At 38.5% G+C, this 144179-nt stretch overlaps 3 protein-coding genes across 3 annotated transcripts; all 3 read left to right on the forward strand.

Moving 5' to 3' along the window:
* The first annotated feature begins 6891 nt into the window (after window positions 1-6891).
* LOC106032420 (HBS1-like protein) lies at window positions 6892-66960 on the forward strand. The gene is made up of 18 exons (XM_048075650.2): window positions 6892-7049; window positions 8887-8952; window positions 10700-10837; window positions 13874-14068; window positions 41859-41967; window positions 49921-50177; window positions 50623-50788; window positions 51735-51852; window positions 54586-54732; window positions 55430-55504; window positions 56290-56407; window positions 56589-56657; window positions 59743-59847; window positions 61883-61973; window positions 63503-63611; window positions 64237-64337; window positions 65191-65335; window positions 66295-66960. The coding sequence occupies exons 1-18, from the start codon at window positions 7007-7009 to the stop codon at window positions 66304-66306; spliced, it is 2064 nt and encodes a 687-aa protein (XP_047931607.1). The 5' UTR covers window positions 6892-7006; the 3' UTR covers window positions 66307-66960.
* On the forward strand, window positions 14991-19685 carry LOC136790451 (uncharacterized). Its single transcript, XM_066994254.1, has one exon. The coding sequence runs from the start codon at window positions 15386-15388 to the stop codon at window positions 16196-16198; it is 813 nt and encodes a 270-aa protein (XP_066850355.1). The 5' UTR covers window positions 14991-15385; the 3' UTR covers window positions 16199-19685.
* Window positions 66961-67091: 131 nt separating the features above from the next.
* Window positions 67092-80633, forward strand: ALDH8A1 (aldehyde dehydrogenase 8 family member A1). The gene is made up of 7 exons (XM_013175364.3): window positions 67092-69703; window positions 74081-74228; window positions 74622-74777; window positions 75927-76076; window positions 76693-76949; window positions 77752-77913; window positions 79256-80633. The coding sequence occupies exons 1-7, from the start codon at window positions 69566-69568 to the stop codon at window positions 79706-79708; spliced, it is 1464 nt and encodes a 487-aa protein (XP_013030818.1). The 5' UTR covers window positions 67092-69565; the 3' UTR covers window positions 79709-80633.
* The last annotated feature ends 63546 nt before the right edge of the window (window positions 80634-144179 follow it).

A 144179-nucleotide genomic window follows, 5' to 3' on the forward strand; every position in this document is an offset into this window, starting at 1 on the left:
GGGTACTTTGGAGGTAGAACAACCTATATCAGTTAAGCTTTTGACACCATTGTTAAAACATTGATTCATAAAGCCTAAACTATGTTTGTTTTTATGAACAGTGTGAGTATGAAGACTGGGCAGATGAGTTAGGTACTGGCAGTTAAACTGCCATTGCACACGAGGTAGCTGCTGCAGCACCATAAAATCAAAAGTTTAATGTTCATTTTTGTAATATACGGTGTACAGACTAGAGAACTTTGGGCTGGTGCAGTTGTTTTTAATTGGTGTTTCTCCTTTACACTTTGTGGCTAATGTTTTCCTATTATCAAGGTCTTGATATTTCCTATTATCAAGGTCTTGCATATTTTCTGCACCCACCCAACTCTGTGGTATTATATGTATTTTTTAAAGGTCTGAGTGACAAGTACATTGATATAAGTGAATCATCATTTTGCAGGCATAAAATTTTATCAGATTGGTTTTCAAGTAGATTTATACATTTAAGAAAGTGCATCTGCCATACAAGATTAGCGCATGGAAGATAGGACATTTGTTCTAATAGCAAGTGATAGAATTTTATACTTCATACATGTGAAACAAACTAGATAGTAAGTTAGAATCTTGTTAAGTAGTTCCTGGTTATCAGATACATTAACCAAAGCTGAACTAAAAGGATATTACTGTGCAAGATTAGGCCAAGTTTCCATTCCCTGCTTTATGCTCCAGGACTCCATTTGACCCTGGGGTAAACAACATATCCTAGGTTGATAACTTAATGACAAAACAAGAAAAGAAAAATAAAAGAACATCTGAAGTGCAGTATTTTCTTTAATTGCATGATGAATTAGCAATACCTGCTATGGGATTCTTTAGTCTGCAGTACATGAGAATTAATCAAGGGGAAAAAAGGGACTTGATAATTTCATGTAGAAATACCCCTTTAAAATGAAGATTCTGGGGGAAAGAAAGCAAAGACTTTAGTCAAAGACAGACTACAATGTCAGTCAGAATGACTTACTCATCTAGTGATGCTCCCTGTCACACTTCATAATACCATGTAATGCTTTTCATCCTGACATATCCAAATTATAAAGATTTTGCAATGTGGACGCATGCCAATGCTCCATGGCGTGGAGGGCAACAGGCCATGCAAGCCCTGCCATGCTCACTGTTCCATGTTGCCAGTAAGAGTGTACTTGAAATGAGCTTAAAAACCACTGTATAGCTGAGATTTTTTCTCTTTCAGGTTACCCTATGACTTGCCTAGAGCCCTAGTGTGAGTCTGCACTTCAAGTAAAACCGATACAGATTCACTGAGTTTGCCAGAGCCACAATTAATATATGACTATCAAATGACGATTCTTCTGGATGTCTTCTGGCAGTCTGAATTTATTCTTCCTCTGGGAGTCGTTGTGATGTTTTCCATGTATTAGCCATGTATTGTTTGCTTGTTTGTTTGTTTAGGGCAATAGCCAGAAAGGGCAAAAATTAAGTCCCAGCGAGACTAGTATATGGAGTTTCCTTGACAACACATGCAGTCCGGTCTGCCCGGCTTATAGTTTATATAGTTGGGTTTGCCGAAGGCATGTCCCAAAAACTCTAAAGTATAGGACATAGAAAACAAATTCAGAGTAATTATGAGATAATATTCTAGAGTTTAACGAGCTGCCTTCCAACAATTTTGCTATAATTATGCTTCCCTCAAGCATATGTGTGTCAGCATTTCTTTTTAATTTAAGGCCTATATGTCTATATGAAGAGATCAACAGTGTAATGTCCTGGTAAGATTTGCATGATGAATGACTCTAACCAGGGAAGTGAGGGACTTTTCAAACCGTGTTAGTCCTGCATTGATTTGCACCTATGTTGCTTAAAAGATATTTTCCAGAATATAAGTTCTGTTTTTCTGCTGAGTAAATAGAGTAAGATCCCAGTGTCGTTACTGGAAACTTGACTGAATCCCTATGTTTAAGAAATGTATTGCACCACCGATATATTGGTGAAGACATACAGTTTATGATAGCAGCAAGGATCCATGACAAACTTGTGACTGCTAAGTTAATGTACACAATCACATACAAGAGAATGGTGCTACAATATAAGTGCGTGAGTCACTATAATATGCTTTAGCACAGGCACGTGCATCTTGTTTAACCCTGAATCATAATGACAGCCTCATGTTTTGTCTCTTCCTTATGTCTGTAGCTCTCAATAATTTATTCTGTCAGTTACCTGTAACAATTAAAAGTGGACTGAATCGTTTACATGAAGATTTCAAACCCTTCCAAAACTTTTATACACATTTTTAAATATTTGCTGTGAACATGTTTAAATATTCTCATCATCTACACAAGTATCTAAACTTTTTGAACCCTGCTAAGCTTTTGACCTTGATATTTCTTCTGGAAGTGAATTTTACAGCCCAATTCTGTGTTGAATGAAAATTGTTTGCTTTTATCAGTTTAAATTTGGCCTCCTTTCAGTCTTGAGTAATTCCCTCTTTTACTATGAGTGGAACAAACAAAAAAAGAAACAAAAAATAAACAACCAATGGCTATTTCTGAGCCATTCCCTAGCATATGTTTTGGTCATGTCCCGTTTTCTACATCTCCTCTGTAAGACAAAGTCTTAATCGTTTTAATCTGCATGTAAGAAATTTCCCGTGCCCATGATGATTCTCATCACTTATCTCACCCTATATCAACTGTACACTTCATAAACCAATTAGAGTGAATGCAACTCTCCATTGTAATCATGTCGTATCTCAACTTTTCATTTGCATTCAATGGTAAAAACAATTGATCTAAGATTTTCAGTGACTGCTTTACTGTGGCTATGTTTACCATGTTTTCAGCAACTGTCCTTGAATTCAAACTCCTGCTTTTGTAGCTGTGTGGTTCAACAAAAGCCTCCCTCCTTGCAGAGGAGCTGAGCTTCCCTTTCTGGACCATCATTTGGTTCATTCCACATGAGAATTAGACTGAGAGCCACCTGGGAGACAGTAGGATGACAGGAAAATTTGGGCTTGAGCCCAAAGTGGTCAGGGAAATACAGACGTAGTGAAAGTCTCTCAAATCCTTACTACAACACTACGCTTATGACTTGTGAGGAACACAAAATGGTCCACATTAAACCATCCAAGTAGGCAAATTTTCCACATCGGATTGCCATTTTATTACCTACTCATCTAACTTATTTGGATCCTGTTGAAATTGTGTAAGGTCTAGACTAATGGAAAACACTTTAACTCACACAAAAAACTTGCTGTTCTGCAGATTGATCCATTCTCAAAGAAATAAAAATATATTCAACAAGCTCATTCATGCTGTAGAAAATTGGAAACACTTGCTAAGTTACCATATGTACAAAATGATCATTTATTAATACTATTTGCCTTCTGACTCTTAATCAACTTTTGATACAGATGGTTTCATTTTAAACAAAAACAGACATTTAATTGGCTGCAGTTCTTTTGATCTAGTAGGATCATTTATCAGCTGGAAGAGTACCTAGTGACATAGATAATATCTATATTTTAAAACTTAACACACATAATGCATAGTATGGTATGACATCTGGAATTATGCTGCTCTTTTCCAAACCATGTCTTGCTTAACTTTGGTTTAAAAAGAAACAATATTGAAATACGCTGAATATTTTTTTTAACAAAGAATGTTATAACTGCTAAAAAGCTGGCTAACTTCATAACTTCACATCAAGAAAAAGTAACACCATTGTAAGGATTTTCTCCTTAGCTAAACAAATGATTAAATATTAAAATTACTTTATTCTGGATTATTAAATATTGTATTAGTTGTTTCTCACTGTTAGGAAAAAAAAATAGTGGTGTTGGGGATAGGATTGCTCAGAGACTGCTGAAAAAAAACAGATTACCAGTACTGCCGCCACCTGGATTGAGTCTAGTGGTCTTGGTACACTTCCTAATGAACACGCTTTAAAATAATATATAATCTCAGTGGGCAGGAAGGAAATAAATGTTCATAGTGCTTACCAGAAGTGACCTCGTTAGTCATTCCTCAGAACTGCTGGAGGCAGACTGACACGGTTGTCTGCTGGCACTGTAATTGCTGCTGAAGGAGTAATGTGTAGTCAGACTGCTTTGCTACCTGGTGAATACCTTTCATGAACCTTGCATCCACTTACAAATAGCACTAACTGAGCTATAGCTAGGGACTGAGAACTAAAGCTCATTATTTCCTGAACACTTCAGCACCTCGTCACCTTCCATAAAATTAGAGTGAAGGAAAGGCAATGGATGATCACAATGTATTTATGACTCTGATGATACTGCTGTACTATGAAATAACTACACTTCTGTATGAAATTCTTTTTCTTGTTTTGCTTTGCAGATCTTTATTTGCTATAAATTACCATACTTTAAATGAAGAAAAATAGCCACCTCCAAGTTTACAGTTAATGTTGTGGAAAGACCATATAGTATGTTGTCTCCTACACTGGGCTTAGATAATCTTTGTATTTTTTAATGCTATCATCTTTTTTTCTTCTTTTAAATATTAATTTTGAAATCTTGAAAACAATGTTACATTTGAATATCAAGCAAATGAAACGTGGGTTGTATCTGCAGGGGTCACAGTCCCTGAAAATCAAGAGCGATAACATGCTGAATGTGAACATAAAATTCAAACATGAAAAGATGATTAGTTGATAAGCAGCTGGTGATTTGTGTAAAAAGTGTGATTAGAAAGGATAAAAGAAACATCTTTGGAATATGATGGTCAGGTTTTAAATGAGAAATGTTACTACTTGAAAGAGAAAAAAATTCTAAATTTACATGAGTACCATTTATTGGACATTTAACATTTGAAAAATGGGATCAAAGTAATTTTGGAGGCTGAAGAAGCTGCTATTTCCAAGTTAGAGCTGTTGGAGGCAGACTGAGAGGATGTTGTGAGGGTAGTAGTGCTACAAGATCTTAAGTTACCTTACTAAAGGCTCAGATAGTACATGCTGGAATCATTTTTTGAATTTGGAAGTGTGTCACTCAACAGGGGATACTGCCACAGCTCTACACACTGTTACACAAACCTTTAAAGGATGTGGCCTCACATCTTAGAATTTTCTACAAACATTCCCATTGCAAACTTATTTTGAACATATCAGTCTGCTCATCTAGTTGTTGACTTCCGCTGCTATCAGCAGCAATGGGAAAGAGCTATTTAGAAATTTCACACATTTCTGCTGGGAATCACTACTGTTACAAATGGTTTTAGTAAATTTTTGTAAACAGCCTTAATCCTTTAAAAATAGGATTTGAAAACACTCAAGACCTCCCAAAGGATGTTTTGTACCATGTAGAACTTAACATACAGCAAGAGTGTAATGTTAAATCATAATGCATGGTGGCAATTCTTCACTTCTGTATCTTTGACCCATATCAAGAGATTGGGACTGATAGCGATTAACACAACTCCTGTCAAACCTCTGCTGTACAGAACATTTGTGTCAATGAAGGTCATCAGTACAACAACAGTAATTAGAAATTTTTATTTCCACCTCCCCTTTAATCTTAGCACCATGTGAAAGACGTTGTACAGATCATAAGTTTGTGCAGCTGCATGTGCTGTTCTGTACAGATTAATTAGAAATATGCAAATAACACAAGGAAACAATCTGCACATTTGCATACAATTTGTATATGAACACAAACTTTGGCTTATGTTTAACACACCCTGCCTCCGGCGGTGACAAGGAAGGATGTGGAGCAGATAGTGACAGTTTTGGCTTGTGGGAGGGGACAAGACGATAGCTGGGTGCTGGCTGGAAAACCAGGGGCGTGCTTGTGGGGATGTGTGTCTGGAAGGTGGGATATCTGGGGACATCTGGGCCATGCAAGGGGCTGGAGGAGGCCGGATTTGTGGCAGTGTCTGAGGAGGACAAGAAAATGGTAAATGAAGTATTAGAGGTCTCAACTGGAAGGTAGAGACATCTGACTTGAGAAGTACTGGTGAGATCGCCTACCTAGCAGCGCGTGAGCATGTGGGTGAGTGCAGGTATCTGGGGAACAGCTGAGCCACGGAGAGGAGAAGGAGCAGAGGCTGTTGAGCTGGAGCTCAGCAGAGGCACACCTGTGCTACCGAGGCCTCGGAGCACCAGTGGGCCTGCGACCTCCCTGTGCTGCTGCTGCTATAGGCGTGTGCTTGCACTACCTGGCCTAACTGGCTTTTAGGTGGTGCCTGTCATCACATGGCAATGAAGTCAGACCAAGAACACCACAGAACCCAACTCCTCAAAGTATTGGCATTTAATGCTGCCAATAGCAACGCTACACAATGCAGCCTGCGTTTACCTACAGCCACCAGTTTAAGCTGGTCAGCTGCTGGGCTGCATTGGTTGCTGGTGACCAAGTAACCCCACTTGCAGCACGTGTCTAAGCCTCTCCAACCCCGCAGTACACAATGATGGAGACAGTGTTTTGAGTGCGTTCAAATGAGCATTCCCTCCAGCGAATTCATGCCAACCCAGAATACTGAGCTGTCTTCACAGATGCAACTGTTTCGGATTTCAGTGACCTTAAATATACATGCTTATAAATATAAATGCTTATACACGCACAGTTCCAGCAGTTTATCACCTTTGTGCTTAATGAGTAATGTCATAGACACAGAGGGTCACACTTCAAATGTCAAAACAGCGGGGTCGGATGGCTGAGTGCTGATGGGCAGCGTGTGAGGGGAGCAGCCCCCTTCCCTTCCCTTCCCTTCCCTTCCCTTCCCTTCCCTTCCCTTCCCTTCCCTTCCCTTCCCTTCCCTTCCCTTCCCTCCCCTCCCCCCCCCCCCCCCCCCCCCCCCGTTGCCAGCCGTGCAGCGGCCGTGACAGGCGGGGGGGGTGGAAGCACCGCGCATGCGCGAGGGCCCGACGCGGGCGGAAGGGGCCTGGGCGCGCATGCGCAGGATGATTCGTCCCGGCCCGGCGGAGACCAAGATGGCGCCCTAGTCCCGCCGTGCCAGCGCCAGCGCGGGCAAGCGAGGCGCCCGCCGCCATCATGTCCCGGCACAGGAACGTCCGAGGCTACAACTACGACGAAGGTAGTGGCGGGCAGCGGCCGCCGGCGGAGCTGCGGGGGCCTCCCCCCCTCCTCGGACGCCGCCCCCGCTCCGTCCCCGTGGGGCCGTGGCAGCCTCCGCGGCGGGGCCGGGCCCGGTGCCGGAGGGGGGCCGGGGGGCTGCCGGGGCCGTGGGAGGGCAGAGGCGGCCCCCTCCCCTCCCGCGGGGGTTGGGCGAGGCTCTGGGCGAGGCCTCGCACCCCGGCCGGGGACAGCACGGCCCCGGCGCGCTGGGCCGAGGCGCGGCGGGGTGATTCGCCTGCCCCCCGGCAGCGACCGCCTCCCGGAGGCGTGGGAGTGGTTTGAAAGCCGGCCCAGGTGTAACCGAGCCGGCCCCGCTGCGGGCTTGGGAAAGTTTGTGGTCTTGGGCCGGCCCTGGCAATGGAGTGCTGATATTCGGCCAGAACATGGAGGTGTTGTCCTAAAGATGGAGCTGAGCGTCTGAGGAAGAGCCACCTTCTCTGTCATGTTTCACTCGACAACTCATTCGTTCCCTGCAAGCTTATGTCAGAGTTTGGTGCTTACCTGCAGGCTTTCTTTGTTTCCCGTCCCATTAATTTAGGCAAACTGTCAATTGCGCCCTTCACTCAAAGGTTTTGTTTGCGTTGGCTCTGGGTGTGGAAAAATAGACCTACTTCCACTTGGTACTGTTTCAGATAGCACCTTGGTATGGGAGCAGCTATTTTGTTGCCACTCTGTCAGATACAAAACATTGCACCTGTCCACTGAACATTTCTTGCAAAGTGCATAGTTGGGTTTTGTGCCATGTTTTTGCAACTTCGGGGCAAGTCATTTAAATCCGTGTGAACCATTACCATTGCACGGCCTGCCTTGCGGGTTATACTAGTGCAAGTATACCTAATAAATTACCAAATAATTCCGTGACTCTTTTGGATGGATATGATGTTTGTAATGTCCCAGCTCAGTGGTTGTTAAGTTGATATCAGAGTACAGAATTTCTTTTTAGCTGCTAGCTTTTACCTTTCACTCTTTAAAAAAAAAAAAAAACACAACTCAATAAACAAAAATACACGTTATCAGTTAACCTGTCAAGCATGTGCAATAACATCCTTAAACATGTTCTTCATGTATTTCATTCCTACTTAGTGACAAGTGCAAATTTATTTTCAAGACTTACATAATATTAGAATAATTTATTTTTTATTTGGAAATAGTTTACTTTCTCATTGTGATTCCTGATTAATAATTCTAGATATGATTTTTATTTTCTTAATTGAGAGAGTGTATGTCTATGTGTAGGTAGTTGAATAGGATTCTTCCTCTTTGGTTGAGACAATTTTGCGTAGTCAAAGGGAATTGTGAATTGCATTTTTGCCTTGCTGAACGTGAGTTAACAGGTGGGTGACCATAAGGATAGACCGGAGAAGAAAGGTGAGAAGTTGATAAGTATGGAGTAGAAATACCAGTGTGAGTTACTGAAATAGGGATCTCTCTGTGGTTAGACTACTGAGATGTCAAACAAAAATATCAAGAGAAGCGCTATGGTTAAAAGCCTGTAGAACTGTAGAAAGTTGAGTTTGGCTTATGATGGCTGTCTTCCAAAGGAGATGATGAAGGAGGAGCTGTGAAGCATTGCAACTTTAAAAAGTTTTCAGCTAAGGAATAGAGTATTAAATGCTTAATTCTGTTCTCTAAAGAGAAAACCAATTCTGTTGTTGCAGCATTGAATTTCTTACCCAGGCAAATTAACAGTACTTACTTCTGAAATACTTAATACCTTATATGAAAACTGTCATTTGAACCAATGCATGAAATACTTAGAAATTGTGCAGACTAATCTTAATGGTTTTGCTTCATAGATTTTGAAGATGATGATGTGTATGGCCAATCAGTAGAAGATGACTATTGCATTTCTCCTTCAACAGGTTAGTTCCAGTAATTACATACAAGTACTGTCTACGTGTTCAATCATGCCATTTTATTATCTTGGATAATGGATGGTCAGAATGTACCTGGAGACGTAAAAACCTGGTTTATGGGGATGTGTTGATGGTCTTAAAACGTATAGTGTCTTTAAAAAATGTCAGTAGGACTTGGCTGGGCTTGGCAGCTGTGATTCTGCTCCTGGTATTTGACATCTCATACACAACTTTGAATAAAAGTTTGGCAAGGAGTCTTACTGTTGGATGCACCGCCGGTCCTCAGTTGCTTCTGTTCTCATGCAAGATTGCACGGTGTTAAAAAGTCTCTGAGCTTTGGGAACATCGCAAAATAGGAGCAAATATAGTGATGCTGCGGGCTTGAGTAGGATGTGATTGGAGTGGCGGAGCCTAGCTGAATTCAACTTGACTGTAAAACCATGAGGTTGTGTTCATCACACAATTCTCTGAAAGATTATTCAGGGTTTCCCCAGCTTTGGCAGTGTTTCTAGAGCTGAGTAAGCTCCGAAAAATAGTATAGCTGATGTTTATGTGAAGCTGTGCTACTGCAGGTAACTTGACTGGATCTAAACCCACTGCATCTGTGATGTAGTCTGTGGCCTCTGGCCACAGGTACTTGATTTAATTAGGTCTTTAAAAGTCTGTTCCTCTGTCATCCTGTTCTTTTTAGATAAGCTAATCAAGGTGTGTATTCTTGTTATTTGTAGTCACGCTTCCTGATTTAAATTACGATGGTCTCATATTCAATTTCTAAGTTTAACTGCTAGGATTTTGCAGACATTTGCTAAGAAATAAGATTTTATATTAATAAGTTTTATATTTGTTGATGAACTCTTGTAATGTATAAACTGCTAAATCGCAAAATTAATTCTGGTGTTTGTGCACTATAATTTTCTGAAGGATTCTTTCTATGTAATTCTTTGTATACAGAATATAGTAGTCTTTTAATATAGTAGTCTTTTAATATTAATAGTTGCTTCAGTTATGGTGATTGAATATGCAATAGTATGTGTTTGGGAAACAGTTGCTAAGGTAATACTACTTCTGGATATTGCATGTGGTTTCAGTAAGTATTTCTGAGCTTGGTAGAATATTAAATTTACAAGGACATTAGAAACATAAGGACATCAGTTGATGTTATGCTTTGTACATTTCTGAGAGTATGTCATGAGCTCCTGTTCAGCACGAGCTGTGTATATATGTCTGTATATATGTTAATGTGCTGTTAAATCAGAATGGAATTATGCACCTGTTAAAAGTTTGGTGTGAATGTACATTTTAACTCATGACCTGTGTTTCCAATGAAATTCCACAAAAAGAAGAATGTGCTCAACTGAGTTAAACTGTTATCAATAGTTTGGCAGTGCAATACTGTAAAAGCAGCATTTATTTTCATGCTATTTTTTTTTGCTGGCACTGAGTTAAAAAGGAAAAAAAAAAAAGTGGAGTAAGGTTATGAAGACATTAGGCCATAGGTATGGCCTTTTCAGTATGAAAAATAGTTTTTCATACCTGGAATATATTTTTCTATTTGTGTACTGAACTTTGTAGAATAATTGCGTTACATAGACAGATACAAGGGTATTGTCCAGCCTGTCTTTTCACTTGGGTGAAAACTGGTCAGCATCCTAACTTTTTTTCTTGTAGATAGGTTTTGTTTTTGAAGGAAGAAATAGTTGAATTGTTTTAATACTTGTGTTTTTTTACTTTTTTTTTTTTTAACCTAATATAGCCGCTCAGTTTATCTACTCAAGACGAGACAAACCAGCAACATGTGCTGAGCCATTAGAAGAAGAATATGGCTACGAAGGTACAGAAGATACTGCTGGTTATTTTGCATCCAATCATCAGTTGGATGAAGTTGATAGAGGTAATTATAGAAAAATAATAGTTCTCAGATGAATCTCTGTTATGACTTAAAGACTAACTAAAATAATCCTAGGTCAGTGTTTATTACATGAAAGACTCGCGTTCACTATTTTGTAATCTGGTACTAGAATAGCATTATTTTGTAAGCTGGTGTTAGAGCAGCACACTTCATGAACAATAGCATTGGTGGTGGTTCTTCAAATTTGTAACTACCTTTTGTGTGCTGCTTGTAACTTGCTTGCATACACTGAAATATGGTCTTAGTTTATAATTGGAAATGATGAGATTTGATATGAAATTCAAACATAAGAACAGCTGTACTGTTTCAGACATCTAGCTCAATATTTTGACTTTAAAAATGGATGACTAGGGGAGAGTATAAAAAACAGAGTATTTATAGAATAGTCTCTTGCTTCTATTACATTCCAAATTATTGCAGTTAGGAGTATTTGAGAGATTTTCTAAATCATGCATTTCCTTGAAACAGTGTCTCTAGATTCCTGTATCCTCTCCAGTCTTATCTAATATTGTTTTGAACCCACTGGACCTTGGTTTCCATTCAGTCCTGCAGCTGTGAGCTCCAGGTTCCAAGCAAAGTTCCACGCTGATTGATGTGGGAAAAAATACTTGCTTTTGTTTTTTAAACCTGCTAGCTGTTAGCTTAATTAAATGTTTTGTGAAAAAAAGATTCACAAGTCTCTTTCCTAAGTATTAATAGCTAATTTAGTTCTTAATTTTTTGGGAATATTCAGGATTATTTTTATGATGTTAATAAGCACAAGGTAAAGTGTATCGGTGAATGAACAGACAATAAAACGTATGAATGAAATTTGTTATTTAAAACAGAACTTGCAGAAAATTCTGTAACAATAGACAAATCTAGATTCAGTATCAAGTAAATTGGTAAAACCTATGATAATATGCAGACATATGGGTAAATCTGTTAAATTGGGGTGTAATAAACACGTTTTTGCAGCAGGAATTAATGCTGCGTAGGGTAACTTAAAAAACAGTCAGTCAGTCTGTGGATAAAGGTAGTCTAGACAACACAGTAGACTGGGTTTTTGAGACCAGAGGAGGGGGGGAGAATCACTTTCCTCACCCTGCTGGCCACGCTTCTTTTGATGTAGCCCAGGGTTTGGTTGGCTTTCTGGGCTGCAAGTGCACTTTGCTAGCTCATGTTGAGCATTGTTGAACTTCATGAGGTTTACAAAGGCCCATCTCTCAAGCCTGTTCCGGTCCCTCTGGATGGCATCCCATGCTTCCAGCGTGCAACTTGGTGTCATCAGCAAACTTGCTGAGGGTACACTCAATCCCATTGTACATGTTACCGATGTTAAACAGCACTGGTTCCAGCAGTGACCCCTGAGGAACACCACTTGTTACCAGTCTCCGCCTGGACATTGAGCTGTTGACCGCAACTCTTTGAGTGCAACCATCCAGCTGATTCTTTACCCACCGAGTGGTTCATCTGTCAAGTCCATGTCTCTCCAATTTAGGGACAAGGATGTCATAGGGGACAGCGTCAAATGCTTTTCACAAGTCCAGGTAGATGATGTTAGTTGCTCTTTCCCTATTCACCAGTGCTGTAACCATGTCGTAGAAGGTCACCAAACCTGTCAGGCATGGTCTGCCCTTAGTGAAGCCATGCTGGCTGTCACCAGTCACCTCGTTATTTTCCACGTGCCTTATGATAGTTTCCAGGAGGATCTGCTCCATGATCTTACCAGGCACAAAGGTGAAACTGACTGGTCTGCAGTTCTCTGGGTCTTCCTGTTTTCCCTTTTTTAAAATGGGGGTTCTGTTTTCCCTCTTCCAGTCAGAGGGAACTTCACCGGACTGCCACAACTTCTCAAATATGACGGATAGCAGCTTAGGAACTATAATCCGCAAGTTCCCTCAGGACCTGCAAAATGGCCAGCAAACACATTGTCCAGGGCTCTGCCCGTACTTGTTTTGAAGAGCAAATGCAGGGAAGCATAGACTTGCTGTTTGCGTTATGGATCAAGGCAGCTGATTTAAGTAACCTCGTGGAAGCTGGAGTTCTGTGGTGTTGGATTTGTTCAGTAGAGTTCTTTAATCCTCCCCATCTTTGAGGAGGTGTTCAAATAAAGAACGGGCAGTTTTCTTCCTGTTGTTTAGTCGTCTTCCTGAAATCCGAACTGGCAGAAGACATTCATGATTTTCAAGATTTTCTTCTGTTGTGTTTGTATCTGATAAGAACACTACTTCCAGTGAATGGCAGCCTCATGAATATTCAGTCTCCAGTTGTGTGGAAAGTCAAGACATAATAAGGTTTATTTTAGTTGGCAATTTTACTGTCTACTTTAACTTAAGAAAGTTTGCTTACCAAGTTGTATACTTTCTTTCACTGTGAGCTATGCTCAAATTCTGAAAATTGAAAATAGCTTCTATATATTTTTTCACTTTAAGATTTGATTATTTAAGTTCTGTTTTAATTTCCCTTTACGTTCTATGACATTTTTTCATAAAATTTCATTTTATCTGTACCGTATTTCTGTATTCCTACATAGAAATACGGTGCAGATAAAATGGGATTTTATGATCCAAAAGATGTTTTACAGTTTTAAGAAAGGTAAAGGTTGCAGGTAATTTCAAAGAGCTGACATGTTGATCCAGGGATGCTAGTATTTATTTATTTTTTGTTAGGGCCTGAGGGTCCCAAAAATGCTGTTTTATTTTAGATCTAAATTATAGCACCTGTAAACACTTAAAGTGTGCTGTTAAAGTTATTCAAAGTCATTTAGTAAGTCAATGCAGAATCCCATTTAAGGTGATTATTTGTATTTCTTCTCTGCAGTCAATTGTACATTAAGATTTTTCAATGATGAGACTTTAATGAATATATAGTAGTCAGTAATATGTTCCTTGTAGCAATAGTTGAAATGAGTCAAATATTCTCCAGGGTTTTTGGGTAAAATTTATCATGGTAAGAAATCAGATGCATGGTGTTTGTAGGCTGCTCTATTAAGACTTTATTTTGTGCCAGTTTATAACAGTTATTTGTCTTTTATAGCCCGTCTTAATTCATGCCTTGATCAAATGAGAGAAGTTTTGGCAGAGTCTGTACCAGAGCAAACAATGGTGCAAGCAGTACTGGATAGTAAATTTGATGTACAGAAGGCCTTGGATCTTGTGCTTTCCCAAGGCAGTAAGCAAAATGTGAAGACCCACAATGAGGATGCTATGATTGTAGGAAAGACGACAAAAGGTATACTACTATTTAATTGTTTGGATTCAAGATGATTCATTTCTATGTACAATTTAATTTTGGCTTCACAAGCTGTGAAGGTGATTATTGTTGCATTAGTAATTTATTGGAAGTTTTAAAAACACCAACTTCTATTTCTGTGTTCTAAAAAGCATTTAAAGGAAGCAGTAGCTTTTCTTGAGTTGGAAGTCAAAACCTTAGTCTCGGCTTAAATTCTGACTGTAAGCAACCATCTGCATTTCACAGTAAATTTCTGTATTCTAATATAAGACTTAATTGTGTGAATACATTTCCTAAGTTGTACTTAGTATTTGTTTGGTGAGCTGATATCTCCCATCCCAAATGCCTCTTTTTTTTTTTTTTTTTGGTAATGTTTTAATAGTAACTCTTGTGGTTTTGTTTATGCTTTAAATCTTCATAACCTTTGCTGGCATTTCTTTGCTGATTTGTAAAGTTTCTTAAGTATTTCAGTAGATAACCATAATTTAATTGTAGAACAGTGGATATATGTGAGTAACACTTAGTAATTAAATGCCTTTTCATGTTTCTTCTTGATTTTTGTTGCTGCTGTCTACTTAAAAAAAAAATAAATGGATGTTTCGTTGTGACTGCACTTCCATCTGAAAATTATTGGCTATTGTAAGGTAAGGAGACTTACTTTGTTGTCCAGAAATATTTATTAATAAAGACAGTTTCTCTTGTGCAGTAGAAAATGTTGCTGACAACACCAGCAAACCTGGGCTTGGAAACTTGACAGCCAAAGCTGGTTCAGCTTGTTACTCCTTAGTTGCAAATGACAAAATGCTACTTAATGTTAAAAAATCCAGCGTACCTTCATCTGAAAAGAAAGGATCGAAATCCTCATCACTTGTTCTGTCTCCTTTCAGTGATGATTTGTATAAAGGATCACTTTGTGAGCCTGTGAATAATCAGGCAGAGAATCAACTACCAGAAAGTGCTAATGTAATAAGTTTGATTCCTGACAGTGAAGATGTTTGCTTTAGCATAGGAAGTAACCCATCTGGAAATTCTTCCTTTAAGAAGTTCAAAAGCAAGGAGACACAGGACTTAAAATCCTTGCTGACGCAGAATGTGGCTTCTGATTCTCTGAGTCTTCAAGACAGCATTCCTCTTGTTTCCTTAAATGTTTCTGATAGTAATAGTAATGCAAATTTTTATAGTCCTCCTTGTATATCAAGTGCTTTAGGAAAATTGGCTCTTGATAATGAAGTCAGTAATACTGCAGATAGAAAGAATGAACTTGAAAATTTTTCTTCACTTGCACAAAGTAGAAAACAAGAAAGCCCCTCTTCACAGATGGCTGCTTTGCCGGTGTTAAGGTCTGGAAGTACATCATTGGCTGACTTACTTCAGGAGCACCAGGAAAGTGGTGCAAGCCACTGTTACTCTTTGGCTGATCTTTATACCCAGTCAACAGCCAGTCTCACAGATAGGAGTTTGGGAGCATCATCATTATCACAACTAGTAAGTCAAGCACAGACTTCAGGTGGGATGCCAGAGTTAACAGGATCTTTGTCTTCGCTAGCCCTCTCTACAGTTTCTCCACTAAAGGAAGTCGAGAACTTATCACTCTCTGATTTAATAGCAGAGGCTATTGAAGTAGATAATACTCAAGAAAAAAAGGACGTCTCCATGCTCAGTGTAACTGATTTGAGGCCCTCTAAAAGAACAAACATTGATTTAAGTGTCCTTTTAAAAAATGCAGATGCATCTGCAGAACAAAATGTAATAGGACAGTCAAATATCTTAATTCCTGAAACAAAACATTTAAAAGTAAAGCAGGGAAAAAGTTCTGGTTTTGCTAAAACGAATAAAAAGATCAAAAGAGGGCTTACTTCTAAGAGGCAGGACTTGTCTCTTTCATGGGTGAAGGCTCTGTGTGCAAGACCTTCAGCTTTTGCTTTAACCTTATGTCTTCGTTATCCTCCAAAAGGATATAAGCGACACACAACTGGTATCCACAAAGCTTTCCTATACAGTAGACAAGTACAAGATGTAAAACCCAAGGAAATTGCTCCTATAACAGCCATAACACCGTTTGACTTCAAATCAGCATCTCCTGATGATATTGTGAAAGCTAAACAACAAAAAGCATTTACAAGACAGTAGTGCAAAGAAAAGTGAAATAATTGATGTTTATATCTTGGTATATTGGAAAAAAAAATAGGACCTATTTATAATCCAGAATTGAATTTTTAAACTTTTTAATTGACACGGTAATTCTCACTACTAGATTGGTAACAAATCTGTATGTGAACTTTTAAGGTGTTGCACTGAATATTTTTATTTTTGCCTAATTTTCACTGACAATTTAACATTTTTAACTTTTATGAAGTCTTGAACTTTAGTATATAGATAATTCATGTACAAAATTCTGTAAACACTCTTAGACTTCTTGAAACACCCCTCTAGGGGTGTGTGTGTATATAGTTGGGAAGAACACTGAAGTATTTTTGTAAACAATTTAGTTTTGCTATGTGGTGTATAGTTTGGGAAGTGGGAACCTCAGTTTATATTACAACTGTTCTATTGAATATTCTTAAAGCTAAATATTCTCCTAAGGTATGTTACTGAACTACCACTCGTTACTGATTTATTTCCACTCAATGTCGCTATTCTCTTCTGTCTTTATTGTACTTAAAATATTACAACAGAAATACCTTCAGTTTTTAAAAACGTCACTAACCTCAGGTTTTGATTAATGGTTGTAATAGGACATGTATAGTTTTTGATAGGACCAAATTTGTTGGGGAGCAAGTTAACAAAGTTAGAATTGCGTTCCCCACTCTTTCCACTCTCCAACCAGCTGTCAAAATGTGAGTTTTTTTGTAGATAAATACCTGGCATGTGTTTCATAAGAAGTTTTAGTAGATTCTACAGTTTATTCTCAAGTATTTCAGAAAAAGTATTGGAATAACAATTCTCCTTTCAAATTTAGCATGGAGTCTTTGCTTAATGGAAAAAAAAAACATTTTGGGCAAAACATAGGTGCTGTTTGTATCTGCCTCTTGCATGTTTTGAAGAAAACTCCCATATTAGTGAACATGTGTTCTTTTCTACTGTTGGCACCCATCACTGTTATTTTAAAGCTTTACACTGAAGATTAGAATCAGGACATTTTGGACTTAATTTTTTAGCTGGTTACCATATTCCGATGCCCTTGTTAGTCAAATTAGTAACTGCATGTATGTATCAATTTTTCTATTAGTATACATTAATTCTTTTAATATACTTCCAATGTCAATGTCAGTGTTTTAGATCCTGATCAGCAATATGTGCAATAAGGGTACTGCTGCAACTAAAAAAAGAAATAAAATACATTTGTATACTCTATTGCCATACATTTATCCCTACTAAACTCGGCAGCTAGTATGGAACAGGAGATAAAATTTTAATCTATTTTAAGTCTAGTTTTCATTCAGCATGTTGTATCAAAAAGAATGCAAAAACTGAGGCTTATTCTTGACTTCAGGTTGCACTATAATTTTCTTTCTAAATCAAAACAAATACGTTCCAGTGCTCTCAGGTACAGATTTCACGTTCTGTATATTTTGATCGTTCATCTGGTAATGCTAGCTGTTGTCTTTTAGGACTATGTTGACTATGTTATGTTGACTTTTAGGACAGTTTGACCTCTGACCTCTTGAATAAAATTGATATTTCTTATCCTTACTAATAAAAGTTTTATCTAATAGCAGTGCTGCAGTGTTTATGTTCTAGGTTACATGTTAAATGGAGCTGTCTGTATCTGTACTTAGTTCAAGTGCCTTAAAGCATTGAAGTGTAAGTAATACAATCCAGCATACATACTATGTTCTCATAAGTTCATCAGCAGGAACAGACTTGATATGCTTTCTTCACCTTTTTGTTGAGGATCTCCTTTTCTCCATAAACTAACATCCAAAGAGTTTCTGGAGCCTTCTTGGTTAGTGTCACGTGCCTGTTCAAGATCTGTTGTAGAGGTCTGGCTGCTACAGATTGTACATATACACTATTTGCTTCATTTGTTAGTCTTAACAGCAAATTCTGATTTTTGAACAGCCTTAAATACTTTTTAGCAATCTGTTTATCTGGAGTTAGTCCAGCTATTAACTTCATACTGCTATAAAGTTGAAATGTATTTTTCCTGCTGGGGCAAAATGGCTTACTTGGAGAAGTTTAATAATTAAAGTTCAAATTTTCCAAAATGGTTCATGTTTTTCTAGTAGGAAAATTATATTTTTTAAAAGTAAAATATTAGTCCAAAGCTTGATGTAGGCATGTCTGGCTATACAATGAGATGTTTTTGCTTTCTTATGTTCCAAATACTATTTGGGCTCTAATTAACATTTTTGTAGGTAGAGTTTTCTAATAACATGCATTTTTAATTTTATTTTTTCCTTCTAAATCTTTTCTCTTGTTCTTTTTGAACTTTTCATTGTTGTTGGTCTGTTTTCTCATTCCCTTGACTGCTGTTCTTTGCCTCAGACTTCTTAGCATTTGTAATAACTTCAGAGCAAAATACTGGATATGTACCAAGATGTACGTTACATGGGTTCATTTGGGTTGTATGTACAAGTAGTAGGTAGCAATGTGTAGTACTTGGAAATCAGTGGCATGGGTTTCATGTAGATTAGACTTTGAACAAGTGAGTGAAGCTAAAGGGCATCAGCGTTATGTGTTTATAGGAGGTCTTACTATGGGATTGATACCTTAGTAAACAACTTTGGATCTTGTTTGGTAGCTAGCTTTTCATATATAAATATTTTTTCATTTGCATGTATCTGTGTTGTCAGTGATGTTGAAGAAGCAGTACATGCTGTTCAGTGTATAAGGAGGGGGGAGGGATTTTTTTTCTTCAGTTTGTAATACTGAATCCTGAAATGAGCCTCAAATTAGTACAAACCTGCAGGCTGAGCACTGCAAAGCTATGTGATGGATAAACCTGAATTCCAGTGAATTTTCAGCAGAGATTTATTTCAATGTTTGCAAAATTTTATTTTTTTTTCAAACCAAAGGTAATATGTTGTTCAAATGAAAAAGGTATTTTAATAATTTCCTTAGTTATTCATTAATTTCCCTGAAATTTTCCATAATGAGAACCAGGTTTGTTTTATCAGTGACAGTTTAAATTGTCCTAGGATTACAATACTGCATGATATTATCGTATATGGTATTTTTGCATAAGAGCTCTGCTCCGTCTTTGCACTGAAGTGTCTGCCTAATGAACATTAGATTTAGTTGTCAGTCTATCTGTTTTATGCTTTAAAATAATAAGCTTATTTTATTGATTTGTGTATATATATATTTTCCCCCTGTTTTACAGCTAGTATGTGTTTTTGTCTAATATGAGTTAGCTGTAGTATTTGTTTTGGAATTCATGTATTTACATTGTAAAATACTTGTGTCTATGTTGACAAATACAGACATGCAAAAGATAATATTTAAGCTACATAGACCTAATCCTGCTGGTGTTGGACTGTATACTCTTAAGGTATTGTGTACATTAAATTTATTTTGTACATATTTTTTAATTAAGTGGCTGCTGAATATTTTTTTATATAAATTTGCCTTTTGGATATTGCTTTATGTGCTTAAATAAAATCTATGTTCTGAAGTACTGACTTAATTACAATTTCTTGTTCTTCTACCTACTAGAAATGGAGTTGTAATTTAATGTTCTATAATGAGTTTTTCTGTTGTGGAAACAGACTGTAATTCTTATCTAGGTTTGCACAGCATTATTCTTTTCATGGAGGATTCTTCTGGAGAAAGTAAGGCAAAAACTGGTATATGGTAGTGCATCTTCAGATACTGTATTGGGGCTCCAGTTGGCTTTTGGTTACAAATGGGTTTTTGAAGTTACTTAGATCATCTTAATAGCATTTTCAAACCTTATCAGGGTCTTAGAAAGGAAAGGATATCAGTGAAAGAAAGAAAAAAAGCTCTAAAAAGCTATCTAATACTAGCTCTTTGTTATAGTAGAAAGTCAAGCTACTACAGCTGAATAAAAAAAACAACCTTTCTGAATACATCTTCCATTTTTCTCTTTTAAGTTTCTTTTTCTAGCTGAACTTGTTTTGGAAAGTTAGGGTAAATTGATTTTGATTTCTATCTGAACTTGTTTTGGAAAATCTGGGCAAATTGAAAGTCAAAATAAAATACGAGAAGAGTAGGAAAATAACAGTGCCTGCTGGGATATCAGAAATGATTGCTGCATTGTACGCTTTGGACGGTGATTTTAATATAGTTATAGATTATTTTTAATCACAACAGAAAATGATGTTTTTTTCAAAGGATAGGATGTTAGAAGCATAAAATTCAGATTTTAAAACCATGACGTTAAAACTTCACATATCTAGCTTTTATTTGTTATTCAGAAATAGCTATATGAGTAATTTCTCCTTGAATTGTTCAGACAATTCTCAGGATCTTAAACTTCAGAAGCAGCCAGGTACTTGAATTTCTGGAACTGTTGTACAATAATATTTCGAAGAGACTAGCTGGTACAGAGAGTTAGTCTGTGTAATTTTGTGTTCTGACTTTTTTACTCTGATCATGTAATTCAAATACATTTTTCAGAAATCAAGAATTTCTGAAACTCAAAACGTAAGCAAAAAGTTTCAGAGCAACTACTACTGCTGCAAAAATGAATAGCTATGCGAAATTGTATGAAGATAGGGTATGAATTGTTTTTATGGAGTATAGGTAGTTAATTACAGTACCTTTTACAAGGGCACTAGTCAAATACAGTCTTCTGTGTCTCTGAAATCTTCAGTGTTCAGTTTTGCAAAGTTATTGTTTAAACATTTTTTATATTAAATGTTGATTATGAGTTGGGGTTGGGAAGGGAAAAAAAAGCAAAATTTCATCTCATAATTCACTAACTATTGAAAGTGGTTGCTTATCTGGTTTTGTTTCTTTGAGAATTGAGGTAATTTTTAATTGATAACGTCCTTTTTTTTTCTGAAATACAGGCAGCTGATAAACTCTTAAGTGGATTTTATGTTCAATTCACAATGTTCGATCTTCTGTTTAGATGATGAGGAAATGTCATTACTCCAAATTATCTATACTTCTGTGTGCTAATGTTTTTGACATTACAGGATTTTTCCATGGGGATGTAAGAGAAAAGGTTTTTTTGTTTGTTTTTCTGGAATGTGTGTGTTTATTCTCTAGTAGAAAACATGGATGAAACAACAATCAAAGCCACTGGCGATTTATTTACTTTTCAGCAGCTCTCTTGTGCTTCCTCAATCACTGGATATAATGGGATGATTTAATGAGAATGGGTCTGAATTTTAGTACTGCCGTACTCTACAGCAATTGAGTAATTGCTCCTTTGTGTAGACTTGTCTTTTGAAGTACTTTTTTTTTTTTTTAAAATAACCAACAGTTAAAGCTAATTACAATTTGTGAATTAAGGTGATTTTGGGAAATGAATGATTCTTATGAAATGGTCCTTAAGTTTCTGGTGTCTGTGTGGTTACAGAAGTATGTTATCTGGTTTGTGGAAACATTATATTGCATACTTAAAAATGGCCTGCTAGAAACAATAGTCTCTGACTTTAGAGGCATGTCTGTGGTTTGATCAATTAATAGATTTGGATATTTAGTGTTGGTAAGATTCCTTTAGGAAGCAACTCATTGCCCTCTACAACGTTCTGTTAATAAAATACAACGTTCTGTTAATAAAATGAATGGGAGATGACCAGAACTTGTAAAGTGGTTGTGGGCTTCAGAGATTAAAATAATAGATTTTAAAAGAGAGTTCATGCTTCATGAACAACTTGCTAAAAATTACAGATTTATGAAGACACAGTGCAAATTGTGTATAATGAGAATACGGGTGCTCTAGAGAAGGTTGTTTTTTTTTTTTTTACTAGTGAGGTATTCATTTATCACGTCAATAGCAGATGAAGATGGACCTTATCTTCATATTTCAATTGGCTATCTTGAGTCTCTTTGCATCTATAAAATCAGAGTGAAATCTTAGTTTTGTTTGTTTGTTTGTTTGTTTTAGGTAGTGATGTTCTTCACATACATAGCATTGCTCAGGTGTCTGCTTTTTTCCGAGCAGTGACTGCTTAGTGATGTTCAGAGATTCCAACTTGAAGTGCGCTGTTGCAGTATGTTTGCTCTCACTATAGTCAGAGAAGCTGCAAAGTTCAAATTTCTCAAAAATGTTTATGTAAAAATGGTACCTTCTTAGTCAAAAGGATCTGCATTCTGTGCTTATTTGTTTAATTTCTGTTTGCTTTTTCTGGCTAAACTACGTTTTCATTTCTTTTTACCCATGTTAGTATTTCAGAACAAATACAGATACTGGTGAGTGAGCTAGATTCTATTCCATTTCAGGCACTGTTAACGGAATTGTTAACCACTTTATGACACTAAGATTTTTGGTTTTAGTGATGCATGAGCAAGAAGGAGGTCAGATCTCTATAAATGTGCCATCCTTGCAGGAAATAAAAAATACTGTGAACTGAGTATGGTTAGTTTGATAGGTGGTAGGTAGCAAGGAATATAGTCTTTTTTTCTTTTTTTTTTTTAAGGAAGGCATTGTCATAGTTGAACTCTTTGGGGGCACCAGCTATTTTGTATTATGGTTGTTTCTCAAGACTAGCAGGGGCCTTTATAGGGCTATATGTATAAATGCTTGACAAGAAACAAGTTTTGCAGTAAAGAGGCAAAATTGAAAGTAAGGCACCGGAAGTTGAAAAGCCTTACTCATGATGTGCTAGATAATCTAGGAATAGAATGCAGGTCTCAAGCTCAAGTCTAGTTTTCTAAATACTGGGCTGTACTGCTTTGTGGCTGTTAACAAAGAAGTGTGTATTTCTTCACTGGCATTTATTGCTGATTTATGATTTTTATTAATAGTGCAGGTATTCAGATTATTGACGTAGTTATGAAGATGGTCTAGGCAGTTTCAAGAATACAGCCCACAAGCAAAACAACTAGATGCTTAGCTTGCATTTTGTTAACATTGTTTATCTTTCAATTTTCTAGAATTCTTTCTTCGCCTCTCCTGTATAAATATCTTCCTTCACTTTTGCTTTACATCAAAAAAAAAATGATTAGAAAAAAAACCACGAATGCTACCACAGTGTGACTTAATGTAATTAGCTTTTTCTTTTCAGTCAGTTGAACGCAGCAAAGTTTGGTTTTGATCCATAATGATGAGGGTTTCTCAGTCCAAGGACAAATACTTGTCTTCTGGCTTTATAGCCAGAATATCAGTTGGACATTGATATTAACAGGTAACTTTGGTCACTTCTGCTGTGTTGTTATGGGCAGGTGAAGTTGGAGATCTTACTGAAAAAACTCATGAACTGATATTTTTCAATTTTATTTTTAGGGACAATTCCAAATAAATCTTGGAGGAAAAAAACATTCTGAAGTTTAATGTCCAATATATTTTCACTAGCCAAGAAGAAACCCTGAGGTTTTACTTCCACTTGTCATGCATGAAAATCAGTTGGCTATGCCCATGTGGCTCAGAAGAATTTTTTTCCCCCAACTTCTATTGGCTTTGCTAATTATTCACTAATAGCAGTTCTCAAATGCTTGCTAAGTCTGTTGTACTTAGTAATACTCAGGTACTGCATGTATTCAGTCTGTCACAAGGAGAATATGTTCTTTACCGAGTGGAAATGTTTGAAATCTGACATGACTGATGATAGATCTTAAATCATGGAAAGTAATGAGAATTTAAGACTTCCGTGTTTTAGGTAAGAAAAATGTATACACAGACTTTAAGAGAAGTTACTGAATCTTGACATAAGGTACTGTGTGGGTTTTAGAAAGGAAGTGGCTTATTTCAGGGAAAAATGTGTCATCAGCAATGAAAAGCTTTTTAAAATCCTTTGAGATACCTCTTTGAGCTTCTCCTTGTATATATTGTACACCTACACTGGAAAAAGTGACACTCCAGGCGTTTTCTGAGTTTTCTTTTATGGTCCTTTAACACTAGCATGGTTTACCTTTTTCAGACAAAGTATACACCAATGCAGAGTTGATCATTTTCACAATTGACTACATCATGTATAAAAGTTGGGTATTTTGGTTGGAAACTAAGAGAGCTTAGACTAAAAATGGTTGTATCCTTTTCAGAAATTTGGGATTTCAGAAGGACCAGAGATCCTGGGGAAACAGTAGCTCTACTTGTTCTTACAGTGGCCTTCTATTATCAGTCCTTTCAGATTATGGTAAAGATCAACCACCATTTTCTTTTTTCGGTGTCTCTAGAAGGTAAAGTGAAAAATGTACAAAAATCTCAGATGTGATTGCTGGGTTGCAAGAAAGGTATGGTTGGAATCACAGTTTTTAAAAATCTTGTTAATTGAAAGTCTGCAAGGTAATGCACTCTTCACTTCCTATTTTAGTAAAACATTTTTTTGTCATATACATAACAATTTGTCATATACGTGAATTTTCTCTGTTAACATGTGAGAACTATGTATCTGTAAATTCCTTGTTAGTGTTGAAGGGCAGTTTTCTTCTTAAGAAGATCGTTGGAAAGTCAATATAGCAATGGGCGCAGTAAGTTAAAGTTCCTTCTTTCCTTGTATTTCTTTTTATTCTGGGTGGACCAAGTGTTTATTAAACAACTTTAGACACTTACAGACAGTATTGAATGTCCATTATTAATATGTCAAGGTTCTAAATACTTGGTTTATATAGCATTGGACTGTCATATTTGGATAAATACGGTGCTGAGAACACCAGTCAGTCTAATGCTGGTTCAGCATGAGCATTCTGAATAATCAGAATCATTAGAATATGAGGCAGGCTGGTGTGAGGAATTAATGGAATTAATACTATAATGGTTAAAAGATGTAAAAAGTTAGAAAAGAAATAAAAAGTTGTTTTCATTATAGGATTCCGAAGTTCTGAAAAATGGTTGTAGAATTATGTACAACTCATATGAAAACTATATGGTAAATACATACTCGTCTTTGAAAACATAACTTAAGGAAATAGTCTTTCTGAAATTAAGATACATCTCATACAAGGACTAATTTATTATTTTATACATTTTTATCAGGTCATTGATCAGATTTTTGTATTGTCTGTGAGAATTATTTTTTTTTCTAATTAATTGAATTGACAGCTAGTGTTCTTCAATAATAGTGAGTGTTCAGCTTTACCATTCCTAACCAACACTTACCCCACAGCAGGAAACAAAATTCAGGGACACTTGCTTTAAGGATCTATTCATTTAAAAGCAGCTTAATTAGATTATTTATATTTTATCCCTCTGTTTTCTGAGGTAGAATACTGTTCTTTAGAGACAACCCACTCTTTGCAGCATGTATCATTTAGCAATTCTAGGGATAAATGATTGCTGCTGTACTGCTGTTGTATTATCAATTTAGAAGTTGTAACTTGCCTGAAGTTTGCATTTGAGTGCTCAAAACAAGGGTGTTGACAAGACTTAGACAGTGGTATTTCACAGTTGTACAACAATACATTTCAGCTCTATAAAGTAGTTAACCTAAACATTAGAAGTATTAGTGTATCAAATCCAAAATTGTCGGAATAAAAGAAGCAGTTTAAAATATAATCAGTTACCAACAAAAAGGAGCTTGAATTCTAATAGGAAGCACATGTAAAAATTCAGAAATGAAATTAAAGGGCAAAAAAAAATCCTGCAAAGATGTTAAAATACAAGCATAAAATACAACATTGCTTTACAATGTATGTTTTACTCTAGATATCTTTCCCTGCAAAAGCTATTGTTTCTTCCCTGTAAAATTTACGTTATCAATACCTGCTGTATCTCTGTACTGTCTTCTGGATGTGTTTCTGCAGTATCATAGATTTGCTTATTATATGTGGTTCAGTATTGTTACAAAACTTGTTAGTCAAACTCTGCCGTATTATGGCATCAACAGAAATTCTGCCCACTCACTACTTGTGTGCCTCTGGTTTTACCCAAACTGTTTTGTCCTTGGGTGTTAAAATATTACCCCTTTTTAATCACCTTCCTTGTGTATACTTTCATGATACCATGATTCTTTCATGATGCCTGACACATTTCAGTGTTCAGAGTAGACAGTTACAAATGCTTTCAGTCCCAGGTTCTTCCCTCCGTACCCGTGACATTTAAAATTTGCAGTCAGAATCTCTGGTAGAAATTTATGCTGAAAAAGCCATAAGCTTGGAAAAGTAGGGTTGTTGGTAACTTTAATATAAAAGATACCTGTGTGTGCAGAACATGTGATGCCCAGTTGACAGAGACTGTAACTTGTTGTTGCTTCAGTTCTTCCATATTTTTACTGCATTTAAAAACTCATATTAAATGGAAATTTTATATCTAATTAATTCCAGAATATGAGTTGAAGTTATTTTGGGTACTCCTTGTTTGAGTCCTTGTTAACCCCTTTTTGTGGTTTTAGAATCACATTTTCCTATTTTTAAAGTTTTCCTTTTCCCTGTTGCTGACCTACGTAAACAGGAAAATGACTAACTTTGCTTGTCAACTAGGCAAGATGGTGAAACTGAGTATACGCGAAGTGCTACTGAATGTGTAAGTTTAAAAAAAAAAAAAAAGAGAAATTGAAGATTTCTTGGAAACATTTTTCAAGGCAAAAATGTGATTTGAATTGTATGATTTTAACGCTATTTTTCTGGCAATATACATATGCTAAGAAATATTGTGAGGCTGTGGTTGCTATCTGTATGCACGCAGTTACTACTGTAAGTGTGAAGTGTTTTAACTCCGCTTTCACTGCAACATGGAAGAAGAAGAAAACATTGAAAAAATGAACTTCAGTCCACACAGGTTCCTCTCTGAAGTCCAGGTAGAGTGAAATGCACTTCTTCAGACTGGCAAGTGAACTTTCCTCTTCCCGGTATTCATCTGCATCTGATAAAGCTTACAGAATTTATTTGAAACTATATATTGTGTTGTACTATATTCAGGTTTTCTTCTAGACTCAGATACACAGCTTTTTATAAATCGGCTTGGGTTTCTGAATAGTTATAGCAATGAAGAATGGAGCCTCCAATGCTCTGTTTCGTGTCACTCTTATATGCAGGGTGTTTTTTCCACATAATGGGTCTCCCTTGTTCAGAGTATGGTAACATTCAGTCTCTATTTTTTCTCGACTTAATTAATCAATTCATCTTTGATAACTCTGGAATCCTGATCTTTGACTTGGGGCAGAAGAGTTCATAGGAAACTGTGGAACAGTTAGGAGGAGTTATCAGAGGAATAATGTACATAAGTAATGCAAATGTAATATAGATAGGTAATGTAGATAACGTAAAACACTTATAAGGGGAAAAGTTAATGTAAACAAATGAATTAATTATGCCAAGGAGTAGGGCAATTTTTATAAACTTTTCCTAAATTTTAACGCAAAACAGTGTTTTTTTAACATATCTTTTGCTTCTTAGACGTGTATGTTACTGTGTGTGTGTATATATATATATATATATATAAGTAGCTTACCTTTTGCCTTGCTTACTTGTACCTTCTTACCTTAGCATGACCAGGGTCTCTGCTTCTTGCAACAGTTTCCCTGATAAATACAATTATTGCCAAATACTTGGATATTATATCAGTTAGTGAAAGCCCTACTGTCAATTTAATCATCTGATTTATGTTAGGTTCACTAAATTCCTAATAATATCCGCTGTTACTGGCAGCATACATAATGTGTTCCCTATGGAATAATGTCTTGTGTATGATCTGTTTTTGCAACATGTTTGGACAAACAACATGGTGCGTAGTGGTGGTCCAGGAAAACTGCCTTTGTAACTTTTTGGATAGCTTAAGATTTGTCTCTAAAGTTGTACTAATAGATGTTTATATAATAATTGACTGCAGATGAATTCAGTATGTTGGTTAGCCTACTGCACTGATGGAGCTTGTGTTTGTTTTGCAAATTAGATTCAGAGATCTTTAGCAGTTTCACACCTAGGTTTCAAAGATCCTTTGTCTGTAAATGTGTTGCCACTAATACATTTAAATAACAAAGAACAGTAAAGCTTTTCTTTTTCAATACGCTTTGTATTTTTAATAGCCATTGCTACCTCTGCCATTTTCCTTTTTCCCTTCCTAAGGTTAGACCAGATGATCTTAGAGGTCTTTTCCAACCTGAATGATTCTATGATTTAAACGTACTCATGAACAGGGCAAGATAGCAGAGTGGCAAACCAATTATGTTTATTTTGGAAATGAGCAGGGTGTCTTAAATTAGAATTAAAGGAAATGGCAAAAGCAGATGCTGAAGCCCGTTGATCTGACAGATGAGACAACAGAAAAAATAACAGTAACTGGAAGAAAATAACTTGGCAGTAAAGTATGCCTCAGTAGTTTCAGACTGCTTTATCTAATCGCTTGCTTCTCAATCCATGCGTGGAGAATGTGGTTGTCCTTCTTTAGGAATGTGTTTAGTAATGTCTGTATTTCTTTGTTAGACAGTTTATATTTCTTTGTTAGACAGTTGATGTTGATCTATTGAACTTTAATCTGTGTAGCACTGAGGACAAAACTGAGATTTTACTTTTCTGTCATTTGGAAAAAAAAAAAGTTGCTAGGGTTTAGGAGGTAAGTTTAAAAAAAAAAAAAAAAAAGGTCCTATACAGCACAGGAGTATCTGGAAAATGTACCACCAGAGAGCTCCTAGAGGTGATGTAACTAGTTATATCATAAGTCTTGAGCTTTGAATTGTAGTAGTAAGATAGAATAAAAATGCTGATTTGCTAGTATAATTATGACCAGTTAAAGGCTTGTCCAGTGGAGAGCTGTCAACATACGAAATAACATCTTCTTATCCCCCATTGATTTGGATGTCCTACTGCAAACTGGTAGATAGTTTGGTTTGAAAGGACCCTTAAAGGTTTAATTGATGTTGAATGTCTTCTAAGAGTACTTAAACTGTCCCATCTAAATAGAAAACATTTTAAATTCTAATTTCTTTTTAATTATTCTATGTCAAATTGTATATAAGAAAATCTGTTAAAAATTAAGTATTGTTTCTGAAATTTCTATAGAAGAAATGTGATGCTGCAGTAATTTTTTTTTTAAAGCTACTTAAATGAATATCTTTTAGTTGAGGAGTAATGGCATAACCCTCCCTCCCCCTGTAATCTAAAATCATCAGATAGTAAAGGAGTGGAAGAGTAGATACTTGATCAATATCAGCCTCTGGGATTGAAAAAGAAAAAGCAACACCTTGTAATTACTTCGCTTGGTTTTGATAAGCGTGTGTTTTGCTTCATTAAATTTAGTCCTAGTAAAACAAGTACTATAAAAGGTGTATGTTCACTCAGCAAATTTCATTTGAACAGATTTTGTGTGAAATGTTTAACTTCACCTAATTTGCATGTGCAAAGGAGAACAATGCATTTTTAATGTCTTTTGTTTCCCACTTGTCCTTTCTTAACAGTTATTCTTTGTTACATTAAGAATGATTAAAAAAAAAATTGAACCTGCTTAACATTTTACTCTTCAAAATAATTGCTTTATTTATAAGTGACTTTTAAATGTGTGTATTAAACAGACACACAACTTTTTGAGATCATTCAATATATCATTTAACTTTTTACAAGGTTATACATTTCCAGTATCTTCTTAGGTTTTGGATATTAAGAGAGTAGTTGGAATTGCAAAAGAGGCAGGATTTTCAAGTTACGGTTCCACCTTTGAGCTATGGTGTTTTGTAAAACCCTGTAAAATATATCTGAAGTACTTCTACTCTATCCTTGTTCTTTCATAATTGGGGGCTTATCAATTACGGACGGGAAGTTCTTTTGTGGTTTGAGATCATCAGCCGTGAGGAATCTTTTGCATCATTCCATCAGCTGTATGATTAGGGGATGACCTTTTTATTCCCATTTCTGTTGGCAAACACCATTCCTACCATCTCTAGCTTTACCTTTAATGAAATTGTAATGAATACTGTCATTTCCTTTCATCTTTGTTATAGGTAAAACTTTCAAAATTGTAGTCTGTTGCTGACTTTTTGTAAAATGGGTAAGTAGAGAACGTCCATCTTTTGCCATTTAAAAGAAAAAACAAACCAGAAGGGGGCGTTTCTGAGGATATACTATTGAATTAGCATAACCTTGCAAGCAGAAATGCAGAATTTCAGTGAGTGTCTCCCTTGTAATCATGCAATTCCTACTAGTGTGATTAAATGCATGTTTCAGTTTGCTGTAGGCTCTGTATATTTGTATGTATATATAGTTTTCAATAATTGATGTACTGCTTGACCATATCTTTATTTTTTTAACTGTACTTAATCTGTTGAACATTTTTTAAATAATGTCTTATGTTGCTAAACTGCTTTTTTTTTTTTTAGTAGCTGATGAATTCTTGACTATATGATTAAGTTATTCTTTTGGTCCTTTGAAGCCACACATCTTTCACTCTGAAGTAATGTTAATGTGCCCTGTGCTATGACATTGCAATCTCTACTGTGATCCCTTAAACCACAGAGTGGCACCAGTAAATGTATTTTTCTTATACAGAGCTGACTTTGCAGAAGAATAGAAAAGTGAATGTGTAAAGTTTATTTATTTTAATATATATATATGTGTGTGTGTATATATATATACACACAAGTAAATTTGCCTGACTTTTAAGAAAGCATTGATTAATTTTCACATATAGGTCATGTCTCTGACCCAGACAGGGTCTAGTGTGGTTGTAATGTCACCAGCAGAGTGGGAGAGTTGCGGATTCAGAGAGCCGAAATTAAATAAGGTTTTAGCTAATCTTACCTTGGAAGTTCTCACTGCACTAAAAGTTGACAGTCTGGAACTCAAGCTGAAAATACTTGCAGCTTCAACATGCTGAATTGTGCAGGACTACTAAATACATTTTTTTCTTCTGCAACTTTAAAAAGATACATCATTAAGTTTCTGGAAAAAGTATGGAATAGTTGTGGAAGAGCTGAACATTTATAACATGATGCCACTTTTTGTGTGCTATCAGTTTGCCAGTATAGTTTTCTTTTATATTATTTTCCATATTTTTAACTTCTTGCTGAGGATTTTAATTTCTTGCTGAGGATATTTTGGTGCATAAATGAAAGTTGTGGGTTGGGAAAGCTTTCTCTTGTAAGATGACTTGCATTCCTGTAATACAATCAGTGGGAACGTACTTGTGTAGATGTAGTCAGTGTGTGTGTAAAAGGTGTGATGTTTCTGAATTACCTCGAGGATGTGCAGGCAAATAGCACCATCCTCTGGCATTATAATATTTGTTAAGAATTAAACCTGAAATTACAGTCTGTTAGTTTTGGAAATTGAATTCTAATTGTAATAGAATGTACATATTGTACTTTCAGTTTTACTTACTCATTTTGGGTCAAGCTTTTAACAGAAATTCTGTTAATTTGCATGGGCTGTGTGTATTCTGTTCAATTAAGTGAGCAGCAATGGATATATCTTTTTAGGGTTATCCTGCACAATGTGCTGACTCTGCTCTTTACATGACCATTTATGGTAGGAAGTTGCACTTCAGAAATACTGGACTGAGCTTCTTCTAAATCTGTGAAAGACAAATCACAGTCATTTAAGAAAAAATCGTTGAATTAGAGAACACCACCAACGACTTAATGTTGTGTCTGTGGGGGAGAGTAAAGATGCGTGGTACAGAACAACTGTCAATGTCTAACACAAAATATTTTTACAGCAAATTGTAACTTTGATTGCAGATTGAGGAGGAACATTATTGGCATTGCTAGAGAGTAGTGCAAAGAAATACACCTCCCACAAATAAGGTTTCGGTAGTTACAGGATGAGTTGTACTGTGTTACGATTACATGAAGATTGGATTTTAGTCCATTTAACTAGAAGCAATAGGCATGAGAAATACCTCGGGGACATTATCATCAAGAACTTGACAGACGAGAAAGTCACTGTTTTGACAGTTGTGAATTTGTATTGGACCTTCAAATGTTTATGTGTCAGAAACATCAAAAGGAGGTAGCTGATACTCGTGTAATCTCTAGAAGATGACTGACGCTCCCCCCCTGCCCCCCAGGTCTGCCTTTCTGTACCATAGACCTCTGTTCCTTTTACTCCGGAGGTGTGATGGCTTAATGAAACTGGAAATCTTGAAATGAGAGTTTTACTCCAGTGATAGTGCCTTTCTTTCCTCTAGTATATAAACTGTGAATGTAAACCAGACTAATTATCCGTGTCTGTGGAAAGACTATACCAATGACCTGTATATAGAGCTCAACTATGGGTTCCGTTGCTGAAGTATATAACTTTAAACATCACTTATTTGAGGTGGATGCTGGTTAGAATGCCATATTAAGCATCCAGAAATTGGGAGAGAAGAGTTTAATTTGTTAAGGTACTGAATGTTTACAGTTGTGAGAAATTTTCTATGTAAAATATACTACACCATTCTCAGAGACATCAGTTTTTTCTGGGACATCAGGTATTCCAAATTGCTTTCTCATGTTGGGTAAAGACAGTGTGATTTAAAAAAAATGCACTAAAGTGGTGAAAATAAGTTTCTTGTGGAACTTGCAGGTACAGCAGCAATGGGTACAAAAGAAACATGAAAAAATGAACAATTTGGTGTTTTAGAGGAGGGATCGGCTACTGGGAAGCAGTAGAAAGATGGGATTGGAGTATTAAGTGAGGGAAAAGAAAATATTCCCAACTCATTAAATGAAGTCAAAGGACTCATTGTAATAAAGGATCAGAGAAAAAAATAGCTTTAATTGGTAATAATCATTTTGTAATATTTGAGTACTCAAAAACATACAATTAGAAGTCCCGATTGCTAAAAAGTTGCATTGGAAGGTATTTATTTCTGGTAAGAAGAACTAGGGAATGTATCAGTAACTGACTGCTATTTCTGCATCATTTGTATTCAGTTGGAGAGTAAGTGTCAGTGGCAAGGGAATGGTGGGACTCCAGCAATTTTGCCTATGTTCCAGATGGAAGAAAATGTATTGTTGCCTAGTTATAACACTGTCTGCCCCATCCACTTCAACTTGATCTAATTTCAGTGCATGCATCTTTCTCACTTTCTCATTCTCAAATTTATTTAGTCATGGTCAAAGTTTTTCATTTGATTCTTATTTCTGCCTTAAATACTCATGTCACTTTGAGTTTTTCATTGCATTTCCATTTTTTACACTTCATCTTTCCAGTCTCTGTAGCTAGCCATCCCCACTCTCCCTATCTGTTTTCCAGTCATTGACCTTGATTTTTTTTCCCCACATTCACTTTTTTCTGCCCATAGCTTGTATTGCTTTTCAGTGTTGATCCTCTTCTTCTTCCTTTGTTCATGCTTAGCTTCTGTATGTGATCTGTCCCTCAGTATGTGTCCTCTTGCTTTTTCCTTAAACACGTTTTTTCCACAGGTTAAGTCATTAATATTGTCATTTTTTTTTCAGCTCTCATCTGCTTTGCGTTATTGATTTTCATTCTTGTAATCCTTGATAATATGCTTGTCTTTCTGCTTGCCAGTGCTCACTTCCATTGGCTTCTTCTCGTGCCCTCTAGTTGGGTTTACTTTTTTATGATTACCCTAGGCAGGTTCATGCCTTTGGTTTACTGATGCGGTAGGAAACCCCAGGGAACACAGGAGAGGTTGGATTTGCTCTCAGGTGGCAGGACTTAGTCCAGCCTGGCCAAAAATAGCCAGAGCAGTTATATATTTAATGTTGAAGTATTTGTCTGATTTAGTTGTTAAATTTAGGCCATATGTGCATGGGCAAACTGTTTTCTAAGGCCAAAAAAAAAAACAAAACAAAAAAAAAACAAAACAAAAAAAAAATCAGCCTCAGGCAGGCACTTCACTTGAGCAAATGAGGTTTTTTTGGACAAAAGAGTTCAACTAGCCAAAAGTTGTGAGCATTGAAAGCAAAGCCTGAACAATGACAAGTGCCAGCTAACTCTTAACAGGTGAAGCTGCCAGCCTTTCTGACTGTGCCCGCTGCACATCCAGTTGTTGTAGTAGGTTGTAGTGAAGCAAGATGTTCCTGCATCTTGAGTCATGGGGTAGTAAATTGTGGCGGTTGTGTGTTGTGGGGCCTGCAGAGAATTAGCCAGTGTTGGAGACACAGCAGGCTATTTTATGATACTTCTGAGCATCTCCTCTAACCCCGTGCTGTATCAAACCTTAAAACCAAAACAAAAAATTCTTGTAGTCAGGTGTAAGTAAGCATTTTTATTTTCACAATTTTTCAGTGAAAATACCTGCTCCCAGTTTCATGAAAAAAGTTATATTCACCATCTGAAACTTTGCAGAGAAGGTAATAGTTACAACAACAAGACAAAGTTACCTGGAAAACCCCTGACTGTGGTTTCTATTAGGAAATAACCTTTCTTTTAAAAAGAAAAAACTAAGTGTTCTTGTTTGGGGAATTGTTTTCAAGTAAGATCTTTAGAATGGCTGTGAATCAGTATTGGGGGGACAATTTAGCATATTGCCTTTTATTTTTATAGACTTTTATTACTTTTGTAAGTGATGGATGCATCACTTACTACATCAACAGTACCATCTGTTGTACATTGCAGTTTATAATAGTATAATCTCATACCTTTTCATAAAATCAGTACTTTGAGCTGGTATAGTTTAAATATAGGAGAGTAACATTTTATTTTGAATTTTTCACAAGTGACATTTTTATTAGAGCTAATTGGCATTTCTTTGTTATGCAGGGTGTTTCTGTGAGTGCTAAAGTTTCTGGGATTACAGAAGAGTAGGAGAGACTTTCCTAAATCATTTTTTTTTTTCTTTCTGTTTTATCCTTTATTGCTTATATATTTGCATAAGAAAGGATTTCTGCATGTTGAACTTTACCCACCAAAATGTTGCATGAGAAGAAACTTAAATATTGGGCTATAGGGATTTAAGGAACTTAAATATTGGGCTATAGGGATGAGTGCATGGCAAATTCTATGGAGGCAGTATATTAGCAAACTGTAAATCTGGGGTGTTTTACGTTTGGTGGTTGTGTTATGTAGTGGTGTTGGGACGTGGCTGAGAGTCCTGGACTTCTGGTGCTATTCCCAGTGCTGTGACATACTGATAATATTGAAACTGTGCACCACCACCACTGAAGATCCATTGTGCTCTGGGGCAAACTTAACTAAACTGTGCTGATAGATTCCCCTGTGTTCTAGAGCATTTAATAGAACTTTTGATGTTTTTAAATAATTCAGTTGGATTATACAAAAAAAAACGACTTTCAGTACTGTGCATGTCTCTAACTTGACAATTTTTTAGATTTCCTCATATTACTCTTTTCCCTGTGTGCTGTGAAATTTGAAGGGAGAAAAATACACTGTTTTTAAGTAAAATTAAAGGCTAGGAGCTGTTGAGTTTTATGTTGTATATGGATAGAAACAATATGAAGCATGTTAACTGGGTTATGTTATGGTCAGTATTTTGAAAAAAGATGACTACGGTAATGGACGTGTGTATTAAATATTAATATAAACTCACATACATGTGGGCAAATAGATGATAGATGCTTCTGAGCATGAGATTATATGTGATGAGGCTGGCATCTCTTCATCTATTGTCTCATAATCCATATTTGGAATATTTTTTGCAATTGTAGGACCTTAAAGTTAGTTTTAAATAGTAACATAGCATATAGGAAGGGAATTATTGTGATATAGGCCTCTGTTATTAAATCTGTTTTTCAGACAGGACTGTGTCTTGTCTGTACTTTTATTGCTAATGAATACTCAACAGTTGTACTGCCAGTAAGACGTGCAAAAAAAAAAATATATATTTTTTTTAATCAGTGAGTCATGAAACACTTGGAACAAGCTCATGACATGGTAGTATAGAGCGCAAAACTAGTGCCTTGCCTTTTCTCTTTTATGCTGTTGGTGGATGTTGCTGTATAATCAGTTGACAAAGGTTTAAGTGACTTGGTTGTGGTTATATAGAAAGTCTGTAGCAGAGCAAGGGATGCAAACCGTGTCTTGTAGATCAGAAGGCATGGTTACATGTATATTTTTCCATGGTACTGCTGGTTTACACAGTACCTAACCCCTTCCCACACCTTTATTATTTTTTTTTTTTTTGCTTGTATTACTGTGTGTGGTTTATTTAGAGTGGAAACACAGCTTAATGCAATTTATTGGGAAGTTTTGCAAAGCAGAATTTCTAGTTTGAGGATGAATACTGGAGTTGAATACATATTTTACTATATGTAATGCTAGAAAAAATGTTTAAAACTAACTTCATACAGAAAAATCATTTTCCGATTCCAGCAGTGGGTTGGTGCTGCACAGAAGGATGAAGATTGGATTATCTGTAGTATTGGAATACATATTTCTGTGTCGCAAAAATGAATATAAATTTATTGGGATTGTTAGGAACATACAGTGTTCAGCTCAGGGGGGGCACTTAGTTTTCAACACAGAGGTGTCTATCAGAAATAATAGTTCCAGTAATTTCATTAGGCAAAAAAAAAAAAGCATACAAAAACCTGAGTGGACATTCTTGTTTGAAACCTTGTTACTTGAGATTAAAAAATGCAGGCTGTGAGTAAAAGATAAAGATTGCATGGATGCTGCATTTATTACGTGAATAAACAAATTTCATTTTCACAATGACCTACATATAAATGTAACATTTTTGAGCACCATTTAAAAATACATGACCAAGGGAGGGCCTACTTAAGGTAATGAATTCTGTATATTAAGTGTCAGTAGCATCTAGGCTCCCGAGCCACATTCAAAATAGAAATTGTATGCAACTTCTTTCTTTAAATGCTCACAACACCTTTGAAAGCGGAAGAATTAATATGCACCAAGTAAAAAATATCAGTATGTAAAGTATATAAATGGCTTAAAGCTTTAAAGAAAAACTGTGATCTGGCCACAATTAGTTAATACGTAACTCCTTTGGTGGTGCTCTCCTTTGCCAGTGCTGCCTTTAGTTGCTTGGTATATGTACTTTCTTTTGGTGGACTGTCCCTTTTCCCTGGTAAAGCTAGGTTCAGAGGTTCCTGTCCCTTGGTGCTTTAGTACTCTTCTAGTTGTAGTAATGCAGCTGTTAAGAAAGGTACTGAAACAGAATTGCTGAAATAAAGTTTTAAAAACCCGTAAACAACAAACCGAAGCAAAATTAAAAGTGCAAAGTATTAACTGCGGATGGGTGAGTAGACCTGTATTTGTTTAAAGGAGTTGGCATCTGAGAAGGCATGGGCTTCAGGCATGCCTAACACCGTGGTATTTTATTCCTTTTGTGTGTGTGTGTGTTTTTGTTTTGTTTTATTCAGACATAATGAAAATTCTAGTTTATTTTATCATAAGAAGGCTTCTCTGTGTAATGATAAAGTTGAGTTTAGAGTTTCAGTGCCGTTATATAATTTAATGAGGGGAAACCAAGTTGTGAGGACCAGTCCCTTGTGCTTAGGAGTTGAAAATGATGACATTGTTTCATTGTCATCTGGACTAAGACAGCGTGGATTTAGACACCCCATACTAGTGTTCATTTCTCCAAATTTACCAGTGTAAACACTTTTTGCTCCCCACTTCACTCAGCATCAACATTTCTTACATGAGATGGCAGCCGTTTAGCAGACTTGTGGTGTTTTTCTGCATCTCTAATTTACCTGGGAACAGAGTAGACCAATAATCGACTGTTCTATGTACTGAAAAATAACTCCTCCATACCCCCAACAGAGTTAAAGACCAGTTTTTACCTTCCTGTTACTTTCAATGTAAGTAAACAAACAACTGAAAAAAACTTCTCAAGCCCATTATATGTGATAAAGAAGCTGAAATAATCTGTTGGTTTGTTTGTTTAAATCTTTTACAGGTAATCCTTACAACTATTTTTTTTTACAAAGGAAGCCCAAAATTTGGGGAGTTGCTTATGGTAAAGGAAGATGGTTGACTTTATCCATGCGCTTTTGCTTTTCTACCATGAACACCCAGAGACACTATTTTTGTTTTTAAGGGCTGTTCTGATGTTTCACTTGGTTCCTATATATATGTATCTGCCTCCTGTTTTTCAGACTGCAAATACTGTATTTTGCCATCAGATTTCAGGGTTGTACTTTTAATTGCAGTCGCAATAGTTGTCACTTTTAGTTTGAAGTTGCAGAAGGTGCCACTAGAAAAATTTTTTGACCAAATCAGAAGGATCTTCAGTTGGAAGACCACAGAGCAGCCACAGGAAAGGGAGAAGCAAAGAGAAGAAAGATGGTCATTGTTAAGTTGTCACACACTGCCATAGTTATACTGGAGTAACTTCAGCGGAGGTCTTTCTGTTACCTTTTGTATTAAGCTCATCCTCATTTGACAGTGAGGCAAAGTACATCAATGCATATTCTGCTTTGTGTTACTGTTTTGACTCGTAGCTACAGTATACAGGTGCAGTGATGTCAATGTAGTCTTCAACAGCAAGTATCTGTCTGAAAACTACTTTGCTTAAAATATTAAAATAGACTGGAAGTTTTGTTTTTTAATCATTTTGAATTGTGGTAACGATCATACCAACAAGCCTTTATATTTTTGTAATTTATGAATGATTCACTCTAATTTTTGCTTTTTGTAAAACTGAAGTGAAGCATAGCAAGGAGGTATTGGGGATTCTTTAGGAGTTTATTAAAGATGCAAAAGTCAGTATCTCTCCATTTCTTACGCACTCTTTGTGTAGGAAACATTGACATTTAGTTGCTTACGTTTGCACTTAGGAAGGTGCAAATTGCACAGGGCATGAAGAATGTTTATCAAGACTTTCTAGACAAGTTTATATCCTTTCCCCTCAGAGGCCGATTTTCTTGCAGCTGCTCTTTTCCTAATCAGATTGGGATTACCACCCCTATACTTTTTCCAGGGTTGTAGCAGACCTTAGTTGCTATTGGATACTCTGCTTGCTTATTCAGAAGTGTTTCTCTTAAGAATTGTATCAGCATTGTGCATTGACTTCCTTTTAGTTCCAAGGTGCAATTTAAGGATTTGCTTTTGATCTGTTAAGTGTTGAATAGTTTTTGCTTTGTCTGCTAAAGCAGATAAGCATTTATCATGCAGTTTTCTCCAGTGCCCTATAGATTAGATAGTAAAGTATACTCCTTTCCTGGGCTTCTGTCCTTCGTACTGAAGCCCATAATTATTAATCTTTAATGGCACCTGCAGTACAAAAAACAGGGTTGGTCCTTATCTCAAATGAACTGTTTGATTTTATTGTACTTGGTTATAAAAACACTGGAGTCAAAAAATGATATTTGATGCTTCTGTCAGTAGTATTACTAATGATTTCTGTTTGCAACATGGTTGTTGCATCTGTTTGAGTGCAACCTTTCCACAGTTATCTTCTATGGTTTGGTTTGCCCTTGTTACGCGATCCTGGTTTGCTTCTTCAGTCCACCTATACTGATATAAGTGTTTTTTTCTTCTTTAGACAGCAACAAACTGTTTGTGCTGCCAGTGGACAATTATTTTACTTCTTCTTGCTCTTTGTAATACCTTTTAGTGTTGCCTATTTTTTTCCTCTGGTTTTATTCCTTTTTCTCTAGTTTTAGATTTTTGTGATTTCATTTGTCGCATTGTGTGTTCTAGTCTTCAGTTGTTTCTGCTCAACCCTGTTTTCGTAGCGATGTTAAGTGTTTCACATATGGAACCTTCTCTCCTAACAGCATCACTTCATTGACATTCACAAAATTATCAATTCACAAAATATTTCTTGAGGGTTCATAATTTAAAATGCTCACTGCAAACTGAAGAATTACGTTGTCTTATGACAGAATTATGCTGTCTCAGTGATGCAGTTTTAATGAGTTGTCTGGTCTTCTAGATTTTATCTAGAGGGTGAGTAGTATAGTACTGCTGAAATAGAAGTCAAATTCTAGATTCATTAAATCTATTTCATCTCCTTGTACATTTAACTTTGGATCAGTCTCAAACACCCCAACAGTTGTACAGATCAAAGCTTAATTTCTGAATTTATAAGAGAAGATGTATTTTTTATATCCAATGACTTTTGATTTTGGATCAAATGTAGCAAATTTTGCAAATAGATTGCAAGTTATATGCAAGGTACATGATAACAATTATCTTGTTTTCTTTCAACTAATCTAATTTCATGTTCATTATGTTTTTTGCAATTTTTAATTCCTAGCAGCCAGACTTCAAACATGGTATTTTCTGAGAATTAACTGTAATTCAGCTTTCAAATGACTTGTAAAACATTCATGTTTAACTGGTAGTTGAAGGTGATGTCTACTTGAAAATTGATAGAATTGAAGTAAGAAAAAAACATACCAAGTTGGCAACAAAAGTAATGCCCTTTTTTCTGTAACTCATGTGAGTAACTTCTCATTCAAAAATAGGTAAAGGTGACCTGTGTAGAAGCTTGAATATGAAACAAAATCTTTGTTTAACTGGTAGTCCTTGTCCTTTAATGTGAGAATTTTTTATCCTGAATCTTTATTATTTGTTTGGCAGTTTTATAATATGTAATTGTTGTTAACCATCATTTCTGGTATTGCCTTTATTTCCTTGTTACTGTTTTTCTTTATTTAGTATAATTGGTACGTAACTATTAATAATATGCATACAAAGTACTTCTTCCAGAGATCTCCAGGCAGCATATAACTAAAATAAGTATCAACAGATAAGATAAATGAAGGAGGTGATGACCAAATTAAATAAACTAAAAAAAGTTGCACAAGATCTTTTTGGTGTGCTGTATATTGTAGACATGTCTCTGGTATTCTGTTTCTGTACCTGAAACATACCTTCAACAGGCTTGACCATAACTATGTATAACCTGCAAAGCCCTATGATCATGAGGTTTTAGAGGTGTAGCTGTCATACTTTAGAGTGCAATAAAGAGTTCATCTGTATGAGTAAGACCAAATGACTCCAACAGTTCATCTTACAGTAGTAATCTAAAACACTTTAAATAAATAAATAAATAAAAATTAACTTGTTCTTCAAAATAAGTCTTCACTTGTTTGTGAGTATTCAGAATCAGGGTATTACTTGAAGAGTATCAGCATTTTTCCAGTTTTCAGATGCATCCATAGGTAAAGATTTTTTCAAACTTTCAGTTTATTTCTGAATTCAGGTTATTGTTTTTGCTTTTCTGTGTATATAATGTCCTTCAGAACACAAGATACAGTCATTGTCACTCATACTGTATAAAGTTGGAAGTATTTTCCCATAAAGAAAGGGAGAAGGGAGTTACTTAACATATTAAAGAGGGGGTCGTGGAAAGAAAAGAGCTAGTTTGCTATTTTTATGTATACTACTCTTCCCCATAGTAAATATATAGCTAGTTTGGGTATTTCTTGGCTTCTTTGATGTAACTAGGTAGCAGACAACTCTGTTCACAGGTCTCAGGGAAGGCCTGGTAGCTTGTGCTGCTGTTAGCAGTACTTCAGGTAGACGAGTGTTGTGTTGCCTTTTTTTTGGTTTAAACTTGTAGCCTTGAGGCTTGCCAGTGTTAAGGCAAAGAAAAACTGTAAACAAGAATTAGCTTAATCAGCTAGTGAGCAGCTGCAAAGCGTTTCTTCATCCTTGTATTGTATAAAATGCTTCTGGCATTCTGCAGAACTGCTATCAAAATAGCAAAGCTCTTAAATGGTGTGGGTGTCAAGCAGATACTTGGAGATACAGATAAGATTTTCACAATAAATACAAATGTTTGTAGATTAATTTGAATAAATATGTAACAGATAAAAGTAAAAGACTGAAGTGTGAGACTTCATCATTATCGCAGACTGGTATCTTTGGGTTGATGAAAAGAAATGTAACTTGTTAAGCTTTATATTTAACACCTGTTAGTCACAACATTAAGTTCAAACTTATTTTTGTCTATTACTAGGAAAATCAAGGGATTCCCAGTCAGCCAGAATGGAATCTGAAATTGTGCCAAAAGTTACCAAAATGACAGTGTCTGGAAAGAAACAGTCTATGGGATTTGAAGTTCCATGGTAAGCCAAAGCCCTCATACATCAAGGTACATCAGCAGCTCTTCTTTCAGACTGATGCACCTGTAGCAAGCTTTCTTCTTCTTTTTTTCTATTTTTACAGCAGTTTTAGTGTCACTCTCCAGAACTAACCATCTCAGCTTCTTGTTTGACTCACAATTACTTTCAGAAGATGGTACCTCACGTTTTGAGTTTAACAAATCCTTTCACTATGAATAGTGCAGAGAGATATCAGCTAGTCAGATTATTTAAACATCCGCTTCATAGAATACTGAACTTTCTTGGGGTTCGTTTATTTTAAATTTAGTTCTCTAAGTGGAATTATGAAATCAATAAATCTTAACTGCAAATGCTTGTTCTTCAAAGGAAGTAATACATTTAAGAATAATTTATGGGGAAAATAATCACTTATAGCTAAACTTTGCCTTCCTCTGCAGCTTTTATTAACTTTAACAGGTGTTCGGGGTACAACTGTTATAGAGAAGAAGTCAGTCCCTCTTACGCTTTAGCTAAAATAGCGTAGTTGAGTAGTAGTTCTAATTTTACCCTAACTTGGAACTGCTGGGGGGGATGCTCTTGTAAGAGCATGAAAACAGACATGCTGGATCAGAGTCCATCTACATCAGTAGCCAGCAATGCTTAAATAAATGTATAAGGACAGGTTAAGCATATTGGGAATACATTTTATGAAACGTCACTGCATGTAGCATTTTGTGCCCCACTGCTTCTTATGGTTTCAACTAACAATGGCTAATGGATTTTTCTTGTTTGGTTGTACTTATTCTGGTTTTGAGCACAATCTTGCTACTTTATAGCAAGAAATTCCATAGTTATGCTCAGGAAAAAAAAATTGCAAGCATGAGCATTGCCACCATCCCTACCTCAGCCTGCACTGCTTGCAGTTCTGATCTGGAAAGCATTTTTGGGAGCAAGAGGGATAGCATGGTCTTTACTTTACAGTATCTTGTGCATGTTTGGTGAAACTATGTGGAAAGCATTATGATGCATCTACATAGTCTCTCCAGTGCATTTAATTCAAGGATATAAGACTGACGTCATTATTTCCTTAAAACTTCTAAATGCAATTGCTGAATGACAGTGACGTCTCTTAGCTACTTAGATGCAATAAACTAAGTGAAGAATTCCTGGGACTTTCAAAGTTCTTTCTGTGCTATTTGAGATCTGAAATGCACATAGGGAGCACAATGTGGGTTTTTTTTGGTTTGTTTTTTTTTTGTTTGTTTGTTTGTTTGTTTTCCCTCCTCATCTCTGTTAATTAGTGACTCTAGGTGTGACAACTGGACTTGATCATTAAATTTCTGTTAACTTAATGGAATCTTCATCTTTTGTGTTCCTATTACACCTCTTACAAATTGGAGTTTTTTATGGTGACTTGTGTGGATTACAATGATTTAGGTAAAATTTTATAAAAAGAAAGGAGTCATAAAGGGAGTGAAAAGGATCTGCCAGTTAGTCCTTCAGAAGATCACTGGGGGTGATATTGATTACATTTTTTTTAGCTGTAATAATGACTATTTAAGATATTTATATAAAGTCCAAAATTTTGTATCTCTCTTATTATTTAGTGACTGCCACACCTTGTGTGTGTGTGTGTAAGCTCCATAGGGAAGGATGAAATGAGAAGAATGCTTTTTCATTTGCAGACTGGAATAATTCCTGGATATACTAATGTTGACTCAGTCTTTGACAGAAAATAGTTGCTTCTAACATGGCTCTCAGCCACTCTACTTCTCTTTATGGACCTAGAAATAGTTTGTATCATGCTCGCTTCCGTTGTAGTGACAGTGTTTTTTTGTGACAAAACAAAAAACAAAACCGCTCCAGGACTTGCTGATAATCTCTTGGTTTAAATCCTTGACACTATGAAAGTGTTTAATTCTCTTCACTTGTTTCAGCAGTACTGCTAAGTAAGAAGAAACCTCTTTTCTTGTAGAAGTTGTAGGGACGTCAGGCATTTAGTTTTAAGCTAGAACAAATAGGAATGGAGTGGTTTGGAAAAGAAGAGAATGAGATTTGGAGTACAACCAATCAGTGACTAGGAAAGAAAGCCCAGTTGAAATTGTGAAGTTATCTGCATGTCTAAAGACCCATGCTTCAAGGAAACTGTTACAGCCTCCTTTCGTCTATTGATTACAGGCTGTCAGAGGCACTGTCAAGTCACTAGGACTTTGACATGAAGAACTGGGGGAGGAGGTCTTGACCATACTTATGTCTTATTTTTCCTTCTCTGCTCCAGGACAGTGTAATTTGCTCTGTCTCATTCCTTTCCTAACAGATGAAATTTGACTAGCTCCTGTCCAGTTTATGCATAAAGTCTGTCCTAAATATATTGAAGTTACATGAAGCACTAGCGTTGTGTTGCAAGCTTGTAATGGCTTTATAGCTTTTATTCATCCACTTCTAAAGTTGGAGGAAACAAATAAGGGGGACGGGGGGGATGATATTTCTCCCTGCCCAAATTCCATGAGTATCAGTGTTGTGTTTTTTTTCTTCTGGATTATTGACAGTTTACATGAGGATGAGTTGTCAGGGAACACAGTGAATTTGTTTATTAATGCCTGAGACGCTCTTTCTTTTAATTCTTTTCAAACTCTCTTTATGTTACTTATGCATTGATAAGTATACTGCAGAGGGTTTGTAATAATACAGATTTCTAAGTACATAGTTTTGTTTCTCTGACCAAAAGCACAGTGTTGATAGCAGTTTTGATAAAATCTAAATTCTAAAACACCTGTAATTTATCAGCCTTTGCAGTTTATGCCCCCTGCTCGCACTCCTGAATGTTTGTGTGGTGTTGGTGCAGACACCATTGAAGGTGATTGTATAGCATGTATGAATTAGTTTTTGTTGTCACCTGTTACAGGATCTTAAACATGATTCTTGGACCATGTTTTTAAAACCACTGGCCTAGCATTAACAAAAATAACCATTCTTTGACTATCTACTCAGTCTTTATAGTTAAATCTTGTTATGAGGCATGATCTCATTTTAATGAAGGTTCCCTTATTCTTATGTAAACGAATTATTAGAAGTCATGAATTGCTTTGAGCATTGATTGCTTTTGCCATGTGTTCTTAATAGAATTGTCTCTGGAAAATGGAGTTTGCTCGTTTCTGACAAGCTGCCTTTTGGGTGCTCTAGCAAAACTAATTACCAGGCTTTTTCTTCTTGTTAAATCAAGAAGGAAACAAGAAAAGGTTGTGAGCAAAAAGGAGTGATTATTTTAACCAGCCTGACCAATATTGTGTAATTAATAATTTTGAAAGGGGAAATAAATGTAGACATTCCTGTAATGACTATAAGTACTCCGAAAGAGTCGGTTGTATAAAAATAATTCACTAAGCATCCAGACTAGAAGATTGAAAATAATGTTTAAAACCTAAATTATGCAGAGTTAATCTTCAGAAGATAAACTTTCAGGTTCTTCTTTGAATGCCTGGTAGTGTGAACCTCAGTAAACAGTTGTATGAGGATTAGAGTCTTTTAACATGTCTTTTAACAGCATATGTTGTATTTCAGTATTTCTTATTGTTTCCAGAAAACAATGTAACCATAATATTTTACTCAGTTTACCCTTACTGTCTGTCTTGGCAAGACAACGTAGGATGTTTCTAGCCTGGCAGTTCTAATTTCAACTAAATAGTAGTCCTTGCCAGGCTTCTGTATGTCTTCTGATTTGCTAACAAAAAGCTTTGGTAAGTGCTTTTGACACCTGTGACTAAATTGCTGGTGGTCAAGCCTGCTGTAGTACATGAGCTCAGTGTAAGTAGAGGTGCTTAATTGTTCTGTCCTTTCAAAGAAGTCCAGAGTTAATCAGTTCAATGGCTCCACATTAGTGAGCTAGTAGTGGTGTAGCAGAAAGGCACGGATGTTGGCGAACCAAATCTGCTCTTGGCAGTTTGAACAAGTTCTTATACAAAGACGCAAGCAGTTGGCTAGGAATTGCTCCTCCTCCAAGTAGAAATTATTCCCAATGTGGTGGTTCAACATAATTCAGACCACACTGGAACTTGGCTACCAAAGATGTTTGCTAATACATTTGACCATTATTTTATACCCTCAACTGCCTACAGTAGCAACGTATCACTAGAGCGCTCTCTTATATGCTCTGTCTTTTGACAAATCTTCAATTAACTAATTATGAAAAATCTCAATGGGAAAGACTGAAAAGAATTTTCAGTGTCATTCATTCCTTAGACTGTTAGAGATGAAGCTCCTTAGCATTTTTCTGATCTTCTGTTAGTTGTTACCAAGCTTTCAGTAAATTACTTATCTAGTTGCCATATCAAAGTCTTTTTTCCTGCATCTAACTGCATGTGCTTCTGTTAGATGTGAATTGTACGTTTCACCTGTGCATCTTCCTGTTCAGGTACCTGGTAACAAACTCCCTCTCCTTTTCCCTGACACAGCTCAGCAGAAAGATGAGATGGTGTATAAGTACATCATACACTCTCTCCATTCTGATGTTTCTCTTCTGAAACAGTGAGTCTTGCATTAGCATGGAACAGGTTGTTTTCAGGTTTCTAGAACATGGTGATATCTGAAACCTGTAGAAGTCTAAATGGAGCGGTTTACAAACAGTTTCAAATATTATACCATTGAAATAGTAGCAAGGCCTAATGTCATGACAGCTAGAGTCATGTTTCACTCATTATTTTACTCGTATGTCTAGCACTTTCTTTGAACCACCCAAATGCAAACTATTTGACAGTATTTAGCAGTGGTAGTCACACCAGAAGGTACTTGTTAGTGAGAGAACAGTTGTTTCATCAGGCCTTGTTTCTTTGAGGTCCTGTAATTAGTTTGAGTGTTGCCATTCAATGTCTATTGTGTTTTTTTGGAATCCTTCCTGACCTAAGCTTTGACTTACAGGAAGATCTGAACATCTGAGACTAGAAAAAAAATATTAGTTAAACAAATATAATTTAGAAGCTTGCTGATAACCTGTCTTTCAAAATACATTTTCATCTTTTAATAGTCTTGATGTGACAGTCTTTAATGTATTTTGGAATGCTATAGGGAAAACATGGTTTTGGGTTACATTATTTGCAGTTTCATCTACATGTCTTCCTTTTAATTTTTTTCATTTTTAAAAATTTGGTTTTAGAATTAATGCAGACGTTGAAAAGGAGAGAAGGGACTGGCAAATGCAAAGGCTGTTTTGATATTGCTTCTTATACAGATATTTCTCTCTAGAACTTAAAATGTTGGAATTTCAAGGAAAAATAATTGATATCGATATAAAATATCATATTTGTATTACAGTATGACTTTTGCCTATAACCAGTAGTGTTTCAGTGTGAAAGTGATAGATGTTATGCTGACAGTGAAGTGAAGTTTGTCTGAAAAAAAAAAAAAAGTCAATGTTGATGGAAAACTTCGATCACAACTGGGAAGACTTCTAACACAACTGAATTTTAAATATATTAGGTTCTCTTAATACATGGTTCAGGCCAAACTGGTCTAGTGTGCTCTATATAATGTAGGTGCTTTTAAATATGTTGCTAGAATATGTAGAAAGCTCTGTCACTGCAATTCTATGCATATTGCTTTCTATCAACTTGATTGTTTTCAGTCAGTTTTTATGAAGTAAAATGTCTGTGAAGAAACATTGGATAAAATAGTTGTCGTGCCATTCCACAGTAGATTTTTAGCGTGAACTTAATGGAATTTAAAAAAGAGACTTCTGTTCAGACTGATAGAAATGCACTTTTCTTTTTCCAGTAAAAGAAAGCATGAGCAACTAGTGACTATTTTCCTTGGAATAGCTCATGTGTAATTGCCTTTTTCCCATAACTGCATGTAAGACAATGATGAGTCACTGATTTGGGAAATTTAGGAAATTAATTGTATCCTCTTATAAAGTGCATTCAGCTTGTCGATGTACGATGTTATATACGGGAGCTTGTCAAAGGTTATGCTTGATGGCACAGTACAACTAGTTTCTGGGTGTCAAAGCAAAAGTGTCATGAATGTGTGACCAGAGGTGTAGATTGATATTGACTTTTTTTCCCTTAAAAGGCTTAGAAAATGTTGATGGGGTAACTTTATGCAAATAAACTTTAAACAGAATTGTGCATCCACTATGCAGCAGCACAGGTACTATCCATCCCCTGCAACCATCATGGCTGGCACTAATTAAGTTTGATGTGTAGCTAATTTAAGAAAATTGTGGTTGTATGTCCACCCTTGATGCAAGATCCCAACCTTGGATTGTGGAACTGTAGCCAAGAAACAAGCGTTCACATTTCTGCTTTGGGGTCTCACAATCTAGAGCAAAAACTTGGGTTTGGGCATAACAAAAAAGATGTCAAAATTAATCATTCTGCCACAGTACCAGATACTTAGGTAGGTTCTGAAACTGAGTTAAAAAAGGGAGGCCGTATAAAATGACCAGCATTGGTTACTGGTAGTAGAGAGGCTAAATTTGCATTCAATCTGAATATTTCCTGGGTTTAATGTTTTAGATTATAACTCATGAACTGCTTTGTTCAGTAGGCTAACATGGTTGGACTCTTTTGTTTCCTGAGATTCAGGAAATGGAAAGGGACTAATACAATGCAAATATTCCTGTGAAAGCTGATACAATGCAACATTGCTACTCACTTTCTGTCTGTATTATCAAATGAAGATTCTATGAGATGGGATTCTGAGGTACCAAAATAAGTAGTTTTGGTTATAAAAATTGAAAAGAGGAAAACTGTGAAGTTAACTGTGGTATGTAAATGGAAAGCGGAGAGTGAAAAATTCACTCTGGACATGAAGACAGTTCTGTTTCCTTTTGGTAGCTGTCTGAAAGACTGCTTGAATCAGTTCCATAGAAAGTAGCCTGCACCACAGTGGTACTGCATTGAAAAGGGTTCCAGTTTTCCAGAGGAGGAAGTTTTTTTTTTTTGTAGAAGGCTTCTTGTAGAAGAATTTTTAGAGAAACTTTCAAAATACTGGAATGGCCAGTGGTTTGTGTGTTGAAGCTTGCCATAACATGTTCTGATGCCTGTAGTAGCTGCTTCTGTTTCTGTCTTGCTGTATACATTAATGACTCACCATGGAGCTCTGTCAGCCAGGAAGAAAGCTTTTGCTGTCTTGAGGATGTTATTTAGGTTTTGCTTTTAGTGGTCATCTTTGCCATAACAGCTTAAAAAAAAATCATATATATCCTCAGAACACGTATGTGAATTATGAAAATAACCTTATTTATAAATGGGAGAGAAAGAGTGTGAGAATAATAGGAGAATAATGTATTCAAGATACTTAGTTAATAGGAGAATAATACATTCAAGATATTTAGTATTAGCGTTAGTATAGTAATTTGTGGTAGAACAGGGTGGAAGAGAAGGTGAGTTGAGAAATCCAAATATCTGTAGTTCTAGATGCCTTGTTTTGTACATAAAACAGGTTTTCTCAGTGTTGATATGTGGCATATCTGTTATGGCTGTATGCAAACATTGCTTGTTAAGTTTCAGCTCGGATACACTTAGTATCTACTCTTTGTATTGCTGGTGTTCTCTCAGTAGAATATCACTGCATTCAGCTGCAGTACTTTTAATTTAAGTGAAAGCTGTTTTAGGATGCTTCAAAGCTGACTTGGGCTCTTACTTCAGAGAAGACCATGTCTATGGCAGTTTCTCATTTCCCTCCGTGCCAAAAGAAGTGTCTGTGAGAAGCTTTTGTTTATATGAGTTTCATGAATATTACAAGATTATTTCTTATCTTGCTTCTGTATACAGTACGTCTCTTGCAAGATGTTCAGAGCTGGTATCTGTGTAGTTTGCATCCAGTTGCTTATCACTTCCACCTTAATGGGCTTGTTTCTGCTTATCAGATAATATTTGTCTGGGGCTTTTGTGATAGCGTAGGGAGAACTCCATTTCTCTCCTGTATTTCTGCAGCTTCTTTGACATTTGCATTCACTGTTCCTTTGTTTTATTTTCCCAGCATGATTGCTGAAGAAAATGGCCATGCTAACACACCTCAAAAAGGACTGCTAAATGAAGATGCTAGCATAACTTCTGGGGTAATTGAGGCAGTCTCAAAATCTGCTCTTTCACCCCAAGTAGCGCAGGTTTCAGAAGAGCAGAATGCCGTGCCTACTCCAGTAAAAAAGACGAGCAAGACAAAACCACAAATAGATGTGAAAGCAGAGTTGGAGAAGAGACAAGGAGGAAAGCAACTACTAAATTTGGTGGTAATAGGTAATACAGTTAATTACATTTTAAGCATAGAGATTTAAAAACTCCGTTGATTGAATCTGGAAGTGATAAAGAAACAAAATTAGCCTCTCTTTAGGAAAGAGAAATCTTATACTGTTTTCAATTCCATCTGTTTGACCATTGTTATGTGGAGGGTGCACATTCAGACTTCCTTGACTAGACTATGAGGTTGACTTAGCTTGGTTTTGACAGACTACAAAAATGTACTTCGGTTTGATTTCATTCCTACAATTCTTTTTAGTATGGATTTGGATGTGGTACATGGCTGTCACGCTAATTACCTGTTTCAGTAAGCTGTCAGTGAGTCAAAATCTTATGGATTGCATGAGCATTATTGGTGGATGTGATTTGCATATTTTTTTCATGTTGTGCATTTAAAATTTGTAAATTTAGTAAAAATTGATATAATGTTTATTTTCCTCCATAGGACATGTTGATGCAGGTAAAAGTACTTTAATGGGTCATCTACTCTACCTTTTGGGAAATGTGAACAAAAGAACTATGCACAAATACGAACAGGAATCTAAGAAGGCTGGCAAAGCTTCGTTTGCTTATGCATGGGTCTTGGATGAAACTGGGGAAGAAAGAGAAAGGTAGAAATATATTTAATGGGAATTACCATTGTTCTTCTGAAAGAAAAGCATATCTGCTAATAATGCTTTGGTAGAAATATTCGAAATGCATGAAGATATTTACACAATACTTACTAGCAAATATTTTGCTTTGTCTGAGTATGTGTTACCAAAAGAAAAATAATATCCTGGTTTGATTACAAAAATGTGAACAAGAAATTGAGTATTTCTTCACATATTTCTGTGCTGGGAAGTGCAGAGAAGGACTACAATGTACAAATGCTTGTAGTAGCCATGTTCATTTAAAGCTGCCTTACCAGTTTATTTCTGCCAGCTTTTTCTCATCATGGTTATTGCTGTATGGGAAAGATCTATATTAAATTGTTTGTATAAAGAGGTGTCAGAAGTGTAAATTAAGCACTGAAATTTTGGTTCACACATGACTTGTATTATATTGAATATCAAATTTATCCTAATAAATTATAAATTATTTTATTTACTTGAAGATCCAGAGGCAACTAAACAGTCTTTAGAAGTAGCCTGATATCAGTTAAGGCATGTAATTAACTATTGGTATTTTATTAATTATTGGTGGTGGTGTTTGTGGAAATACTGTGATGAGCCTTAAAACTTGCATCCAGTCATCTATGATTTTTTTTTAATATCCGTTAATTATGCATTTAAGATCCAGACTTCACTTCAGAAGATAAATTGTCATTTTTATGGGAAAAAGTCTCTGAGTTGGTATTTTTGCTTGATTTTTTTGTTTCTTTGTGATTAGAGTTACTCAAAACAGCTCTAGAGGTCTTTTCCAGCAAGCAAGTTTCTTTCAGTATTTTCAGTGCAGTCTGAATCAAATAAAAGCTGTTACATGTATAATTTCATGATTGTGTTTATCATAGCTTAATTTATATCTCTGAAGCTTTCAAAACAGTGCTAATGGTGTTATGTGTATGCTTTGTTTAAGGGGAGTAACAATGGATGTGGGCATGACCAAATTTGAGACAAAGACTAAAGTAATTACATTGATGGATGCTCCAGGCCACAAAGACTTCATTCCAAATATGATCACAGGAGCTGCCCAGGTAGAGAGAGTCTAAAACTCCCTTTCCAATGGTGTTAATTACATTTTTTTCTTAAATTGGCTTTCTTCTTCTTTTAAATTCTAAGATAAAATGGAATCGTTGATGGTGCTAAAATATCTTTTATAGGTTTTTGTGAGCTTACTAAACTTTAGAATTAATATATTTGTTTAACTTTAAAGGTAGTTACTTCTTTTTGGTAAGCTACCTATTTGGAGGAGAGTTATTAGGGAAGTAGTTTGAATACTAAGTTGCGGTTTGATGAAATCAGTTGAGCTTTTAAAACTATTCAAATCAAATGTGTCATATGCCTACTCAAGAATTTCTTTGAACCTGGTTTTGTAGGTAAAGATTTTTAGTGGTTTTGAGCTTAAAGAAAAAAAAAAGATTTATTAGGTTAAACAAAGCATTATTCTATTTAATATATTTTGTAAGGAATAACTAAACATAACACAGAGAACAGAGTTCACACACAATGCATCTGTATTCTTCAATAGGACTGCATGCCAACATTGCTTTGGGAATGGTAGGTAAAATCAAAAGCATTGGGCACTACACATTGAATTTAGTATGGCACCTATATTCTCATATAGGTCAATTATTTAATTTATGGTAATAATAACTGAAATGAGGGAGGATAGCACATTGGTAAATGACATAATGTGTGATTTTTTTTTTTCCCACTTAAAAAGGCACCCTTTTTTAAAATGGTAGAATGAATTCTCTGAAGTTGAAAAGTTGGTGTGTTGTGACAGATTTTCTTTTCTAAGTTACCATGTGGAGGCTTTTGTGCATGCTGTTATTACAATCTAAAAAGCGAGAGTGTTATCTTAAAATGTCAGAATATATACTGTTACTGTAGTTTAACAGAGAGAGGGACTATGCTATAGGAAGACTGGTTTGCCCCAAACCATGTGCTAGCTCTGTAGCAAAGCCTGGGTAAGAGTTCAGATGTTGTGACTCAGGGTTAGGCCACAGGGTAGTCAGAAGTTCTCAAATTATGGTGTAGGGTATGTGTAGTAACCTATATTGTGGAGTATACATTGCAGGGAGGTCAGGATTTTTACAATTAAAGTAGACTTTTTAGTTTCAGAAGTGGAAAATGACAACTCAGCCTTATTATTTTCTTTACAATTATTTAAGTTGGTCTGTCTTTTTTGAAAAAAAGTAATACAGCCAGCAAGTGTTATGATGCAACTTGCAGATCCACCAGCAGTTGCTTCAATTCAGCAGAAGATGAGGCTGGCCAACTAAGACTTGATATATCTATCTCTGTTCCCTCAGCTCTCAGGATTGTGAAGGGCCAGTCTATTCTGAAGCCTATCGAGGAAATCACAGAAACTGCACGTTTCTGGTGCCAATTAGAGTAGCCTCAGCACTGAAGAAATGGATGGAAAGAAGCAAATATGGAAATGTCCCTGTGCCTTTGTATCATGGGGAATTCTGTTACACTGTGGATCCCCAACTTCTGTTAAACTAAATGCAAATCAGCCTTATCAGGGCCAGGCTCTGGTTTTTGATGCATACAGTTAATTCACATAAGTCCCTAGGTATGGGACTTTTTTTTTTTTTTATGATTTAGAAAATACAGGATGCCTTTTTCTTGTGGGAGGAGTTTACCACAATGCAATTCTGAGGTTCAGAGCTGTGGGAAAATCATCCCTTGCTGTTTCACTGTTTTCACACATGCACAGCCTCTCTGTATAATATGAGGTGTGGGGAATTTATATCTAGGTCAGTAGGAGGAGGACTCAGGACTAGGACAACATGCTATCTTTGTTCCTTCTTCTGGTGCCCTCAAGCTTATCTGTGTAAGGAAAGAGAGAAAGCATGGCTTTTTCTCTTCTCTTTCCATTATGTCTAATTCAACTATCCTGTGAAATTGACTGTCGTACAGCTGTTTTGACAGCAATACCTTTATTATTCACATCTGTTGCTGTTGCTTCGTGCATGGTGATGGTCTAACTGGCTGTTACTTACCAAAGCATGAGGTGGTTTTTTTTTTTTAGCAAACATACATATTACATAGCAGCATTTAGACTGACAGCAAAATCCCCTTCTTTTTTTTTCACCTGTGCTTACATGCTGACTTTTCTATAGCACCGTAGACTGTATGTTACCTATTTGCTTTTAATGTCACAACAGAGATGATAAAACATGTAATAGGCTACTTTGTCTTTTCTACCTTCTGAGTTTGGCGTGTTGAGTAGATTGTGAAATATCGACATCTAACATGCAGCAGACTGCTTGTCCCAATTGTCTGAGGTGATTTATCTGTTACTTCTGCAGCTTCTCAGTATGAGTGTGTCCAGACTCAGGCAGAGTTTTGGGCTTACCCAGCAGTGAAAACTGGTCATTGTGCTCCTACATGTTCTTAAACCTCTGGAGTATGGTCCACTTTTGTTAAGTAGAGGTCTGTGCAGCACAGAAGGTACTCTGAAGAAGACAGGTTCCCCACACGAAGTATTGGCTTGTGTTTAATGTAAAGTAGTGGTGTATGACACGAGATGAATAGTGCCGTAACACCTCACCAAAGTAGGCATGAGATTGTTTAATTCTATCTATTTCAATTGCATTTGAAGCGCATCAGTATTGCTTCCGTGTAAAGTGCACTGTGTGTGGAGTATTGCTGATTGACATGTTTACTTGAATTGTTACCACCTGTTACACAGTTTTAATTGTGTGTTTGTTTTTTTATTATTATTATATATATATATATATATATATATGATCTAGGCTGATGTAGCTATTTTGGTTGTGGATGCCAGCAGAGGAGAGTTTGAAGCTGGGTTTGAGACAGGTGGACAAACTCGAGAACATGGATTATTAGTGCGTTCTCTTGGAGTGACACAGCTAGCTGTTGCAGTCAATAAAATGGACCAGGTACTTACTTAATTTTTTCATTTAATTGAAGGACTTTCACGTAGGCTTGTGTATCATAAGTGTAAGGATCAGTATTGTGAAACTAATAATATTTTGTTTTTCTTTCTTTGATTCTCAGCTCTTAGTCTCTTTTGTATAGATTTTTCAATGCTTTTCTTCATATTTATGAGTATATTTTCAAAGCACGCAAGAAGGATAGTTTAGGCCCTAAAATGAGTAGGGAGATTCCCTCTCATAGGTGTGAAAATTTGTTATAAGCTACTAAGCCACTGACATCTGCAAGGGCATTGTGGAGGTCGTTCAGGTCAAGTCCAAGAACTTTATATATACCTGTGATGTGTGTTAAATATTACTAGTTGAATTTTAGATTGTTACTCTGTCATATATGATATTGTCAAATCTGAATGTTCTGTTTTGTGTAAATATTAACACAAACCAAACAAAAAAAGCTCTTTAAGGGCAAATCAAACTAAAGGGGCTTGCAAGTTAGTTGGCGTGTTGATTGCTGTCATTAATTGTTAATGCATATGCTCTTACCTATTCAACTGTCAGCCCACCTGGAAATCTCGTATTTACAGCATCATGGATCCTGTGTGTGAAAACACCTACTGGTACTACAGACTTGATGACATGCAACTGCTGTTTAAGTTGTCATTAGAAGTCTAGTTTTATTGTCATAAACTATTTTCTATTTTAGGTCAATTGGCAGCAAGAAAGATTTCAGGAAATTACCAGTAAGCTTGGCCAATTTCTTAAACAAGCTGGCTTTAAGGTAATGTAAATTTGAGGTCTTTGTTCAGGCCTTTGAGTAGAATGAGCTGTTGTTATGGTTGGGTTATTTTGGGTCACTTTCCTGCTGTTACTATGTGCACGTAGTATAACAGATTCCTTTTCTTACTGGTAGGGTGCTTGCTGAGCCTTGGATAAGGTTAGTCAGTTCTTTACTGCTCATTCTGTCATCATTTTTGTTAGGCCTGTTGAATCTTTGGGGTAATTCACATCATTCATAGTCTCTTGGGATTGTTTTCTGCAAAGCAGGACAGACCAAGGATCGCTTATCTCAATCAATGTTCAGGATTACATGAATGGCAGTAGATGGTTTTATATTGGAGCAGGTCTTGGTGTGGATTATGAACTAACAAGAGCTTTGTCCATTTGCCATTCTTGATTCTACTTCTCATGTTTCAGTTCAAACCATTTAGACTGATGACAGCCTCCCTGAAATCATTATGTGTAAAATAGCAATTCAAACTGAAGCATGCTTGTCAGATACAGAGTTGGAGCTTGTTACCCAAACCTCAGTTTCTAGTTGTTAATGTTGCTGTCATCATGTTTAAAATATCTCTTAGCTCCTTGCTGGAGCATTGTGATCAGGAACGAGATGAACAGAGAGGAAATGTATCCACCAAGTAATCTGCCTTCTCCAGGGGAAGTGGAAAATATGCCAACTGATCTTTTAGTATCTTAGAAATGTAATACTGAAAAATGCACCCCTTGCTTTTGCTAGAAGATGCTGTTAACAATGTGTAAATAACTTCTGTTTATTTTCATAATTAGGAATCTGATGTGGCTTATATTCCAACAAGTGGTCTTGGTGGTGAAAATCTAGTCACAAGAAGTCAGTCAAGTGACCTTACAAAGTGGTATACAGGAAAGTGTTTGTTAGAGCAAATTGGTGAGTACAATTTAAAAACAAATACATCTTAGTCCTGTGTGTACCAAAATACATATATTTTGGGGAAGATGTGGGGAAATGTTTTTGGAATGCAATATGATTGATTTATCCTAAGTGATATGTTTATGAGATAGTACTTTAAATACAGAAATTCTAAAAGGTCTTATCAATTTCTTTGCAGATTCTTTCAAGCCACCACAAAGATCAGTGGATAAACCATTTAGATTGTGTGTTGCTGACGTTTTTAAAGGTTGGTTGTTTTTCTAATGTTTTCAGCATGTCATTATTATTTAACACACAAAAGTTGAAAAATGATATAAAAATATGGCTTAAATAGGGGCTTTATGGCTATCAGTAGACTTGAACAGGAATAGTAATTTTTTAAGCACTGTTGTTTTTGGAATTTTAGGTGGTAACACTGAAGGAGAAACACATTTGTGTGTTTAAAAAAAACAAACAAAAAAAAACTTCCTAATTGGCTATATAATAAGTTGGTGATTCTTTGTACAAGATTTTGAAGTTCTTCTTTCCCAAACTGTTTCTTTTTAACTAGACTAATGTTTCTCTGAATTTTTGCAGGTGCAACTTTGAGGTATTTTACCCTCCAGTCCTAGATTTAAAAAAAAAAAAAAAAAAAAAAAAAAGGTTGTTCCTTTTAGGTTCATTTTTGTAGCTGTTTAATAAGACTTTATACCCAGCCAAGGAAAAAATGGAAGGCTGTTAGCTATTCTCTAGCACTGATATAAATATGGACAACCAGTAACTAAGTATAACCTATTTTTATGTCCGTTGTCCGGAGAAAATAGAATGCCTTGACCAATTAGGGTTTTTCATAGTAGACTTGATATTTTCCAAGTTAAATGCACCGATCTTGTTAGAAACTTTCTGCCGGTACCTTGAGAAATGTTGCAAACCAAATGGCAGACAGGCATGATATGAAATGTTGTAAATACATTTAATCAAATAATATTATTGAAATCAGTATTTTTAAAGAAATTTGACTTTATGTATAGGGTGTTTATAGGGGAAGTACAAACAAACCAGATCAAAATACTGATTGTAATTGGAAAAATCATTTCCGTGATGTTCTGATTGGGGTCTTTGAGAAAATACTACATGTTATGCATGCCTTGGGATAGCTTCCTTAGCATACTGAACCCATAATGGTAAATACTGAAACATTACATGAGAATTTACCTTATTGTGTTACACTATTTTTGTCATTAAAGCTGTCACTGTATTTGTGAGCTGTGGGAAACTGTGTTGGGATTGTTGATTGAGATCTTTCAAAATAATATCACAACTCTTATGTTGCAATAATCATTTTTGTGTTGAGTTAAGTTTCACAAAATGAGCAATTTTGATTAAATCTGCTCTCTGGAAAAATCTTTTTTTTTTTTTTTTTGCTAAAGTAAGCAAACAAATATTGGCTTGGGAAAGAAACTCAATTTACAGATAAAGGGGTCATCACTAAATGTGGCCTTTTAGGTACTTTTTTTTTTTCTTAGGTTGTGATCTCAAAACTTAATTAACTTGGATGCTACCAGAGGAAGTAGCTACAGGTACCACTATATGAAGCAACAGTTGTTCTCAGCTCTATTCCAGTGTGTGTTCATAGTCAGGAGAAGTGGTCCATAGAAGTGTGTAAAAAGCAAGAGTGCTGAGTTTGCTTTGTAGTTTGGAAAATTTTATATTTTTTTTTTTAATTAAGGTTATCACGGGCAGAATTCATCTACCTCGGCCTGGTTTTGGCTGCCGTCCTCCATAGCTCTCCTAATATTCTCTCCAGGCAAATTATCTCCTGACCCAAGAAGTATCTGTAAATTCATTTGCCTTGAATCCCCACTTAGCTCATTATATACTGCTGTCTACGATGTGACTTGACATGACTTTAGAAAGCATTGCCAAGTATCCCGGACAATATATATGTCCTGGCAGCAACCAAATACCATGGTGTGTAGAAATCAGGCCTTTTTTAGGCCCTGACTCTGTCAGCCATTATGTATTTTTTACTTGCATTGATCTCTTGGGGAGGTGAAGGAAGTTGGCACTCTGCAAGAAGCAATCAGCATGTGCGAGGGCAAGGCTTCAAGTAACACGTTGATTTACCAAGCCAGAGCTGGTGGTAGTGTGACAGAGGAATTGGTTCTTGATTGTGCTTGGGGATGGTTGGGAACCAGGAACCAGTTCATGATTCTGGTTGCCTGCATATGCTTGTAGAGCCAGCTTCAGGTTCTTCTGTGTACTGTATGGAGGTGGCACATGTACCATGATCTGTGGATTCTTTCTTTATCTACTTCTTCGGTTTTCTGTTCTTTTGACATCCTATGTCATTTGTAAATTGACTACATTCATCTTGTTTGCTGGAATGAATAGAGGAAGATTAGCTCACAGGCATACTGGTAATATTTTTACAGCTAGATAGACGGAAATGTTAATCAATAATAGCGATAAATGGAAAAGAAAGAGCTGGTGGTATGACACTCAAGATTAATAGGACAGTAAAAAACTAAGACGCTTGCTTATCACTGACTTCTAATATTTGACAAAAGATATATTTGCTTTTGGCATTGATACTGAAAATGTCTGCAGAATCACTGCAGAGGATTCGTTTTAAACACACCCACAAACATGCTACATGGATGGGGAATTTCTTAAGGTGTATATGTATAAATGTGGATGTGTAGCACACCTTTTAAAAATAACTGATTAATTGCTGATCAATGAACATATTGGTAACGTATGTGGACATTCGAGAAGAAAAACAAATCGCAGATCTTTTACTTAGAAGTGCATAAGTCATCCACAGATACAACTACTGTTAAATAGGACAGGATAGGACAGGATCTTTTTTTTTTTTGATTTTCTAGGAGTAAAAGAAACATGCAGATAGAGCATGTAGGATTCTGACTCAGTTAAAGAATAAATGACATAGGAAGTTGCACCTGTATGCATGAGAATTTTTATGACTATGGTGTATTTTTTTTAAATCTGGACTTATAGTGAGGAAATCCTGAATTAAACAAAATCCGTAGAAATTAAGGGGCTTAATCTAATATTGAAAAACTAAAAAATATTTCTTCATGTTCCTACATCTGTTTAACGAAGGATATTTCTCCCTTAGTTCTCAAAAACATAAGATCTAGAGGTTTTGAATTTAATGTTTCATTTTCACTATGATGCACAGCTGGCTAACTTGCAAGTACTGAACTCTTTACAGTGGAAAAAAAACCTTTGTTATATTAAAAACTTATCTATGCATTTCTCAAGGGCTAGCTTGTGATGGGAAATTGACCTTATGAAGTTGTTTCAAATTATTACTGTGTTTATTGCAGACCAAGGATCAGGATTTTGTGTGACTGGAAAAATAGAAGCAGGCTATATTCAAGTTGGAGAACGACTTCTGGCAATGCCTCCTAATGAAACTTGCACTGCAAAAGGTACAGTCTTCAGAAGCGTGTTTACTTTCAGGTCAATACTGGGCTAGAAGCAGTTACTGAAATGGTAACAGACTGTCAAACTGATACTAACTGTCAAACATAAAATGTGAAAGCATAAAACGAATTTCTTTAGATGTGACTGTGTCTGTATAAATATGTCTATGAAGAGTATGCAAAATCTTGCATGTTTTTTTACCTTATTTTGCCATAACAGATATTCCAGATGTTATGGCCTTATAATTTTGACATTGTTTTATGAGAAAACTTTAAAAACTTCTGAATTCCAGCAATATCTGTAATAAATAAATAAATGCAGTACAGGAATCATTAATATTCAGCTTTGCTGTGCAGTGTTACTGCTGCTAGGAAGTGTGAAGATACTGAACAACCTTTAGAAATGAATCTTATGAATTAGATCTGGAAAAGCATGAGAATTAATTTTATGCTGTTTGTTCTATGAAGTTTGTCACTAATCCTTCCATTAATATACAAACTTACAGGATATAATTGTCCTGAGCAACAACAAAAGAGAACGAAATTGGATTTAAATTTTAATACATTTGATTTCTGAAAAGAGAAATAGCTAAGTCAAGATACTGAGTATTCACCTGTTTTAGCTTTCTGTCTTCGTGCTGCAAAGCTGTTTTTGCTCCATATGCAAACAGAAGGATAAAAAATTACGATTTTCCTACATGGATCAATGAATATAAAATGAAGCCCTTAAAATAAATGAATAGGTAACTATTTGCCTGAATTCAGCAGTGTGCTGTTGTCACTCTTCTGCTCTGTTCCAGAACCAGCTTGCTCAGTGTTAATCTGAGCAGCTCTTCAGTGTGCCTGTTTATACTGTTGTACGCGTGTTGTTTGCAATGCACAGGAACGTTACAGTGGTGTGTATGAGAATAGGTGTTGCACTGCTATATTCACCCATCAGTTTTGGGAATGGGGGAAGTGGCATGGAAAAATTTGGGGGGGGCGGGATCGTAGTTGGTCTGAGAATCCCCAATGGTACAAGTCTATGGTTTTCTTGCGTTCCGCTCTCTCATATGGCTGAAACATGGGTGAAGGTAAGGAGTGTTAGTTCATTAAGCATGTATTATCTATATTTATTGTAAAGAAGAGAGAATTTAATTTATTGTAATATATTAATGTAGTGTGCACATTAGAATCTCAGTTTTTCATTTTCAAGAAACTGAACTTCATTTATCATTCTGTGAGAATGACGCATATATGTGAAATAATTATCAACGCTGTTTAAAAAGCAGTACTTAACATGCTTGTAGTTGAATGATGCTTTCTGGCATGGCTTTGACAAGTGGTTTTGGAAACATTTGCAAATAAATAAATACAGTCTGTAGTGAAATAGAACTAGATCCTATAAAATGTATGCAGTAATTATGAAGTGTTTTTTGCTGAGAAATATCAATCTTGGTGTCTACCAAAAACCTCAGAATTTTTAATCGGGAACAATTAGTTTTATCTTCACCTACCAGCCAGGGTATCTTTTAAAGTGTTTAAAATACATAGAAGTCAGAATAAAATGACTTTTAATGATGCTTTCTAATAGATGCGATGTTGTGAACGAAAGGCATCTGTTACGCTTTTTTATGAAAGAGTCAGCAAACCCACTTAAGGTAAATGAAAGTTGACATAGTACCATTAAAGTATATGAAAGATGCGGTCTAGGGTGTGCATGTGCCTCAAAGGAAGGGTGGGGCAGACACGGAGATATTAGTACTACGGCATTTTCAGGACTGCGTCATCTGCGCTGTGTGACAAGTGCCAGGTCCCCTCTTCTGGCTTAAATAAAGCCATGTTATTGTGCAGGGTGGGGTGAGAGAATAGCGAGTCCTCACCAAGGAAGAAAAAATGCTTCCTCAGTGTTCTCAGTTAAAAAGCTTTTACTCTCAACCCATTCATACTGAAAATTGATGAGTAATGGTTGATGAAGCACAAATGGCCCAAACAGAGCTGTTTGTTTGTAGCCAAGAACCTAGGTACTTCACTGTGAGGTTCTGTTCTTACTCATTTCCAGGAATCACACTGCATGATGAACCAGTTGATTGGGCTGCAGCAGGAGATCACGTTAGTCTCACTTTGACCGGCATGGATATCATCAAAATCAAGTGAGCAAAACGGAGTTTCAGTCTAAGTAACGGTTTGTTTTTAATGAAAAGCTTTATAACTATTACACTTAACAATCAGCGGTTTACTTGAAGAATGATGTGGCTACCAGGATATTTAAAACCGAAGTGATACATATCACCTGGCTTGCATGTACAAACGTTGGAAACATCTGCTATATGTACAACGGCAACCTCAGAAGAATACTGTTAGCTGTCGTATGTCGTGCTGACACTGGCAACCTTCAGAGCGTTTTTCCTTAAGACGTCTCCTTGGATATCTGAAGTGCTGAATTAAATAAATCCGTATTACTAAATGAAAGAAAAGATTTTTGAAGAGCTTATAAAATCATAAATCATTCTAAAAAATACATCCAAACAATTGTCATTGCATACCAATAGGCAAAACTGCAGAAGCAAAGGTGGTGCTAAACTTTGTTCAACACATTCGGCTGCTTTTTCTTTTGGTTGAACTTTTTTTTCCCTCTGACATATTTAATGAGACATAGCAAATCATTTTGTGTCTATTCCAGTCTGTAGGTTTTGTGCTAAGCCTTGAACTTTTAGGTAAGTGACAATTGTTATTCAGGCTAGATAATTGGAACCATAATTTGTACAGGTTTTTTACGTTCCTGTTGGACTTCAAACATGAAACTTCCAAGCTACTGTTTGGAAAACACCTTGTCTTGATAGTTTGCAAATTTGTGCTCTCTTTTTTTTTTTTTTCTATTTCACAATGGTGTGTGATTCTCGTTGGTAAATGGAGGAAAAAAAATCTACTTATTGAATGAAGGCTTGATTGACTTCTTTGATGTCATTTTTCTTCTGGAGATGTAATAGATTTGTCAAGAAGAGCTACAAGTTTTAAGTCCTCTTGATTTTGATGAAAATAGATTACATCTGATATGTAGGTTTAATCATGCAGCTCACTATCTGCGTGGGATTAATTTTTCTTTCATTTTAGATGGTTAAAATTTACTGCTCTTAAAAAGCTGTCTAGTCTACCTTAACGAGCCTTCTTGTGCTCGAAGGCATCAGCCTTCTTGTGACTCAGTTTATTAGAAGTAAAGCTCTTTGGAAGTGAGTGCTGCTGGGAGAGCTTAAGTTTTGAGAGTCCTGATCATGATGTTCATTTATCCACAAAATAGTTAAATTACAGGCAGCAGCACTGCAGTTTTGGGCACCCGGCAGTATTTCATGCTGATGATCTGGAACAATTAGTCTCTGAATGAAAGTCTAATTCTTCAAAGTACCTACACACAGGAAATGGTGACATTTTTAGAAACTGATTAGCAATGGATGTAATTGTTCATTGAACTAGACAGACCTCTTCATGCATGCCCACAAAACAGCATAGCCATTGTATAGAAATTAATTAGGTTACAGTTTTTAATAAGGTGTTCCTGATTATTTTTTTTTCAAGCTACTGTTAAAGTGTTTGTGTCTTTGCTTTGTTTGCTTTCCTTCCAGTGAAGCAATTAATATTTTAAAATCAAGATATATATGTCAAGTTTTGTTCTCATTTCTTGTAGTGTTGGCTGTGTATTTTGTGATCCCAAGGAGCCCATTAAAGTTTGCACTCGATTCAGAGCTCGGATTCTCATTTTTAATATTGAGGTTCCAATCACTAAAGGATTCCCTGTAAGTCTCTTTGAAAATTCTTACTTTCATTACAGGTTGCTCAGGGCTTTTCCTCTCCACATTCTTTCCCACACCCCCTAATACAAAGAGTCATTTATTGTCCATATGTGCTTCCCTCCCTCCAGCAGAAACTGATTTTTCTGCAATTTGAAGAGGATGTAAGGTGTTTTGGGGTTGCTCATGCACATTCTTACTGACTTCTGATACCTAGCTAAACATTTCGGGGAACACGTTGTTCCACCATAGAATCAGGCTAGACTCTTCTTTTGAAAGCACCTACCCTATAGGACTATAATGATGCACTTGATTATAAGATACCTTGGGGGTAAGGGGGTGGGGAATCAGTTCATGCTACAGAACTGCAATGACAAGACACAAAAAAAACACTGAAGAATGAAAAATGTAGTTATGATGAACTAGTATATGACCTTTTTGTCATATTGGCAGAGAACACAAGGTTTAATAAATTGAATCAGTTCCTGAATACAGTAACTCCTCCTGTGAGAGGATTTTTATAAGATTTTGTTTTAAAGATCACTCTTAAAGAAACTTGATATTTTCAAGTATTAACACCTAGGATTTCTGATTATTTTATAATATTTAATAATTGAAAAAATATTTTTAGGTGCTTTTACACTATCAGACCGTAAGTGAACCTGCTACTATTAGAAGATTATTGAGTGTCCTGCACAAAAGCACTGGTGAAGTGACAAAGAAAAAGCCTAAGTAAGTGTTTTAAATAGTTAATGATTACACAAGAAATAGGCTGATTTTTAGTTAAAATATTGGTAGCAAGAAGGTTCTATTAAGAAGCAATAATATGTTTATAAGGACATAAAAATATGCTTTCATTGTTATAGTTGGTTCACGTTTAGATTTCAGAGTGCTTTTCAAAGCGAAAAACTGTATTCCCACTTAATGAGTGCTGAGCACCTGAGAAGTAGAATGACGTGCATTATCTCTTTTCTTCCTAAACAGTGTGGGAACCTTGGTGCAATTCTGGAGATGGGTTACTGTCTAAAGTAACTTCTAATACACAGTCAGTCAGAGAAAAACAAAGAATCTTCCCATACAAGTTAAACTATGGGAACGTCGCTCTTGTTATTTAAAGCTGTATTTGGACAGAGGTGTTATTTGATATATGCAGCATTATCAGAATAATAATTTTCCAGAAATTGCATGGCTCAGACTGTTACTGAAGGGTGATGAGAAGAAAAGTCATGACTTCCACAGAATAATGAGTTGGATCTTCAGTGTTAGGATTGGGGTTTAAAACAAGACTGATTTCTCCTGCATGTAAAAACCAGGTGCTAATGGGATAATTACATCCTAAATAATTTTCTAAATGTTGTGGTGGATGCCCTTCTCTGGAAGCTTTTAAATTAAAATCAGATGCTTTTTTAAAAGGTGTGCTCCAGGTGAATGAGTTTTCAGTCTGGTGCCTTGGTTTACACTTGAAATTAAGCTTGATCATTATACTTTTGGCTTTACGAGTTTATTTTTTTCCATTTACTCACTGTTCTTGTTTTCATTTATACATACATATATTTCTAATAGTTTTGTGCTTATTTACTTTCAGGTTCCTGACTAAAGGCCAGAATGCTTTAATAGAACTACAGACTCAAAGGCCCGTTGCTCTAGAGTTGTATAAAGATTTTAAAGAGCTTGGGAGGTTTATGTTACGCTACAGTGGTTCTACTATTGCTGCAGGAGTTATCACAGAGGTATGTCGTTGTTATAGTGGAATTTCTATACTCTAAAGGAATAGTGTTGACTTCATTTAGCATTTATTTTTTATGATTACGACAAAGTTTATTTTTATACCCTTTAGCTTTTAAAAAGTGAATTTATTTTGCTGAAAAAGAGGCCATGCTTCAGAAAGGTATAATGAAAACTTGCCACAGTTCTGTTCAATTTATTAAGAAGCAAAAATTTATCTGTTTCTAACTTTTGAATCTTGTATGTTTTTTCCTCTCTCACTAGTTAAAAATAGCTCTTCACAGTTTTAGTATACATTAGTCTTTATCCAATCATGTGTAAGTGGGAGGAAGCTGTGGGGCTAAATAAAAATGCTTTACCTTGTATTAGGAGCAAAAAATAAAAATGTCCCTTTATCTGTCGTGTGGAAAAAAATATCGCTATGATCTTTTAATTAGAATTTAAATTCTAATTCTAGACCAGAGGGAGAGAAATTTAGTTACATTAACCAAGTTCTGGTACTGTGACTTAAAGCTAAGTCTCTTAATCTTAAAATGTGCAATTAGAGCTTGAAAATTTCAGGCTTCTCTCTGGTCTACCAGAGGCTCTGTGCTTTATGGTGCTTTAATGGTATCTGGTTTTAAGTAGGATCCAGAATGAGGGCTTTGATCTTGCACTTCTCTCCCCTTCCCTCCCTCTCTCTCTCTCCCTCCTTCCCTCTCTCTCTTTTTTTTTTTAAACTAAATGTAATTTGAAGTGAGTGGGGTGATATCAGACATCATAGATCTAAATATTTGTGGAACTGGGGACTAAACTGTTGTTTAGGTGTTACTATTTTAGTCCTTGTAAACTTGTTCCAGAGAATTTCAGAGCAAAAGGAATTATTTTTCCCATGTTTAACAGTACCACTTTAAAAAGAGGTGATCATTTTACAATTAGTACTTCATTTTTCACCAGTTTTTCTTCCATTTGCTTTTATTTTTAGATTAAAGAATGACAGTGGTGCCAGAACTTCCATAATCCAACCAAAATGCAATCAGATAACCAAACATCTGTTTAAGAATCCAGTTACTTCAGCTGAAGGAACAAGTGCAATTAATTTGGGGATAGAAGATGGTGACGAAAGTTACTTTGTATTAGACTTCTGGGGAGCCCTTCATCAGTCTCTCCCACTACAGAACAAGATGCCAACTGACAAGAAGTTGCTAATGTTGCACTTAGTGATCACAAGAGTCCATGTATTACTCCATGTGGAATTTACCCCTTAAAGAGCTTGATGGAAAAATCTTAGAAAGTTGAATTAGAGAAAAAAAGAAGTGAATCATCACGAAACAAACTTCTTACTTCCAGACATAAATTGTTTACATATTTTCTTTGATTTGCTTTTTTTGCTGCACATTAATTCAGTAAAGTAACTTTATTGGTCTAATATATTTTGAGGTTTGAATTGAATGCGTATTCAGGGAAAAAAGAACTATCTACTCTGGTTCCAAGAGACTGGCATGTAGTGTTGTCACAGGATTGTTTTTCCTGTCCCAAAACTTATTTAAAAAAAAAAAAAAGTTTTTTTTGCTGTGTAGTGGAAGCTGTGCCAACATTGGCTAATTTTATTTTTTAAAATGTAAAATTAATAAAATAACTTAGAGCATAATTTTGACTCTGATTTTTTTCTTATTTAAGCACTTCTAAATCCTTTTAAATCTTTCTTTGCTTTCCATAATTCATAAATTTCAGTATAAACTTGCAGACTAAAATGCAAAACTGGCAAGTGGCTTGTCTTTCTCTGGAAATAATTTCAGCTTTTCTCCTGCTGCTTCTTAGTGCAGCTACTGTGCGTATACATCCTTTTCACCCAGATGTAGTACTCTTTTGAACAAAAGCTGGGAGTTTAATCTTGAGATATATGCTGAAGCCAGATTGTTTTGGTTACTGAAGCCTGTAACTCCTTCCCGCTTTTCAGGCAGGGGGCAGGTGAAGCCACCCAACTGACGAGAGTTCTATAGGGTTCTGCCATCTCCAGAATAAACTCAGGACAACTCCCCTTTACCACAGTTTGGAAGGCATGTGGTTGTTTTTTTTGTGAGAGGTCCTCAGGAACTCCAGGAAATGTACACAGGTGCAGCACGGAGAGAACTCTGGTTTGATCACAGCGTGGGGGAAAGAACTAGAGTACTCAGCTGAATGCATCAGTCACTTGGTTTAACTGAAGCTTGTAAAGCTGTGTTCTGCATAGTAAACACAAGAAACCTATGATTGTTATTTTGTTCAAAGTCATGCATTTGTGCTGGTTCATACCTACTCTTTCCACACAAGTGAAAGGTAGCCTGTTTTGTAATTGCACGCTTTAGCCCCAGTTCAGCAGGTATTTGTTATACTTGACCACATATATAAATTTTACTCCTTGCTGCATGCATGTTTGTAGAAGTATTAGAGATACATTATGTGGAAATGAATAATGCCACATCCTATGAATACGTGAAAGCTGTTATTGCCAAAACTGAAGTTTATGATATATCACTATTTAGTACATCTTCTCATAGTCCAGAAATTGCATTTAAATATGTAGCAGTTTCAACATGCCAATCATGAATGTTTCAGTGCACTTGTAAGATTCCAGAAGTGCATACTGACAAGCTCCTGTTTTGAACTTGTTCCATTTGAACTTGTGTTCAGTCCTAGAAAATGTTAAGGTTGATTTTATGTTGGGGGCCTTCTGAGGTGTTGCAAGCAGAAGAATATGTCTTCAGTTTTAAGACTTTGGTAAGTTCCTTGCTGCTTGTAGACAAGGAAGTGTGATATGGAATGAACCTCTGATAACCCTTCTCACACATAGTTGCCATAAATTTTGGTACTCTGTATTCTGTGACTGCAGAAAAGCTAGGACATGCTTTCCCCCTGTGTAGCTTGGGAGAGCCAGAGATATTACCTAATCCAGTTTCAACATGACGGCGCTACCTTTCGACACTGGATTGAACCCTTCCCCAGAGGCTCCAATTGGTTGATGAATAAAAGATCTGTTGTTGGGCAACAGAGCCATATCACCTTTATTCAATCAAGATTTGTGTTGATCCAAGAGAAATTTTATGGCTTGGCTGTGGTCTAGGTTTCAAAAACTTTCTAGGCTGCTGATTGAGATGTCCACAATCTCCTGGTGATCACAGAATGGCTTGAGTTGTCATTGTCTGCCCAAGCAAAAAGTTGCTCTCCATCTTTTTTATAAGCCCCCATTAAGTATTGAAAAGCTGCAGTAAGGTCATCCAAGAGCCTTCCCTTCTCCAGGCTGAACATCTCCAGCTCTCTGAGCCTTTCTTCGTTGAAGAAATAGGCATTCTGCTCTTCAATATGGGTGTAGCAGTTTGAGTAAGTGTGGAGTGCAAAGAGATGGCATGCAATATTAGAGCCATTTGATAGTCTAAGTGTTCTTTCTTGGAGAAAAATATGTTTTAGACAGCTGTTACTGGGAAGTTGAGGTTCTTGGGAAGTTGAAGCAAAATTTAATTTTATATAAAAGGCTTTTCTATAGTAAGATACTTTCCACTGGAATAGCTAGGAAAGACAAAATATGAAAGCAGGTGTCTTGTTCTTTTTTAGAGTGGGTTTCTGACAACGTGCCACAAAGTGTACCAGGCAGGATTGTGCATCTCAACAGTTTTTAATTGAAGTGGCACTCGCTTGTATTGCTTAGTTTGAGGAAAATATTGAGTTTCTTATGTTTAAAATGTTATCTTAGCAGAGCAATTGTTTTGGAGGTTACAAGCACAAGCACTGATGATAAAGCAGTAAACGTGAGCTGCAGACAAGCTAGTACAACTGTCTTTTCTCTGTGTTTACTGATGGGAAGGAGTAGGTCCCTGGCTAAGTATTTGAATCTTGAATTATTTTGTATAGCTGTTGCAGAAGGACTTTCTGCAGACTAGCTTGAAAAACGGAGAAATTTTCCTGTGAGCAATTTTTTTTCTCCCCTTCTTCAGTGCTTTTTTCCCGTAAGAGAAAGGAGCTCTCTTCATAGATCTTAATCTGATCCTGCCTCCCTGCTTCAGCTCCTGGGGTGGGGGAAGTCACAGAAATAGTAATTTTCCCCCGTTCACTCTTTGTTTCTGTTGTTGCCGGAGTTTCATCTGACTTATGAACGAGCAATGCAGGGAAGACGGAGAGAGAGGGGAGGAGTTCAAACTTGCTGTGCAAATACTTACAGAACTACAAATCTAAATTGACACCTCTTAGGAAAAAATCGCTGATGAAGCAAGCAGCTAACAATGGCTCACTCAAAGGCTCTCTTAGTGCTGGAAAACTTTATAGCTGGCAAATTTGTTCCTTGTTCCTCCTACATAGACTCCTATAATCCATCCACGGGAGATGTCTATTGCAGGGTGCCAGACAGTGGCAAGGAAGAGGTGAGTACTATCCAAGGGCACAGAGAGGTAGAAATGTTAAATGCGTATCGTGAGTGGGAGAAGTTGGAAGGTGAGAGATCAAAAAAATAAATGCTGAAGACTTTAAGGTTTAAATGAGTAAGTTCTTGATTGTGTTGTAACAGTGTAATTTATTGCTGTGGCAGCAAATACTTTTTTTTTTTTTTTCATTTTGCTATTAAAAAATTACAGGCTAGAACCTAAGCCAATGTAAACAAACTTAGAGGCACTGTATACAGGGTTCTACATTTGTGTCTTGATCGTTTGCAGTTGTCATTTAAAAGGATTTTGACATTCTGGCTCTTCCCCTGAGGTGTCATAAAAAAAAAAAAAAAGCTGCAGCGAGTGTACATTTCCTTATGAAGCAGTCTGTCCTCTGCATCAACATAATGCTTCCTAGACCTGTGCTCTCTGGTGGGATGAATGTCTCTGGGTACCTTGAATGTATTCTAGTGTAGAAGGGTAACATAACGTTCATCGGGAGAGCCGCAGTGTCATTGCTGCTGCTTTATAAGGGACCTAGAAGTGTCTACCATATTGCTTCAGGTTTGAGATGGAGAGAAACAACCGGAAAAGATAACATAATACAAAAGGCTCGAAGGCTTGGAAAACAGTCACTAGTAGTGTACTGCATTTTCATTTTCAAAACATTTATTTTTTTAAAAAACAAACTGCTACTGTGTGTACTGTTCCTTCCACTTGCATTTCAGCCCTGTTGACATCTTGCTTCTTTCAGCAGAAACCTTTGCACTGTAATTTCAATTGAGTAAATATTTGCTAGATGCTGATGACCAAGGGTTAAAGTGTAACAGGTTGGGTTTGCTAGAATACATCTGTGTAAGTTCACTCTAACCTTTAACTATGCCTGAAAAGACTTCTCTTTGATGTGCAGGTGCAAATCTTCCTGTTTGCAGAATCATAAAAACAAGAGAGATGTGAGAATGCCAGAGCAACTTAACAAAACTAGGCTACTGGCCATGCTGGAGCTGTAGTTCAAATATATGTGAAGAACAATGGTGTTTCTCTTTCAGCTTGGGGATTGTGCATAGTGTTTGGGTCCTGTAAAGTCAGCAAGTGCTTTACTCCTGCTGTTAGACAGCTATATAAAAAGATCGGGCTTTGCAGAGCTGGCTTCCGCTGGTGACTAGTGGAATGTGCTGGAGGAGAAAGTGCAATCACAGACTGCTTAGAGGATACCTAGAGATTTCAAAATAAGCATCTAAGTCCAGGTTCAATGAAGAATTTGTGTTTCTCTCGCAAGGCTCAATATCTTGTTGGAGATTTTCTGGTTGGTTTTAGTGGAAAGTTAGGACAGAGAATGGAGACAGAGGGGAAACCCATTGCTGGCCATGGTATTCAACACCAGGTCAGCTGCAGGGGCCAGGTTAGCTGGTTTCTGCCAAAACCACGATGCAGGCTGAACAGATGCCCTTTATCTCCAAAAGACAGGGTGATGATTGCTAATTAGGCCTAGGAAAAATGTCTAAAAAAAAAAAAATCTCTCTTTAAAGAATCTTGCTCCTATGCATCTTCCCATAGGGAAAGCATGCATAATGTCCTCCCCAGGGCGGCTTTGGGTATTTTGATGTGAACCTTTTATGATAGCTTTAAAGTGTGTTCTTTCTGCCCCTTTCTTGTGCAGGAGAGGAAAGCAGAAGGAAGTGTTTCAGACACAAGTTCATAGCTGAATTCTTATGCGTGTCTTCGTTATGGCTTGACTTTCTTCACTTCTTTTTGCTAGTCAAACTAGGTAACTGCTTAATCTGTGCTCCCTCTTACTACTTCTGTATGAGACTTTTTTTCTTTTTTTTTTTCTCTGTTGCTTTTTTAGACTAGTCTATTGTCACTTCATTCCTTCCTTAGCTAATTTTATCTTCTGCTGTCCATGAAAATGTGACTTCTTCCTTTTAAACTTGCTGGAGGGTTAAAAATGCAGATAGTCTTCCTTTCACATCAGCCCTCTCTTGGAGCATTGCAGCACCAGGTGGAAAAGACAGCAGAGGAGAGGACAGATGAGAAGCAGCACCACAATGGCACCTAATGACAGGAGGGTGGAAGAACAAGTTAATTAGTGAAGGTGGTATCGTTTCACAGAGGATGAACCTTTTCAGGGTAGCCTGCCTTCCACACCTGACTCACTCCAGAAGCTGCAGTTCCCCTTTCCCAGGCCTGCTTTGGCTGTACTCCAGAAGCTTGGTGGTTGAACTACAATCGAAAGGGTAGAGTCTGGGTTTGTGGGCTTAGCCAATGATCTGAATGACCTTGTCTGAGCTGGTTTATCTCCCAGTCTGGCCTCCAGACCACGAACATCCTGTCCCTCAAACACTGTCTCTTATTTTGAGGAAGACTATATTTTCTCCTGTTCATGTCCAATGCTGTGACAACATCAGCAGAGGCCAGAATCATCTAATTTATATTACATCGACATCCTCCTGGTTAAGTACTTGGTTAGGTTACACAAAGCTGAAGAAATTTTTGAGCAAAAATTATGGGAAATCAACTAAGCTTTGGCAAAAAGCCCACCTTGATGCATATGTTAGGCAGTAGAAGCAATTAAGTGATATATAATCAAAAAATATGAAATAGTGCATTTAATTAAAATATGGAAGGCTGTTGGTAGCCATTTTAGCAATCTGGGAGACTGGTAAACAGCATCCGGATGGACCCACTTATAAATCAATAGACCCAGGTAACTACTTTAAGTGCCCAGAGAAAAAGATTGATGGGGGAGAGAGCTTTCTGTTGAATTTTAATGGTTTGAAGCCTGTTTTGCTTTAGAAAAGTGCTGGTATCCTGCCAGTATTCAGAAAAGTCAGGCTGAAGGACCATGCAGAAACTATGTACATCTCAGGAAAAACACCAGCAAAACAGCCACTATTGTTTTATATTTAAATATAAATACAGTGGTTTTTTTTGTTTGTTTTGTTTGTTTGTTTGTTTGTTTTTGTGTGTGTTTTTTTGTGTTTTTTTTTTTTTTTTTTTTTTTATCAAGTGCGTATCACCATATTGATGAACGCTGTTTGGAACAACTCTGATGGCAGGGGTAAGAAAAGGAGTAGGCTCGTTAGTGCCTCAGCATTTCTGCTTTCAACTGATTTAAAAAACAACAGCAAAAAAGCCACACGAGTTTGCTGCCAGCCTGGCTGGCTGGTGTTTAGTACTGCTGCTCCATCAGGGTTGGAGGGAGACCTATTGTGAATGTGTTTGTGCTGTGCCTCCTCCAGCCGTGCTGCAGAGCAGCATCACAGAAGGGCAGTGGGACGTGAAGCTCAGGCCTGCTGCCAGCCAAAACACCTCAGCAGCAGCGAACTGCTCCTAGGCGACAGCAAGCTAACAGCAAACTAACTTTGTGCACAAAGCTCTTGCTCCCCGTGCTTAAGGCTGAGTCAGTGAACCTTCTGTACTCTTCCCAAATTTCAGAGGATAAGCAGACAGAAATACATGTCAGTTATAAATGTGTTAAGTCAGCTGGGGGAGCAAATTTAGAATGGGTAATGGGAAGAGAGAAGGGAAGAAGACATTTCACATTTCCAGTACTGCAAATCACAGTTTTGACCTCACACAGTAAGTCACTGGTCCTTTTTGGTAGTCTTAGCTAGCTTATGTCTAGCATCAACATACATGCATATAGTGATTATTATTTTTTTTTCTTCACATCTGTAGACTTCACTAGGTATTTAATGAGAGAAATAACTAAAACAGAAGAGTTTAAAAATGTAATAATAAATAGTGCTCCTTTCTAATGTGGGGACACTATTGAGTTTCCAGCTGTGATCAGGTAAGAATAATTTTTTTCTCTGAGTGGCTCTTCCATAGGCATGTTCTCAGTCCTTGCTTGAACCAACTGGGGAAAAGGGAGAGGAAATCAGAGTTTAGCAGGGCACGCAGTCTTTTCCTTCCACAACCCCTTACTTTTATTGCTCATGTCCTGTGTTGCAAGGCCAAACTGTGGATATTCAAACTGAGGCTGCATTTGCTCCAGGAAACTCTTGTACCTTCCCCCATGAGAAACCAGATTCTGCATGCGTTGGACCAGTGGCGCTTGCTGGTGCCAGGTGACTGGCCTGACACTTCCTCCAGTCCTGGAGGGTTGCCAACAAGTTTAGAGAAAAGCCTGAGTTAGAGTGAAATGCTGTATCAAGAAAAGAAACTGTCAATAGCATTTTTTGAGTTATGGGATAATGTCTTGAGAAAATGGAAATGGAGAAGCTATCAATTGTCACAACTCTGAAGAGATGCAGTGTTCCCAGCAATGTGGTTTGTATTATTAACCTCTCAAATATGAGCAGGTCTGATTGATTGATATGCTCTCTAAGGCCTTTGATTAATATTCACCACTGCTCTTTTGCTTTTTTTTAGGTGGAAGCTGCTGTCAGAGCTGCCAAAGATGCCTTCCCAGTTTGGTCCTCAAAAAGTCCATTGGAAAGATCTCGGATCATGAACAAATTGGCAGACCTGATTGAACATGACTTGGAAGAATTTGCCCAAGCAGAGTCAAAGGATCAGGGTAAAAATATGATCTGTTGATCTCAAATACAGTGTGTTGATGAGTACTGAAATAGAGGACATGGTCCAGATTTTTAGTATATGTGAGCTGTTGGTACAAACTGGTGTAGATGTGCATGAATTTTGTAGAAGTTCCTGATTTTGGGTTCCTGTGGCATTTGAAGGTTTGCTTCTCTGACTTGCAAAGCGTTGACTTGAGCTGTTACGCATTCCAGGGGAGCTCTTATTGATGATGATTATGCTGTGTCGGGGATTGCTTGGGTGCAGGACAAAAGGCATTTCCCCCCAGAACATGCAAACCACAGTTTTCAGAGCACAGTTTAAAGCTCAGTGGTGTTTAGAGTAGCTATTTTCTGCTCGTGATAACACAGCAATGTTCTTGGTTTTGTTTCAGGAAAAACTGTTACGTTTGCTAGAACGGTGGACATCCCTCGGGCCGTGTACAACCTCCGGTTCTTTGCCTCTTCTATCCTCCATCACACCACAGAGTGCACCGAGATGGCAAGCCTGGGCTGCGTGCATTACACCTCACGGGAGCCCGTGGGAGTTGGTGCGGTGCTCCTGAAACCCCCAAAACTGGGCAGTGCCTGTCTCAGACAACCGGGACTTTTTTCCCAAAGATAGCATTTATTGTTTCCTGGCTGCATGCTAAACGTGACTAGGCTGCTAAATCCTGAGCCGCTCCATGTAAATTCAGTTATGATACTTTGCCATTGAAATAAAGCAGCAGCAGCTCACAACGTCACATCTCAGTCGGAGCACGGGTGGGCTTCGAGCCGGGGAGCTGCTCTGCTGGGCCACTAGATGATGCTCTTGCTTCACAAAGTGCCTGGGCCCACTTTACGAGCGATGGAGTGGCGAGGACTCCATTATTAATTTTAAATAATTAGGTATAAATGTTCCAAATTCACGTTTAAATTGCTCAAAAAAAAAAAAAAAGCGGCTAAGCTAGGGGACCCTTTATAAAGTTTACATGAGCAATGGAGAACAAAAGTCCTTCTGGTGAAATTGCTCATAAAATTCACTCCTTCTTAAGCCCCATTCCTACATCTACTCAGTCAAACAGTGAGGAATCCTGTGGCTTTTATGAGCAGTCACACCTAACAATTACAGATTTTTTTTTCCTTCCATTTTCTATTAATATGTAAAGTAGAAGTATTCCCAAAGGCAGTTACTGAAAAAAAAATCTGGTAATTCAGCAATTTGTTGAAACAGCGGTTAGCACATTGATAAACTTTGGCATTCATAAGCTAGGCCAAAATTTATTAGGAAAATATGTGCTGTGTTTAAAAAGAAAAAAAAAAAAAAGAAAAAGAAAAAGAAAAAGTCTCCAAAGAGTAGCATAAAGCAAGAGTGATCTAGGCTAACACAAAATGTTACCACGGACCAGTTGATGTAAATAGCTTTTATGGCTTTGCCTTAATGTTCCTAGAAAACCCTGAAAAGCAGTTGTGAATATGATTCTGTCCCAAATAAGCAGCAAAACTCAGAGTCTGGTTGATCACCTTTAGGATCATTTGCACAGATCTTTTAAAATTATCTGCCTGTGAGGCTTTATTGTGCAATTGTCTGGAAATGCAAGCCATAGCTAGATTCCCTTCATAAGTCTGAACTGTTTTATAACTGCTTGAGGTTACAGGATCAAGTTTTGTATCCCATTAGACTGAACTCCTGCCTTTTTTTTTTTTTTTTCTTGTAGCTGGTTTAATCAGCCCTTGGAATTTGCCACTGTATTTGTTGACCTGGAAAATAGCTCCTGCCATTGCGTGTGGAAATACTGTAGTTGCCAAACCAAGCGAGATGACATCTGTTACAGCTTGGATGATGTGCAAACTCTTGGAGAAAGCAGGTAAATCCCTTAATGTGTTAGGCTGGATGAATTGTGTGGACTCGCTGCACCATTTCTGTTGCAGAAATCAGAGTGCTTAAAAAATTTGGGAAAGATGTTTTACTGTAACTGATTATTGCACTGGAGAGTGAAAAGCTCTCCCTGTGATCATACTACTTCATCTCTCCACCCCAGCTATTTCCCTATTTTTTTCCACTATCTTCTCATGAAGAAGTCTTCCCATGTCTCCCTCTCCACTCCTGCTCTCCCCTTGAGAATTTCCTATGTCCATGATGCCAGCAGAGGAACCACAAGAGTGGAAGATGATGAGAATCAGCACTTGGTGATTCTCATGGTTGCATTTGGTGTGCTTTTAAGAAAAAAACTGGGAGGAAAACTGCTTCTTCCCTATTACAGAATAACTGAAAATTGGGTCACTGATGATGGATGTCAGGCAAGCTGACGAGTAGAATGGCTTTTATTGTTTAACCCATGACCACGCATGTCAGCTGCTGCCTAAGTTGAGGGTCATCTTTTTTCTTTAGTAATTTTTGAACTCCAAGAACAAAACATAGACAACAGAAACCTACAGAGCAAGGGAAAGGGTGTGATCACTTTGTGCCTCTCTTCTCACGAGGGATGCCCCACGGGGTAGTGAACGTGGTGTTTGGAACGGGCGCCAAGGCGGGAGAAGCCCTCGTCTGCCATCCCGATGTCCCCCTCATCTCCTTCACGGGAAGCACGCTCACAGCCCAGCGGATCACGGAGAAGAGCGCCCCACACTGCAAAAAGCTTTCTCTGGAGCTGGGAGGCAAAAACCCCGCAATCGTCTTCGATGATGCCAACTTGAGCCAATGCATCCCCACAACCCTGCGGTCCAGCTTTGCCAACCAGGTGCCTCTCACCTCTGTACTCTGCATTTGCAGCAGGAGGTCTACATGTGTCTGAGAGTGTGCACACATGTGCATACCTTTGAATCCAAATCCTAAATTGTCAAGGGCTTTTTCCAGATTCTGTGTTATGAGCAAACCCCAAGTGGAAAAATATGAAAATATTTTCATTATTCCAGAAACAGGGAAACAAAATAAAAAGTGCTCTTCCTAGGGCTCTGCATAAGAGGTAACAAAGTGGCCTTACACCTCTCAAAATAGATATATTGTTTATCCTCCCAGGAAGCAGTTGCTTTAAATTCCTTCCTGCAAGTTAAGTGGAAAACTTCTGTTGGAATTTAATTAGGAGACTCCCCTCAGATTCTACCAGTGTTCCTGTTTCTTCTTCACCATCCTCAGGAGAGATCACCAAAGCCATGAAATCACATCAGGGCTAGCATTCAGAAAAAAATAGCCTGGCATCAGGAAGGCATTTTCAGGGAAGGAAGAGAAAGATCATTCAGAAATGGAAATCACATTTTCTATGAAAAATGTTGGGGAAGATGGCATGTAATCAATGAAAAAATCAGATCTGCTTGGGTTAGTAAGTGACTGAACAATCCTGTTATTACTGTACTGTCTTTTTTTTTTTTTTTTTTTTTTCCTCTTCCTTTTTGATCTTGGAAAAATCCTGCTTTGCAGTGTTGGTGATTGTAGTTTGCACTACTGAGGCTGCAGGGACCCAAGTCTTATTCTGGGAAGTAACTTCTAAAACTTGTGAGTTATACAGTGTAATATGAACTGATTTTGTTTGCTTGTTTTGATAGGGTGAGATCTGTCTCTGCACCTCCAGGATCTTTGTTCAGAGGGGTATATACAATGAGTTTGTGAAGAGGTTTGTAGCAGAGGCCAAGAAGTGGAAAGTTGGGAGCCCCTCAGATCCTACAGTCGACATGGGAGCACTAATAAGTAAAGAGCATCTAGAAAAGGTGATGTTACATGGAGTTCACCCGATCTTGTTTAATTTTTTAGTGGATTACAGAAGGTGCTTTTAGAGGTGTATGCCATGTCCTCTCCAAGATTAGATGCAAGGGATTAGGATTCAAAGCCAATATGAGGTATTTGTTTGGTAAAGTTTCTGTTGCCTGTGGCCTGGGATAACGTGATTACTCTGGAAAAATCAACTGCATGGGGAAAATAATTTAAAATAACAAATTTTCCCATTTGAAGTGAAAGAAGTCAAAATGGGTATGTCTAAGTCATGAATTTATACTGACCAATGTTACAGCTCAGCAACATTTTCATGTATTTTAATAGTGCATTTGCTGAGATCACTTATTTGCCTCATCAGTTAATGGCTGAGGTAAAAGTCTTATTTTTATATCACTCTGCACATTCTGGTGGCTACAAGCGCAGTTGCCTAGGAATGCCAGCAGGAATTTGGAATTGCATGGGTGTAGAGAGCTGAGAGTGCACAGTTAAATGCTGTCTGCTTCAGTGGCTTACATGAAATGATTTTTTGTGGTCTCAGACAGAGTTCAGGACAGCAGATGCTCATGTCCCCAAACTATCTGACACGATCAGTATAAACAAGAAGCTTCCAGAAAACCGCAGACTGAGAGAGAAAGCCAAACCTCTTCCTGAGGCCTCGGGATGTTCACCAGCCTATTGTGAAGTAGAGTGGTAGGAACGCCCACTGCTTGAGGTCCTCCGTCTGTGGTACCACAGAGGACTTCCGAGTCTAACCTACAAAGGTGCTTAAGAGAAGAAAAAGAGAAAGAAGTGCAGCGGTATCTCTGTGGTTTTCTATAGGGAGATAAATGAGAAAATGATTTTGGACCAGAAGATGATCAATAGCATAACCAATGTATACCATATGATAACAACAGTCATGGAAATAACTTTATTGATGAAATTTTCTGTAGACTTCATCATGGTTTCATCATTCTATTGGCGTGTAAACATTTAATAAGCCGGATAGTGAAGTCAAAAAATATTACAGATCACTCAAAGTAAATGAGTGAACCACGGCACAATTGCCCAAGCTCCTGGAAAAAGGGAGGGATGTTCTAGGACCACTTGTATTTTCACCATGGGTCCTACCTTTTTGAGAATACTTACTGAGAAGGGCTGACAGTGGTGCCTGCTAGGTTTATATAGGAACATAACAACAAAAACTGGGGAATAACCCTCTGTCATTAGAAAGGAAGTAATGGCAGTGTGATGCCATTGGATATATTCCTGGACTCCTGTTGATTTGTCCAGACTGGAGAGGTGGACTCTGAGAATATTGTATTCTTTGGGAATGATGTTTTCCTGCTGCTTCCTCAGGTAAGGAGCTATGTGAAGAAAGCTCAGGCCGAAGGGGCTAGAATCCTCTGCGGAGAGGGAGTGGATTCCTTGGATCTCCCAGCTGGCAACCAGAAAGGCTATTTCATGTTGCCCACTATTATTACAGAAGTCAAGGATGAATCTTGTTGCATGCAAGAAGAGATCTTTGGTCCTGTGACATGTGTGGTAGCATTTGATACAGAAGAGGAAGTGGTTAAAAGAGCCAATGGTGTGAAATATGGCCTCGCAGCTACTGTGTGGTCCAGCAACGTAGGCCGCGTTCATCGGGTGGCACGAAGGCTACAATCCGGATTGGTGTGGACCAACTGCTGGCTTGTTAGAGATCTGAACTTGCCGTTTGGTGGGATGAAAGCCTCAGGTATAGGAAGGGAGGGAGCAAAAGATTCCTATGAGTTCTTCACTGAGGTCAAAACCATCACAATAAAGCACTGATGTATGTCAATGGAAGAATTTTAAGGTAAAATACATGACAGTAATTAGTGTTACCTTAAATGGTTTTCTGGAATCCAGACTGCTGTTGTGGCCATCTTTTTCTTGAAATTTGTTCAAGAAACGTCAATGACAGCTGAAAATAACCACCCCAAATGGTAATGTTGAACATGGTCTTTCATGTTAGGTGAGATGATTGGTGTGGACTCCACAATCAACCCATCCTAAAACAGATTGCTTGGTTATCTTACTGAACTTAAAGTAAGATTTTTTTTTAGAGTAACCATGTCTCAGAAATCTTTCCCTCTAAGGCAGACTGAAGAAAAATGATGTGTAACTGTACCTGTGTCTGGTGAATTACACTGAGGGACAAAGAGACAAGTACATTGTGAGTTTGATATTGTAATGAGAATGAGCCCATTTCCACTATAAATAGTACATTCCACGTACCAATCCATTTTACACTTCACTGATGTCAGACAAGGATTAATGCTATAGCACAATGAATGCCTGAGGCAGTACCTTTAATCTATTAAGTGGTATGAAATCATGGGGTCATGATATTCTCATGATGTACAGAGGCAATAAACTTTTTAATTATAACCTGTTTTACATTACATTGTTGAAGCATCCTAATACTTGTTCTCTAACTGTTCTGAAATTACAGCTTTTTGTCAGTTCTCGGTCTCAGTGGTGATGTTTTTCACATCCCTGAACACTGATTTGTCTAGAACGGACAGCGTAATTCTTCATTAGTAGGGGCTGGAAGTGACTTCTGTGAACCAGCTGTTGGAAATATTTGTCACAAATACATAAAACCACTGGAAAATTTCCCCATTCATTTACAGAGCTTTTTAAAATTAAGTATCACATAAACTTGTTCACATTCCATAAAAAAGAAATAAATTACGATGTATGTTTTTCCCTGCTGAGATGACTATATTGCTATTGAATTTTCTACAGCAGCCTTTTGTGATTTGTTTTCCAAGTTTTGAGCTGAGTTTCACAGCACACAATACTGCATGGGGTTTCATAAGCTCCTGTATTCTGAGAAGAGATAACTATGCATTGCAATATTTTTCCAGAGCTGTTGGGAAAGAAATGCTCCTCTAACATACAAAAGAAATGATGAAAATTACTACTAATGAGACATTGGAGAATGGAGTAGCAAATTACTCTGCTGTTCATCTACACCTCAAAGAGAAAATACAGGAAGAGGTTTGGGGTTCATAGGACATGCAATTTTGTTATACTGTCTATAATATTTTTAGGATTATGGAGTTATGATATGCAGGGCAGTAATGGCTTGTAAAGGTGGTTTCAGTCAGTCTAGTGTACGATCTAGACTTTTGATGCTAATCCACTCTTTTATTTTGATGTTTCTTCATAGAACTTTTTCTTTATAGTGTACCTTTCAAAAGCATGTTTTCCAGAGAGGATGTATTTTTTCTTTCCAGAGTTTGGCCAAGCTAAAGCAAAGATTTGCACTTTTCTTAGTAACAATCAAAATGCCAATAAGGTTTTTAAAATTACCTCTATGGTATGTGCTTACTTCTTGCTCTCTGTAAGTGCCTGATGGTGAGAAGAGTCGCTGGCATAACAGCCATGCCTTTGTCCTGTCTTTGTGCAAGCCATGCCAGGGACTGTTCTGAAGGTCTTAGTGTGGCAGTGGGTCTTGCCTCCTCTTTCAGGTTTCACTCCAGAGTGAGTCACTGACTGGATATGTGGGCCCTGAGATGGCTGAAAAGCTAGTTTTAGTTTTCAAGAGGGTTTTTGAAAATAATGTGTACCTTAGTGCTGACACCCATGTGCATGGTGAACCATGAAATCTCTGGATTCAGCTCAGCTCCAGTGCAGACCTACCAGGCAGGCTGGGAACTTAATCATATCATGGGCTTCGTACAAGTACCCTCAACTGGAGGAAGCATATAAAAATGATAAGCTTAATGAATCAATGTATTCTGAAGAAGCATAAACATTTCTATTTTAAAACTCTGTCTACATGTATCCATGACCATACGGTGGCAGCAAAACCCCTGCTTTATTGTTTTAGTCCCTCAGTCACTCATATTGCTAGGAGGTGAATGAACAACTATATAAGCGCATGTTTCACTCTGATTTATTTATTTTTAAAGTTTTTAGTTCTATTTACAAATTCTGTTTGAAAGAACAAAAGAAACTGTGAAGCACTTCATTAGTTTGGGGGGACAGGAGTTTTCAGCAAGAGCAAAAGGATATTACACAACATGTAGAATTAAATGAATTCCTTCACCCACCTGGGTCTGGTCTGGGTTCACTTTTAAAGAGCTGATTTTTCTTTCAGGTGATAATTTTGGCTTAGTGTTAGATGAAATAGGAGATATCCATACATATTTTTTGTCTATAGGAGACAAAGGCTTGTGTATCATCTGTGTGTTTCTGGCCCAAGATGACTTGAGGTATTTTACAGTGAGGTGGAGCAGTAGGTGGGGAGGCAACAGAGCTCTACAGGACCTCCGGGTGAGGGGTATGGAGGTGGTGGCTCCGTGTCCAGCATGGCTCTGTGAGTTTCCCCGAGGTGAACCCGTGTGAGGATATAAGGTTCTCTCTCTATATATGTATATTTTCCGCCTGCAATGGACTCCTTCCTCCTCCAGTTAAGGTGCAGTTTAAGTGCTTAAGTGCTTTGCTAATTCTCCTACTTGCCTCTTTAGGTGAGTAGGTTCGCACAGGTATATACACACATGTATTACCTGGTGGGGAGATTGTAGTAATGTGTGATTCTTGCATTTCAAATAGCCACCTCCAGCTTCAGGGCCCTTGCCCACAAGAGCGCTGCTGGTGCTTGTGGCTGGGAACATGAGTGACACCAGAAATGTTACTTGCTTGTACCAGGCAGCTCTCTGTGGGGATGCTGATTTCTCCCTACATATGAAATTTTATGAACTTTCCCATATTTTCTTTATTCAGACAGACTTCTAGCATAGCAAGGTGTGAAGGTGTGTGGATAACTCTTTTCCATCCTACAGATGAAGTAGTCAAATAACTTTTCCCCGATTAAGGCAACTACTGCAGCTGCTGTGCTTCTGGGTTGTCTGCCCTCAGTCCCAGTGTGCAGTTAGGAGGATATCCTGAAGGACAAGGCAGGCTGATCCAAGGCTCGTGGAGCTGTCTGGGCTGCACGACCTGGAATTTTCCAATCCAGCAGCAAAGCTTTTTTTTTTTTTTTTTTTTTTTTGTAGACTGCCCTGGCTTGTGTGTGAAATCATGTGGCCGTTGTGAGGATTTGTTTAATTACTGTTACGTAAAGCCTGAAGAGTTGCTCCATCTGTTAATTGTTACAGACCGAGAGAGTACAGTTCTTTTTAGCACCAGAACATTATCTCATTGGTGTGAGATGATTGCTTTACATGGGTAGCTAGTAATATATTTCCTGAAATGTACATCTCTCAATTAGCATAGTGATTTTCGTTGTTGTTGTTGCTGTCTTTTTCTTAGCATGTTTATATCTGTATCCAGCTATTGTATAATGCTTGAAAACAGCTTTGCTTAGGGAGACTATTGGCGTGCTCTGGAGAGGAGACAGATCAGTTTTAATGTTTATATTCAAATCAAATTATGTCCCTGTTCCCACAGTGTTTGTAACTTTTACAAATACTTCTTGTTTTGCCTAACTCCTAGTGATGAAAATGGAATTCAGACTCTTGCCTTATTGGGTCAAACACAGTTGCATGCCTAACTTAACTCAAACATACAGAACTCAAATATAAGCTAGACTAGTTTTAAAACTTTAGCTTTGAATTTCAATGCTTTAAAAAATTATATCTTAAGATTCAGATTCATGGGTAGAGACAGATCTCTTATCTCTTCCAACTAGAAGAAAAAAAAAAAGAAAGGAAAAAAAAAAAAGAAAAAAGAAAGGGACGGTGTGATCCTGAGGGAGCTATGAAGACCTTTCTGTCAGGCTATCCTCTTAGCTGAGGTATATTTTTTTGCCCAGACTGACAGGATGTTTGCTCAACACCTGCCTCAGCTATAGAGGGCTGTAATCTGAAGTGTCTGAGTACTTGATTTCAAGTTTATCATTAAGCCTGTGGACTTTCTGTGTGGTGAAAGAGTGAAAAATCAAAATTGAATGCAATTTTCCTGGGCTGGGGGAAGACCTGGGTCCCACTTTCCACCTCAGTTAGTAGTTAAGTATGCTACAAAAAGCTGAATGTGATGACCAAGGCAGGCTCAGAACAGTCCCAGGAAAGGTGGCCAGGGGATTCTCCTGGTTGAATTATTTTTCCTCTCTTTTCAAGCTTTTGCAACCGGAGGGTGCAGCTTGTGCTTAGATGCCTTGATGCACTAGCTTTGTTGATCTAGAATATATAAAATTCCCACTGGTAACACCTGTAGACTAAGTGGAGAGTGTTGAATAATGAGAAAAGAGGGAAGTCCTGAGGGACAACTGGTTAAAAAGGGTGTATTTTATTGCAGCTGAATTTGAACTTATGCATCGAGAAACTGTGTGTACAGCACTGCCTTCTGAAAAGGAGCAGTTAAAAAGGATTTGGAGGTCATGAGGGAAAGCACAATCAGTATGAGAACACCAGCCCAAGCGAATCAAAAAAGGAGAACCCAACGTGAGCTCTGGTACAGCAGTGCAGCTAATGGGGGAGACAGCATGGTCCTGGAGAAGATAAATGGAGTGTGCTGAAACAGCAAATAATCTTCACTTTTGCATGTAGTATTACCGTCACGTCATACATCTATTTCTGATATCTTTTAAAGCATGGGAAGGAAGGCAAATGATTTCCAGTTTTGAAAAAAAATCCTTCTACTGTGGGATTTAGAGCTTGGACCACGTGTTGTGACATCCTTTGGCTTTAAAAGCATTTGCTTTACTAAGTCTGGGGGGATCAGATGAAGGGAAGCAATTACAGGGATCAGTGATGACTCCAGAGGGTGGGATGCACACTGCTGGGCTTGTACTTGGAAGAGCAAATTTTGTCTTCTAGAACAGGGGAGGTGGTGGAGCATATCTGGCAGACTTCCTCTCTCTTGAGCAAGTGAGTTAACCAGAGCAGATCCTGGCCTAATGGTGCCTCTCTCTGGCACAAGGTGTCCTTAATTGTCTCCTAGAAAACATAATGCTCCCATGGAAAGGAGCACGAGGGTGTCTCAGCTTCAAATGCTCTATGGCCTGTTGTTAAAAGTGTGCTGCTTAGGGAAAGCGAGAGATGTGGAGCTGCGACCTATCAGGTAGGTCTGGCCAAGGTTTCTCACCTGGCTACAGCCGCTCTGTGCTGGCCTTGGGAAGATGTGTTGGACCTTGGGAAGGTGTGATGGAATTTGCAGCCCCACTCAGGTGAGGGCAGGGTTGCCTGGTCTGAGGAGCCTGCTGGGATGTGGGTAGGTGTGGGACAGATGCTAAACTGCAGTCGAGACTGACACACAAGTATTTGTGCAACTTCACCACAGACGTGTAGGCATGTGGAGCTCTGCACAGTTAGGTGTAAGGTGAAATAAGGACGTTTCCCTGTGTATGAGAGGTGTTGTGAAGTGCTCATTTACTATAATGATGGGGCATATATAAGTCCCCACAAGAGCAAAAGGCTTCTTTCAGGATAAGGCTAATAAGAACTATCTCCTAGTTTCAGAAAAATGAAAGTAATTATAGACCATTTATTATGGAGAAGTAAGGACACATTCATTCATGGAGTGCTAAACTTGTCCAATTAACTCTGGGTTCCTGAAATAATAACATAAAAATTATGCTGCCATTTTAGTAATTGAATTTTCTCCTCCTTTGGGAACAGTACATATTAAAGTGACAGTTTACTCTCTGTTACAGAGAGATTTCTTGTTTTTCTTAAATTTTGGCTCCCTCAACACAAAAGTCAGGCAAAAGTCGCATTTTCTGCAGCTGCAATTTAGCATTTCAAGGGTTTATTTAAAAAAAAAAAAAAGGAAATAAAAGAAACATTTCCTAATCTTGTCTTCAATTTTTAAAATGTCCTTGTTTACACTGGCTTGACTTGAGTGAATTACTGTGTTTACCTGCTGAAAACTCAAGCTTTTGTCTTCAGGAGGAATGCCAAAATATTTGTTGGTGGAAATGTCTGGATGTAAACCTGATATTCTGTTTGGGATTCTTGTGCTAAAATATCCATGTTTTCACATGAGTACTTTTTACGTGCCAATAGACAATTTCAGTCCTGCTTAATGGTTGTAGTTCAGTCACCCTTTTCCAAGGAGGTACTGGGGCCAGTTTGCTATGTAGAGGACATTGAGTAGCTATGATAAGATAGTCATGGAAATTTGATTAGGAATTTATCTCCTTCCTGTGCTGTTTTGCTCCCAGAACTGCAATAAACTGTCTAAGAATGGAAAGAATAGTTTTGGAGCTCATAATTACATTTCTGTCATTAATCATTTTTTTCAGAGCTGTCAGCTCTGGCTCTTCAAATGCAGACTGTGGATTTCTTTCTGCATCAGGTAAATCTTTGGACTTTTTTTTTGTGGCTTTGAATCATATGGCACAGGTGAAAAAACAATATTCTTCAACAGCCATGTGCACAAAAGTCTGTCAACTGTTCAAACAGGAATTTGCCCTTAGAGTACTCTGAGATTCTTCTAAATCAATAGATTCCTGTGAGAAGCTTCAGGCTGCTTATTTTCTTGGTGTAATATCTTGAAACTTATGCTTTGCTTTTAAACAATAAATACATGTATGTGCATAAGCATTCAAGTATGTACTGTTCATAGAGTGGTGCTCCGGTAAGGAGGGTAAGTGGAGGTACTGAGCCACGTGCTACCAAAAAGAATGTGTCTCTGGTCTGAGACCTTGTCTTCCTGTTCAGTTTCTTTCCATGAGCAGCCCAAAAGAAAAATAGTTTTAATTCCTGAGCTCTTTAGAGCACAACCTGATGTTTATTTGTAATGCTTAGTCCTGTAGACTCATCTAAATAATAAAATTCCTTTATTTTAAGAACAAGGGTTCAGAGGAGGTCACATTCCTCTCAGCTGAGATACATTGATGTCCACTTCTGAACAGCTGATGGTCCTCTTTTTGCTGTCTTCCTGCCTAAGACTCTCTTTTCTTTTCCTCCCAAGGTCTAATCAATATCACCATCCCTTGTGAGATTAGAACCAACTCAGTAGGAATGTGAAGTAGTGAAGGTAGGCACAGGCTTTGCTAACCAATGTGCCCTGCACTTTGCCTGAGAGACGTGGCTTTTCACCTCTAGACAGAAAAGTACATCTCCAATCACTCTTTCTGAGGTTTGGCTAGGTTACTGCAGCGTTTTGGACAGGAAGGTGAGAATGTTCTGTCCAAGAAAAAAATTCAACAAGAGGTTGTATCTCTGATTTTTACCTATGCTTAATCATTCTTTCCCTCTTAATTAATATTTGGAAATGAACTTTCATGCACTCAGATTCACTTGTTTTGCTCCTAGATACCATTTCTCACTAGTGTTATTCAGCGATATAAATTATTTAATGGGCACACTGTGCTTCAGAAAGAGCTTTTTAGCTGGGCTGCTATGTACTTGGACAGGCACAAAAAAGATCACTTCTGGGAGAAGCTGTCTAAAATATCCTGTATTTAAACATCAAAATTGTAAGCTCTGAATGTTGAAGAAAATGTCACAGTGTTCTAGCAATATTTACTCTAATGTCCCATTTGAATTGCCTGTCAAAGATATGTAGTGAACTCACATTTCCAACTGAGATACAGCTTGGAAATACGAGTTTCTAAAGAATCCCTGAGGTTTCAAGCAAAAATTTGATGAATAATCCTATGACTGGACAATTTTTCTGGCATATATTTTCTCTGCAACATCTATCAGCTTTTTATATTTTTATACCAGAAAAGATGGATACTGGTTATCCGTTTTTAGAACTTCATTCGGAGGTCTTCTCAACTTCAAAGCACTATATCAAATTTAGCTAATTAAGCCTCCTTGCAGATCTCAATTTGTGAGCAGAATATAATCTAATACCTGCAAGATATTTTCTTCAAAAGCTGTCAAGGGTGGTTTTTTTTTGTTTGTTTGTTTTTTAATCTTTTGCAGTCATGACCAGAAAGGCTTGGATAGCCTTGCCAAAGAAGAAAGTCTCTTTGGAAAGGGGAGGCAGAATGTTCCTGGCTGGAATTGTCTTGTTTATTCCTTCCTTTGGTTATAATGTGGTTTACGAGTTCTCCAAGCACCCTGGAAAATGCTCACTGCTGAAACTTAGGGAAAAAGACATTGTCTGTTGTGTATCCTGGCTGCTGTGCATCTGGTGGGGATGAGCTGGAGCATAGATGAGATGGGAAAAGAGGGAAAGCATTCAGTATATATTACTCAGAGGACCGACTGCTTTAATTCAGGCTATGTTTGGGTAGTATTTATTTCACTGTGGGTGGCTCTTGTAGATCCATTTATATACCTCTAAACCATAAAGAAACCATAAAGTACTAGTAGATGGTATTCACACCACAAGAGAGTTCATAGATGAAAAGATGCCAGAATTTAAGTGAGAGAGACTCCAGTGAAGGTCAGGAGAAAAAAAAAAAAAAAAAAGTTTTACAGGTGTTGGTAATTCTTGCCTTTGAAAGTACTCAAATCATGCAATACAGTATTACCTGAACACAGACAAAAAGTGACAGCTGGCTCACATGCATGCACAAGACAGGAAAATCTCTCAAATTCTACAGCAGTATTCTGAGCTGTATTGAATTTTCATTTGGATTTCACTGCCATTAGTTGTGTAAGAGCTCATCTTATTTCGGATTAAGCAAGCAGCCACTAAGGGCCGGACTTGTACTTTGCAGGTGTCATTGGAACTGTCAGATTTTGACAGCTTTTGAAAAAGCTCTGTTCCCTGAAGCTAAGTCAGATCATTTTGGAGATTAATTCACAGCATTATACTACTTAGCTACTCTCCTGGCTAAATTTAAGAAATTAAATTTGTCTTCAAAGCAGTGACCGTGCATAGACTAAGCCTTGCCTGGCCAGAGCAGCAGGAGCATTAGGAAGGCCAAATCAGAATTGTGCTGTCTTATCTAACCTGGAAGTTGTTCAGGTTTTCACAAACCTTGTCTAAAATCTTTTTGTATGCGGCCCTGAACAGTTTGCTGTGCTTTGAGCATCTACAGGCCTCATTTCTGAGCCTGCAGGCCTCTGTTTGAAACAGCAAGAATGGCAGTAACTTATTTCTCTGTAGGGGAGACTGGTCCGTATCTACGTGTTGTTAATGGCAAAATGTGAATGAGGAAAGTGCTCTCCAGTCCTAGAGGTGACTTTGAATGCAATGTTTTCTTCTTCCAACATAAATGGATGTATCTCTACCGCCAAGGGCAGCTCTGCTCTGCGTGGGGGAACACAGTTCTGGAGCCCCGCAGAGCTGGGGATGCTCAGCCCATCCCCATTACTTAGCCTCGGCTCATCACAATAGGGATTTGGCTGAGCATTAGTTAAATCTGCAGGCCTGTCTCTTAGCTTTCCACTCAGAGGCACAATTCTCCACAGGAGACAGCCATGAGATGGTGTGCCCAAAGTATCGTTTAAAGGTGACTGTATATCCTGGATCAGCGTCTGTCTCATTTTCCCCCTTTGCCTCCACAATCCCCCAGAAGGTTAATACAGTTCATGTCTTCAGACAGCATGCAGAAAGCGCGGCACTGCACCCTTTCCTCAGGATGTATCCAGTGCAGGGTAATCTTTATAAAGACTGTGTCCTGAACTGGGAGGTGAGGGTCATGTTGCCACACATGGAAATGAGAAATTTTTCCCCGCACTTCTTGTAAACGTCAAAACTAAGTGATGAGCTCTGTGAGAGGTGAGGGGAATCTCCCCACCCCATCCACGGACCTTTTGGCACCACATTGTGCAGCGTGAAGTCCCCTCCGCCTCGTATGATAAAAGGAGTGCTTCTATTTCTGCCTCTTGGCACTGCTGTCCCCCTGCCACAGGTTTGCAGTGATAAAAGGGCTGTCAGGTCCTTAGGCTGGGTGGTTGTGGCCAAGGCTGCACTTTGTCCTATTGTTGTAATGCAGAGCTTGCAGTCCGGGAATGAGGAGTGGCTCTGCTGGGTAGCAACCTATTCGTGATACGTTCCCATCTGTTCTCGAGAAGAAATACAGGCAGGGTCATACACTCCTTCCTCAACAACACCCTTATTACCTTGAAATTACAATTTCCAAAGGGGCACTACTCTTGCTCTGTGTAATTTAAAAATTATGGCTCCACGCTCTTTTTAGGGTGGTACTTTTTTCTACTGTAAAATGTTTGCGTGCAGGCTTGCTTCCTCCACCCATAATTCTGAGAAAAATATGGTGAAGTTAAGAATAAAAGCAAGCAGATTTAACATCCCAGGAGACCTAAATGTGCTCCTCTGCAAATTGAGGAAGATCAGGCAATAACTTCGGCAGTAGGGCCTCCTCTCTGCCCTGCTAAGGCTTAAGAGAAGAAACTCATTCTCAGCATGGACAGAAACTGCCAGGAAAAGTGCCAGCAGTCAGTGTTGTTGCCAAGAATCATACCTAACTCATACACTTTGTGCTGCTCGGCAAAAAGGCATCAGGCAGCAACAGCTTTTGGGCTATGACCCTGCTGTGATCTACGGCTGAACCACGAGCCTGGCCTACAGAAGGCCCTGCAGCCTGTGGCTGGCTCCGAGGTATCTGGAAAGAGGCAACAAACTTGTTTTTGTCTCTGTGACAGGAAGGTGTGCACACACATGTACAGATAGAAACAATTGTTCTATACAGTGAAATTGCACCAGAATCTTTGTAGCCTCCCTTCTGACAAGGAATCTGATTTAGCACCTGAAGTGGCAGCATATCTTTTGCCAGGGCCTGATACAGTGGTTAGCCACTGAGGTGTGTATATAAACGCATGTACTCTTCCTCAAATCCCATTACCTGACAATTTTCCAGAGTAGCCTAGACCTTGTTTCATGCTGCTTTAGCTCCTATCAGAGTTCAGAGAGAGCAGCTGAGCATGAAAATAAAATCCCTGATTTTTTTCTACCCTATTGAGGAGCTCCTTGGGAGCACAAAGCTGCCATGTAAGCATATTTTTCCTGTAATCAATCTTGAAAACAGAAAATATGGTTGTGTTGCTATTAACCCATCACATTTTCCCTTATTCTGTCCCTGTCTACCTTCAGTCATGTTTGGGGTGGTTGAGTTCGATCCGTAGCTGGTATCCATGCAGGATCTTTTGGCAGAGTTTCCTTGGTTTATACTGGTTGGCACTTTGTCCTTGTTCCTTGGGGTAGCTCAGAAGGAACACTAAAAGGACACAAATACTCTGGAGTGTCTTTTGTGCCTGCCAGAACTCGTGAAGCTGCATGGGCTTATAGGGCCAGATTCACCAAAGGCTTTAGGTGGACAAGGCAAGACCTCAGTGCTATTTAGACACTGACTTTTCATGTCACCATTTCTCAAGCCCCTGCTTAGAGACCATGTAAAACTGCAGTCTCCAAGGGTCCGTTGTCCTCTCTGCATTTAACATCAAAATTTAATTTACAAACCTTCCTTAGAGGTAACTTGCGACAGAGCAGGAGAGCTGGGTACACAAAACTTTCATTTTCTTGTCTCCTGTCCAATTTATCTAATGAAACTTAAATGCAGTTTTTAATAGAAATGTCTGTGGTTGTCAGAGTGGGAACACAGACTACCTTTTCCCCTGTGCTGAGTGCTTGTGTTCACTTTCTCTAGGCTATTTATGCATGCCCAGGACCACAGATTTTACTTAGGGAACAGGCACCTAAAAGTTTGGTGTTACTATGTCTAAATTGCACAGGGCTGTCGGTCTTTGCGTGACTTCTTGAATGTTTTTGAAAGGTTAAAGATGAAAGGAGAAAATGGTGTCATTATCGAGGGAAAGGAAGATCACACTTTTCCTATCACTGTGTATCTGATTGCCTGCTCTCTCCTTCCTCTGCCCAGCCCAGGCTATGAATAGGGAGTTCGGAGGTGTTTCCTGCAGGCCAGCTGCAGCATCGCTGCTGGAAAGCCTCAGCCACAACTGAGGAACACAGGCCAGACTGAAAGCGACAACTTACTGGTGACTGATCTCAGCTGATGGGGGAAAAAATGACTCCTCGGTGAACTGGGCTAGCTCCCAGAAAAAGAATCCACCGCTTTGGAAAAGAGATTAATGAAGGACATTCAGCCGCTCTGCTGGCCAGTGGACAGCAGTTTGCACTGCAGCCACCGGATTAGGCGTTTCGTTGTGTCACTGTGTGATTGTTTATATCTTCCGTTGACTAGCACATTCGCTTCCCTAAAGCAGAGCGGGTGTATGATTTGCTATTTTTTATTCTTTATTAAGTTCTAAATATAAATCAACCCTGAAGGGCATGCAGAGCTGACTGATTTCTATGGGATGGGAGGAGGCTGGGGAACTCCCCCAGCCCACAGAGGTCTCCTCTCCATCCCAACTTTCACAGACTTCTGAGCCTAGCCATGAGTTTTCCTTTCTGCCTAGCTGTTGTTTATTCGAGGATCAGTTTCCCTTAGTCTGCAGAATTAAGACCATTTGATATCTCTTCTCTCAAATGCCACAGAGAATTTTACCCATAAAATCATTTGCAGTGTTGCATGTGTTCCTGATTTTTGCTTGTGCAAGCATATGTTCTGATATTTATAAGCCTCTTTGTTAGTAAGTGGCTGGGAAAGCTAAGATTATGGGGTATTTTAGTAGTGTTGAACTGCAAAGTGAAACCTTCTTGAACAAAAGTTGTTGATAAATGTAATGCTTATATATATACACATATATTATATATAATGTTTGTGTATGTATATAAAGAGAATGGATGGAGCAGTTCTGCAAAACATTTTGAATAATGTCAAAACAAAAGGGAATATTAAGTTCTCATAGTGGTAACATATACCCATGTATAGCATGCAAGGTGTGTGGCTGGAGGGCCCCATTAATTTTGAGCAGGAGATCTAGTGTCTGTGAAGAATGATTTCCTGAGGCTTTCCTGTGCCACTATCAAAGATGTTTTCCCACCAGGGAATTCTTGAACTTACCTCTGGACAAGGAAGAGATACTGGTTTTCATCTCCTAGCCCGCTGATCTTTATCAGACCAATGGAGTACATGTCCATTGTTAAAGACAGTGAAATACAATGTTTTAAATTCATAAATAAGAATTTAGAATAAGTAGTTGCCTGAAGCTCACCAATTTCTTGAAACAGATTTTGTTTCAGATATGTTGTTCCTCTAGTCTAAATTTCACTTCTAGTGACAAATTATAATTTTATTATGGGTTGGGTTTTTTTTTGTTTTTGTCTTTGTTTTTTTCAACCTCCCTTGGCTAGGATGAGACTTAAGCTAGTGTCTTTTAAGTGGAAGGGTATCTGATATTCAGAGTTATATAAGACCTGACTAATATTGCAATTTAGACTATGGCCATCAGGCTTACATGTTGGCTGGAGTAAGCCAAGCTCAGTTACAGTGAATGAAGAAACACAGCAGTATTAAAGAAGTATGTGGAGAAAATTAGTAAACATTTTATCTGCTGAAAACAGGGAAAGACTAGGGTATACAACTGATTTAATGAGATGTTCCTGACAAGACCAAAAATGGGTAGCAGAACGAAAAGAATTTTCCACCTTATGTGTTCCCATTTCACTGCAACGTAGCACTTATTAACATGGTTCAGTCTTTTTACTTAATTACTTTCTTTCATTAGCAAGTTACTTTTCTTTTACATGAAAATTGCCCAAATAAATACTGATTCATTTTGAAATATACTGTAGAAAGTACCTGCCGTGTTTTTTTGTTGTAGGGTTTTTTGTTTGTTTGTTTGTTTGTTTGTTTTATTTTGTTTTCCAGCTATACTCTTGGAGACTTAGTGTAGGCCTATTGTTGTCAGAGGTTGTTTGAATTGGATTTCAGGGATGTTGTTGGTACTGTACTTTTAAAAGGTCATCAGAGACATCCTCAGGACCTCACTGCTTCTGTTCATGTCTTTTGTAGCAGTCTGCATTCAGATACAAATCCTGTATGCTTTTGTGGTGATATCAACACCCTGGGTAGGAATGATCCTAAACTGATGTCAAGGAAAGAGATCTGACATTTTTCTACTGGGCATGGTCACTGAAAAGGCAGATGGGTTAACTGTAAGTTGCAAAAGCTTGACTACACTTCAGCTCAGTAATGGGGACACTCTACTGGGGAACCGAGTTTTCCTTCCAGAATTCCAAAAATGTAGTCCAGAACCAGCCTTCATAGTGTCTCCTAAAGCAAGCAATTTAGGAGGTCTGAGGTTTCTCAACACAGCAAAATAATTTCAAAATTTTGTATAAACTTACACGTGACCTTCAAGCCAGACAATAATTTCTCTATTCTGTCCTCATCAATATTTTTTTTTATTTATTCTTTCCCACATATCTATTTTTGATTCTGGCTAGTTGAGGGTATTTCTCTGCTTACACTGAACAAGATGATGCTATATTTGTTCTTTGCTCTACAGGGCTCTGATTGAAACTGAGCTCATATTTTGCACACAGTAAATTATTGGCTTATGATGATGAATTGGATATCCCCTTTTATACCTCCTTCAGTCATGATTAGCATTTGCATAATGGAGTCTATTAGGTGTTAAATTTTGAGGAGGAAGAGGTTTCTTTAGCAAGGTAAAGATGGTTCCCTTGTAGATTAAGTATCTGTTCTACAGTGTCATCTTTGGGCTGGTATACAGGGAGGCAATTTCTTGTTTATTCTGCAGTACTAAGCTGTCTGTTAGAGCATGCTGTAGAATCGTTGACTTGGTGCAGCTTATCAGAGCTAATAAAGACTTGCTGTGGTTTGTTGAGCAAACAGGAGGGACATTAGCTATTCATGAAACAATTTAATTCTGAAGCTTTGAATCTTCATTTAACGACCAAAGCACACTGCCTTTTACCACAAGCACTGTTCTACCAATTGTTGTCATAGCAGCTATATTGTATTGGAAAAATAAAAGTCATTATACAGAGTTAACCACAGATTTATTTTTAAACGTATGCAATTCTGGCTGACCTCAGAGGAAAACTTCCATGCTTAAATTTAAGTATATGCTTAAATATCTTACCGAAGTCAAAGAAGTCTCAAAGATACTATTATGCCTTAAGACAAAATCTTAAATTTAGTCAAGTGGAGGTGCCTCTTAATAGTCAGGGTGGCAATAAACAATGGAAAAAAAATCTGGCATTCAAAGTTAATAACCTGAAGTTAATGATTGCTTATTTCAGTATTATATTATATTTAGAAACAATGGAAAATCAGGAGCTGCGCTAGGATAGAAATATAATGACTTAATTACCAAATAATATGAGAAATAGCAAACTTATTGCACTATTTAAGCAAGAGCATTACTGTTATTTTCAGTGGAAAGTTGTCTTTGCTTGTCCCTATCATGAACATATGAATAGCTTCACCATCGTAAGTCAAACTGTCCTAAGTCATTGGTGGTTAAAAGTGGCTTGAGCCTGGGCTTTTGATGTCCATAGTTTCAGATGGACTTCTCATTTCATCTTGGCCTTGTCTTCAAGTTGAACTGGATAAACTTTGCTTTATTAGCTCGTGGCATACGAGTGCCTTCTTCCTGCTTAGTTAGCTCAAATTCAACATCGTCTTCAAAAGTGTGTTAAACAGGAAAATGTCATTGTTACTTCTAGGATAAGAGTGTTAAATATAATCATTACTACATGCAATACCCTGTGGCAGCTAGGTCTTTACCATCCCCTTTACCCCTGAGCAGAGCTGATTTCTGTTGAGCAGTAGCTGATACAAGGCTTGTCCTTGTCAATGAGTAAGTTGCCTTAAAGCTGATGGTGTATTGACTACCTTGTCCATCATGCTAAATATAAGGAATGTTTAAATGCTCCTGTATGTAATGAAAACTGCCTATGGATGTACAAAAGGGCAGCAGAGTTTTTTGGAAAGTGTTGGGTAAGTGATTTCCCTTGGGACAGGATGCAAACACAGAAGTAAAGGTACCTATAGGAGGGTGTCAGTTGTGTTGGTAAGAGTCAGGCAACCTGGTGACAAAGTGGGAAAATGTGATCTGATCCCATTCCTGCTGAGGCTGCTGGGAGAGTCATTAATTAATTTCAGCAAGGGAAGTCACACTGGATAACAGTGCTTATCTAGAAATGAAAACCAGTTCTCCCAGTAATTTTCTGAATTCCAATGGAGGTCCAATAAGTGGGAATTCATTTCTAAAATGAGGTTTGATATATCTGCTATGATCTCATTTAATAACGTGGGGATATGCAAAGCACCCTACAAATGTAAATGAACTAATCGCCCAGCAGACTTCTGAGGTGAGAAAAATATGATCTCTGTGTTACAAACGGGAAACTGGGGCACAGAGAAGATCAAAGATTTAGATAGGCCCTTTGGTTCTCTTCATAATTAATACACGTACCATGTATAAAATTAGCCAGTTAAAAAAAGAAAGTTATGTGAAACTGCTAGCTACAGAAGTCAGAGAAACTGGTTTATTAAGCAGAGTTATATAAAAAATATACTGATCTCCAAACCTTTCATCAGTGAGTATAAAACATGGTTTAGGGGCATCAAATCAGCTTATTTTTCTCCTGGCTAATGTTATTTTCCATCCTGTTACACTCCTCAGGTGCCAAGATAATTAGGTGATGATACTGTTGTAGTTATAAAACCCAGAATAGAACAGAACAAAGAAACTAATATGGGTATATAAAATATCTTGAAATTGCTGTGTGTTACACTAAAATCTATTAGATTAAGGATCCTACACACCATCTTTATGGGCATTACAGCAGCACAATTCCACAGCCTTTAGCTTAGTGGAATTTGATTTAGACTAGTGTGTGTGAAATTGGGCTGTACTTGTAATTTGATTCTGTGCTTGCAGTTGGAAGGAAGCTCATTTTTTTCTAGGCTAGAATTTTAGTATCAGAGGCTCATATAGCAATGAAGAACCTCGTGAACTTGTCTAGGCTTTGTTTCTGCTTAAGGCCAGAGCAATTATATCTATATGTTTATTAAATTTGTCCTTAAAGAACTCTGATGATAGTGAGTCCGTAGCTTCTCAGGTACCCTATTGCAGTGTTGTTACCCATACAGCAAAAATGCTGTTTGCTAGCATCCAATCTGAATTCTCCTAACTACAAATGAAGGTCTTACAACTTCCTCCCATCCATGATGGACAGGAAGACCTTATTACTTCTTTATTCTTTTCAGTAGCTTTTTATATAGTGTTAGACGATTTTATGGCATGCAAGCCTTCCTTGTATGTCGTATTTTCTAGATCACTCTTGTTCACTGCTTTCAGCTGGATTTCTTCATACCCTTCATGAAGGTGACACTGAATATTGTCTGCTACAATCCAAGTGGGAGCTTTCCAGGATGGAATAGAGCAAAGAATAACTTTGTGTGTCTCATGTAATCTGTAGTCTGTAGGTATTTATAGTATGATATTTGTCTTTTTGACAATTACATGACAGCGCTGAACAAAGATTGGATCTGAACTATTTCAGCCCCCAGGATCAGTTCCTCTATTGTTAAAGAAGCCATTTCCCCACCGTTTTCAACAGACCTTTCACATTCCGTATGACCATGCAGTTATTATGGCCCAATACAAAAACTACAATTTTCCAGAAAGTATTTCCAGTTGAAGGAAAAAACAAATAAAAAAAAACCTAGCTCAAACACAAATGTACACTAGTTCCTATCTGGTTCTGTATCAACAGTTTGACTTGTGCTGGGATATGTTTTCATTTTTCACTAAAAGAACATGGGAGAACAGTTACTGCTAATCCTTGCACAAATGTGTTTCTTCCTTACCAGCACTCTCTTTACTACAATGAGAGAGAAAAGCATGTCCCTTTCGGAGACCTCCCTCCCCAGTATGAGGTTAATGAAGTCCTAACACAGACAGTAAAAATGCATTAACATTCCTGGAATGTTTTCCTAAGGCTTTGAGGAAAGCCTGAGGATCCATGTTTTGAGTTTGAAAGAAGTCTTTCCTCCTTCATTTACACTGGTGCTGTATTAATAAGTTCTAGTAATGGTTATGTTCTAACTTTGACTTTCAACATGAAACATGGCTATTAAGGTGATAAAGAAAGGTACTACTGGTGTTCTGAAATATCCTCAATGGTCTTGAAAGTTAATATATTGCTGAATGTTCAGTATTTTAGTGCTCTCACGTTAATTTTTATCTCTGAACATAAAACTAATCCTTTCTGATGTGAATCATGAAATTGTTGGCAAGGATATTATATGCTCTTTTAAACAGTAATTTTCAGTTTGTGTGCAGTTGTCAGGAAAATTCTGTTACTCATTTTTGGTTTCGTAGTACTATTAGACAAGCTATGATAAAGACAGTGCTATTTGGAATGGTACATTCAGCACAGCAACTGAGCAAAAATAAAACAATCCTGTGCAGATCTTGATTGCATCCAACCCTCTGACTCCTGAGGAATGGCAGTTCTTCATGTGCTTGCTGCATGCTGATCACATATTCGTCGTGGGATGCAGTGGCTGACAGGACCAGTTCTCCTCAACGTCTTCTGTTATTTACAACTGGAAATCCACAAGGAAGGTCTAGTTTGATATTTCTTGAATTCCAAGTAGGTAGGAACACCCTGGTTAAAGGTATGTACTTTACTCAAGCTATTTTTTAATACATATTATATCTATCTAGTATATCAGTTATCTATACATTATACATATCAGCTAACTACTCCTGATTTGCTGGTGGAGCCACTCATTTGGCATGGGAGACACAGCTGCCTGCCAGGCTTCAAACCAGTTTAGGATCTCAATGTCCTGATTGTTGTTTGTTTCCTTATTCCCATGACTGGCTGACTTTTCATTCTGGTCCTTGTTTTCCCTATCTGTAAAAGAAGACAATATTATTAACTTCTCTCATCTCACAGGCAGAGCTGCCATGAGATAGCAGGCATCAAACCATCCATGCAAAGCTGAAGTCCACATTAGGAATTTGTAGACTTGGAATTTGTCTATTTTCTTTGCTGATAGTCCTCACCATTTTTTTAAAAGGTTACTTCAATTTCAACATTAAGCACTTTGGCCCAGACAAAACAAAAACAACCTAAAACAGTGCACACACACACACAAAAGCCAACCAGACCTGGACTGCTGTGCTGTAGTGATCCTCGCCTCCTTGAGCCTTCTAGTCTCTTGCTCTGGTCTCTCCTAGATGCCATGGGTTTTCTTTGTGGGAGAATGGGGAACAGGGGAAGAGGAAGGGTATGATTTACTTTTGGGTTGTACCTCAGAGCAAGGACTGGATGTTGCCAAAGAGTCCATTCAGAGTGGAAGTTTCGCAGCACTCCTGCACCTCCTGTGCCCAGGGAAACACAGGGTCACTGTGCTCTAAGGTGGGGTAGGAGCTGTGTTTGGCACTCCCAAGTCCCAGGCTGGTGGGCTAGTATTCCTCTTAGTCATTTTGCTTTTGGTTAGCAATGAAGAAGATGAAGCATGGATTTACTGGTGAGGGAGAGGTAGTAGTCCTCATCCACATCTGCTGACACAGTGGTTATCACATATTGATGTTGAGGCCATGTGGCTGTCCCCCAGCCCCCACCTGTATGAGCAGCTTGCAGTGGTCTCCTGGTCTGGGGCAGCAATGCAGCAGTGAAAAGGGGTAGGTTTCTTCAGGCCAAATGGAAGCAGAAACAGAAATACGTGGTCTTCACCAGTACCCAGCCTGGTACTTTGTTCATGAGAACATGTGGCTTCTGGACAGCACTAACACCTGAATCACAGCTCACAAGGACAGTGAAAAATCAGCTTTTAAGTAACTGTCAGCATCAAGAGATCACTGTATGCTCCTGGGGTTGCCTGTGCTGAGCAGTTTTGGTTTTAATTTTCTCTTAAAATAAGAAAGTTCCTTCTCATTTTTGTTGTTTTCCACACCTGTAAAATAAGTCTTTCAGAATAAAATACCTCTTTGATATATTTATTTGAGATAGGCAAGCTCCAGTATTGTAAAGCTGATGTTAAAAATCAGGATAGTTGGCAGTATTAGATATTATTCTCCAGGACTTTGGAATCGTACAGTAACATTTGAATCACTGTTTTTGTTGTTGTTTTAAAAAGATTTCCTTGGTTTCCTTGTTTCTTTTTTGTTTGTTTGTTTGCTTTTTAAAGCAAACAAACCAAGCAAACCTGTTCTCATGACTGGTCAGAAAAACACTGACATCATGAACAAATTGAACACCAAGGCACCGGAGGTCTAGAAGGCAACGAGTAAGCTCAGACGCTACTCACAGAAAAAGCTCATGTCTTCAAGCCCAGCTGACAGCCCGAGAGGCAGCGGGTGGGCAGTGGGGAGGGAAGAGGGTCCCTTAAAAGGACCCTGCTTCATGGTGGCAGCGCTGCTGCTAGCGCTGAGCTGCAGCATTTCTCCACGCTCACACAGGCACCAGCTCTTAACAGTGCTGACGTATCGCGGCCTCTTGGGAGCTGTTATTTAGTACAGCAGCAGCTAATTAAACCCTGGGAAGCAAAGTGCTGGTTAAGTGAACCTCAGCTACATCTGCTGAAGCTGCACTGCCTTTTACATGGGCCTTGGGGACCCTTAAGTTTATTTAAAAAAAAAAAAAAAAGTGTCCTTACATGCTGGCTTGCCTGAAGCTGGCAAACCAATGGTGAGATCAGTTGCCCACCAGGCCTCAGTGTCCCAGGCTGGGCACTGAGGCCTGAGGTTGCTCCCTGGTCCCTGTCCCTGCAGAGGGTGGTGGAGAGGGCGATGGCTTTCATCCCAAACCTCCCCAGCAGCTGTTGCCCGCTCACCCCACACCCTGCTGTGGGAACAGGCTGCTTGCCAGCCTCTTTCCCCTACCCTGAGATGTAATTTAGGGTTTTCTTAGCTGAAGGTGTAATTTAGTGGGGTTTTAAATTTTTTTTTCTACTTTTTTTTTCCTTGAGGGAAGAACTCGCTAGATGGCACTGTGTCACTGCGGGACATGCCACCTCCTTCTGTCTGGGATGGATGAAAGACATCATTGCCTACGTCTTTATTTTCAGCTCTCTGCTTTCAGTCTTTACGAACGGTGTGTGTGTGTGTGTGTGTTGTGGGGTGCCTAAGTCTCTGTTAATAAACCTGTGCTTTAGCACAGTTTCCCGTTCTAGCTTCAGTAGCCCCAGATCATTTGCCTGTAGGACTTTCTTGTTAGAATAATAGACTCTATATGACCTGATTTTCTACTTTATTCTTTCAACCTGTTTCCCTCCCTCTGTTAATGCCAGTGCAACAGGCTTGGAAGACACGGTGAAAAAATGGGACTGGAAATTTAGTTTTAAACTGAACTGCCCCAAATGTGGGTGTTTGGGAATGCTGGTCCCCAGCTAGGCTTATAAATTTGGGAAAATGAACAAACAAACAAAAATGATAAAGGTATGTGCTTGGCTACATGCACATAAATGGCTAACAGACAGCCATCCACTGACGCATGAGCACAGATAACCTTGTTCACCAAGCTGTAGTTTCAATAAGTATTGCTTTTATGTGCTGAAAATGTTTTGGTAGAATACCTTTAATTAGGGGCTTGACCATAATTAACTTTAGCCACCAAGCCTACAACATTGGGCTGAAAGGCTCACAACTACGGAGTTGCTTGGAGTAGTGCAGTATTTCTATACCTTGTTGGGATCCATAAATTCATTGCTTGGCAGAAAAGGGGGATACGTTGGTGAAAAAAGCATTAAAAATGCATAAAATGTTTACTTTGGTCTGAAGCCTGAATGAAAAGCTTATGGTCATTTCCTATTGGCTCAATGAACCTTAATATACTACTGTTTCTTTCTGCAAGAAACATTGCCAAGTAGAAGCACTTGGAAGGAGTGGGTGTTGGAGCTCTTTGCAATGTCAGGGAATCATTCTCACTACTGTGCTGTTTTGATTAGTAGCTGATGTGGCTGCAGCACAATTACCAGGGACAGAAATTCCATTGTTGGTGGAGAGACCAACTTATTTACAAAATTTGTGAGAAACAGCACTGCTCACAAAAATGTGATTCATGGCTTAATGCTGCTTTAATTATTATTTTTTGGTTGCAACACCATTAAAACAAAAAGTGTTTGAGTTTTTAAACTGAAAGGCTTAAAAGAAGAGGTGCCCAGTTTCCTCTCTTTTATTAAGGGAGTTCGTTATGAAGGGGGTCTTACGATAATTATCATCCTACAGGTAATGAAGGATGATACATGAGATTTGTCAGATAATTCATGTTTGCCAGCAATCACTAGACACAGGTTTTAAAAGTTATTTTATTGTATTTCCCCTTTAAATTCACAAATAGATATTTAATTCTGTGAGGTCTTGCTGCAACTGGAGGATGTGGTACTTCTGCATTCTCCAGTCTCTCCATAGCAACTGTAAATGGGTCAAGTACTGGTGCAGCTGAGCACACAACAGCTGTGGGAAGGCAGCTACAGGAGTCGCCCCGTGCAAAGCCCTGTGTTACCCTCTCCTGGAGCTCCCACATATGTTGCCTCTTGGGACAATGAAGTGCTGCAACCAAGAGGTATTGAGGACAATGTTGCTTGTTGGTCACTAAACCTTGAGAATCCTCTGGCTATGCTATGGATTTTATTAGAGGCAACTTGTTTAGACATCATGATTTTAGGCCGTATCTGGTGTTGCACAGACCCATGTTCCAGGTCCATGTAATTATTGTGGGTACTTTCCCATACCAGTGTGGAGCTTGTTTAAAGCCACGTTCTAGACACACAACCATGAGAGCCTGGGCCTAGGCAGCCTGAGGGAAGCACTGGGAGGAAAGAGCAGATGGTGGTGACACTGTTGTGTTGCGGAGAACACATTGAGGGTAGAGGCAATCAGGGAAGCAACATGTGAAGGAAGGGTATCAGTCATGTTAGGCAACCCCATTCGGATCCCATGTTATACGGCTTGTGAGGCTACTTACCTTCCGTGTGGATAAGCAATTATGTGGTTTGAAGTTAACGTGATTCAGTTCTGCAGCTAGAATGGACAAGATGAAACAAGAATCGGAAATGACCCAACTCTGCAATATCGTGAGAGTAATTCTAGATTGATTGTTGAGGGAGAAAACCCAGAGATGTTTAGCCATAAATTAGAGTAGTGCTAAACAGATGAAATGGAGACACACATTAGGGTTTTGTAACTCAGGGACATTGAGGGCAATTCTCAAGGCGAAAATGCAATTTACATTTCTGAACATCTGCCTGTGGAAACTTGGGTGGGGAACTGTAAACCTAATCTCTGGTGCCTGTAAGTCTTATTATAGGATCTTTTCGTTCCCACAGCAGTCTTGATCATTGAGCAGTGGGAATGGAGTCATTGTCCTTCTCTGCTGATCTGTGACAAGAGGTGTTACATTTTCTGAATAGTTTCTATCATGCAATATGATCATAAAATGACCAAAAAAAAAAAACACAACCTTCTGAACAACCATCTCCATTGTCAGAGGAAGGTGTAGTCTTGTCAGTATATTCTTTGTTAGTAGTGGTCTCTGCCAGGGAAACTGACACACTGCTAGTAGACCACATTAATTGAATCTTTGTCAGGTATACATTTGCTATGAAAGAGGGACATTGATTATGATTTCATTAATGTACAAATGAGTTTCTATGCATCTTTGAAAATAAAACAAAATAACAACAACAACAAAAACAATGGCAATCACAGACCTGGTGGAGCTATTAATACACAGCCTTCACTGGGAGAAATAATGTTTTTGTCTCTTGCATGTTGACATAAGCAAAAACTCTTGCAGCATCAGCAGATCAGTGCACTGAGGTAGATGGATCACCAGCTGATATATCAAAGTTATTGATGGTTTGGATATTTTACTGTGGACTAGATTTAATCTGGCCCCCTGATATCCCCATCTCATACATGGTTTGGGGCTGTCTGAGCAGTCATCAATCCAGTCAATTACTGTCTCCATTATCGACTGGGATGAGCTTGGTACACAGGTGGATGGAGGAAAGCTTTTGGATGAGTTTCCTCCTCAGAGAATCTAGTTTGAATATCCTAAGGCCACTTTGTGAACCAAACTGCCAGATGGTAAAATGGGATTGGCAGGGGCTTCACTTCTTCACTGTACTACTGCTGTGAACCAGAAGAGCAGCGCGAGCAGAACACAGTGAACCCTGGGTTTTGGGGTCAAACACTTCTGGTGTCTAGGTGGAGACTGTTTTGTTTTCAAGTCATTAAGAACTCAGCAAGGAACAAGTTCCTTTGTCTGCAATATTGTCTAAATGATCACTTAGCTCGCCATGGCAGTAAATCTTTTTTTTTTTTTTCTTTCTAAAATACATGTCATGACACAATTCTTAGATCATTTGCCCTCAGGATGTTCTTCATACTGTTCTTCTAACCTGTTAGCACAAACCCCCTTCTCTTTTGAGTCTTTAAACACACAGGTGAACTTGTCTGAGTCATGCATGCTTGCTTGTTCTTCAGCATCATGTGGTGATTATAGTTATTCTTTAATTTAAGGACAGATAATGACCATGCTTTTAAGTGCATACATTCCCTTTGGGTGCTGAAAATGAGATACACAGGAGCTGATTTGGAGGGGTGCGGGGCAGTACCAAGCTGATTCAAATCACTGAAATTGTACTGCTATAGTCCTTCTGAATATTATTGACTATTGCAAAGGAAGCAGCTCTGTTTTTTAAAAAAATTTAGATGTGCAAATGAAGAAATGGCTCTAGATGTTCTTCAGCAAGCCTCACCATCACACAGTCTGTGGATGTCTGAGTTTAATTAAATTAAATTGTATCATTACTGGTGGTGGAAAATGACTAAAAATGAACAGCAGGTGAAGAGATCAATATCAGTATTTTCAGTTCAAGCTGCTGCTTTCTGTCCTTTGCTACCACCATGTCATCTTTTTCAGTTTGTTCAACCTTCATCTTAAACCTAGCTGGATTTCTTCTCCCCAGTTTATCCAGAGTTATTTGAACTTTCTAAGACTTCACTGATTTGCTGGTTAGATACCTTTTGTTTTCCAGATTGAATTTATTCAAGGCCCTTTATTCTTTGCTAACACATAAGCTTTTTATGGTCATCCTGTGATTAGCTGAAACATCTAGGACTTCAATTTTGTCAGTTGTTCTCAGATATTGTTTCCCCTCTGTGACAGCAAATCTGCAAGTATTTAAATAATTTGTTTATATTTGTTCTATTACTTACCCAACTTACTTCTCTGGTCATCACAGAACCTCTCTGTGATGATATTCTTGGCCTCTACTTCATTAACACTGTCTCCCAGCTTTGTCAGCAGTAAATTTCTATTTGGTATCAAGGTCAGTGAAAAAAAATAATAAGGAAAGATTTATCAAAGATCAGAGACTGAATTAGAAACTCTCCTCTGACTCAACATGTCTGGTCTGTGCTGGCTTTTGGCACATACCAGCTCCTTATCAATGTAGTTTTTCTTCTCTTCTCCAGCTGAAACACTAATCTCTTGGGTAGTACTGTATCACATACTTTTCTAAATTAAATCTGATACTTTTATACGTAATCACGGAGTTGCTGGGGTAGGAAAGAACCTCTGAAGACCGTCTAGTCCAAAGCCCTGTTCAGTGCAGGGTCATCCAGACAATCAGATAAAAATGTTTGGGTTAGTCTAGCCTGACGTGCACTTGACAAATGCAAGTTGCACTTCATCCAGGTTTAGTTTAATCTTTCCATCTTTAACAGGTTTCTGACTGGAAACATATTTTAGGACCTTTACCTTGGTTAGGCAAATGTGATGCAACTCCTTGTTGTGTGTGCATTTGTTAGGGAAAGAAATATCTACTTGTGAGTAGGAGGGAATTCTAGGAGGCTGCTGTTTCATCTGAGCTTTGGAATGTGGTTCAGCTGATAAGATCCTGTAGTGCCTTTCTGGATTTATTTTTTCCACCAATATTGTGATCAATAATAACATTTCAAATAAAATGTCTTTCTGAGCCTTCAACTTAGCTTGCTAATCCTCACCTTTGCAATTGAGGTTGTTTCTGAGAAGAAGGACTATAGTTTCATTTAGGAAGCACCTACAATGTAAAATATATATAGTTTGGGTGCATGAATATCCAGAACTTTCTTCTAGACTTTCTACACTTATTTCAATTTGTTCTGGGTTCACATAAGAGGTTTTGCAATGGATAACAAACAAGCATAATATCCTCTTGTCTGCTTGGGGAAATTTAACATAAAAGCATCTGTAAGAAGGAAATGACATAAAATGAGATGACAGAAATAATGGAGATTTAGATGAGGGAAAATCAGCTCTCATTATGAGGTAATAAGATTGCTTATTTGGCTGTGTATTAGAACAGATTTCATGAATGAGATTTCTGGTGGTGAAGCTAGATAACGGAATGAACATAATTTTCTTGCCTTTGGAGTTGGTAATTGCTATCCTTAGTGAGAGTATTACTTGTGTGTTTCCAAAAATTGTGCATATCATAAATAACACCCGTATGGAATTCAGTAAAGCGAGCATGATGGATGTGAACATAAAGAAAAACAAAGTCCTTTCCATTAAATGAGTTAAATCCTGACCAAAAAACAAAGCAGATGACTAGAGTAATGGAGGGGTCAGACAAGCAAATCTTAAGGAAGAGTTTGTGGCAATTATGTATCCTGAGATGCAGGAGTTACCAGCAAGATAGATTGGCCATAGTGTAGTACAGTCTTAAATACAATTCTCTGACTATTTCATGAACTGTGATGAGAAAAACTAAGGTGACAGTCTATGACACTACATATGCTTATGGATGAATTTAACTTTAAACATTGGTTTCTACTAAAGTCAGAGCTAAGAACTGCCTACTTAATAAGGTCAAAATACATCCAAGTATTTGTGGGATGAGGGGGTAGCTTTTCTTCATTGACACTAAATCTTTATACTGTCCATTAGTGGTCAATGGAAAAAATTACTTATATTTTTGATAGCTGGCATCATTTCCAATATACACATTTTTATTTTATTTTATTTTATTTTATTTTATTTTATTTTATTTTTTTTATTTTATTTTATTTTATTTTATTTTATTTTATTTTATTTTATTTATTTTATTTTATTTTATTTTATTTTATTTTATTTTATTTTAATTTCCTTTTTACTGCAAATTATAGCTCTGCATATACAGATCTGGAAGATACCCCACAGTACTCTCTTGGCAGTCCAGTCTTGATGTAAAAACTTCAAGTCAGTAGGTAACATACCCAGGAGGCAGCATGGGATACACTCTTCTCTCAGATGCTCTGGCTCCCACTGGTCCCATGGGTGTACTTTAGGGTGTTCTTTCTGACACTAAATAGGTTGGGAGTGGAGCCACATTTCCAAAGCTGAGCACTTCTCTTGGTTCCTCTTCCTATAAAAGAAAAGGGAGGGGAGAGTGGATAGGGAGTTGTCTGCCATAATACTGAAATTCACTTTCTTTTATTTGACCCAGGCTGAACTTGTTGGAAATGGGGTTTCCAGGCTTGGCTGTAAGGGAACCACTACTCAAGGCATCAGGGCAGCCAGCTTTCAGGGCAGCCTGCACGTCCTTGCTTCCTAAACCAGTACTCCACTCCCACCCACCTTTCCTTCCCAACCTTAAGCTCTTTACTTCTACACACCCTTTTTAAGCCACAGTTCACTCCCTGGCTCCTATTTCCTCCTCCTCCTTTCCTACATGTCAAAATGAGGACTCCAGTCCTATCCCTTTTCCTTCTTAATTGCTCTTCTCCTTTAACCCCTGGTGTAAACATGATCCCAGGACTTTTTTTTTTTTTTCTATTCAAGACCAGTGCCAGTGATCTCTAACTCATTCTACAAAGTTCCTGCTGTTTTTGTTGGAGTTATGTGTATGGTTGTGTTGGGTGTTCCTGACTGCACTCTGGAAACCACAGGAGATTTACCCAGCACCTTTTGTGGAAACCTCCATGCAGCCATTGTCAAGAACAGCTGCTGCCACCCACCCCATAAATTCACATGGATGAGTTTTCCATACACCTTGTGGCATGCAGACCATAGATTAGGAATATCAGATCTTGACATGGGACTTGTGGTGCTGCCAAGAAAACTGAAGGACTGGGTTTTTAGGTGTGACAGGTAAATGTTGTGAGTATACAATTGGGAGAGAGGAGGGAAGGAGAATCTGTACATAATCTGCAGGAATGTGAACTGGGCATCCATAGTATTTTAGTGCCTCTTATGTTTTGTCCCATAATCTCTAACATTATATGAAGCATTTACTTCTGCTTAAAATTAAATTAGTACACAAAATAAGTTGTCACTAAAGCCAATTCAATCATTCACAGCTTTGTGAGTCTGTGGCTTGAAGTGATTGCTTTTTGTCAGTATCAACCTTTATGATAGCTTTATGATATCTGCTTTCCAGTTTTCACAACATAGGTGTGTTGCTTTTTTTCCTTCTAAAATATTTGAATAAGAATGGTATTTCTGACAGATCCCAAGTAGCTAGCAATTGCTCATATAGCTTACTGAGACTGGTTTAAGAAAGTCAATCCAGTTGAGGGAAAAAAAAAAAGAATTAAGTGTCTAAATGTTAAATATAGGCTCATGCACATTTGAGAAACTCATCATGCTTTGTATTTAGACTATACATAAAATGAATGGGTCAATTAAACAATCAGGGGACATTTAAATAAACAGTAAATCGATGGTGAGATCGCTGTTGATTCTGTTATGTTAGCATGTTCTTTATAGCCATTGCCTATGCCCACGTATAAAACTTACTGCTAATGCGTTTCTAATGCTCAGGAGGCATGTTCCCTGATAAGTCAATCCTATATAAACAAAGCAGTGTGTATCATGCAGAAAATTGATTGAAACCTGTTGCCTGTTATAGCATAAGATCCAGTGGGATGGCTTTCAGATGCACTATTGAAGCATGCCCAAATAGCAGGGAAACAGGATTTTTCAGAGCTCTCATAGAAGCTTTGTCAGTATGTATTCACAGAGCTATTAATAATGAGGATGTGTCTGTGCCTGGAATCCTTATTTGTAGCCATATTTTAAAGGTAAGTAGTTTTATTCTCCCACTGGGAGCATCATTTTTATCAGGTTTGAAAAAAAGAGTCAGAGGCTCTCTAGGATATCCAGCTGAGTAACCCAGGCAGCTGGGGTCATGTAGGCATTGACCTAGGAACAAGTTGCATTAAGCTCATCTCTTGTCTCTGCCATTGTCATCCTGAAAGATGGGAAGAACATCTATTCCTGCTCTTGGTTTTCCTTCTTTGTCAGTATTGTCTATTCAGACTGTTGCATCTTTGGGACAGAGAAGTTCAAGCCCAATCCATCAAGATCTCAGGTGACTCTCAGAGGGGTAGGTCTTCTTTTCATCCACTATATCTTTCTAGAGTGGATATAAAGTAAATCTAACTTAGATGACAAAGTCAATATTCAAGTTTGCTTGAGCTGGATAGTCAGTTGCTATGTATGGAGTACAGCCACAGCTGAACTCTCTAAGAACATTTGTAACACAAATGATCATTATGCCCGGAAGTGTCACTGTCTTACCTCTAGGATATATGCTGGGTTTACTGTATTTTAGACCTTACTGTTGATTAAAGGTTTTAGATTATATAAATACACTTATTCAAAAGCCATCTGCACATAGTCCTTGGAAGACAGATCTACATATCCCTGCTTGAGCAGGGGGATTGGACAAAATCAACTCTAGAGGTCCTTTCCAAACTTAACCATTATGTGATTCTGTGAAATACAACTGAAAATTAAAGAAGACCATGTAGAAGAGGAAAAGAAAAAGAAAACCTATTGATAGAGTGATGGGATAGCTAGGGGCAGTTGCTGCTTGTTCATGAAGACATTTGCTTTGAGGTGAATGCAAAAGGAATACTTTAGGCGTTTGGTCAGATTGAGCAAACAGATTTGCAGAGGTATATCAAACAGATATACCCCTAGTATATCAAACAGAGGTATATCAAAGAGATATACCTCTGTGGCGAAGTGGCAATGGGAATGAACTCAGCTCATTTTGCTTTGGGTGGAAAAAATGTAGGCAACAGCTTGAGCCTTTACTGTTTGAGTATATTGGTTCCGAAGTGGAATCTCTCCCTCACTTTATGCCATACTTGCCCTTTTTTATGCACTTTGTGAGCCCAACACTGAAACATTGTCTTACTCTAATGATACATGCCTTAGGGTAGCTGTAAGTGATAGCAGTGCTTTTTACAATTTTTAATCTGTTTGTTAGTCTAGGATAAAAATCTATGCAACCAAACCACTATCTCGGACAACTTCCGCTCCTTTGGATTAAGCTAACCAGTTAATTTCCTTACTTAATTTTTATGCCTTTCAAATAATTTAACACTTATAGTCACCTCCCATTTTAGAGGCTGTTTGGCCAAGCTAAACACATTTAATGATTTTAATCTTTCTGAGTAAATCAATCTCTCATACTGTATACTGTGGTTATATCAGTTGGACGAGGTGAAGGAAGCTAATGTCACAGATTAACATTCCCACCCTATGTGTGTTCATCTTGTTGCCAGATGGCTGAAAAAAAAGTGATTTTTAATATATTCCTGGATAAAAACAATTTTGGTTGGTCAGGACAGGAATACTTATCTCCTTCCAGAAATCTATGTGGCCCAGCAGTGAGGGTAGTCCAGCAGCTAGAACATTGGAATTTATGAATAAATCCAGGAAAGCTTGAATTTCAGTCCCGTCTTCACCTACTTCCACCCTTTTTGCACTACAGTTGTCAAACTAGTCAGGACCAAACACCCAGAACACCTAAGTATTTTCCTCAGCACTGGAAGACCTGACTCCTACCTGGTCACTCCAAGAAAAGTGCAGGCTTCCCATGCCATGCATAGAAGCAGCCACTGCCAGAGAAGCAGCTGTGGGGAAATGCACAGGGAAGGTTTAGGCGCCAGCTTAGCAGGCCTTGTCAGAAGTGAGTACTTGTATCACAGGATTCTTATTTGTGAACACTTTCCTCTGAAAGGGTTTAATTTCTCAAATGGTGTGTTTTTGAACCAGATTCACCAGTAGCTGCATGGAGAACATCCAGGATGCCAGAGAGAGGGATTCATTGCTTTCCTCTGCTTAATTGAGATCAATGGCCTTCCTCATCATGGGGAGGTACTATGGTCACAGATGGCGCTTCCTATCCCCTTTGCTGGGGCAGATATCACTTGGATTTCTGGTTGCTTAGGGCTTAGCTCCTGTGTAATTGCCAGGGACTGCCAGGGCTCAAACAGTGCCTTGGGAGTACCCTCAGAGCCCTGTGGCCCAGGTAGTTCGGTGAGAGCTTGAATGAGGACAAGCGACACCCAAGGCAGGCATGGGGTTATGCAGCTGCTGAGCAGCAATTTTGAACCTTTCCTTGCAGCCTGCCAGGCGGCTCAGACACACCACTTGGCAGAAGGCAGAAGGGGTGAGGGACCAGCTCCTCTGCCTCAGCTCACCTGGCAGATGGGGATAACAGTGCTCAGCTGGCACTTGGGGTGCTGTAAGGATAAATAGATTAAAAGATTGTGTGGTGCTTGGAGGTCTGTGATGGTGGCTTTGGAAGAAGTTGAGATCAATAAAGGCTCAGCAGTACAATAAATGGTCTCCTAAGGTTTAAGCACTGCAATATTCTTGCTGTCCTGAAAAGAGGATCTATTTCTTTCTAACTGAAAAAAAAATATCATTTTTGTTTTGCAGTTTTTGTAAAAGAAATATTTCCATTTAGATAAAATGCCTCCTCTCCCCTTTCCTCCCCTTTTTTTCTTCTCTTTTTAATGGCAATCCTGTATTCAAATGCTGGGATTATAAAATTCTAATTTCTCTCTTTTTTAGGGGACAAAACCAAGTCTGTATTGGTCAGCTTCTGAAATAAAATTCCAATGTATATGTATATTTTTTCACACTTATATTCCTTTCTAGTATGGGAAGTGTTCAATTTTTACTTGATGCCACCTGATAAATCAGCAGGAGTTGGCTTAACAGCTTTGGTTTGTATCTTTCAGTTTCACATCTTAGCAACTGACCTAAGGAGAGCTACTGCAATCCATAGAAAGCTTACTGATACGCTTGTGATCTCTCTGTTTTATCGAGCATTGCTGTTATGAAGTGTATAGTTCTTATTGTGTCATAGCTATATCTATGGTCAAGTGTACTAAGTTAAAATCCTTTCTTGGTTCCAGGATGATTACATTGATTCTCTTTCTCCCTCTCTCTCTCTCTCTCTTTTTTTTTTTTAATATATATATATGTATCAACACTCTAGAAGAGGAATTAAGAAATAATATTAGTAATACAAAGTGCATAGTTGAGTACAGTTGCCAATTTTTGATTAAGATCAAAATCTGGACTTCTTTTTCTCTGGTGTAATCTAAAAACAATTAAGAATGCTGAAGCCCTCTCTGTTTTTCCTAGTGCTCTCCCTTGTGACATTTATTTATTCTAATTCTCAGGACCTCAAAGACTTTTGTTTGTTCTCTGTCACTCATTAGCATGTGTGGGATTGGAATCTGTGGGATTTCTCTGTTTAAAAACACAATGTTTTCTTCTCCAGAGATGTCAAGCTCGTGAAAGTTTTGTTTTATTTTAATGGCATACGTTGAAGGAGATGGATGATGAACATTACTCTTTTCTTTTCAGATTAATGATCAATTACACAGACGTCATTTATATGCTCTGTGTTTGCTCTGTTTCATCTGTGGTGCCCAAGCATGGTACCACTTGCATTTACTGGCTCTCTGCTGGTAGGGCACTCGGTAGTTTACTTTTCATGGTACAAGTCAAATTCAATTTAACTTGTTCTTTTTAACCGTGAGGTGATATCTTCAAATGCTTCTAACTAATTCTCATTCTGTTTTTTTTTTTTTTTTTTTTTTTGTTTGTTTTTAACAGCATGTCTAACAAATAGAGCTTGTTTGTCTTAAGAGTACATGACATGGCTGTGTGGTTTTATTTCACCCAGCATATTGCACATCACATTTTAATTTCTATCTAGAGAAGCAGAACTTGTCTCTGCAGATCTTTGTAACGATTACACTGGCATAAGGCAAAATGAAAAGTGTGCTCAATGTTTGTGCTGTGCTGTCTTGGGAGGTAACTTGCTCCCAAGTAGAAAGGTTCCTGCTTGATGCATATTGTGGTGTCTCTGATAGTTTATCAACATAGTTTGTTCTTAAAAATGAAAAGCAGACCTGAAAAAGTGACGTGTAGTATAAAATAAGTTGAGCTGGTCATTGGGGCTACCTCTGTAGAGTAGTGTATGGGGAAATGGATAGAGAAGGAAAAATTGAGAGGGAACTGGGAGCTTAGGCTTCCAAATCAATGGCAAGGAGACTGAGATCTTGAGATCTGATGGATGAGTTGGTGTTTATTATGGTAGAATGCCCTAGAAACAGATGCTGGAATCTTTAACATCTTTAGATACCCAGCAGGAGAAGTGACAGGACAGCAGTCGAGTTCCTGACAATTTCCTGTCTTTAACTACAACTTGGTCAAAAAATCTTGGTTTTGGCCAGTTAATAGCTTCCAATGAAATTCTGTTTTATTTGGAAATTCCCCAGTGAGTGTAATTAAATCCATATTTAATTGTATAGAGGATAATATATGAGTCAGTAATAACATGTGCTGAAAAGGATGAAAGGACAGAGAACATCCAGAAAAGGCTCCACTGAACTCCATTGTTCATTTGATGTATGGCCTGAAGAATATCAATGTTATTATTAAAGACTTGCTGACTTGAATTGAATGTAGCTCTGTTGAATGATCCTGCCCAAATGTCTTCATTATCTTTCCTGTTGCTTTCCCTTTGTTTTTAATTACACATTACACAAATTTTCATGAAGATAGAATGGGTTTTGCCCATGAGCTCATCTGCTTCTCTTTTTGGTCACTGACTGAACTGCTAGTCCCCTGAGACATCATTGTGTTCCTCATTTCAGCTGTCACCCACTGGGATCAGAATGTCTTTCATTTGTCTTCTCTGGATCAGACGGGGTGGAAGAGTGCTGCAGTTCCACTACAGAATCTGCTTTTTAACTGAAGTGACATTTGACATGTGTCCTCATATATATGTATGGTATATAAGTATGTATTTATCAGAAGTTCAAACATTATAGGTACTGTTAGTAGAGACTGATTGTTAAAAAGAAAGAGATTCAAAGAATTTAATCATCAGATCATTTATTTCTAGGTTCTTCCTCCCCTGACCAGGCAGAAAGTAAGAAGTGCTAGTTTAAGGGATGTTAAAAGGATGTGTAAAGATCAGGTGACATAAGCTATCTTTGCCATATCATCTTAATTCTCATAATAAGGCACCTGGGACTTATAGAGTCTTATTAAGACATGCCAAGAAGCTCTTTATTTCCTGCATGGCAGAAACCTGGAGCTGCCTAAGGAACTCTCAATTAGATTGGCTGTGTAAAAATATCAGAAAAGAATCTAATATGGGAGATATTGGCTTTTTACAGCTTTTGCTTTAGTATTTTTGTTTGTTTGTTTGTTTTTTGAGTGGGTTAATAATAATAATAATAATAACAATTTTTCCTGGTGACTGCCCTGGGTACATAGAGGACTTAGAAAGAAGCATGAGCTTAAACTCTGACTAGACTTGTATCTTTCCAAGGAGAAGATGGCCACAGCTTTTCCTCCTCCCTCCTCTGCACCAATTGGGACTGGGCAATTTTCAGAGATGCTGCAATTTAAAGCAGAAGAATCTGTTATTTCAGACCTGTAATGCGATTTTCAGATGTATAGCTCTGAAAGAGGAGAGATTTCAGGGTATTGCAGTGTCAAATGAACTTTCCAAGAGGTAGAAATCAAGTCAGCAGAGGTGTTAGGCACAACTACAGCACAACTGGTGACTTCGAAGAGCTGCTGGTGCAAAAGAACCTGTTAAGGAGGTTTTAAAACTCACCTCTTGAGTTATTCAACATATGGTGCTCAGAAGAGCTTAAAAGGTTAAGAGCTACCCAAATAAAATATTCACTGTCCAGTAGCCCTGGAGCTCATTACTGATAAATACTGCAGTGTTTATAGGCATGCTGGGGGGGGCAAAAGAGATGAAATGTACTTCTACCTTCAGAAGGGGAATTAATGTAATAGCATTCATTCCTTTTATAGAGAATACTGCTATTTAGGAAGTCCTAAAGTACATGATGTCTTTACTGATTAAATTTCCTGTGTAAGCAAAGTGTTCATAAAGTTACATAACTGCATTTTTCTTCCTACCTCATTGCTGGCAGCAGCAGTACAGGCTTCTGGAGTGTCATAAGCCTTGCTTTGCCTCCACCTCTAAGAGATCTAATATCAAGGAGAAAAAAGCAGAGGGAGAGCAGGGGAATTGAGAGAGAAAGAGTGGTGCTGTTGCTGTAAAGCCTTCATTCACTCCCGTGTACTTTTCTTCCTGTCTTCCTCTTGCATCTCTTAACAGATCTAGGCTCCCTGGGGCCTGATGCTTCCCACCTCAGGCTATTAATGCAGTCCTGACCCAACAAAGTGGTTGAAGTAATTTGCTTCTTTTCCCTGGTGAGCTGGACCAAGAAACTGAGACCACCTCCCTCACTGGGCTCAAGTCTGCTAGGCACCTTGCTCCCTCCCACTTTTACTGCACAGTCGCTTTTCCTGCACTGTGAGGTCATTTTCCCACTCTGTAACTTTTAGGTGATCGGTGAGTGAAGAGTGTCAAGTTGCAGGATGGATACATGACGAGAGGACAACAGACAGGCATCTTCTGCAACATCTTCTGCAGTGAGAACAACAGAAATGATTGCAGTGGGGAGCATTTTGGGCATGCCCTCAAAGAGGAAAAATTACAGTGGGTAATTTTACTGGCTCTAAAATGGTTCTTACTGGATTCTAAAATCGTTCTAATCTGACTTTTGCATTGCCTTGCAGTAGAGCAGTCCTTTGCTCTGTTTTTAAGTCAACTTAAAGAGTGAATCTGGCCAAATGGAATTTATTTTAAAGGTTCCATACTAATTATCATGAATCAAAGTAAAAATGAGTATAAGATCAGTTGTTTTGCTTAAGTAGCACTGTCCAATCTGTTTAATAAATACCCTTCTGCTGACCTCAAAACTTCTTCAAGATAAGAACCAAAAAATGTACTGACACTTGTGCTGTTCTTGTATTTGTTTATTGTATTTCTGCTCTGGTTTCCTTTTCTGCCAACAGCTTTTAAATAAAAATGAGCAAAACATAGACTAAATTAAAGGAAAGAAAAAATATTTTTCTAGAAAATGGTGGGAGCTCAGCAGTAGAATATATATGAAACCAAAGTTTTTTGTGTATAGCTTTGCAATACAGAGATTACCTCTCAACAGGTGGATTTTTACTCTGCATGAATAGGGAGAAGATGTCCTCATGGCTGAGCCCCTTAAGAGATCTAGTGTGTTTATATAGGAGAGCTTAAAACATCCTGTGTGGGGTTTAAAAAGCCAAGCCCAAAAGCTGTTAGCAAGGAACATTCAATCTGGAAATTAGAAAGGGAAAAGAACATGCATGATCAGAGGAAGCATCTCTTAAAAAGACACTAAAAACACCTTTGGTTTTCATCAGTATTCTGTTAACAATTCATAATCTTGCATTTCTGAGTCACTTGACATGGGGAGATATGAATCTAATGTGTGGCTCTGGGAGCAGCAAGGAGTGACAAGCTTGGCACCCTCTTGCCATTCATTCTGAGTGAGATGCAGTGATACAAGCAACACTGGAAACCCTTTGCCCCAAGAATCAAAGAAAGCCGTTCTTTTGTCCTGTCCTGCCTCTTCAGGAATTGTTAGCAGTCCTCTTTCAGATGATGCATGAAGGAAGGGTCAATCTCCTCCTCTTCAGCATAAGTCTTTCTCTGTTGTGTAGTTTGTCTTAGTTTTGGCAGTAATCAGCATTCTTGTTCAGTGTATGTGGGACACTTGCCGCAGACAATTTACAAACATCAGGGGAAAGAAGGGAGTTGGTGTTTTTGAATTCCCATAAGCTCTTCTATTTTGTTGCTTCTAATGAGTAGCTGAAAAACAAAATGGGTGTTTTATTCCTGATGAGCGCAAATATTTGTCCAAAATAACTTAAATTGTTTATTAACATGACTCCATTCAAATATTTCTTTTTTAGGCACCATGTGAAAGCTCTTATTTCTTCCATGATGGATATTTGTCATCAGCTCATGTGAATATTCTGGCGGACCAAAGGATGGATTATTCTGTTTTGCTTGCTCGGATTGTGAAATAGGAATATCCGTAACATGACAGGGCATGAAAGAGCCTGAAATGAGTTATGTCTATACTTTAATGAATGGGCTTTTCATTTAGTGTATTCATTATAAACAGCTGTGTTAAATCCACTTTCAGTAAATCCGAAGGATTGTGCGAAGGACGCATACATTTCATATGGGTGGGCACTAGCAGACTAGAACTAGATGATACACCATTCCAGATGGACTGTTTTTTTATTATTATTTTTTATTTTATTTTATATATATTTTTTTCAGATTAGTCTTTTTGTCATCATATTTCAACACAAAGCACTGCTCTGATGTAGAGCTATTACAGTATCTACTTTGTTTAATCTGACAATCTCAGTGCAAAACTTGGAAAGATGAGAATATTCTCAAGCTGGATACTTCAGGAACCATCCAACCAATGTCGATCACTCAGTCTTCACTGTGAAGGGGGCAGGTTTCTATGTGTAGAATTATTTTCTAAACTGGACTGAAGGTAAGTGAACCAAAGGATATTCCATGCTGAAGACGGAAGTCCTGAGCAGGCATATACAAGTAAATTGTGTGATAATTCCCAGTGCTTCATTCAAAGTTGTGTATTTATTTAGCTGAGGATTCCCTCTGGACAAATGTTGCAGGTGACTGTCTTTCAAGTTTTAAACCGTAAATTAAAATAACTCCTACAGTCTATCCTTAAGAGAAAATGAAAGGGATCAAAAGGATCTATATCCAAATGTGAACATGATGGAAAATGTTGTGACTGTGTGTCTGTTTAAGTATTTGAAAACACTGAATTTTGCCAAGAGAACTGTGCCAAAAATGCAGGTCATTACAAAAAAAAAAAAAAAAATCACTGGAAGAAAGCACAGGCATTGCAGTAGATCATTTTGCTTTACTGATTTATTTATTTATTTATTTTTCCAAGAAGTACAACATCTGAGCAGAAACTTAATATTTGTTGCTTAAAGCTTACTAACACACTTGAAACAGAACCTGATGGACATCTAGTCATCTAATTTCTCACGATGATGCAGGTTTGCTTTCAGATGCATCTAGTGTCAATATGTCCGTTTGCGTGGGAAGAGTTCAAGGTGACTGGTGCTCTCTGTGTGTTCCTGTTCACTTCAGAGAATGAACCCTAGGGCTGAACCCTATAATCCTAAGTCACAAATAAATATCTGGGATTTCTGATTGCCAACAGGTTCCTCAGAAAGTTCTGTACATCCAGTGCTATCAAACAACTGGGATTCCTGCTTGCCGACAGGTTCTTTAGAAATTCATTTGCCAGTGACTACATAATGCTAGCCTGGATAAATGTTTCTGTGGATTATGTGGCAAGAACATTGTTAATGATATCTGTGCCGTTTGTCAGTGGCTACTTTTTATTGTTGAAAGTATTAGTGTGATTTTCAGTCTTTGGTGATCCCTTTGTGATAGATTTTGTATTAACCCACTGTTAGGCATCCAGTTCCAGTTATGGGCACTGACTCATGCCTGTAGAAACACCTTCCACTGGTACTTCATGTGCTCAGTGAGGCAATGGACTACAAAAAAAAAACCTCACAATCATCAATCAAAAAGATTTCACAGACTTGTTCCTGACTTTCATTAACCCTACATTTTCAGAGCTGAGAATGCAGCTCTGTAGCTCAGGGCTGAAAGTTTGGATCAGGTAAGAGGTACTGCTCCTTTGTATTTAAGTATACAAGTATAATTTCAACCAAATCTCTGCTGTAAATACATGGTGATAACACAAACGTGAAAACTGAGAACATAAAATCTGTGCATGTGTAAGCATAAACTCCATCTTCTGCAGGTCTTTTGACCTGATCAAACAAGAGGTTGAAAGTTTCAAGGAAAAGTGCATGAAAAGGTATGAACATAGCTAAAGAGAATATCTCTTGTAATTTTTTTTTAAGGACACTCAGACCTTTCACCCCAGCATTTGCACAGCTTTTTTTGAGCATAGTAGCAGATCTACCTAATGTGACTGTAGGTTTATTATGCATTGGAAAATATCAACCAGTTCATTATATACATTAGAGACTGATTGCTAGTATATTAGTGACCAAAAAATGTGCAGTTAACAGATAGCTGTACTCCTTGGAAACATCCCTGTCTCCATAACTACATTAGGTCTGACTTCGCATATTTAATAACAAGTCATTACGACAGACAAGGGATGGAGGATACAGAATTCAGTCAAATGAGTGAGTATTTCAGGCATCATTTAACTGTGTTAAGCAATGGGTTAACATGGAAATTAGATGCCAGAGTAGACATGACAAAGGACTTTATCAAATTTAGCAAGACTGCCCATTCTGGTCTGACCGTGATGCAGACTGGCACTGGACTGAAGGTTATTGACCTGATCCAGCTTGCTGCTAGCAGTGTTGATTTTGAGAATAAATGTGTCCCAGTGCTGATGAGCTCATAGGGCTTCCAGTCTCTCAGTAGATAAGCATTGGTTGGCCGCCTTTTTCAGATTACCTTGTGCAAACATACCCCTCATGACTCCCACACATCATGCAATTGGAGTGAAATAGGCTGCTGGAAGTAGCAGTAACCAGTGTCTGGCACAGGGCCCCTCTGATGTGCAGGACACGATGAGCACTTGCACGTGCATTGGTTACATACACCTCTGCTTCCACTCAGCCTGTAGGAGGTACGCTCACACAGCAGTGCTGTGTGGCACAGGTCAGTGATAAGGTAGTGAATCTGACTCCCTCTGACTTTTAGACATCTAGAATTTACCAGAGTCTTTCCCTTTTTGCAGTAGTATACTGAGATGCCAAGAAGCATGCAAAGACAATCTGCTCTGAACTCCCCTGTGTGGCACTTCGAGTTCTCCTTCTAGCTCCTGCCTGTGACTGTTCAGCTGGCAGCAAGCAAGGAGGGTAAAAATGTGACTCCTTTCCACAGCCACTGTCGTCCCCATGTGCTCTGAGCTGAGCTGCCGTGGATGGCTGAACTGAAATGATCCCAAAATGCAGGATTTCTGCTTTTAAATAAAAGCCAACTGACCTTTGATTTTTGAAGACCTTGATCTGCTTTACAACTAAAAGTTACAACAAGGTAACTTGCTAGAACCAAGGTAACATTGGGTATAGCAGTTACGGAAGGCAAACAGCCACGTTGAAAATGGCCTCTTGTCATATTGCATCAGCCTGTGGTGCTTTATGAGGGGTCACTGTGAACTTGCTGCTCTGGCTAAACTGACTGGTGATCCTAACTGTAACCAAAACTTTCTTATGTCTATGCATATTTTTTCTTCTAAATGTCTGTAAGTGGAATTGAAAAATTCATAGCATTTTGAATAAAATTTACAAAAAAAAAAAAAAAAAAGATTAGCTGATTTCAATATATTTTAAAGAATATTTCCAGTATATTCAGGAAAAAAATAGCCCTTTGAACCAAAGTTCTCAATCTCCTATGATTTCCACTGTGTCTTAAGCAACAGAGATAAAAATATTCTGCATAATAAGAGTTTTGAGTCAAACTAAATATATGATGCTGCAAAGTTAACATTGCTTTTTTTTTTTTTTTAATTAAAGTAGAAATTGATCTCAATAAGATATCATTTGCACTGGCTTCTTGCATCATTTGTAATCTGGAAATGAATCTGTGGGAATAAATTGCATGCTCTTCTGCTCCACAAGGACTTGTGAAGATCACACTTCAAGATTATGGTCTCAGGCCCCTGTTCTTGCTGCACCAGTGTCAGTCACAAAGGAAAAGAGGTGGATGAGCAAAACTGTTCTGTAAAGGCATGGAGCTCTATCAGTAATGGGGAAAATGATCCATTGCACCCAGAGATTACTATAGCCAATGCACTGGGCAGTCAGAAGATTAAGACAACATTTACTGGTGAAAAGCTTCTTTCCAACTGTTTCTATGCACCTGGGAACTTGGTGGGCTTTTTGCTTCTCTCTCCTCTAAGTCTAGTGGGTTTTTTGGTTGCTTGTGCTGCTCAGTGCCTTTCAGAAACCCTAAATGGTGGGTTACTACAGTGTCTCTAAGTAGTTGTTTCAAGACCCAATTAAGAAAATTGGTTTGTAATGATTCCTTTGCATCCAGATAGTTGCACACGAAGGTATAGGCCAATAGGTTGTCCATGAGTAGCATAATGACTTAGGGTTTTGTGCGGTATAAACCAGTCTGTAAATTATTATCTCACTCTTGGAGAGTGAGTGTCCCTTTTTTTTTTTTTTTTTTTTTTTTTTTTTTTTTTTTTTGTGGCACCTACTGAGGTTTTGAAACATCCTGTGCTTCTGTGCTGAAACACAACCAAGCTCTTTCAAACATGTTCACCAAACTGAGTTGTATCAACATGTCTCTTTTCATCAAAATCTGAACTGTTTGGGAAGTGTTGCATGTGTCTGTTCTCATGTGCTTTCTCTTCCTCTCTCCTTTACATTTTTCCCTACCCCACCCTCTTCCCTCCTTCCTGTCAAAACAGTGACCGCTTCTGTTTCGCAAAATGGGCAACTTTTGATTTTAGCAAAATTTAATGTGGTAAAAAAAAATTGTCTCTAAATCTGTGCTTTCCTGTGCTGCCTAGCACCAGGGCAAAAAGTACCACCCCCACCTCCCACGAGCTACTAATACAAGACAATATAATAGAAGACAATATATTCCTGTTAGTTAAAACAACTCTCTGTTTTTTGGGTGTCCTTTCCTTGCCCTCTGTCCTCCCCCTGTACCACAATGAAGCAAAGACCAGCAGGGCTGGAGTGTGCGAATTCCAGTGCCTTCTTCCTCAGCCACGCACCGCGCTCCCTCCTGATGAGAGGTGAAAACCATCCACGGATCATTTGAGACAGGAACAATATAAGACAATCTGTTTTCAGATTTTCTAAATATTTCCCGACTTCCATTGCAGGCTGTTGTCTTCATGCTGCAAGCTCATGCCAAGAACTCCCCAACAGCATTCTTCTCCGGCTTCCCAAATTGCTTGGAGAGCAAATAAACCTTTTCTTGACTCATTGATTTCTGCAAGAAAGCACTTATGTTTATTATATATGAAGGAAGAATAGCCAGACTGCACATTTCACAGCTCGCAGATCTCCAGTGAAAGCCATACATAAGAAGTTCTTTGACAGCACAGAGCTGCTTTCTCCTCTGTGTATTTCAATCTGTGAACAATACTTCTTGCTTCCCAGAGCAGCCAGGGTACTGCTGCACTGTGTGGGAAGCAATTACCTAGTAGTTTTCTATCCCCACTGAGCCCATAATGCTCTGGGACATGTTGTGACACCTATAACTGTTTTTAGTGCCTGAATGAAAAGCTTTTGATGTAATAAACACTGTGTGTGTAATGAAGTTGCAAGGGATAATATGATCATCTGTATTTCAGTGAGCTATTCTGAACTGTGCCGTCTAGACAGGAATGTGTTAAATTAGTACTGGAACAATTTAGGAGACTCTAGACCCAAATTTGAGAGGATTTTTTTTCTACTATTAAATAAAAACAAACAAACAAAAATATATCTAGTGCCTAATAATTAAATTTGGACCATAGAAATTTTCAGTACTCATCATCAGAAGTACTTGAGGTGATCACAGTATGTGCTAAAGCTATGAGATCCTATGCTCATGACAGTAGCAAAAGTTTGCCCTGCCCTATGAGTGCGTCTGTGCCTGGCTGTGATTGCATTCTGAGCAGACATAACCCTTGATTGCCTCCTTTTAGTTCCTCACTGCTCTAGCAATTTAGGACACTTGTGTTTCTGTGTATTTTTTTCTCTGGGTCAAATCACCACCACTTTGTACACTGGTAAGGAACTATTGGAGCTAGTATCCTAACATTTGGTGTGAACACTCTTCATTGAGTGGTTCCAAGCATGATTCAGTGATTAAAGCAAAGAAAGGAGGTTAATAGACTGTGGTTCTCTTTCTTAATAGCGCATCAGTAGCTGCCACGTAAAACTGGCAAACAGCTTTTTCAAGTTCCTTGAGCCGTTCTGTAAAACAATGCTCAGCACTGTGATGTGGCTCAGGTTGCAGGTGCTCAGCAGCAGGCACACAGAATGGACTTCCTTTCCATTCAAAAACTTTGTGAGCCTGAATGATCGTCTGATCTTTTGTCCCTATCTGTATCATCTGGTGTAAAATGCATACTGCCTCTCCTTACAGCCTTACTTGTATTTTTGTGATTGTTTGTAGTGGAGTGAGCATAAAGAGATTGGTGGGCTTTCTGAGGTGTGGAGAGCTTGTGTTACCCCCAGGTTTGACACAACATTGCCACAGCCTGGTACTTGAAATCTGAAAATCTAAATGAATATGCCCTAATTTTCGCACCCAGATTCTGAGGTGCCCATGTTAAAAAGCAGCTGATAATGATGTCAGCTGTACCTATTGCCTAATACCTATGGACTATCACAAAGCTTAACTTGTCATCCTTACTAAATTTGTCAGGGTACCTGTACGTACTGATATATTGATATGAAAAATCATCTCTACTGCTGTAGAATAGTTGGCTTTCCAAATTATCTTTTCCAAAGTGAAATGGCTTTGTTTCATGTTTTTTTGCTTGATCCATATAGAAGCAGAAGAATAGTATTTCTGCCTGCTTGTCATTGAGCTTGGGTGAGAGGCTGCATTTTGGTTGGCACTGACAAGATTGGTGCATTTCCTTTGAGCTGGGGATGATCCTTCACCAGTAGTTCTGCTTTGCTGCAGCACTGAGCAGTCCAAGTTCTGGCTTTTAGCAGCACCACCCCTGTAGTTCCCAGCCAAATTTTGTCACACATTTCAGTGAGAAGAGTGACTCCAGTGAAACCTATTTCTTATATGGATTAACAAGAACATTTTGCTGTCACTATCTGCAAATGTGTGTAAGGAGTGATAGGAAATGCTGTTACTTTACTTCAGGGGACTCTGAAGGCCACCAAGCAAGCAAGTAAGACAAGACATGGCAAGACGAAGATCTTTATGCTAATGCCTGGGTGTGTGCCCAGGGACTAGATCCAGGCACTATATGTGCACAACTCCACACTTATTTGAGGATCAGGAGGTCCAGAACACCAAAAATATTGAAGGTTTCCTTCAGACTGTTTAACAGACTGAGCCTGCTCTTTTAGGCAGGCTGGGTGAATCAAACACAGGCAGGACCTGGTCTCACCACAAGTCTCCCAGAGGGCACAACAAACATCTCCAGATAAAAATTGCCTTATTGGAGGCAGGGGATTCTGCCATATCTTGGGTGTTTGAACTCAGGTTGTGAATGGTGAGTGCCTGAGTCTGAGAGATTTGTACCAAGCAAAGCCTGCAATGTGAGCAGAAATCTCAGAGCCACAAGGAGCAGAATATTTGCACTTGAACCTGCTCCCATCTCTGCTCCCATCTCTGCCTACCTGGTGTGTGATGGCCTTTTAATGGAGTATGTTGTGGGTTTCTCCCCAACATGAGCCAATACACATCTGTGGGCACTGTGGGCCATGAAGGCAATTCCTCTTGAGAAAAGCTACTAGCAAACCTGCTCCCTAACTCTCCAGAGGAGCGTGATGACTGTTGTTACAGCTGAATCTGATGCAAAAGTTTAACTATAGGCCTCGGATCGCAGGGATGGCTCCCTACTGTATGTTTTTGTTATGTAGAACAAGGTCAAATATTCCCAAGTTTGGTGTTACATAGCTAAAAGCTTGCATAGTGCTTTAGAAAAACAAGAGTCCGCGTTATTATAAAAGCAGGGTTCATGCTTGTATGTAATGAACTAAAGTAAATATATTACAGTTTAACAGTTGATTTGGAAAGTCCTTTTCACTGTTCCCATAATTTTAAAGCTCAGGAATACAGATAATTTTTGAAGGAACTAAGCTACTCTAACCACAATGGACAATTTCATGCAGGAGATGAAACTGACCGTTTAGAAGAACTGTTCACCTGTCATAAAAGAGCTTCCTTCTCTGCTTGATGTCTCCTTTGAACAACCTGCACAAGCAGAGCTTATGCGGTCCTGTTGGGGAGCAATCAATGCGTGGCTGTATTCCCTGAGCAATTCAGGAATTTTGTTCTGCCACCCACCCCCTGGGGTTTCACAATGAGCTTTCTTGTGCTGGAGCAGGGACAGCCTCCTCAAGACATGTGTTTGTTAGTCACGTGGATTTGTCAGATCCAGCCTTCTTTCCTAATTAGCCCAGCTTTTCAGAGTGTACCCAGCATCAGATACGCACAGCGGCTCACACAGTCAGTTCAGATGATTCTTTAAGGAGACTTCTAAATATCTGCAATTCGCTGCCCATATTTTCTCTTCTTTGAAGCACACCTCACTTCCCCACTTAGACCCAGAAGTACTGTATCACCAGTTCTGAGTAAAAATGACGATGTGCTCCCTTATCAGCAGTGAGTGCTATTTCATTTCAACACTTACACTGCAGAGGGCTGCCCACGGATGGCTAGACTGGGAAACCTGTGGGACAGCATGAGGAATTAGAGAGTGGGCAGTGTGGCTCACTGGTTAGACGTGGGACCTTGACAAGTCTGGCCCTGGCAGACAGACCCTTAGCTTATGTGGACTGGTAGAGCTTTCTGCTAAATTCAGTGGCGCTGCAGGAATTTATGAAATGTGAGTTTGTTTTCCCTTTTTAATATCCTGCTCTCCAGCAAGCACACTGATGACTAGCAAAATTCCTTTTCCTGAAAGCGCATTTCCTAGCCATTAAATGTCAAATTATCGAGATTAAAAAACCTGCCAGTAGGGCTTTGGTTTGCTTCCTGTGTTGCTGTTGGTAGTTAATGAGCAATGGTATGTGGCTGCACCATCCTCTGGGGTTTGATCTCCCAGTCATGTAAATGGTTATATCACAGAAGCCCAGAGAATGGAGGACATTCCCCATCAAAATACTGCTCTCTCCTCTATAAACAGGCTGTAGAAGGCTAAACTAGAGGAACTGGGTAAGAAAGGAGGCATATTGGACCAATGGTTCGAATTTTTCAACAGGTTTTGAATTTTGAAGGGACGGTAGCAGTGTGTCTCCTTTCCTAGAGTGACACAGGGACAGGACCTGTGTCCTGCAGACTGCCAGCCATGTAGCATTGCTGTGTCTGCTTCAGTCGCACACCAGGGAGTCCTGTGTGCAGTCACTGAACTGGTACTGGCAGTGTGTTCTGCTGGAGAGGCTGATGGGGGCTGGGGGGGGGGGCATGGACCTCTCCAAAACCTGCTTAGCCTGCAGCTTGGGAAAGCCTTGTTAACGCCAGCCTGGAGGTACTTGCTGCTGCCCTGTGTTCTGCAGTCTGGGCATGTGTTATATTTAGGAATAACAGCTGGAAGAATAGAGACCGAAGAGGGAACCCGAGGTAACAAGAAGACAATACTGGTCAGAATTACTGTTTTTTACTGGTTTCAGTCAGTTTTCACCACTTCGCCACTAAAATTCCGTTTGGAAAATAACCTTTTTGTCTTCTCCCGCTGCGCTTGTGATTACAAATGAAAATGTAAGCATGTATGTGGCCCTCTTGAATCACATTTTCTGCATAGCTCTATTGAATTGGGATCTTCCAAACATGGCAAGGTCTTTTCAGGAAACTCTTTTGTCACTAATGTATCCCATGAGCCTGCTGCAGGCATTCAAAAAGCCAGTGTTTAAATAATAGAGAAAAATGCCAATGCCAAACAGCATGCTGAGTTCCTGCAGACCATGGGTTAAAAAGAGATTTCTTTTTGGCAGCTAATTGAAACCTAAGCAGGATTTTTGCGGTGTGCTATTTCCCCCATTTGTTCCTTCTTCACTAATATTTAACAGGCCTTTATTGATCACAGTGGCAGATCTGTACTTTAAATGGAAACTGAAGGTTACTTTTTTGTCCCATAATCAATGGCTATATATATTTCATATAGAGATATATATCATACATATTTCACAAATCAGTGCTGGGAGAAATCACATCCTTTCACAGTTGGCTATAAAGGCAAAATAGCATTAGGTATTTTTAAAATTATAAGTCTCAAAATCTAGGTAAATTCTCCTCTGGGATATGTAGAAAGTCCCCATGACTGCTGCATTACAAAAACGTCTGAACCTAGCTATGAACTCAGCTTCACAAATGTTGTCAGTTCCCTCTGGGTCTGCAGTCAGGTCAGATGTCTTTCCCCTGGTAAAGTGAGAGCACTTCAAATCTTATCTGCAGCAAATCTCTTTCAAATTCAGTTGGCAGCTGCAGATCTGCTTTGGCTTGGGTTTTTCAGATTCCCACCTGTAGGGAGCACCATAAGGTCTCATGTGTCCCCCTGTTTCCCTGTCCAAGTCCCACGCAGGGCCATTCCCCCCAGGGCTTTGACTGCTTGTGCAGGGAAAAGTTCATTTCCCAGCTGTGCACACACCAATAAAATTTTTGTTCACTAGCCAAGATTTTTAGTCAAATGGAGAGGATTTATGAAGCTGATAAAAATTTGACAATTTGTAAAACTTTCACACAGTTCACTTCCTATTGACGAACAAATTCCTGGAGTAAATGTTAATTTGCAATTTCAATCTATTTCCCTTCCCTTCCCTTCCCTTCCCTTCCCTTCCCTTCCCTTCCCTTCCCTTCCCTTCCCTTCCCTTCCCCCTTCCCTTCCCCCTTCCCTTCCCTTCCCTTCCCTTCCCTTCCCTTCCCTTCCCTTCCCTTCCCTTCCCTTCCCTTCCCTTCCCTTCCCTTCCCTTCCCTTCCCTTCCCTTCCCTTCCCTTCCCTTCCCTTCCCTTCCCTTCCCTTCCCTTCCCTTCCCTTCCCTTCCCTTCCCTTCCCTTCCCTTCCCTTCCCTTCCCTTCCCTTCCCTTCCCTTCCCTTCCCTTCTCTCTGTCACTGCCAGAGTCAATTCTGCTAAACTTCTTGCATCCACCTTAAAATAGGTGGCAGGCACCAAATCTGCTGCTTAGTACCTGGCCGAATTTGCAATTCAGTTCTACAACATATTTGAAAACAGATCTGTGTCTTTCCCTGCCTGACAGGTCTGTAAATGCCTATGGGCTTGGAGGGCTACAGGCACATTTTCTTCAACAGGTGTTCGTATCACTACTTCTCTTGATTTTGTCAGAATGATGTACACCAGTGTTGGTATCTCATTGAAATCTGGGGTTTGATTTGTCTGACAAAGGTTCTTTTCCTTTCACACTCTGACTATTTTTACATTAAATTTTTTACGTTGCTCCAGCTTTGCCACAACTTTGCCTGAAACTTGCCACCTATGGTTAAATGGGTTACCTCATTTTTTGTTTTACTACTAATACAATGCTAATACACTTCTGAAATTTTCATTGGTAACTGAAATTTGATTAGCAGCTAACATCTCATCCAGCTCTTCTGGAGATCTGTCATATGAATTACCTTGACCCACTGATCCAAGAATATTTATTTTCCTCTGGTTATTTTTTTTAACAATCTTCTTTCTTGGTTATAAATTGATAGGAAATGTTTCATCATTGCCAGTCATCTTATTCCTGATTTTCCTCAATGTTAGGAAATGAGCTCTTTGGAAACAGAAGTACAAACACTATTGATTGTAACTTTTTCTGAGTTCCTATAATTTGCTCATTACTCCTGCTTATGGAGAAATCCCAAGTGGTATGGGGGAAGTGAACCACTCACCTATATGTTGTACCTGGGATATTGTTAATTTCTAGATTCAGTACTCTATGATATCCATATCGTTATAATGTTAATAACAGGCTGTGTTCATGTTATGTTAGAAAGCTATCACATTTTAGAAAAATCTACTCATATTTTACTAATGGCTGAATGGGATCTTGAGATTACATCACCCATATGAATATATTTAAATAACACTCTTTGAATCCTCAGATCTATGTAGACAGGCACATAAGGAGTAACTTCTCCCTTTGTCCTGTCTCAGCATCCTTTAAAAGGACCCTGTTAGGACTGTCCATCAGAGCATTGTTTTGCAACGGTAACTCATAGTTTGAAAGACACCTGAAAAGGTCCACAGGTGTTTGGGCTTTAGAACAACACAACTACTACTGCTGAAACCAACTAGTAACCCTGAAAATAAGGAATATGGTACCACAGGAGGTGAGGTTTCAAAGCTAATGTTCTTCAGCTCTTCATTTTGCCCCTCATTTGCCAATGTCTTTTCCATGGACTCTCCCTCAGCCTCCCTTACCCACCCCATCTGTTTTCTCCACTCCTTCTCCAGTCCCATTAGGAAATCAGTGCTAGGAACTTTAGGGCAGAGTGATGGTGCTTGCCTCTGCAGAGAGCACTTGCCACTCAGGTCCTTGTGAGCCCCCTAAGCCCTTAGCAAAAGCCACACTATGCTTCCCAGCAGCCCAGGACTGCAGGTGGACTGCAGTGAGCAACGCGGACATTTAGGACAAGGCATCAAATGACTTCTGCAAGTGGGAAATTTAAAACATGTTGGTGTTCATTCCCGAACTATAACGAATATTGAATTCCTTCAACAACTGTCTATATCCTCTCTTTCATTGTTCTTCATTTCCGCTGCAAATAACTTGCAACAATAAAAATGAAGGGATGCCAAATTTGTGTGGCTCTTCAAAGCAAATTCTTTCCTTGAAATAAAGACCAATTGGAAAGCCTGACTTTCCTCTGCAACATTTGTGCAGGCCAGATGGACTAGTGCTGTCCTTCATTGTGAGCCGTCCTTATTGTATGCTGTTTCTCTTTCCTCATGAGAGGAAGAAATGGATCAAAAACTTTATGTCTCCCTCCTGTCTTGCAGAAATTTCCTTTTCTATCTCCTCGGGGATAGATTCCACTTAAGGGTGGAGTCCCTTAAGGCCATATGTATAATGATCTATTCAGTGGTGTTGGCCAATATCTTTTTCTCCCAAGCCATTCATTCATTTCTGTCTTTCCTTACAGTTCTGTCCTCAGGTTCTCCAGAGTTTTCTTCCTTTCTCGCTAACAAGCGTTCATTATTTCTCTTTTAAACTCCACAGTATCCCATGGTGGATTTTTACATCTTTTAATTTCCCAGGAGGGATACGAAGGGTCTAGAAGTAAAAGCTTTGCTTGCTCTTATCCAGGAGATTACAGAAGGGAATCGGATAAAATAAAGGGTTGAATACTCAATGCTTTGCCATTGTCAGCAGCAATGCACTTCTGGTAGAAAATAGCATTATCGTTAGACTGTGGGGTTTTAAAAATTTTTCCCAGGCATAAGAAATGGAGGAATCAAATTCTTTGGACATTACTCTCTGCCGCCCTGAAGTTCCTTTTTATTGCACTGGAGACAGAAAAGGGAAATAGAGTAACTGGATTCCCCAACTCCCATATAATATTCAACAAACAAGGACTGTCCTCATCAAATACCTTTTCCCTCAATATTGCTCAGACATTATCTGGACACTGGCCGTCCTAAAGCTCACTATCAGAAGCTGCAGGACTGTTGTGATTTGTACAGGAGATCCACCCGTGCCTACAATATGCAGTGTTTAAACATTGCTGTGAATACTTTGGTATCTGAACTTCTCATTTGCCAGAGCTCTTCTCCCTTGCCTGCTGTGGTAGGAAAAACATGATGTGTTGGAAGAATGAGACAGAACAGGTCAGGCCTTTGTTTAACATGTAGTGGACTGGCCAGAAGCGTGCTGTTGGGATGTGCTTTCCAGGCACACCAAGGGTCTCAAGAGATACTGTGAACTTCTCTAAGTCCCCTAGCAGATTGAAGCCAAACTCAGAGTAAGTACTTTAACCCTGAAGTGGTCACTGAATGCTGCTTGAAAGGAACTGAAGGGAAACCAGTGCCAGTGGCAGTGGTGTGGGCAGCTGTGAGCAGGGAGCCGTAGCCTGCCTGTTGGTGGGGCTGTTTGTGTCTGCTGCATCTTTCAGATGCTGTGTGGTAGGGAGCTGGGATTCACACTGACATCGCAGTTCCGCCGATCTTTTGAAAACTGATCATTGTGAACATCATTCATGCTAATTATTTTTGAGAATTTGCAGTGAGCAGACTAGTAAGACTCTTGGACTGTGTTTACAATTAAGAAGGACTGCCTAAAGGATAAAGATGGCTTTTTCTTTTTCCACAACACTGATTGAACTCTGATAAAACACATTTTTCCTTGTTTCTCCTGATGTACCCTTATGCCATGAGATGAATAAATTACACAGTAGGAAGTAAATGAGAAGATTTCATACTGATTGCCATGTGCATGCTCTAGTTTTCCCTGGCATTTTGTTTTGCTGTAATCCCTGCTCTAAAATGGATGTGCATATCCCTTTCTTTCCAGAAGAACTTTTCTTATCACATTAGGTTGATCTTCATTCTTCCTTTTGGAAATGCCTTTGGAGATGCAGACTTATGCAAAAAGTCTAACGGTGGCAGATAAAATAATGTTAAATGTATGTACATTGTATATGCTTATACTTTTACCTATAGATGGAGAAGTCTGAGCTTAACCTCATAATTTCACCAACAGCACTTCTACTTACTTTTATGCTTTCTTCTGTTAAATGTTATTGATTTCAGTTTGCATCTCATAATGACTGTTATGCCAGGGGCTTAACTGTGTGGCTGTGGAAACCAGCTTTATACTCCTGCTGGTAATGAAAACGTGCTAGAAGCAGGCCAGATTGCTTAAATTGCTGGTAGGAGCATGAGCATACCCTTCATGAGCTGCTGGGCAGCCAGACAACCAGCAGAAAGGAACTAACTCTGTGCCTGTTTTGCTCCTGCTGCCACCATAGCACCACAGCTGAGCTTTGCCATTTGCTTCCAGCTGGGAAGGGAAGGAAAAGCCAGAGGACTTGGTAAGATCCAAAAGAAGGTGAGTATTGCCAGCTGAGAAATGGTATGTTATTATAGGACATAGTTTTAACCTCTGGACCTAACATGCATGTCAAGGAGTCTGGCAGTCCTGGTCCTGCTTCAAGCCTGATGACAACCTTCTCTGCAGTTTTTGTAAGGTCCCATTACACATCTGTGCTGGTGCACCGAGCACAACCTGGTGTCTTCAACACTGAAATGGCAATGATGACTACAGGATCATGGCAAAATTTCAATCACTCATGTTTGCAAATGGCTTTAATAATTTCTCAAGAAAAATAATGACATAAAGCCAAATACTATTAGTAGTCTACACATGTGCTCACCTTATAACTCAATTAACAGGCAAATATTTTACCTTAATTACTCTGTGCTGCATGTTAGAGGCTTAAATGCCTTGCTGTTATTTTAATCAGGATTCCCCCAAAACAATCTTCTGTGAGAACAGTTAACTGCATACAAATTTAAAATTTCTAAAATCAGTTTTGGGGATTAAGAAGCAGAAGTGTCGGTCATGTCTCTGAGGATTACTTTATATTTGTAAATCTGCCTTGAAGGGTTTCAAAAGCTTCTTTTCTTATTTAGCTTCATTTGCAAACCTAGTGATCATTTTGATTTTGTTGTTGTTGTTGTTGTTTTATTCTTGATTTTATAAACTCCTAGACAGTTCCAGGAAAAAGATCTTCTTTAAAACAATGTGCCCTCAGTATGAATAGTTTATAACAGGAAAGTGTAGAAAGCTTGTGAGTCTGAAGCAGAACTGGTTTTCTTTCAGTACTCTCTGACAGCTAAGCATTACACAAAAAAAAAAAAAAAAAAAAAAAAAATCCATGTAATTTCAGTTGTTCCTGTGGGACTAGAATTTTCAGTAAAGGAAAAACATTTCTATAATACCTGCTCAATCATGATGCAGTTCAGTGACCCACGTATGATCATGTTAACTATCCTTATGCTTCCTAATCACTTTCAAGGACAATCTTTCGTGAAAGTCAGCCCTACACAGAAAGCTGACGGCTTGCTCTGTGCTGTGAGAAGGAGCCAGGCTCTGATGGCCACTGACTGTCAGCCATGCTAATGGCATGGAGTGCCATGTAGCACCACCTACAGAAATGTATACATACATGCACATGTGCATGCACACAATATGCACATGAATATATATCTGCATATATATTTTATAGGATTCTGTTCATAAAGCTTACTCTCTGAGGCTGTTGCCCTTTAAGAGAAATTCAGACACTTTTGATTTAGTCACAGGCATTTGAACTGACATGATCAAAGGGGAGAGATGCTGTAGGTGGTGGCATCACTTTGTGAGCATCGCCCTGCTTTCTCTGCCCATTCAGCCTGCCTCTGACAGAGAAATATGTGAGAGGCTTGCCAAGGTACCAAGGGCACAATGCTCTGGAAAAAGCCCTGCAAGTGCATGTCTGGCTTGGTTGTACGTTCCTTTTTCACCATGATCTGATGTTCAACGGAGAAGACACTGTGTGAATATGACATCCCCCCCCCTTCTTTTTTTTTGAGAAAGATTATTCTTATTGCTATACTAAATATACTTTTATTCTTGAAAACGTTGAGTAGTTTTATTTATTTTCTCATTACAAAATAAATTTATTTTAAATGATCTTCTTTTTACTGATGCAATATAATAAGACAGATGTGCATAAGGTACCAGATATTGAATATCATTGACTAATACTCTGTCAGCAATTTCCTGGTGTAAATGCACAGTAGTTTTTAAAAAGTATCTTAGGACTGTTGTGAGATTAATTGTGGTCAGAATCACACAACTTTATCTATGTCCATCAAAAAAGATGAATGGACAGTTCCTCCTCTTCCATGAACCAAATATAGTGGGGCCAAACATCATAAATCTCAGCCACCATGGAGAGCCAAGGAAGTGGAAACACTTCTTTCACACTAAGCCTCAGTTTTGCTAATTTTATTTATAACCTTTGTCATAAAATAACAATAAAGAAGGAATACACTGAAGTGTGTTTAGGGAAATTAATTCTGCCAGGAGCCAGCTTCAGAATTGCAATTGTAACGTGAGAAGCTGTTTCAGACCTTTCCAAAAGGATTAGAAAATGTACCATTCAGAAAGCAAGATGGCTTTGGAATTTGATATTGAATGACATCCAGCCCAACAAAAGTGATTCTCAGCAGAGCATTTGTACAGCCTTACCATAGCCAGGCAAGGCTAATCTCCTCACTGCCTCTAATCGTTTTGGAGAGATGGGCTTCCCCAGCGGTAAATTTTAGGTGCTGAGGGTCGTGTTCTGAATCATACTCTGGAAACAGCAGGAGCCTGGAGAAAGAACTTGGTCCTGGCTCAGCAGGGCTGCAGCCCATGCCTTGGGGAAGCACTGTCATAAGCCCTGTAACTGTATATTTAAATTTTGGCTGTGCAGATAGACTCCCCTCAGCCTTTAAGTGATGCTTCCTCCACTGTGGGGACTGCTGGACTCTCAGCAGCTGCATAAGTAAAAGCAAATTAAATGTGCCTGGGACTGTTGTCTGGCACTGAGACCAGTTTGTTTGAGATGGCTTCGTTCTAAATTAAGCTCTCTTGTGCCTCCAAAGTAGGGTGGCTGCAGAAACCCCTGGGAATGGCCCCTGCTTTATACAAATTCTTAAATTGTGCCCAGGACTTGCTCCCAGGGAGTGCAAATGCAGGAAAAGTGGTTGTTAGCCCAAATCAAGCCTTGAATGATATTAATAATTGCACTGACAGACAATCCAGTTCTAGTGGCTGGGAATTACCACTGATTAATTTCCTAGCATAGGTTTAAAAATGTGTCTAAAAAAATTCAGGCAACCTTCTGAGACATGCTGGATCACAGTATTGCTGAAGTGTTAAACTGGTAGCCTGGGGAGAATTTTGCATTAGTCCTGTGGAAATGCTTTATCCAGAACAGATAACTGTGATAACTTTGAGATGCTTCTCATCTTTTCTCATAGATTTGAAAAGTACCATTGCTATAAAGTGCTTAATGTTAAAACAAAATGATTAACAGAAATAGCTTGATGAATATTCTATTTACAGAAGTTTTGTGACTTGTATCTGGCAAGAGGGTATAGAGCAAAAAAGAAGCTCATACCAACATCTTCAGCTTTGTAGTGAGATTTCAACACCTAGGTCTTCACAGAATTTGTACTACCTAAATTGGTTTTACTATACTTCTGCTAAACTCTCTTGTCATCTTGGAATCAAAGTATTATCTATCTCCTTCTTTATTATTGCAGAAATGTGGGGAGTATTTGGAGGGGAACATCATAAAGAAGTAAAAGTCATTCTCTTTTTTGAGGTTGGATCCTTGGATTTTTTTCCTCTCCCAAACAAGGAAAAGACCAGCGTCATAGAGCACACTGATACAAAAACAGTTTCAAATATTCCCAAACAATTACTAGTGAGGCTTCCTAGAGAGAAACAAAAATATCTCTGTTATTTCATTGCTGGGGATTACACTTGAAATAATAACCTCAAAATGAGAAGCAGAAGCAGCCCGCAGCTGTGTTTCTCCGCACAGGAGAATGTTCCTGAGGTATGCTCAGGAACTGTCTCATAAAAGCACGAGTAGAGAAATGGGGCAGTGTCCCATTGTATTTTGCAAGCTCACCAAGAGAGCATGTTATGGCACATTTGTAAAGACTTTTTGTTTGCATTATCACAAAGTTGCCACTTACATCAGTACTATGGTGTGAAATAAAGAGAGGAAGGTGCATGTGATCCACATACCTGTACTGAGGTTTAACAACGCAGTAGGAACTGATCCTGTTGGGCACAATGAGCCTTAGAGCTGATGGTGGAAATACTGGAGAGTATCATTCCTCAACCCTTCTTAACAATATAACCAGAGGACTGACCATCATAAAAACAGTATGTTATTATCCTATGCCTGGATAGTCATACCCAATTTTTCTCCTGTCTGAGCAGGTGTGTAAAAAGCCTACCATTTACCATTGCTGACATTTGCCATACAATGTTTTAGTATATCCAGATGAAAACCAGTGTCTAAACTCACATCTCGTAAAGATAAGACACATGCTTGTGTTTGAAGGGACTCTGCTACAGTACTGGTAGATAATATCTTCAAACAAAAAAAAAAAAAAGCTGTAGATTGACCATCCCTAACACAGAGGCTGAACTCTGAGAGCTGCAGAGTTTTTCTGACTCCAGATGACTTCAGTAGAAGCTGAGAGGTGAGGCAACTCCCAGGAAAAGGCCTACATGGACTCAGGCTGGGAAGCGCTCTGTTATCCCACACTTTATATAGCCTTGGGCTCTAAATAACTTCCTCTGAATTGTATTTATTTTTATGATCATGATAAGTTATACCTGGAATACATCCTGCCATGGCCTGTGCAAACATAATGCTGTTTATTTGTCAGTCTAGCTGACATGCCTAGCTATAACTAAAAAAGAATGCCTATCTTGAAACAAGTAAAATCTGCAGTAGCCAAGTCTAATCAAAACGATGTATGGTGTCACATTTAATGTTGTTGAAGAAGTCTACATTGCAGAAGTGTTTGTAGGAACGTTATTTGCAGTCTTAGGAGCACTGCTAGCAGTTGCAATCAAAGCAGTCAGGAAATGAGACTCGGTTCTGCCCCTAGAGATTGGAGAGCTCTCAAGGTTTGCAGCATCTGGTTCACATTTTGGTAAAGCAGCTATTTTTGGATCCATTTCTTCTCACTTGAAAATATATGCACCAAGTCCTTTTTCCCTCATTACTGGGAGAACCCTCTCATCAGCTACAACTGCTATTTGATAATTTCCTGCTGGCTCTGGGGTCTGCCAGTTCAATGGGAAAAATGATGGTCAAGATGGCTATGCTGATCTTCAGAGATGGCAGAAAGTGCCCTCCTTAGCATGGAGTGCTATGCGGGTGGCAAGACACTGTTTTCTCTCCTACCCAGTGGGCCTGTGTGCCTTGCATTCACTTATAGGGAAGCTCAGAATGATCCTCGGAGGACAGATGCTGCAGAAATTACTCGTGTATGGAATTACAATCATTTGGACTTTGTATCTTGCCTAATATTGCCCTGTGCCTAGCAGATTGTGTAAGTACATAAGTGGCTTTTTGTCCAAGCAATAACTATAGTCATTAGCAAGGGATGGGCAATTATGGCAACTAACATAATAATCTCAAATTCAGAGGTGATTTCTTAAGACAGTAGAGAAGCAGTAGATTATCCAGCATTCATCTAGCAGAAAACAGACCTATGAGAAATAAGTTTCCAGTGAAATGCAAAGAGAAACCTTTATACAAAAACAGCTGTAATGTTTCATGCAAGTCCAGACAACAATAGCCCTCCTACCCACGTTTCTCGTGGCCACTGTTGGTTTCATGTATCCCTAAGGCTGGCTGCATAAAGTACAATTGATTATTTTTCTCTTATGCATACCTATCTACTTTCCTTCAGTAAAAAACTCTCCCTTTTGAACTGCAGAGAAAAGGCAGAGCAGAAGCTGTTATAATTTTCCCTCACAAATTAGCTCTCTCTCATGAAATCTGTTTTTAACAGCCCAGATAGCAAGCTAGAAATGGATGTTTCTGTAAAGTGCTTATATAAAGTGCTTATACCAGTGCGCTGTTCACTGTTAAGAAGGCCGATTCCCTAGGAGGATCATAACACAGGAGGATCAGAGCAAAGAATGGTGATGAAAATGTTTCCTAATTGAATGTGGTGTCTTAGGTTACTCTAACATTTTGTGGATATTTTTTTATGAGAGGAAGAAATGTACTTCCATACTTTTTGCAAAGATATTTGGCCAACCTTTCTCCCTGTACAGGGAAGTCTTTCCATGCATCTCTCTCCTTTATTAAGGGATGACATCTGCTGCACAGTCATCTAGACCTGCTAAGCAGTCTCAGCACTGTTATCAGGGAATGACATTGCTGGCAGTAACTGCCGAGAATTAGGATAGGAAATGAAGCTGGCTCAGGATGAAGAGGTTGCAATATGTGAGTGGATGTCACAGGACTCAAGCAAGGGAACATCTGGGCCTGGATTAAAGGAACATTATAATTACTCAGCATAATTTAAACGAACCATTAAAAGCCAGACAGCACTGAAATAAAAGGAAAAATACTTTACAGAAAAATTAAGCTTTCATTCCACTACTCTGTTTGGTGTTCAGTAATGCTGCTTCATACATCAGTGGATTTTATCAGCCAGTGCTATGCTACTTGTCAGTCATGACGGCCTCCTTAGGTGGGTGTTGGGATATGGGCAGATATGGCAGCACAGAGCTCTCTAATTTGCTCTTGAGAGGCACAGTTAGTGACTGCAGTGGAGGCATACCTTTGTTTTGATTACCAGAGGCGTGTGAAATGCTCTGCAAAGCCTGCAATTGACTTTTGCATAGAAAATGATTCCCTTACACATCAGTGAATAGCTTACCTCCAGTTAATCTTTCCTACACCAAACTGTGAACTCACGCTTTATTTCATGCGGCAAAATGGATATTTTCAACCTGCAGTGTATGAACCAGTAGAATTCAGCAGACAAATTTTAAGGTAAGTGAATATTTTTTTAGCTGAAGTCATTTTGCTTTTGTTAATATAGAGGACTACATCTTAACAGGATGAATAATGCAATGAATCTCTTGGCTTGTTACCAGTCAGAACAGTAATATTTCATAATCTTTATACTCTTTTGGGAGCTGAATGACAGCACCAGATGTACAATATCGGTGAGTTAGATCTTAGGAAAGTAATTAATAATGTTAGCTGAACAATTTAAAACATAGTGTTAAGAGATGCTCGAAAGACAACAAAATGATTCCTCACAATAGAGGCTCAAAGAACTGCAGTAGGTGTTGACAGATGAGCTCTGCTCCAGGGGTTTCTTGAACATCTCTTTTACAAATAGTGGGCCCAGTACCAATGCTTTTAGGAAATAAAAGACTACATTAGACAGATACCATTGTCCAAAACTTTGGCACAATTTCAAGTACAGCAGCATTGCAAATAATAGCCAGAGGTCAGACTCATTCCTTTTTTTTCACGAAGTTCATTGCTCAGGAAACTCAAAGATATGGAACTCATCCCTTCTGTTGGTAGACCTGACTGAATAAAACTTATGGTAAGTGTGAACTTGTTTCTTCTTACATGCAGTAAAACACAGGTTATCAATCAGTTAAGACTGCTATGTATTTACACCTTAAATTTACTCTTCAGCTGCTACTCTTAAATATAATATGTATATCACCTTTTATTATCAGAAGAGAATTCCTGAGCTATATATTCAGACTTGAAGAAAGCAGACATCTCAGAAATGTTGGGTATGTAGAGTGGCATAATTTTCACTGAACAGGACCAAATTTCTGAAAAAGATGGGGTCCAGCTTCAGGTGGGGTATCTATAAACTATGTCTGTTGGGAGTTGAGTCTTCAAAGTCAGTAGTATTGATCAGCAAGGCTAGAGGATACGCATATTTAGAGTTGATACTTCAGCTGAGATAGTTAATACTGTTAACTTCACAGTGTAGGTATAAGTTATGTTAGAAACCTTCCCATTATAAACACAAGAATCCAGATACCTCTGAAGACTTGGGAAACTCACATCCCTGGCAACTTTTCAGCTTTGCTTCTCCAGCAAATAGGGAATCTGACCTCAATATTTAGGAGTTGGTTATTTTAAAGGACTTTCAGTTGAATGAAACATTTATGGACTAGGCTAGGAGCAGAGCTGTATCATTAGGTTATCATGAGCAGGGCTGAGCCTGAGCACAGATAAAGGATTGACGTAAGTCTTCAGATGAATGAAAGCATGCAGAGCTTTTTGAATTTAAACAAAAAAAAAATAGGTCAATGAAAATAAAGTTATCCGCGCTGGAAGAAGGGCTAGACACAGCGAATTAGGCAGGCTGGAGAGACTACAGATATGTGATCCAGTCATGTGTGACAGACCCTGCAGCTGCTTTTACTGGAAACGAGCTACCACTGTGCCAAACTCCATGAGCAAGGCAAGGAAGGGAGGTTCCTGAAAACAAGATACACAGTGCAAACTCACACAGCTTTTTTGTTGTCTGTATTTTTGATGTGCCTTTTTGCCCTTTTTAGATTAACCTCTTCATTGCATCTTGGAGTTCAGCCAGGCTGAAGGCTGAAGTCATAGCACCTGCAGCCTGTCACCACATGGTTAAACAGGTTTTGAGAGGTGGTGGCATGTGAAGTATGCAACACAAAGGTGAACAGAGATTAAACCTTGGTAAATTGCCCTGAAATGCAGTAACAGAAAGGTCTGTGAGGACCTTTATTGTATGAAGGTCCTCATTGATTTTCATTGTATGAAAATCTAGAGTATATAAAAAAAAACAAACTCTGATATCCTTAAAACATAATTTTACTTTGCTTCTCTACTGCCTACATATTAGGTGTTCTCTTCCATGAAGCATATTTTTATGTGTATTCAGTGCTATTAAATACATTTAACTGATTGTCTTACAGCCTATAATTGTCTCTTGACAGAAAGAAAAAGTATCCAGTGGCTGCAAAGATTCCTAAGAGTTTAAGGTAAAAACAAAGTAGGTTTTCTGATTAGTTCCTGTTATTTAATCTAGTGAGTGTCTTCTGTGAAATACGTAATCATTTCTGGGATCAGAAACTATAAGATAAGTCTCCCCACACTCTCTGCCCTGTGACTCTGGCTCTCCTCACCCACTCACCTTCTCACCGAAAGGCTTTATGTTCCTGGCTGCAGTGTGTTTCACCTTCTAGATGATGTGAAATCATTTCTATTTCACCTTGCAACACCTGCAGCCCAAGCTGGGAACTGGAGATCCACATCCTGCACACCTGTGAGTAAAGGCACAGGTGTGGGGCCGTACTGCATGGGAAGGGGAGCCCCAGGTGAGGGTGAGAGCCAGCCTTGGGCAGCTGGGCTGTTTGTCCTCCTGATTTGCTCAAGGCCAGCACATGAAGTGCAAGTGCTGCAGCCAAGTTGTTCTGCAAAAATTGGGATGTTATGCCCTAACCTCCTCCTCTGTTTATGGCCTCGTTTTTCAGCTGGTCTTTCAGGGTCTGAAACAGACTGTTGACATTTCTCTGCTTTGAGTGTGAGTCATGACAAAATGCAGGGGAGCACAAAATACCTGGCTTCCCAGACATTTTTCTGTATGTCTGGGCTCAGAGGCTTAGGCAAGGAGGGATATTTGCTCTTCTACAGAGAGCTGACAATCAAATACAAGGTTGAGTTGGAGGGCAGGTTAGCTCAAGCTCTCTTTTCAGCTAACTTCCAGCTAATTCCCACCTTCAGAGCCTAATGTGACAGTCTATATCACTCTGTGTTTATTTGTGGGTTATGTGTACAGTTTGTATAAGGAAATCTGATTCATTTGTCTGGTTGGCAGAAAGTATGTGGCAAATATAAGGTTAAAGTAAAGACATTCCTTTGGACCCTCTCCAGAAGTGGTTAACTTATGCTATTTATTTCAGAGATGCTGCATTATGCCTGCTCAGTTATGCCAAACAGGTGTAATCACAAGGACTTTTTAATATGCAATAACTGCTGCTGAGGAAAGTAATATTTGCTCTTAAATTAAAACGGGTAGATATGTTCTGAGCCCATGGCAACCAGCCCTTGTAAGCATGTATAATAATGGTCAGTGGCACGACTTCCAGGAGATGGTAATGTTTGCTCAAAGGCTGCCACATATCTTGATGTCTCTGATTTTGCCTTTTTTTTTTTCTTTCCTAATATTCACATTATTATGTTGAACTAACATTCATAAAAACCATTTGTGGACAGAAACACTTGTGCTAATCATAGCAATTGCTGGTCGTAGTGACATAGCACTGTTACAAACTTTGAGGCAGTGCAGTAGGAGAGGAACAACTTGAATAAATTGAGTGCACAGGCTAAATTTGGTTTCATACTGGCCACAAGGAAAGAAAGAAACTGTTTGAAGCAAAAATTTCAAAGCAAAGAGCTGAGAAGAGACCTCAGGTCACTGCCAGCTTGTCAGCAGGCCCCTTCCCTTCTACCACTTGCACATTTCTCGTTTTAGATTATGCACTTTTCTAGTGAGAAAAAGAGTGGGAAGGGATGTCCTTGCATCTGATGGGGCTCTCCCATCTTCCCTTGTTGCACTGGAAACAGTCCTTGGTGAGACTGAATTTTACGCTTAAGTAATAAAAAGACTTCTTAAGAACACTGTCACAGCCTTTACCTAGCACAGACTTTCTGATGCAGCCAAAACCTTTCTCTGGAGCAGATATTCCAGTTCCTCCCCCATCCTGAGTATGCAGCTCAGTGTAGGGTTGGATCCACAGTCAATGGGAGCCTTTTCATTGCCTTCAGTGGCCTCTGGAAGGGGCCCAAAGCTGGGACTGATTTTGTTTCTTCTTGCTCCACAGCCCCCGTAACAGCAACAACATCCACTGAAATGTGACATCTTTATTCCATGGGAGCACTCTGGATGTTGCACTGAAGAGTGCTTTGTTGCTGAAGTGGCAGGCTAGAAGTTGTTCCTGAAACAGATCTTACCCTTCATCAGACTATTTCTGTGTTCTGAATATCCAGTGGTACCAATTAATGCTTGCAGATTATTAATTAATGAAGCAGCCTGGGAGGATTTATGATGAAAGACTCTCTGGGCGTTAAGGCGGCTGTTCTGGACACCCTGGATCCTCCGAGGTATTTCTGTCAAAAAAGCCTTCATATTAGTGCTGAGATGGTTTTTAGAATTGACCGTGCAGAAACTAAAATATTTTAAAATGTCAATAACAGTAGGATTGACATCTGCAAGAACAAGGAAAAGCCAAGGGAAAGCCTGATATGGAGGGAGACAGCCCTCATATGTAACCTGGGAGCTCTCCCTGCGCTGCAGCCAAGAGATTGTGCCTCACGTGTGTGCATTGCAGAAGCAGCCAGCCTCAGTGTGACTGAGGAGAATGGTGAGCACGGCTTTCAGTGTGCCTTAGTGCGTGCCTGCAAAGCAAATTTCTACAGCGGTTATGTAGTCAAATGAGTTTCTTTTATGAAATGCTTATGAAATGTGATTTAACAGCACTGACATTGAAAAACAGCTCCTGTTTTTCTCTTTTTTAATGTAAGTGGGAGTCTTGAAGCAGGTACATTTTTGTAAGGTGCAGCTTGTAAATATATTTATTCATATATATATTTATATTTATATTTATATATATATAATGGTCACTTCCTAACCAGGTATTGAACGCCCTTATCTCTTAAGAGGCCCAGAGTCCTGGAAAGCCCACAGTGTTTTGAAATGGTGTTTCATTATTTTCATCAGTGGAATGTAGGAAAAATCTAAAATCCCCTAGACAGAAAATATCCTATGTGTACACATTTGTCTGACTGCTTCTTTTCGTCAGATGGCTTTATCTTCAACTGCAGTCCTCTGAGAGATACTAGAGACTGCAAGTTGCAGAGAAAGGACTTGATTCCACTGAACAATCATGACAAGTAAGTATTTGAATTTTGCTTCAAGATCAAGTCTTCATGAGCAAAGTTTCTAGCAATTTAGTCTTTATTTAAAAAACATCACTCCAGAAGAAATGACAAAGGGATTTAAAATTGAATTCATAAGTAAATTTTTAGTCATGATCAGAAGTTTCCTTCACAGCAACACATAGACGTATTTTAATGTTACATTTTGTATCAAAAAGCTATCATCCCAGAATAATTTCTTTATAAACTCTTACTACAAAGACTTTGCAAAGGGACTGGCAGATGACATCCTACACCCAGACAGTACTTCCCAGCTGCTGAGAGGACTTGGCCATACTTGCATGGTGTGACAGGTTCACAGCTTGGGGTGACAGAACTCTCCATTTAACTTTGGCAGGAGCAGGTCAGGGCTCCTGCAGCCATCTCAGGGCTTCTCCAAATGGAAGCAAAGCTGTTGCTTCCCTAAAGATCAACAGATAGGGTTGACCTGAGGGTACAAGACAGTGGATATTAGATGGGAGATGATGGGTGGTGGTGGTGGGAGGGTGGAAGGAACATTCCTGAAGAACTGAACTTAGTATGTGATATTTTTGGACGGTGGGGTGGGAGACAGGGAGCTTAGGTCCTGACACTCTTTACATGTTTTAATGGTGGGACTTGTTAAGTCAGGTTGATGGTTGGACATGATGATCTTGAAGGACTTTTCCATCTTAAATAGTTCTATCAAATGATTTTGTCATTTACAGGGCAATAGCAGAAAAGCCTGATTTTCCTGGGTCCTGGAATAAGGAAAATAAAATACAGCCAGTTTCTTGCCCTGACATTATGGTGTCTGGGACAAGTACTCAAGCCTATGAATAGTCCTAGGTCTCACGTGTGCTACTCTGCCAGCACCTTGCAGTCACAATTTGCACATGCCTCACCTGTTAGACAAGGGAGTTTCTTTGTGAAGTCCTTTCCATCATTCTCTCTTTGGATGCCTTCAGTACAGCAAACAAACGAACTAGCTGGTGACAACTGTACTGGTGCATTCTGTATCATGGCTGCTGGCTGCTCTAAACAGGGGTGAAACCACTTCCTTATTTTGCACAGGATATTAAAACAGCAGGTAAAAATATTAGTCATGATTATCATGTGGGTAGTGTTTAATTAGTGGCCTAGCTGCAAAAGGTTCCCAA

This window comes from Anser cygnoides, chromosome 3 (genome assembly GCF_040182565.1).
Source record: "Anser cygnoides isolate HZ-2024a breed goose chromosome 3, Taihu_goose_T2T_genome, whole genome shotgun sequence".
NCBI lineage: Eukaryota > Metazoa > Chordata > Aves > Anseriformes > Anatidae > Anser > Anser cygnoides.

Bases quoted from the DNA above. Each gene is read 5' to 3' on its own strand.
- ALDH8A1 (XM_013175364.3), top strand. From the start codon at position 69,566: ATGGCTCACTCAAAGGCTCTCTTAGTGCTGGAAAACTTTATAGCTGGC. The intron at 74,229-74,621 runs GTAAAAATATGA...GTTTTGTTTCAG, and splicing joins AGCAGAGTCAAAGGATCAGG to GAAAAACTGTTACGTTTGCT. The intron at 76,077-76,692 runs GTAAATCCCTTA...TCTTCTCACGAG, and splicing joins CAAACTCTTGGAGAAAGCAG to GGATGCCCCACGGGGTAGTG.
- LOC106032420 (XM_048075650.2), top strand. From the start codon at position 7,007: ATGTCCCGGCACAGGAACGTCCGAGGCTACAACTACGACGAAG. The intron at 54,733-55,429 runs GTACTTACTTAA...TTTCTATTTTAG, and splicing joins CAGTCAATAAAATGGACCAG to GTCAATTGGCAGCAAGAAAG. The intron at 59,848-61,882 runs GTACAGTCTTCA...ACTCATTTCCAG, and splicing joins TGAAACTTGCACTGCAAAAG to GAATCACACTGCATGATGAA.
- LOC136790451 (XM_066994254.1), top strand. From the start codon at position 15,386: ATGGCTGCTTTGCCGGTGTTAAGGTCTGGAAGTACATCATTGGCTGAC.